We start from the raw sequence: 144,179 nt of genomic DNA, 5'->3' as shown, positions 1-144,179 counted from the left end.
AGTGGAGTGGCGGTTGGGTAGACTCTGGAAGATCTGTTTCAGCACCAAGAGACATAAGAAAGCAGCAGGTTATTCAGACTAATCTAAGAAAAATTAATAAAGCTGGTGCACACAGAATCTGGTGCAACTGAGCATAGCAACCATTCAGCCAAAGTTTAATTGAACAAGCTGAAGTTGGAAGCTGATTGGTTATTATATACAGCTTCATCAGATTTAGCATGCCCCAGATTTAGTACAAACCTGATTCCAAAAAAGTTGGGACACTGTACAAATTGTGAATAAAAACAGAATGCAATGATGTGGAAGTTTCAAAATTCAATATTTTATTCAGAATACAACATAGATGACATATTAAATGTTTAAAATTAGAAAATGTATCATTTTAAATTTAAGGGAAAAATAAGTTGATTTTAAATTTCATGGCATCAACATATCTCAAAAAAGTTGGGACAAGGCCATGTTTACCACTGCGTGGCATCCCCTCTTCTTTTTATAACAGTCTCCAAATGTCTGGGGAGTGAGGAGACAAGTTACTCAAGTTTAGGAATAGGAATGTTGTCCCATTATTGTCTAATACATGCTTCTAGTTGCTCAACTGTCTTAGGTCTTCTTTGTCGTATTTTCCTCTTTATGATGCGCCAAATGTTTTCTATGGGTGAAAGATCTGGACTGCAGGCTGGCCATTTCAGTACCCGGATCCTCTGAACTGAGCGCTGATAACAACTTGGGTTGTTCTTGTCCTCTTTTGTCCGGATGACATGGCATCCCAGTTTTAAAAAAGAACTTCAAATTTTAAATTCGTCTGACCACAGAACAGTTTTCCACTATGCCACAGTCCATTTTAACCACCTCCCATCCGCGCTGAGCCTATATACGGCTGCAGCGCGGACTTGAATTTTCGGGAGGCCGTCTTTATATGGCCTCCCAGTAACCCGCTCCCCGCGCTCCCGCGAGCGCGCATCGGGGAAAATCTGTGTCGGCCGTGTCCCAAACACAGCGGCCATTCACCACGTGATCGGACCGTCCAATGAGAGATGATCTCATATGTAAACATATGAGAAACATATGAGATCATCGCCAGCGCGCCTTCCTCACACGGAGCCTGCAGTGTGAGGAAGGAGGGGGAGCCTCACAGCGCCGGGGACACAGAAGAAATGTAATCAGGGCACCGATCACCAGTGCCCTGATTACTAGAGGTAAAACACATACACAAATTGCCACCATCAGTGCCCACAGTGCCCGCCATCAGTGCCCCCCATCAATGCCCACAATCAGTGCCCATAGTGCTGTCAGTCAGTGCCCATCAGTGCCTGCTCATCTAGGCACTGATGAGCACTGACTGGCAGCACTATGGGCACTGAGTGTGGGCACTGATGGTGCTGCCCATCAGTGCTGCCCATCAGTGCTCATCAGTGCCACCCGTCAGTGCCCATCAGTGCCATCCGCCAGTGCCCATCAGTGCTGCCTATCAGTGCCCATCAGTGCCGCCCGTCAGTGCTGCCTCTCAGTGCACAGCAGTGCCACCTCTCAGTGCCACCTCTCAGTGGCCAGCAGTGCCACCTCTCAGTGCCCAGAAGTGCCGCCTATCAGTACTAATCAGTGCCGCCTATCAGTGCTCATCAGTGCCGCCTATCAGTGCTCATCAGTGCCACCTATCAGTGCCGCCTATCAGTGCCGCCTATCAGTGCTCATCAGTGCGGCATATTAGTACCTCCTCATCAGTGCCCATAAGTGCCACCTCATCAGTGCCCATAAGTGCCACCTCATCAGTGTCCATCAGTGCAGCCTATCAGTGCCCATCAGTGCCGCCTCATCAGTGCCCTTCAGTGAAGGAGAAAAATTTATTTTCAAAATTTACTCGCAGAAAATAAGAAAAACTTTTTTTTTTTTTTAATTTTCTGTTTTTTTCTTTTTTTTTGTAAAAAATAAAAAACCCAGAGGTGATTACATACCACCAAAAGAAAGCTCTATTTGTGTGAAAAAAATGATAAAAATTTCATATGGGTACAGTGTAGCATGACCGCGCAATTGTCAGTCAAAGTGTGAGAGCGCTGAAAGCTAAAAATTGGTCTGGATGGGAAGGGGGTTTAAGTGCACAGTAGGCAAGTAGTTAAATTAGCCTTGGCCCAGAGAAAACACCTGCGCTTCTGGATCATGTTTAGATATGCCTTCTTTTTTGGCCTATAGGGTTTTAGCCGTCAACGGCAAATGGTACGATGGATTGTGTTCAACGACAATGTTTTTTGGCAGTATTCCTGAGCCCATGTTGTGATTTCTATTACAGTAGCATTCCTGTATGTGATGCAGTTCCGTCTAAGGGCCCAAAGATCACAGGCCTCCAGTATGGTTTTCCAGCCTTGACCCTTAGGCTGGCCATACACTATACAATTTTCTTGTTCAACTTTCCTTTAGATTTACCAAAACCATGTAATATAGGGTCAAACCTAAACACTTTCAATTTGTATGCAGTCAGGCAGGCCCTTGCACTACGTAGTTTAAGGTAAATCTAAAGGAAATTGAATAAGAAAATTGTATAGTGTATGGCCAGCCTTACGCACAGAGATAGTTCCATATTATGCACTGTAGATGATGATAACTTCAAAATCTTTGCAATTTTTCTCTGAGAAACTCCTTTCTGATATTGCTTCACTATTTTTTGCTGCAGCATTGGGGGACTTGGTGTTCATCTGCCCATCTTGACTTCTGAGAGACACTGCCACTCTGAGAGGCTCTTTTTATACCAAATTATGTTGCCAATTGACCTAATAAGTTGCAAATTGGTCCTCCAGCTGTTCCTTATATGTACATTTAATTTTTACAGCCTCTTATTGCTACCTGTCCCAACTTTTTTGGAATGTGTAGTTCTCATGAAATCCAAAATGAGCCAATATTTGGCATGACATTTCAAAATGTCTCACTTTCAACATTTGATATGTTATCTATATTATATTGTGAATAAAATATGTTTATGAGATTTGTAAATCAGTCCATTCCTTTTTTACTCACAATTTGTACAGTGTCCCAACTTTTTTGGAATTGGGTTTGTACATTTACCTCATCGTATTCATTCAAAGCTACAATACCTGCTTTGACTGGCCTATACGTAATACACACATACATAAACTTTATATGTAAAAAATTGTATTGGTTAATAGTTTTTCATCTTCAGGTATATTACTCTAATTGCCGAAGTACATGTGTAAGTGCCTGGACAGCTGAACAAAATGAAGTTTCATAGCAGACTGGCACTATTTTTACAAGTTTAAAAATTATGCAGGTAATTATAACAGCTGGATTTTTTTGTCAAACATTTGTATTGCCTTGCTTTCTAGTACCTCTTTTTTGTGATTAAACAGCAATTTACAAAGCTACTAATTCCTACATGAGAAACATTTGCCAAGATAACAGATGGACTCTCTAACTAAACCACCTTGACCTTATGGTCGCACATGCTGTCACTCAAATTGGATGTTTTATCTCTGAGGAGAACAAGTATATCCTAAAACCTGTTCTCAAAGCTGTATCTCTCAAAAGGGACATATTATTTACCTGTTGCAGAATGTGTAATCTCAGCTATCATGTCATTGAAAAAAATGTGCTTATCTATTCAATGTACTGTAACAGAAACCTATCACAAAGCAAAAAGCATGCTTAGTTATGGCAGTATTCTATTTGTAAAATGTAGCATGTTATCTTTCAAACTTTAAGTGTCCAAAATAACATTGTAGTATAATAAAAAAAAAATCTAATTTTGGATGCAGCCATTTTGAGTATTTATAAGCAAGCACCCAGGCTCTTGTTGAGCATGTGATTTTTTATTCTGCATGGCATATATTTATAAAGGGATGTGATGTTTATTATTTACATGAAATTCATATATTTTAGAAGACTTATTAAACCTAATAAAGGAAAAAACTAAATGAAGGTGATTCTACTACAGTGTTTAAAATAAAGACATCCAATCAGAGAACATGCTATATACTGTACTTACCTTTTTGGTGTGTAAAAACTTTGCTCCATTACTTATCCCTGGCCACTGCAGGTATATGACACTTCTGGATGTGTTGGTCTACTGATAGCATTCTCATTTCTTCTGGGTTCTTAATAGCTAGGGGAGAAAAGGGAATGGATGTTTGCTGGTCTCCCTCCCTGGTGGCACTTGCCATGCCAGTCCAGAGCCCAGAAAACATGGTGTGTGTTTGAGCGGGGGGATGGGGTGCATCTACTCGGGGGATCCTTGGAACTGCACACTTGCTGGGTCACTCTTCCATCTGAAAGCCAAAAGTAAACTTGTAAAATTTACACGCATTCCTGGCTGCTGTAACAGGGAGTGCTTGTAAAACTGCAGCTGCTGCTGATCACTGACTTTTGTTGGTGGCAGCAAAAAGGGTTACAATTGGAACAATACATGGGCAGTTATTACAAAATGCAATATTAAAATAGCATTACAATATCCAATTATTACAATATACAACAGACAATCATGACAATATGTTGGAAACAAATAAGAAACTGTGACCTTTTTGTAAGCACAAAATAGAAAATTGTGAAAATACAAATAATTTTACTTTGTGGAGCTTAGTATAAACCCAATGTTCATAAGTGGTAACTTGTGCAATCTCCTAAGTTCGGATACACTTTAAAATCAGTAAAATGATGAAAAGAAAGTAGGTGTGAGGAGATCTGTGTACTCATCTAAACTGGAATGGAAACAAAGTTGCAGAAATAAACCTGCTGTGGGTGTATGGCTTAGCACATATAGGAGATGGCAGCTCAGTAATAGAGCTTTGGAGCTATTTGCACTTCTCCTGGGAAAAAATTACCTGATCAAGGCATAATGGGCAAACTGGCCAAGCCTGGACAGCACACCGACAACATAAACCAGCAGCAACCTCTTCTGGCAAACAGATCTCAGCAATTTTTAAGCAACAGACACAGGAGAAGTGAGCCTGCAACTAAGATGGCCACAGCACTGTGGCTGAGAGAAGAGGAAAAATATAATGATGAGTCTTTTCCTGCCTCAGGAGACTTAGTAAGAGACTTTTCCCACCCTAACCAATCTCTAACATATGCAAACATGACTGAGATAGCTGCAGATATAAAGAATTCCTTTTCAACAGCGATAACAGACTTGAAAGCTGACATTCTTGTGCTCACTGAGCAGATGGTAGCAGGAGAGAGAGCAGGAAAGCATGGAGAGAAAGTCATTAAGAGACTGGAATATCTCACCTCTTGGTCACAACACCTACAGTGCCTTGCAAAAGTATTCCGTCCCCTTGAAATTTGCGACATTTTGCCACATTTCAGGCTTCAAACATAAAGATATAAAACTGTAATTTTTTGTGAAGAATCAACAACAAGTGGGACACAATCATGAAGTGGAACGAAATTTATTGGATATTTCAAACTTTGTTAACAAATAAAAAACTGAAAAATTGGGCGTGTAAAATTATTCAGCCCCTTTACTTTCAGTGCAGCAAACTCTCTCCAGAAGTTCAGTGAGGATCTCTGAATGATCCAATGTTGACCTAAATGACTAATGATGATAAATAGAATCCACCTGTGTGTAATCAAGTCTCTGTATAAATGCACCTGCACTGTGATAGTCTCAGAGGTCCGTTTAAAGCGCAGAGAGCATTCATGAAGAACAAGGAACACACCAGGCAGGTCTGAGATACTGTTGTGGAGAAGTTTAAAGCTGGATTTGGATACAAAAAGATTTCCCAAGGAGCACTGTGCAAGCGATAATATTTTTAATGGAAGGAGTATCAGACCACTGCAAATCTACGAAGACCTGGCCGTCCCTTTAAACTTTCAGCTCATGCAAGGAGAAGACTGACAGAGATGCAGCCAAGAGGCCCATGATCACTCTGGATGAACTGCAGAGATCTACAGCTGAGGTGGGAGACTCTGTCCATAGGGCAACAATCAGTCGTATACTGCACAAATCTGGCCTTTATGGAAGAGTTGCAAGAAGAAAGCCATTTCTTAAAGATATCCATAAAAAGTGTTGTTTAAAGTTTGCCACAAGCCACCTGGGAGACACACCAAACATGTGGAAGAAGGTGCTCTGGTCAGATGAAACCAAAATCAAACTTTTTGGTAGGGATGATCGAACGGTTCGGGTCGACCATCGGTTCGGCCCGAACATTGGGTGTTCGAGGTTCGGCCGAATTTAGAACTTTTTGCCCAAAAAGTTCGGAATTCAGCAATCAGAACCGCCCAAAATGCAATGCTTCAGGAAATGGGCTTTAAAAGCCCGTGATTGGACCAGAACCATTAGCAAAAGCCAATTGAGGGGGCAGGAGAATGCTAGGAATGTGATTGGAGTGACTAGGGGGTCCCTAGACCAATCATTGGTGAATACGCCCCCCAGTATATAAGATCGCCCCCGCCATATTCCTAGCATTGTTATACTGGACATGGAAGAGAGTGGAATGCTGTTCTGTTAATTTTACTTTAAAAGTGTCATTTAGCTATTTTTAGTGTGAGGAAAGGGATATCTAGTGTAGTTAGAGTGCTCCTTTACACTTAAGTTAGCTTCAAAAATTGAGTTTCTGTAGGGAAAGTGTTAAGTGTAAGGGGACCGTAGTGTAGGGTTAACTGGCAGTGACTGCTATGGCAGGGTGACAAAACCCTTCCATAGCAGGGTGACCGCTATAGAGAAATGATCTTTTCTCTGAATAGCTTCGGCACACCCATATGGCTTCTCACCAGCCAAGCATTTTTTATGCTGCAGGGGCTGCCACTGCCAGTGCTTTTTTGAGGACATGTTTGATGTCAGACATGACATCTGAACATGTGTATAGGGGGTATATATAGACATATATGTCTGAATATATACCCCTAGACATATATAGGTGTGATAGTAGCAGAAATAAATGCTTGCGCTAATGAAATCATTTACAGTAATATATTTCTGCTACTATCACACCTATATATGTCTAGGGGTATATATATTCAGACATATATGTGTATATATACCCCCTATACACAAGTTCAGATGTTTTGCCTGCCTCAAAAGAACCCAAAAAAATGCCAAAAAAACGCTAGCGTCAAAAAAAAAATGCCCAGGTGTGTTTTTGCTGGCATTTTTTGGGGGGTTTTGGAGGCAGGCAAAACATCTGAACTTGTGCACAGTACCACTATACACAAGTTCAGATGTTTTGCCTGCCTCAAAAGAACCCCAAAAAATGCCAAAAAAAAGCTAGCGTCAAAAAAAAATGCCCAGGTGTGTTTTTGCTGGCATTTTTTGGGGGGTTTTGGAGGCAGGCAAAACATCTGAACTTGTGCACAGTACCACTATACACAAGTTCAGATGTTTTTCCTGACTGCAAAGAACCCAAAAAAATGCCTGCTTTGAAACCGGCAAGGTGTGGAGAGAAGCTAACCCCCTGTCTGAAAGTTTTCTAATACATACAATCCTTTTTTTTTCTGGTTCTGGACATGCTACAGAGCTGAAACTTCACAGGTACACCTTTTAGACCCCCCCAGACACAAAATCACACAAAAAAGTTCTTAAAAATTGTCATTTTTGATAAAAAAGCCAATTATTGAAAAAAAATTTTAAAAAAAGAGATTTTTTTATTTTTACTTTGGATTTAGTATCTGGGGGGTCTAAAAAGTGTACATGTGAAGTTTCAGCTCTGTAGCATGTCCAGAACCATAAAAAAAAAAGATTGTTTGTATTAGAAAACTTTCAGCTCAGGGGGTTGGCTTCACCTGCTGTAACACCTTGCTGGTTTAATAGAAGGCATTTTTTTGGGTTCTTTGCAGTCAGGAAAAACATCTGAACTTGTGTATAGTGGTACTGTGCACAAGTTCTGATGTTTTGCCTGCCTCCAAAAACTCCCAAAAAATGCCAGCAAAAACACACCTGGGCATTTTTTTTGACGCTAGCGTTTTTTTGGGCATTTTTGGGGTTCTTTTGAGGCAGGAAAAACATCTGAACTTGTGTATAGTGGTGTATATACACACATCCATATATTTATATACACACCTAGACATATATAGGTGTGATAGTAGCAGAAATATATGCTTGCGCTAATGAAATCATTTACAGTAATATATTTCTGCTACTATCACACCTATATATGTCTAGGTGTGTATATAAATATATGTATGTGTGTATGTGTGTATATATACCACTATACACAAGTTCAGATGTTTTGCCTGCCTCAAATGGGTTTTCAATGGGGTTCTGAAATCCGAACTGAACTTTTGAAAAATTCGGGTGTTCTGGTCGAACCAAACTTTTCAAAAGTTCGATCATCCTTACTTTTTGGCAACAATGCAAAACATTATGTTTGGCGTAAAAGCAACACAGCTCATCACCCTGAACACACCATCCCCACTGTCAAACATGGTGGTGACAGCATCATGGTTTGGGCCTGCTTTTTTTCAGCAGGGACAGGGAAGATGGTTAAAATTGATGGGAAGGTGGATGGAGCCAAATACAGGACCATTCTGGAAGAAAACCTGATGGAGTCTGCAAAAGGCCTGAGACTGGGACGGAGATTTGTCTTCCAACAAGACAATGATCCAAAACATAAAGCAAAATCTACAATGGAATGGTTCACAAATAAACATATCCAGGTGTTAGAATGGCCAAGTCAAAGTCCAGACCTGAATCCAAACAAGAATCTGTGGAAAGAACTGAAAACTGCTGTTCACAAACACTCTTTATCCAACCTCACTGAGCTCGAGCGGTTTTGCAAGGAGGAATGGGCAAAAATTTTAGTCTCTCGATGTGCAAAACTGATAGAGACATACCACAAGTGACTTACAGCTGTAATCGCAGCAAAAGGTGGCGCTACAAAGTATTAACTTAAGGGGGCTGAATAATTTTGCACGCCCAATTTTTCAGTTTTTTATTTGTTAAAAAAGTTTGAAATATCCAATAAATTTTGTTCCACTTCATGATTGTGTCCCACTTGTTGTTGATTCTTCACAAAAAATTACAGTTTTATATTTTTATGTTTGAAGCCTGAAATGTGGTAAAAGGTGGAAAAGTTCAAGGAGGCCGAATACTTTTGAAAAGCACTGTAATTAAAATGAATAGACAACTCGAGGATTTCGATAACAGGGGAAGGAGAAACAACATTAGAGTCAGAGGCATTCCTGAAACAATTGAATAAATGGTGTGGTATGTTGCGCACATCTGAAAAAGTAAATGAGTAAAAAATCCAACAGTAAATGAATGAGCTGCCAACACATAGATCTAGAATTAGAACAATAGATCCCCATAAAAATTAAAAACAAACAGGTGTGGCGCTGAAGAAATATCAAATGTAAACTGCAAAGTTCTTATCAACAGACAGTCAAAATCTGTATCATATATTCCAATAGGAGAAAACGACAGGGTGCTCCAAAAGTGACGCACCGCAGGCTCCTCCAAAAGGAGCCTGCGGAGGAGCCTGCGGTGCGTCACGCTGAGTCCACGAGGGAGACGCGGCGGCCATTTTGTTGGCAGGAAACAAGCTGCAGGGAAGCTCCGGTCTGTTTGAACTTTACATGCCTGTACTTTTACTTCAAAACGTGAGTTGCCACTTGTCATTGTGATAATAATAAAGCGGTTTATGCAGTATTATGCTATGGGAGTTGTCCCTCTTCTTTGCATGTAACTCTGTACCGTTGGGAGTGAAGCGGTCGATGAAGGCTCTGATACCGGTCTATTATTGGATTTCATACAGGCTACTATTGATCTCTGTAATGGGGGTCAATTCATTATGGTAAGAGGCCAGCTTTACTTGTGGTGGCGGTTCTCCTTACACATGGTGATTGAAGTTTGAAGTACTTTTGGAGCACCCTGTCGTTTTCTCCTATTGGAATATATGATACAGATTTGGACTGTCTGTTGATAAGAACTTTGCAGTTTACATTTGATATTTCTTCAGCGCCACACCTGTTTGTTTTTAATTCCTGAAACAATTACCCCGAAACAAATCAGACCTGCATTGTGCTCTATCCTAAATAGCCTCCTGGAGAGACCCTCAGATTCTCCAGTTACATTTAATAGGGCACACAGAAACCTAGAGCTCCTGACACAACTCCCCCTCGGGACATTATATGTTGTCTATCGAATTTCAGCCCAAAGAAGAATTCTGAGAAAGACCAGGAAAAATGAGCAAGTCACCTTTAATGGAGAAAATATAAAATTGTTCCAGGATTTATCTTCCATCACACTGAAAAATAGAACAGCTGTTAAACCTATCCTTGTTGTGTTGAGGGAGAAGGGAATTAACTATTGCTGGAAATTCCCATTTGCAGTACAAGCCAACTTTAATGGTAAACAATTTCTACTATGCACACCAGAGGATCTACCCTCTTTTTGTGAAAATCTGCAAATCGATTTGATAGCCCTCCCAGAATGGTATGAGGAATTCAGACTTCCTCCTCCCATTTCCACCATGCTTACAACTCCAGGCCCTTCACTTGCAAAATCACCATATAGGAAGGGAAAATCTCACAAACAGCAGGACATTCAACACCTGAATACACCACCTGCCAAATCTCCCAGGGTAAGAGAAAACTGCTGACAAAGGAAATAATACTATTTTTATCTCTCTAAAAAGTTGTTGGTTGCACTGAAACCCATGTTAAGGTTTTTAAGGTTCTTTTGAACCTAAAAGCATATTTAACCTTAAATTTCTGTTTAACTTACAATTAACAATGAAAAACCTTTTTCTCCATTTTTTTAGTTTCTTATGACACCCGCAATATGGGCCTTTCTTGACTAACGATTACACCTACCATTTAGAGATGAATAGTAGATTTAATACAAAATAGTAAACTAACAAAACTTCCACCCTAGATGGTGTTGTTGCATAACATATACTATGCAGGCATTCAACTACCCAACAATACTGAAACAACTACTACATTCACTTTGTGATTACAGATTCTATCAAAACACCACCACAATTCTACTCCCTCTAAAACAAAAAACAAAAATAAAGACACCTACGTATTAGAAGCATGGGACCCATGTACTAATAAAGGCGCTGTATACACCTCAGGAACTTCGAAAATGGAGAAGATACAACTCTGAAGTGAATCCTAAGGAAACAACAAAGATGGACATTCTTGAAGGGACACTACCTCAAGTTTTAGTACATTCAGTATTGAACATTGACCTCCTGATGAGAGATATATGCAAATTTAATTGCCAATCCATGTCTTCAGTCTGGCCAAATAGACTAGTCAGTAAAAAAAATACAATTTCTTTAAGATTATTTTGTTCATAGCTGAGAGGAAAACCCCTCATTGAGGAACTTTTACGCTTTTTTCTCCCAAGATGAACGTTATTACCCCTTTAAAAGGGTCCTCAAGAAAAGTAAGGAGGTCATAATAGGACAACTAATAACAATTATATTGATGAGTTTATTTCCAATGTTAACTGTTTCAGAAATGTCTTTTTTTTGGTTTCTTCTTCACTTGAGGTATCTCCTTCATAAGACAACCAAACTGAATGATTATATGCATGTGAATATAGCAGACTTACCTATTAAACAGTTGTATTCTTTGTGGATACGAGAAAGGATACCAAGCAATAATCTTTAAATAGAAATTTGTTATTTGGAAGTTTGTTAGCCTGGAAAGGCTCACTAGGAAATAAGAAGTCTAGAGCAGTGGTCCTCAACCCTGGTCCTCAGGGCCCACTAACAGGCCAGGTTTGCAAGATAACTGAAATACACCCCAGGTGATATAATTTACAGCTCAGTGATTGCAGTACTCTAGTCTGCATTTCCCCAAGGTAATACTTAAAATCTGGCCTGTTAGTGGGCCCTGAGGACCGCAGTTGAGGACCACTGGTCTAGAGCATGGGTGTCAACCTTTTGGCTTCTCTGGGCCACATTGAGTGTAGAGAAATTTTCTCGGGCCACATATAAAATATATACTATAGTTAAGGTATTTAAGTAATTGAACGTCGTCGTGCCCTTCCTGTGACGCCGCGCCCCATCCCCCAGCACTAATTTAACACAACTAGAGTATGATCAAATGAAATGGAATCAGTATACAGAGGTTTACTACTATACAGAGGTATTAAAGGAACACTCTAACCACCATGACCACTTCAGTGATTTGAAGTGGTGATGGTGGTATGAATCAAAAACACTGCACATGCTGGGATATTTACAATTATGTGCTAGGGGATAGTTGCACCCCTAGCACATGTGACTTAGCCAGCCAGAAAATGTCAAGTCCTTATTCATACATGTATGAACAAGGACATGACATATGACAAAACACAACTAGTTATTTATTTAAAAAAAATGGCAACAATTTACACACGCTAATGCACATACCTTTTCTACTTATTTTGCAGACTGCTGGCGGTTACTGCTGGCGGGGACTGCTGGCTATGCGGGTACTGCTGGAGGAAGCAGCAGCTGCAGTAGAGAGCAGAGCCAATGCTTCCTGTCACAGACAGAGTGCATTTCCTATCACTGTGACAGAGCCAGAACTATACAGAAAGCATCGGCTCTGTCACTGACTGCAGACATCCTAAATCTCCCGCAGCAGCCGAAAATCGCACAGCACTTGCATCCTAGTGCATGCCCATCCAATGCAGCCTGATCAGGGCTCATCCAATGCAGCCTCACCAGTGCATGCCCATCCAATTTAGCCTGATCAGTGTCCATCCAATGTAGCCTCATCAGTGCGTGTCCATCCAATACAGTCTGCAATGAAGAGAGGGGAGAGCCGCTGAATTACACAGAGCGGGAAACTCCCGCTTACCCGGCGACCACTGTCATACGAAGTCCTGCCTCCTGGACTGGCTCCTATGATAGACGTCACCAATGTGCTGTCGATTATAGGAGCTTGTCCAGGAGGCGGGGTTTTGTATGACAGCGGCCGCCAGGTAAGCAGGAGAACTCGCTCTGTTTGTAATTCGGTGGCGCTTGCCCCCCCTCCTCCCCTCCAAGGCAGCCTCTGCCTACAGTTAGTTGGAAGCTGCTGTGGCCGTGCCCCCGAATCGACTTCCTTCCTCCCCAGCAAAAAATAAATATAAATTGGCAGGGGGCAGTGGGCCACATTGCCTGCGGCTCCGGGCTGCATGCGGCCCCCAGGCGACACTGTACCCAAATAAAATTGATGTCCTTTTTTCCCACAAATAGAGCTTTCTTTTGGTTGTATTTGATCACCTATGCAATTTTTATTTTTGCACTATAAACGAAAAAAGAGCGACAATTCTGAAAAAAAAAAACAATATTTTTCACTTTCTGCTATATGACATTCTCAAAAAAAAATTTAAACATCAAAATTTTTTAACATTTTAGGCCAATTTGTTTTCTGCTGCATATTTTTGGTAAAAAAAATCACAATAAGCATATTTTGATTGGTTTGTGCAAAAGTTATTGCGTCTACTAACTATGGGAAAGATTTATGTCATTTTTATTTATTTATATTTTTTACTAGTAATGGCAATGATCTGCGATTTTTAGCGGGACTGCGACATTGTGACAAACAGATCGGACCCCTAACTGACATTTTTGACACTTTTGGGGGGACCAGTGACAATACTACAGTAATCAGTGCTAAAAATATGCACTGTTACTGTAGTAATGACACTGGCAGGGAAGGGGTTAGCATTGTGGGTGATCAAGGGGTTAAATGTGAGCCTAGGGGAGTGATTCTAACTGTGGGGGCGTGGCTTGTGAAATGACCATAGAGACCTGTGTTTCTATATAGAAGGATCACAGGAGCTCTATGATCATTCCAGGGAGAAGAACAGTCAGCTGTGTTTACAACAGCTGACCGTTTTTCTCTCTCAGCGGGGAGCAATTGCAGGTGTCAGGCGGCCTGCCCCGTGCATCGGAGTCCCCGCTGCCTAGTGGGGCCGGAGCACGCCACAGGCAGCACATGCACGCCTCCTAGCTGCAGGCCCGTGACCAACGTAGGTCTACGTCGGTTTGTGCAGAAGGGCCACATTGCCACAGTAAATAGGCGGTTGGGAAGAGGTTACACTAAACAGATTTAAATCTCCTTTATATGTTGTTCTACAAAAGGTTGTTTTTCATCTGCACTCATATTAACTTTTTTTTTTCAATTAAGGAGTATAGCAGACTCCAATCACTCTGAATATCTTTTACTTGTAGACCAAAAATTCCCTTGACTACTTGCCTTCCAGTAGTGAGACAGGCAGGAGTTTAAGGAAAAGCGGGAATAGACAAATTCCTTCTCCCTCGGTGCACATACCATCTGTTCCCCAAAGATAAAGGCATATATTACTCAGAAGATTCACCTAGATATATCTAAACATATATTGCTTTATTGGAAAAAGTTTGAAATTCCCATTGAGGCGATAGATTTATAAAAAAAAAAAACACTTTTTTTAAAATTTTTTTAATTAAACATGGCATACTCTTAACTGGGGAAACACCCCACTAATATCTTGCATAATGTCAATGGCCTGAATTTACCAGAAAAAAAAGAACTAAAATACTAACTGAACTCAAGAAAGCAAAACTTCTTACAAGAAACTCACTTCAAAAGTTTGCAAATACCATGACTTACAAACAATTACTTCACAAAAGCCTATCATGCAACAAACCCAATCGCCAAAAGGAAAGGACTCTCCATTCTCCTTAGTAAAAATACAGCCTTCACTATGACCCAACAGCACATTGATTCAGAGAGTAGATATATTTTTCTTAAAGGAACAATAAATTGCAAACCAACCACACTTCCCAACGTATATTTCTCAAGCAAAGCCCACACCTCATTCTGCCAACACATCACAGGTGAATTAAAATGGTTTGCAAGTAAAAATATAGACTTGGAAGGTGATTTTAACATCCCTCTTAAACTATACAGGACACCTCAGCAAAAAAAACTTGTCTTCAATATAAAGTATTCTGTTCTGTCCTCCCTATGTGTGAGGGTACATAGATTGACAGGCAGTATAACCCTGATTTCCTTCAATGCATTGACAAAGGAGCAAGGTCCAACTTCAACTTTTATTGCAAGGAAATACGTGAAATTAGAGTGGTAAAACTGTGGAACAGAAAAGAGAATACACTTACTAATGTATACTGACATGTGGCAATGCATATAAGACATTACTGTACATAGCAATGCAAATACAAGAAATGTGCACAAGATGTAAGTTACACAAGACATAGATACAGGATGATAATGTTAAGCATCCATAAGAGTATACACACCAGCGATGCCGCCATAAACTAAGATGAGGGAGGATGCAACTAGCTGTGTTTCCTCTAGCTGAATTTCCTGTAGAAAACAAGATATGGAGGGAAGATGATGTCACCAAAGTTCATAGGTGAAAGCTATGGTAGCTGGGCTGGGACAAAAATTGTTCCAATATGTAATATGTGAATGGCCACTAGATGGCGCTGGTACAACATGAACAGTAGGTTACACAGTAAATTACACATTGTGAAAACTCTCATAAGAATAACATGACAATATAATGATGGAGACATGACACTCCCCGCTTGGTATCCCAAGGATACCACATTAACTATTCTCTGGAGAGAGTAACAAAATCAGTTCAGTAACAGGTCTCTGGAAGAGTTTAAGCTCATTTTGCCTGCAGACTTTCACTTCCACCTTCCTGACTCTTCCATCTTCACTTGGAAATAATTTGGTTATCAGTCCCAAAGGCCAGTCATTTCTTTTTGACTGAGAGTCTTTTACAAGAACAACATTACCAACCTTCATGTTGGGTTTACTGGTTTGCCATTTATTCCGGGACTGTAGAGTAGGGATGTATTGTTTTCTCCATTTATCCCAGAAGGCATCCGCTAGAGTTTGCACTCGTCTCCACTGACACTTGTACAAATCTTTAGTGCTAAACTCACCAGGGGGAGCTGTAACCGTACCAACCTTTTGGGTGAGGATAATAGAAGGAGTGAGTAAAAGAGGATCTTCTGGATCACTGGATATTGAAGTCAAAGGTCTGGCATTCATGATCGTCACAACTTCGGCCATAAAGGTTGTAAGAGACTCATGTGTAAGCTTCAAAGTCCCCAGCTGTAGAAAGATAGAATCAAGGATCCTGCGGGCTATACCAATCATACGCTCCCAAGAGCCTCCCATGTGAGAGGAGTGTGGGGAATTGAATGTCCATTTACAGTCTTGGTCAGCAAGATATCTCTCTACATGGTCACTGTCGATGTTTGAGGGGATCTGCAGTTCCTTACAGGCTCCCACAAAATTAGTGCCTCTGTCAGAGCGGATTTGTTTGACCGGGCCTCGAATAGAAATGAAACGTCTGAGAGCATTTATGAAGCTGGATGTGTCCAAAGACTCAATGACTTCTATATGCACAGCCCTAATACTCATGCAGGTGAATATGACTGCCCAGCGTTTGCTGTTTGCACGACCTCCTCTGGTGTGTCGTGTAGTGACAGACCAAGGGCCAAACACATCAAGACCAACATTTGTAAAGGGAGGGTCTGTACTGAGTCGGTCGGCAGGAAGATTAGCCATTTTCTGTGACTGAAATATACCACGTAGTCTTTTGCAAGTGATACATTTGAAAATTAGACTACTCACAGGTCTTTTTGCTCCCACTATCCAGAATCCAGCTGTCCGTAAAGCTCCTTCAGTGAACAAACGTCCCTGGTGCTTGGTCTTTTCATGGTAGTGTTGCACAAGTAACGATGCAATATGACTGTTTGGAAGTATTATTGGGTTACATTCCTTACTCTCAAGTTTTGCCTTAGAAATACGTCCCCCAACTCTCAACAGTCCATTATCATCTATAAATGGGTCAAGTCTCTTAAGGGAACTGTCTTTAGGAACGCATTTTTGCTTTTGGAAGTGTTCAAGATCTTGAGCATAAACTTCTTGTTGCATACACCGGATGATAGCGTCTCTAGACTGTGTGAGTTCATCCAATGTATAGGCTTTATGACAGTAATGCCAACCTTTACAATGTTCTGATCTTGTAGATGTGGCTCTAAAAGATCTGGCTATGTGGATCAAACCAGCTAATGCTCTGTTTAACGATTTCCATGTGGAAAACTTGTTGAATCGTTCAGATCCAAGATGTCTGTTAGAAACTGTTGTGGTGAGTACAGAAACGTGAGGACGAATCTCTGCATCAGAATTCGGCTCTGACAACTCAAATGTATCTTCCTCAAGAGTGTCCACTACTGGTCTGTAGAGGAATGTTGGCCCTGTGAGCCAGGTAGAGTCTTTGAGGTGGGCTGCAGGAACAGCTCTTGTGGCATGATCTGCCGGGTTTTGGTCAGTTGGTACATAGCGCCACTGGGTAGGCTGTGTTGACCTCCTAATTCTTTGCACTCTGTTGTGTACATAGACATAGAATCTCCTAGTCTCATTGTAAATGTAGCCCAACACTACTTTGCTGTCTGTATGAAACACTGTATTGTCAAGTTGTATGTCTATTTCTGACACAATAAGCTCTGCTAGTTCTACTGCCAGAACAGCAGCACAAAGTTCCAACCTTGGTATGGTGAGCTCAGGACATGGTGCCAGCTTCGCCTTGCCCATTACAAAGCCAATTTGAACTTGACCTTTATTGACTATTGTTTTGAGGTAAGCGACAGCAGCAATTGCTTTTACTGAAGCATCACAAAAGATGAACAGTTGCCTAGACTGAACCTCTGCTGGAGAGAGGTGGGTATATGACCTAGGTATGTGTAGGTTAGATAATGACTTTAAAGAGTCTCTCCATGTTATCCATAGTGCCTCTTTCTCTGAGGAAAGTGGAGAATCCCAATCACATGTATCTGTGGTTAACTCTCTGAGCAGAGTCTTACCTTGGATGATCACGGGTGCTGCAAACCCAAGTGGGTCATACAGACTGTTGATTGTAGATAAGACACCACGTCGTGAGAAGGGCCTTTCCTCTTGGTTGACCTGAAAGGTAAAGGTGTCAGACTTGAGATCCCAGCTGAGCCCCAGGCTGCGCTGCATGGGTATTGTGTCTGTAGCCAAGTCTAGGTCTTTCAAGTCGTTGGCGTGATCTTGAGTAGGAAAAGCTATCTTATGCAATCTGAGGTTTGAACATGAAAGCATAGTCTGAGTCCTCTTGAGTAGGCTGATTGCAGCTTCTGGTGAGGGAAGTGACTTTAGACCATCATCAACATAAAAGTCCCTTTCAACAAACTTCTTAACATCCTGTCCATAGTCTTTTTCACCTTCTCGGGCAGAGAGTCTGAGTCCATATATTGCGACTGCAGGAGATGGGCTGTTGCCAAAAACGTGTACCTTCATGCGGTATTCTATGATGTCCTTGGTGGGGTCATTGTCTCTGAACCAGAAGAATCTCAGGAAGTTTCTGTGCTCCTCTGTAACTTGGAAACAATAGAACATTTGTTGTATGTCAGCAACTATAGCGATGGATTCTTTACGGAATCTGATGAGGACACCTAGAAGAGAGTTATTGAGGTCTGGTCCTGTCAAAAGAACATTGTTGAGGGAGACTCCCTGATATTGTGAGCTGGAGTCAAACACCACTCGGATTTGACCTGGCTTCTTAGGGTGATAAACACCGAAGATTGGCAGATACCAGCATTCTTCTTTTTCTTTCAGAGGTGGAGCTACCTCTGCATGGTTGTTTTCAAATATCTTGCCCATAAATAAGAAGAAATGTTCCATCATCTCTGGTCTTTTCTGGAAATTGCGTCTAAGTGAACAGAAGCGTTTTAAGGCCTGATCCCTGTTGTTAGGGAGACAGCGTCTCCGAGTTTTGAATGGAAGTGGTGCAACCCAGGTGTTTGTTTCATCTTTGAAAATTCCTTGTTCCATTATTTTTAAAAAGGTCTCATCTTCAAAGGAGGGAGCTATCTTGTGATCTTCTTTTGTCCTCTGGAACACTGTGCATCCTAAGTGGTCTAGGTCTTCACCACAAGAAGGGTTCTGGATTTCAGTAAAGTCCGAATATAGCATACCTGCAGGCTTCTCTCTTACAAGGAATTTGTTAGGGCAAGGCTGAAAGAGGGATGGACGTCCATTTTCCAATGTATGCGTGTAAAAAGAATTTACAGTGGTTGGCTTGTGGACATTTCCTAAGCAGACATCACCTATAATGACCCACCCTAGGTCCAGCTTCTGAGCATATGGAGAATTGTGAGGACCGTTTATCTGTTCTCTCACCTTGTGGACTCTTATGATGTCTCTTCCCAGCAGGAGTATTATTTGAGCCTCTGGATCAAGTGCAGGAATGAGATGAGCTATGGGTTTCAGATGCCAATGATGCGATGCAGCCTCAGGTGTAGGAATCTCTTCTCTATTGTTTGGAATCTGGTTACATTCGATCAGGGTAGGCAGAGGCAAGGATGCTTCCCCATTTACGGATTCGATTTGGTAACCAGTAGCTCTTCTGCCTTTTTCTTCACTCACACCTGTGCAAGTTTTAAGTGAGTATGAAGAGTTATGTCCTTTAATACTGAAGATATCAAAGAAAGCTGAGCTAGCAAGAGATCTATTGCTTTGATCATCAAGGATGGCATACAACCTTATGGCTTTCTCTTTGTGACCAATGGGGTACACTGTAACCAGACAAATCTTAGAGCATGATTTGTTACTAAGACCTTCTCCACAGACTTGGGTGCACTGGGGTGTCACTTCAGGAGGTTTTGTATCTCTCTCCTCCCCGCCGTGCTCTGCAGCCTGGTCTGAAGGTGTGAGAGTCCATGGAGGTGGCCCAGGGTGTAAAGCTGTAATATGCTCTCCACTGTCACATTCTGAGCATTTAATGTTCTCTGTACAGTCTTTTGCGAGATGAGAGGTAGATGCGCAACATCTGTAGCAAATATGGTTTTCCTTGAGGAAGGTTTTGCGTTCCCTGAGAGGTTTTCCTCTAAATCCTCTGCATTTCAGCAATGAGTGTGGTTTCTTATGTAGAGGGCACTCTCTGTGCAGGTCTTTTGTTGGGACCTTCTCAGTCTCTGTAGTACTGTAAGTTTTGATTGAGGAGTCTTTAAGAGATACACTGGTTTTGTGTACTGCAACAGGTGTACCTTTCAGGTTGCGAGGTGAGACAGGTTTACCTAGTTTAGGGTATGCGGTGTCAAACATTGAGAAGTCAAAGCTAGGATCATTTCTGGTCTTTGCTTGTTGGTGCACAAAGTCCACAAAGAATGAAAATGGAGGAAATTGGACATTGTACTGCTGTTTGTACTTGGAGCCTTGAGCGATCCACTTCTCTTGTAGACTAATAGGTAGTTTTTGTACAATGGTGTTGACACCACGCGCCGTATCTAAGTATGCTAGACCTTGCAAGTCTCCTTCGTCCTTGGCAACTTGGAGTTCCATCAGCAGATCGTTTAGTTCTCTAAGTTTTTGATAACCTTTGTTATGAATTTTGGGAAAATCTTGAATTCTTTGGAATAGTGCGTTCTCTATTACTTCTGGTGAGCCATAACACTCTTCAAGTCTCTCCCATATGGCGTTCAGCCCTCTAAATGGATAGTTAATGTTAATGTCTCTAATCCGCTTTGCATGTTCTGCTGACTCATTTCCTAGCCACTTGACTAGAAGATCAACTTCTTCACTTGCAGACAGATCTAGATCTCTGATCGTATTCTTGAATGATGATCGCCATGATCTATAGCCTTCAGGTCTGTCATTAAACTTGGAGAGCCCCTTGGTTATTAGCTCACGTCGGGCAAAGAATTTAAGGAAGTCTGACATACCTTCATTTCTGCTTGATGGACCCGGAGATAAGTTGTGGTGTAAAGGTCCCGGCGGGCTGGTATAGCTTTTTGGTGTCAACTTGTTGTTGTAATAGTCACCATCTACTTCAGGTTGCACTGAGGGATGATGGTATGCAAAACTGCTCTCTTGCTTAACATGAGGAGAATGGTCAGCAAAAGTTGCTTGCTGTGTGACAGGATTCTGCTGCTCTTTAGCAGGGGTTGACTCTGCTCCTGGTCCTAAATGCAGACTGTCACCTGACTTACAGTGCTGCAGTATGTAGTCTGTAGTGCGTTTCATGTTATCAGGATGACCAGGTTCAGGCCCAAGCATGTTGCTGAGTCTATCACTTGTGGAGTTTGCTGCTTCTTCTAAAGCTTCTGCTTCTGCGATAGCGGCTGCAGCTTCCTTCTCCACTTCTAGCTTTTCCAATGTTGCCTGTTGTTCAGCTAGGACTGCTTCCATGCGTGCTTTCTCTATTTTCAATTGTCTCTCTTGTTCAGCAAATGCTGCTCGCATTTTGGCGGCTTCAGCCTTTGCGCGGGCAATGGCAATAGTGGAGCTGCTCACTGACCTCTTTGAGCTTCTGGAACTGGCTGAGGTGTGGGACCTTGTCTCCAATGGATCAGACTTGCTTGTTGACATGGTAGCAGGTTTGCACACTTGCACTGTGTGGGGTTCAGTATCACGTGGTCCAACCTGTACTCGGTTGCTGTTTCACTGCAGCTTGTGAGAGGTCACAGCGTCTTGCATCAGCTTGTGCAGAATCTGCAGCTTTACTGTGTCTCTAGCTTGTTAGGAGGTCGCTGTTTTACTGTTCTGTCCTCCCTATGTGTGAGGGTACATAGATTGACAGGCAGTATAACCCTGATTTCCTTCAATGCATTGACAAAGGAGCAAGGTCCAACTTCAACTTTTATTGCAAGGAAATACGTGAAATTAGAGTGGTAAAACTGTGGAACAGAAAAGAGAATACACTTACTAATGTATACTGACATGTGGCAATGCATATAAGACATTACTGTACATAGCAATGCAAATACAAGAAATGTGCACAAGATGTAAGTTACACAAGACATAGATACAGGATGATAATGTTAAGCATCCATAAGAGTATACACACCAGCGATGCCGCCATAAACTAAGATGAGGGAGGATGCAACTAGCTGTGTTTCCTCTAGCTGAATTTCCTGTAGAAAACAAGATATGGAGGGAAGATGATGTCACCAAAGTTCATAGGTGAAAGCTATGGTAGCTGGGCTGGGACAAAAATTGTTCCAATATGTAATATGTGAATGGCCACTAGATGGCGCTGGTACAACATGAACAGTAGGTTACACAGTAAATTACACATTGTGAAAACTCTCATAAGAATAACATGACAATATAATGATGGAGACATGACATATTCAAAAAAGTAAAACCACTATACAATCACTAACCTTGTTAGATACTCGGAGAACACTTCATCTAACAGATAGAGAGTTCACTTTCTATTCTAACCCCCACAAACAATATACAAGAATTGATCAAATATTTATCACCCAAAGAGACCTCCCATACCTCAAAAGAGCAGACATAGACATTATCTCTATATCAGACCATGTTACCACCTCAATCTCTTTCGACCCTCCCAAACATAACCTCCAAAACTTTAACTGGAGATTTTTTCCGCATCAACACTCCCACTGAAGTTGCAGGTATAACAACTTGGGAAGCACACACAACAATGTGGAGCCAAAAGGAAAAAAAGATAAAGAAAGCAAAACCAATGAATTATCATTGAATTATTATATTAACTAATATACAGTAGTTTGTCTAGAACTACAACACAAACACTCCCTATCAAAAGAAACAGAAAAATAATTGATAGAAAGCAGAAAGGCCCTCCAACAAATCTTAGATTTATAATCCACAACATGTCCTTTCTTCAAAAAATGTATTTATTACAAATTTCGTGACAAAGGCAGCAGATTTCTAGCTAGGGACCTAAAAGATGCAAAGCCAGCAAGCACCATTCACAGTATACGTAACTCTGAAGGAAGACTGAAACACGATTCACAAACTGTTTTCACAAATTCTATGCAAATGTATACAATCTTCCCTCCCCCAACATAAACTAACTAATTTATCAGAAAACAAATCATAAAAATAATTCCTGAATAACAGTAATATGCCCAAGCTCTCACATAAAGACATAGACCAATTAGAAAAACGTCTGTTTCTCTCAACCAATGCAGAAAAGGCCTTTTATAGAGTGGCCTGGAACTATATGTTCATGACTTGTAGACACATAGGACTTAATAGAATGATGGTGTCCTGGATAACCTTACTCAAAACGCTCAAAAAAGGGGGACAGATAGGGGCCACCTTAGGTAGTTAAATTAATTATAATGGCCAATGTAGAGCCAAAAAAAAAAATACATAAGTCAGGAATATATTATTGGTAACTTGGCATAATTATGAAACTTTCACAAGCAGACAGACACAGGCATGCTCTCAGTGTAACTTGGCGGTCAATTGGGAGCCTGCTCAGCCCCCCATGGACCAGCTTCCTCTTCATAATTATGCCAAGTTACCAATAATATATTCCTGACTTGTGTATTTATTTTTTTTTTGCCCTACATTGGCCATTATAATTCATTTAACTACCTAAGGTGGCCCCTCTCTGTCCCCCTTTTTTGAGCATTTTGAGTATGGCTTCTTGCAAGCCAGATACACTGGACCTCGCGGTGTGGATGAATGGAATTTTCTAAAAGGCAATTTTGAGCAACAACCTGTTTGTTGAAAGCTAATGGTTTCAATGTTGGTTCCCATCTATTGGAGATAACGCAGTCCTCCCTGAAGAAGACTGCGACGTACCTGATCAAAACACATTGGGGCAATTGTTGGGAGCAGGATCATTTATTGCTAAAATGTATCTTAAGTATATCTGCTCTCCTGCTCTTGATGGATTGTGAGAAGAAACAGAGCTCATATTTTAATATCTTTTGTAATTTTTAACAACTGTAAACAAAAATCATTTTTTTTTATACTGTACATATTTAAATTTAGTTCATACTTTTTGCTGCAAAAAAACCCTTGGGGGAATTCTTGTTCTCTTATAGTACACTATTTTGGGTGGGCAGCCCTCTTTCTTATCTCCCGATGTCTTTCTCGATAAATCTTTATATAACCCCCAAGCTAAGATTAAAGCGAACAATACCTTTTTCAAACCAGTAAAAATAAACCATGGGACCAGGCAAGGCTGCCCACACCCCTTTATTCTTTCTCACTATGGAACTTCTACCTATAAGTTACAAAAAGATGTACATGGCTTCTCAATAGCAAAAAGAGAGTATAAAATTGCAGCATATGCAGATCACCTATTACTTTACATTTACCAACCACACATCTCCATCTCAAACTCAAACAAGATTTTTCAAACTTTCAAAAATATCTCTATATTTAAAATAAACTTAAGTAAATCAGAAGCAATGAATCTATCCCTCCCTAAAGAATTAGAACAACTAACAAAAGCCAATTGCTTGTTTATATGGGAATCAAAAAACTTAACACATCTAGGCATCAAGCTCACTCCTAAACTAGAAGACGTATTTTAGGAAAACCTCAAAACACTACTGAAAGGAATAGAGAAGGATTTAAAAACTTTGAACTCAAAAAAAATGTTTATGGTTTGGCAGAGCTGCCATTCTAAAATCGACTATACTACCCCAACTTCTCTACTTTTTCTATGCTCTTCCTATAGAAATCCCCTCCTCGTTTTTTTAAAAATTGCCAAGTATACAATGCAATTTTATCTGGACAAATAAAAAAACAAGCATACAATTTAATGTATTCACTTTAACTAAAACAAGTGGCAGAATGGAACTTCCAGATTTCAGGAAATATTATTCAACACACCTGGCCAGATTTATAGACTGGCACTTTCTAATAACAAAGACTGAGTAAATTTGGAAAAATCATGGTCACACCTACAGATACAACACTTTCCATGGACAAATCCTTCAAACTACCCTATGAAAATAAAAACTCATTCTTACAATTCTACACTCAATGTGTTTCATAAAGTAGTGACTAGACACAATCTCTCCACAACACCAGGCCCATTGACTGCAATTGCAGGCAATCCTGAATTTCCACCTTTCCTGAAAAGAAATCCGTACCTATTACCAAAGAAAATACCCCACTGCTGGCCTACCATTGCTATCATAAAAACAAAGTAAAATCTCACAAAACTCTACAGTGATTCTCCACTTAATTACTGGCTATACCTCCAGTTACATAATTTCATTGAGAACAACAAGCAAAAAAACTATTTTGCTAGACTACTCACTTACCTCAAGAACATATGCTTTAAAAGAAACTCTGAACACAAAGTGGTATCAATGGTGTATGAATGTCTCTCACAACCTGAAACTAACACTCTAGACAACTATAAAAAAAATTTGGGAACGGGAACTTAAGATTTAAATCAATGGCAAAAAGCAGGAGTCTTCACTTATAAATGCTCATTAAGTACCCGTAGTCCAGGAAAGTTCCTTTAAAATGGACACAATGGTATAATACACCTACAAAAGTTAAAAACTGGTCTGCATCAGTCTAAGACACTTGCTAGTGATGCCTTTAGGACAGGAGTTCTTCTTTTTTTTTACATACTGTATGTGGTGGTCATGTCCATCAATTTTGCATTGCCAACAGACTATAACCTGGATCAGAAACATTACAAACACAAAACCGACACTTGACCTTGACTGCTGCCTTCTACATGTCAATTCTTTCTCATACAAGAAATATAAAAACTCGTTAGCCAGACACCTACTGAATGCTACAAAAGCATTAATACCACTTTATTGGAAATGTACACACACATCAACAATCAAGGAATGGGTACAAAAAGTTACAACTATTTACTTTATGGAAGAAACGGTAGCAATGAAAAAAGAAACTAACTCACATTTTCACAAACTATGAAGTCCCTGGTTTCTCTTTATGTATACTGAGGATAAACAAAATCAGTAATGGAGACCTAACTTTATTCATGTACAAAGATAATCTTCTAGGTTTTGAAATGTAATCACTCAGTAAGAAGTACTATTACCAACCTCTCATCTGATTACCTAAACAAAGCTATTGCCTTTATGACTTCATTTTCTAACAGATTCAATTAGAAATTATAATAGACATACTTAACAACAATGAGATATGCCATATCTGAGAGAAACTACCTTAACAGGTTTAACACAACAATCAGAGGCGTAACTAGAACCTTCAGGGCCCCGGTGCAGGAAACCATGAAGGGCCCCCTGGACCCCTGGCCGGGGCCCTTCCCTTCAAGCCTGGGACTCTTCCCACTGATCCTGGGGCCCTTTACTCTCGTTGCGGGACCCTTTCACAAGTTCTGCAGTGGGCCACCTTCCTGCGATGCTGGGGCCTCCCCACAGTGGCGGAATGCCAGGGCCCGGTTGCAAGTGTGACCTTTACGATCCTGGAAGTTCACCCACTGGTGTCAGTTGTTTTTATTTTTTTGGTATTTTAATTGTATTATTTTTTATCATTTTATTTTATTTTTTTACAATGTCACTGACTATGACTCTGTCCATTGAGAAAAGGAAGGAGCTGGCTGGTAAATTACCTATTTACCGACCCCTTCCTGGTTCTCTATTGTGACACATCCCCTGCAGCAGCCGGCAGGAGAGGGTAGGGAGCACAGTAGGGGGGGCAGCACAGTGGGGGGGGGAGCTCAGTAGGGGGGGAAGCACAGTAGGGGGGGGGACCAGGGGAGCACACAGGGGCCCAGAGACAGCAGAACACAAGTGAACTGGATGGATAGGAGGAGTGGCCGGGGCAGCATACAGAGGAACCAATCTCCTCCATTTTCCCCCTGCAGCTACAGGAGGAAGAAGGAGGGCAGTGATTTCTCTACATGCGGCCCCTGCTGCCCCTCCTATCCAGGTGTACAGGGGAGCCGCACAGGGCCCCCTGGAGCATGGGGCCCGGTTGCGACCGCAACCCCTGCAACCCCTGTAGTTACGCCCCTGACAACAATGTAAAATTACATATTTTACTATGGTATCTGCTTCATTATGTGGTAAAGCATTGCATTTATATATGACAACTTTATAACATTGTATGTATTAATGCATACATTTTCAATTTGTATTATTTTTCATTTCTCCTTTTCTGTTGATTTATACCATACTATACCTTATATACTATAGCCTGTATGTTTTCTTTCTAATTTTCGAATACAAACGTTTTATTGAGCTTTGTAAACACAAAAAAGTCAACAAACAACAAAATCAAAATATGACATATCTGAGCTGTGCAAATACATGTTATTCCAAACAAGTGTCTTACATATCACGTAATAATAAAAGGGGAGAAGAAAATATATCATATGACATATAATGATATGTAAAGTGGCGGTGTAGTATGCTTTATAAGCGGTGATGTAGACATGCATTCGTAGAGAACATAGGAAACGGAATGACAAACTAAAGTCACCTCCATAGTCCAACTATACCGATTTCCATGTATACATACTTAGGGAAAATGAACAAAAATAACATTAACAAAATGTTCCTGACATATAGAGTCAAAAAAAAGAAAACATTGGTAGGGGGTATGACCCCCACGTAGACCACTGGGCGCTGATTTAAGGAAATCCTATAAGGTCTGAAATACATCAGACCGTGGACCAGTTCTCCCATTTTTTATGGAATATATGCATAGTGTCATATAAGGTGTGGTGAACCCTCTCCATACTTCTAATCGCCTCCATTCTTGACAATACCTGAGTCCAAGGGACCGTCTCCGACCGCCAGTTAAGGGCCACAGCCCACAGGACCGAGCAACATAGCGTATGCGCCAATCTTTGAGTTGGTGCCGGGGCACTAGGAATTTTAGCAAACAAAAGTCCCATCTGAGGGGTAATGGATATTCTAGAGTTCAACATTTGAGAGACTACTTCTGATGCTCTATTCCACACAGCCGTCAATCTACCGCACTCCCAAAAGGTGTGAAATATGGTGCCTGTGGCTCCACAGCCTCGAAAGCAACGGTCGGAGACTCCCTGGTAAAATCTATGAACCCTGTCTGGAGTAAAATACCACCTAGTGTGGAGCTTCACTACTGTGTCCTTTACTGACATGGATTTAGTACATTTATGCATATTTTGTAACATGGAGGACCATGATTCAACTGAAAATTCCACCCCAAGATCAGCCTCCCACGCCAGCATGGCCCGAGATTTGTCTGGGAGGTGAAGTCCATTAAGGTAACAGTATAATCTCGAGACCACTCCTCTATCTCTAGATGAGGTACGGCTGATAAGTTCAAATAAAGAGGATTCAAGGTTGCCCGTCAAAGGGCCCTGGGAGCCATAAAAGTCTCTAATTAGAATGAATCTATGGGATTCAGAATCTGGGATTTGATAATTGTTTCTAAGGCCTTCAAATGAATAGAAGGAGTTGTCTCGGAACAGGGCGTGGAGGGCGACCAAGGAGTGCTGCACCCACCAGCTATAGTCATCCGGAGACGCGAACGCTGGTGTAAAACTTTTATTACCCATAAAGGACATCAATGGAGGTCTAGAGGAGCGCAGCTGGTACCTGTCATGACAGGTAGACCAAAGTTTTAGGGTATGCCACACTATGCTATTAAGCTGCTTGACATCCCGAGGATGCGACATGGAGGACCAAAGCAGGCCCTGAAGGTTGAAGGGGCGAACAGATTCATTTTCGAACCTCAGCCAAGGAGGCTGTGGGGCACCAGCATGCCATTGTGCGGTTTGGGCCAATCTAGCCGCTAGGTAATAGTGCCACAGGCTAGGGACCCCCAGCCCTCCCTGAGAGAGAGGTCTAAAAACTGTGGGCTTCCCACACCTGGGCCTCTTACCTTTCCATATGAACCTGCTCACTTCCCTTTGTATGTCCTCCACGTCCCCTCTCCGGAGCGCTATTGGCAGGGCACGGAAGAGATATAGCAATTTAGGTAATATAGACATTTTAACTGCTACTATCCTGCCCATAAATGGGATCGGGAAAGAATGCCAGAGGGACAACCACTGCCTCACTTTAGTGAAAGCTTGAGGGTAGTTATTGCTATAAATGGCTGATAGGGATGGAGCCAGTCGCACTCCAAGATACTGTAAAGATTGTTTTGAGACTGGGAAACCAAATCTGGCAGTTACGGTATCTATCATTTCTTGAGGCATGTTTACTGATAGGGCTGAACACTTAGAGAGATTAACGCTTAATCCTGAAATTCCCTCAAATTCCCCCAATACCTGTACCAGTCTAGGGAGGGAGCCCAGAGGGTCCGGGAGGAAGACCAGTACATCGTCCGCGTACAAACTAATCTTATGTTCCTCTAGGCCCTTCTTATATCCCCTTATTGCTGCATCCTCACAGATAGCTCTGGCCAGGGGTTCCATGGCCAGTGCAAAGATTAGTGGTGATAGGGGGCACCCCTGCCTGGTACCCCTACCCAGCGTGAAAAGGTCCGAGGAGCAGCCTGGCAGCTTTATTTTAGTCTGGGGATCCCTGTATAATGCCTTAAAGCCATGCACAAAAGCCCCCCGAAAACCAAATTTCACCAGGATGACGTCTAAATATGGCCAAAGCACACTATCAAATGCCTTGTTGATATCAAGTCCCAATATCAAGGCCTTACGGTGGAATAGATCTGCATCCTGAATGATATTAGAGGCTAGTCGGATATTATCCGTTATTTGTCTGGATGGAATAAAACCAGTCTGTTCTGGAGCAATCAGAGATGAAATAATGGGGGCTAAGCGAGCTGCCAACAGTCTTCCAAAAATCTTGAGATCATTATTAAGGACAGAGATCGGTCTGTAATTTTGGGGGAAAGAGTGATCCTTATTGGGTTTAGGAATCAAAGTCATGTTGGCATGCAGCATATCCGGGGGAAGAGAGTTGCCTTGTAGAATAAAATTAAAAACCTGTGCCAATTTAGGGGATAAAAAATCTACAAATTTCTTATAATATGTGGACGTAAAGCCATCAGGGCCTGGGGCTTTAGAAGTTTTAAGGGACTTGATCACAGTCGCAACTTCTGCTTCTGTACATGGGGCATTCAAACTATCAAGCTGCTCCTCAGTTAGGACAGGTAACTTCAGGCTGTTTAACCATGAGTAAGATATATTTGGATTGTTGATCTCTGGGGGAGAAAGCAACTTCTTATAAAATCGTGAGAATACATCAAGTACTTCCTTAGGATGTGAGACCAAGTTGTCTCCCTCATCCCTCACCTTATATACATGTGCCGGTTGGAGAGACTGGTGGAGCTTCCTGGTGAACATGGCCGAGGCAGTATTACTGTGCAGAAGGAACCTAGCTTTTGCCCACTTAAGAGATTTTTCCGTGGCCGAAGACAATATAGAGTCTAGAGCAGCTCTCTTCTGTGAAATTTGGTGTAGTACATCTGGTGAGTGATTTTGGCCATGCGTATGATATAATTTATGCAGGTCAGATGTCAGTGAGCGGATATCTGCCAGTCGTTTACGTTTGGCCTGAGTAGCTAGCTCTATTAACTTACCCCTCATCACTGCCTTATGGGCAGCCCAGAGCATAGGGGGTGACACCTCACCATTATCATTAAGGGCAAAGTACTCACGCAGATGGTCAGTTACTGTGGTGAATGTCTCTAAATTAGAGAAGATAGAGTCGTTCATCCTCCAGTTCGACGCAGAATACGGAAGGCCAACATGATCCGTATTAAAAGATACTACATGATGGTCAGACCATGGGCATACATGAATATCCGCCGATGTGGAATTTGCCAACAAGACTGGTGTACTAAATATATAGTCCAACCTAGCATAACTATCATGCGGGTGCGAGTAATGGGTGTATTCCCTCACACCCACATTCAATGCCCTCCATGTATCTAATAATTGACAGTTGGTTAATGACTTATGTAAAGTACGTGGAAAGGCGTTGGCCGTGCTCACCGATCGGCTCTTGTCAAGCATAGAATGTGCCACCAGATTGAAATCGCCTCCAACCAGGACATGTGCAGATGAATATCGTTCCAGGATCTGGAAAAAATGTTGAAAAAAAGAACCCTGTGAGACATTCGGGGCATAAAGGTTAGCAATTGTAATTGATTTACCCTGAATAGTACCTTGTACTATAATGAACCTGCTATCCGGGTCTCTATATATCTTTTGCACATCAAAAAACAGATGACCACGTACCAGGATCATAACACCCCTCGTCTTTGATGTATATGTGGTGAAATAGACTTGTTTATATGCCTTATCGAAAAATTTGGGGTGGTTTTGGGCAGCAAAATGAGTCTCTTGTAGCATAATAATATCTGCGCTTAAATGCTTATAAAAGCGGAATGCTTTACGTCTCTTTTGAGGGGTATTAAAACCCCTCACATTATGTGAGATTACCCGTAGCCCCATATCTGGGTATATAAAGGGAGACTATAACCCACTTGTCCACAAGGCACCAACATATCCAGTGAGTCAGAGTAAGGCACTTGGTAATTCTTATAAGTAAGGCGTGTATTAATCAGGAGTCTCGGTGGCAACTCCCTGTTAGCGCCCAGCGGTCCACACATAGTCAGGAACATATCAAATAAAAATGAGAGACTTATTTTCATATACAAAATAATGAACAACAAAAAATAAAATTTAACAAAACATAGAGTTCTTGTCATTGGAGAACTTCGGGGGACAGTACCCCGGTTCTAAGAGAAGGATAACCAAGGACTAAATCGTCCTACACTCTTTGAAATAGGTAGCAAACCTACAGCATCAAGCGGTGTACCGTAGCCTTCCCTGCTGCAAATATCGTGCAGGGAATCCTAGGCAACTACAGCAAGTGCTGAAGAGTGGGGGAAGTAAGAGAGTGAGCATCTAGAGCCTTCAGTGTGGCCCCAAAAAATAACCAACATGAAAAAAGGTCCAGCAGTAACAGAAAATAAAAAAAAGAAATATCAGTGGTGGAAAAGACCAACATCCCCGTAAGGGTTCAAAAATATAACCAAAAATAAGGAAAAAAAAAAGTCACTGAGCCTCACAGAGACCCACATCCTTTCCCCATGCCCGATGACATAGGACTCAAATACTCAAATCCTAGTAGGATAGAGAATATGGCATGGGAGGTGTGGGTGTCCATCAGTCCGGGTAAGTTTCACACCTAGGAATTGCCATGTCAGGGATGGTCAAGGAACGCGATTCCTAGACCGAGATCCACCATTATTTGCTCTCTGTGGTGATGGTGTCGCCCAAATAGCAGATGGGCGTGGGGTAGATGGGAGTCTTGGATTATTTTGGGGTGCCATGAGACCCAATTTAACCAGGAGCTCCTTACCCTCCACGACATTGGATACTGTATAAGTGGAGCCATTGTGGGGTACTGTGAGTTTAAATGGGAATCCCCATCGATATCTGATCCTGGCTGACTGAAGTATTGATGTGACTTCCTTCATCTTTCTTCTTTTATCCAATGTCGTTGGGGAGATGTCTGGGTAGATTTGAATGGTAACCCCCTCTAGCTGAATATGCTGTGTGGTGCGTGCAGCTCTGAGAATGTCCTCCTTCACAACATAGTCCTTGAAGCACATTATTATATCCCGAGGAGGTTTATCTGGGGTAGGTTTAGGCCTGAGGGCTCTGTGGAGCCTGTCGCACGCAAAGGCCGAAGCAGGGTGTTCAGGGAGGAGGGAGCCAAAAAGCTTCTTCATTGCAGCCGCAAGGTCTGTGGTGGTCTCCGGCACCCCCCGCACCCGGAGGTTATTTCTACGATTGCGGTTGTCCAGATCTTCCAGGTGTGATTGAAGCTGGACAACCGTATCAGAGAGAGTCTCATGATCCTTTCTCAGGTCAGTGTGAGCCAGGGCTAGCTCATCATGCCTGGTCTCCAGCATGTCCGTCCTGCCCCCTAAAGCCGCTATCTCCGCGGTGAGAGTGTTCGTGGACTTGTGGAGTTCGGCCTGAAATTTTTGAACGATGCGATCATACATGATGGCAAGGCTATCTTCCAGATCCGCTTTTGTAAGTTGCGGAGTATACTCACTGCGGTCCGCAGGGACAGGAGCAGGGGCGGCCTGGTTTGTAGCCTCCGCCGGAGCCTGCGGGCTGCGGGCGCCATCTTGGGACATAGTCTTCTCCCGGACTCGAAGAAGGTAGGTCGTCAGGGACCGCTGGACGGGCTTCTTCTTGCGTTTCTTGGGGGTAGGCATACACTATGAAGTCCCACGGGGGTGATCAAGTAGGAGAGGAATAGAATTTTCCAGCGAAAAGGCCCCGGGGAGTGATAAGAAGGCTCAATCTAGCTCAGAGCGTCTCCTACATGCGACCGTCCGGATCCGCGGCTTGGACACGCCCCCCTTCTTTCTAATTTTCAATAAACATTTATTTAGAAAACAAAATGCTGTGTTCACCTTTCAGCATCAAAGCAGTCTGCTCTAATTCCCAGTGTAAACATTTTAAAATGTTACAAAGCTTAATTAGAGGTGTTTTTATTTTTAATGTAGGGATGATTTGTAATCATCTGTAACTTGCTCCAATCTGGTTTCCCCATCAGTTGGTTCCCTGAAGTTTGTTAGTGAAAACAAGTTGTTAGCAATGGCAGCCAGGGATTACCACAGTAATAAAATCTATAGAGGTGAATACCCAGGTGAATGGGTATCGGGTACATTGTACCTCTACCCATTCACCAAAAAAGTGTACAAAAAAATAAACCCAAGTTCGTTTTTGACAAGTCCTTTATTCAAAAGTAAAAAAATAGTGTCCCCTGATGTAAATCCATCATCAATCACACCGTCAGCCGCACCCAAGAAAAGAAAAAGAAAAGCTTCACTCTCTGTGAACGCTTTCCACAGACTGCCTATTCATGGTTTGACAGTTCTTAAATAGAGAATGGGCGGGGCCATGCCAGGGACATCACCGGATGGTCCCACCCCCTCGTGACTTCACAGGCCGATGCATGCTGGGTCTGTGATGTCAAGAGAGACGGGGCTGCTGGGTGATGTTACCAGTGTGGCTCCGCCCATCCCCTATATAGAAATGTCAAACCACGAATAGGCAGTCAGTGAGAAGCGTTCTCTTTTTTTTTCTTTTTTCCGGTCAGTGGGTGCGGCGGGCGGCGTGATTGATGATGGATTTACATCGGGGGGGGCACTATTTTTTTATTTCTAAAACAGGACTTGTCAAAAAGAATCTTGTGTGTTTATTTTTTTGTACACTTTTTTGATGAATGGGTAGGGGTACGATGTACCCAATACCCATTCACATAGGGGGGGCCGGGATCTGGGGGCCCCCTTGTTAAATGGGGCTTCCAGATTCTAATAAGCCCCCCACCCACAGACCTCCCACAACCACAGCCCAGGGTTTTTGGGAAGAGGCCCTTGTCCTCATCAACATGGGGACAAGGTGCTTTGGCGGGCACCCCAAAGCACCCTCCCCATGTTGAGGGCAAATGGCCTTATTTGGTTCCGCCTACCAGGTTGCATGCTCGGTTAAGGGTCTGGTATAGATTTTGGGGGGACCCCACATCATTTTTTTTATTTTGGTGTGGAGTTCCCCTAAAATCTATACCAGACCCAAATGGTCCAAAGTCCATTTAACACATCAAAAGGAGGTTAATGTTGTGCAAGGCCACATTGGTATTTGGGAATAGATTGTTTATCTAATAAGGCTTTCCAAAGGGAACTTGTTGTTGACTAAAGAAGAGACTGACCAAACCGGGTATACTCTACACATCAAAGGGACAGATAATGACTCTGTGCTATGTTCATTGTGATAAAAGACCACCTCGGTCCTTGAGGGCCAAGCTAATTAATTTCCAGAGGTTTTTATGACTGCAGCTGTCCATGGCTAAGAGGCATTATCTGTCACCCAAAAGGACAAAAGCAGATCAAAGGCCTAACAAACTGGCCAATTGAATTGCTTCTCTTTATCACCCATTGGGGACAAGGGGTATATTAGCGCGGGTTCCTTTTGGTTAAAATGTGCCTGGAGGAATTGGGTTCTCTGAAGGTGTCTAAATGCTGCATGAATGTTCAAGTATCCTGTCATCTACCTTGTCTGTACCTCTGTTGGCTGTTCTAAAGTCTAAATAAATGTATCTCTCTGGATAAACCGCATGCTGCAGGAATAACTTGAATTCTAATAATTAGTAATAATCACCCAGTTATATCACTACACAGAGCTGAAAGCAGCAATGAGTACTTCTGAAATTACCACTTGCAGACCACCCTATAGCAGTTTTACTGCTACAGGGTGGGATCACATATGTATATTGTACGTGATCTATTAATTCTGGGTAGGGGCGCAAATGCACTGCAGTGGCAGCTCTCTCCAGCTGTGATAAGAGATAGCAGGAGCTGATCGGTGAGTACGTTGGACACAATGTCTGCCGGCACCCGCTGATCATCCAGCAGAGAGACAGAATGGTGATCTGCCTATGTAAACAAGGCAGATTGCCGTTCTGACAGAAGGGAAGGCATGGATCCAGTGTCTCTGCAAAGCAGGGGCATGGATCTATGTATTCCCTTAGTAAAGCAACTCCCACACTGTAATAAAACATAGGCTAGGCCCATAGTTACCCCTTGGATCGCACCTGATGTTAACCCCTATCCCAGCCAGTGTCATTAGTACAGTGACATTCCCAAAAAAGTGTCAAAAGTGTCAGTTAGTGTCTTATTTTCTACCGCAATATCGCAGTCCCGCTATAAGTCACTGATCATCACAATTACTAGTAAAAAACAATAAATAAATAAAAACTCCATAAATATATCCCAGAGTTTGTAGATGATGTAACTTTTGCGCAAACCAAGCATAATACGCTTATTGATTATGTAACAAACAACAAAAAAATCTATGCGCTTATTGGGATATTTTTTACTAAAAATATGTAGCAGAATACATATTGGCCTACATTTATGAGAAATAAAATTAATAAATAAATAATAAGAAATGTGAAATTTAAAAAAAAGAAAACAATTATTGGATGCGTGTTATAGTAGAATTGTCTCCTTTTTTTGTTTATAGAGCAAAAAAATAAAAAAACAGAGAGGTGATCAAATACCACCAGAATAAAGCTCTATTCGTGGGGAAAAAAGGACATCGTTTTTTTTTTTTTGGAGGTACAGTGTTGCACAACCGCTTAATTGTCAGTTAAAGTAACGCAGTGCTGAATTGAAAAAATGGCCTGCTTATGAAACGGGGGTAAATCTTCCAGAGCTAAGGTTGATTACAAAAATACTACAAATAATATAGATAAAATACATTTAATTTGTGCTCACCAAGTTGACCATGAATTAGTAGTAAATGGTCCACAAACCTCAAGTTCTCTAGTAAGGGCCCCTGTGGTTTAAAATTGGCCTAAATACCATCAAAACACACATATATTAGATCAATTAAATGTATGCTGAAAAGCAAAAAGGATACATTTATGAGCAAAAAAAAATTTCTTTTCTTACTGAAAGCTTTATTCTGAGAATTATTTTGCTTTATAGTTTTTGGATAAGGCAATTCAGATTTACATCATATTATAGATTTACATTATATTGCTTACTGTAGATGTTAAGTAGGTTCTGTATACAGTAATTTAAATTATTCACAAAACGGAAATGTAAAACAGCTGTCCCAAAATATGTATATGACCATCAATTCTGGGAAATGTAGGCCTCATCTCATTTGTTCCCCTCATTACCTGATGAAATTCTCTACATTACCATAAACCTTTATTCTAGGAATCAATGCTAGAGAAAATTGCTTTTACCACTAAGGATAATTCATATTTAAAATGAGTTATGTTCTTTTCCCCTCACTGAAATGAATTATAAATCATGTTTCTTTTGGTGAAATTGTAGAAATAATTGATGGAGTGAGAAACCTCACTTTAAAAGTTGTTAACCAATATTGCAATGTTGGAAATAAAGGAAGAATAGAAATTGCATTTAGGGACAAGCTTACAGTTTGTGTTACATTGCCATTGTTTTGCAATCTTTACCAATTGACTGGCGATGAATAAGGGACCAGAGATCTGCACATACTTTCTTGGCTTATAGCATTAGTGGGAACTGTTTTAACATTCTTTCTTGCTCAGGTGATTTACATGAGAAGATAAAAGACAGCATGGAGAATTTTGAATAGTGTATTATAACTGGAAAGAGTAGTCATCCCTAGGTAACTATAGATATAATTCAAAACACCAGCTAAAAAAGTAAGTTGCCCATTAAAAGAGGAAATAAAAAAGTAGCTTTTGCTGCAAAACTAAACCTCAGTTTGGAGCTATTGCCCATAATACTTCTTTTCACTAGATTACACTTCCTTCTTGTCTACTTCTGAGCCCAGCCTGCTCACAGAGTAGTACTGAGGAAAATAGAGGTAATCCAAGGATGTGTAGGCAAGGTTAAGTGCAATAGAAAGGACTGCCCACTGTTGGAACAAGTGCCTTAAATACCAGAAAACCCTTGGAAAAAAAACACACTGCTCAAATAAATTAAAGGAACACTTTTTAATCAGAGTATAGCATCAAGTCAGTTAAACTCCTGGGATATTGATCTGGTCAGTTAAGTAGCATAGGGGGTTGTTAAACAGTTTGAGCTGCTTTGGTGTTAATGAAATAAACAACAGGTGCATTAGATGGGCAACAAAGAGACAACACCCAAAACAGCAATGGTTTTACAGGTTGAGGCCACTGAAATTATTTTACCCTACTCATTCTTTCCTACTGTTTTTTCTCTAGTTTTGTATTTGGCTAGGGTCAGTGTCACTAGCATGAGGCGATACCTGGACCCTATAGAGGCTGCACAGGCAGTCCAACTCCTCCAGGATGGCACATCAATATGTGCCATTGCCAGAAGGCTTGCCTTATCTCACAGCCTAGTCTCAAGAGCATGGAGGAGATTCCAGGAGACAGGCAATTACTATAGGAGAGTTGAACAGGGCCGTAGAAGATCCTTAATCTAACAGCAGGATCAGTATCTTTTCCTTTGTGCATGGAGGAACAGGATTGAGCACTGCAAGAGGCCTACAAAATGAACTCAAGCATGCCACTAGTGTGATGTCCTTTAATGGGCCCTGTGCTCACTGCCCCGGCACTGTGGAGCTTGATTGGCATTTGCAATTGAACACCAGAACTGGCAGGTCCACCACTGGTGCCCTGTGCTTTTCACAGATGAGAGCACCCTGAGTTCACCCTGAGCACATGTGACAGATAACACATATTAGTAAGACCATATTGCCAAAGCAGGTCTATATCTGCATTGCAGAAATTGAACTAATGGTTTTATTTACTTAATTATTTGTGCAGATATCTTGATCACATTCAAAAGTTGGATTTTATACATACTGTAGTTGTTTGCATGAAATAAACATATTAAAAACAAAGAATGATTTTCTGCTCACTGCATATGCAACATTAATATATATTTAAATTATACAGTGAGGGTATGTTAATTATTTATGCAGGAGTCCTACTCAAGCGGTGTACCTACTTTCATTCTGTGTTTGCTTATACAGTACATCTAGTCTGAAGTAAGCCTAAATTTTGTTTGCTAATAGTTTATTACTTTACTTCACTAATATTTTGCAAAAGGCCATAAACTGAAGTTAATGATTGCTTACAAATGATTCTCCTTGCACTGAAAGCACAAAATGCTATATCAGTGCTTTACAAATATGTTTAATATATATATGTTTTATGTCAATACTTTTTTGGAATTTTACAAGACAGTACACTTGAACGTTAATAAATGAGGGCCACAACATAGCATCAAGAACAGATGGTTGTTACACAGGAATAGTGATGGGCCAAACACACCCCAATTCGGATCACACCAGAACTCCTGAACAGAGAAAAATTTCAGGCCCGAGCGCAAAACTCTGTCAGGCCCCTTTCCCACGGGTGATCCGATCAGATCCGATCCGCCTGTCAGTTTTTCAGGCGGACCTGATCGGATGCTCCATGCATCCCTATGGGGCAGCGGGTGTCAGCGGAGACACCAGCTGCTATCTGATTCCGATCCTGTCCATGAAATCCAGACGAATGGAAACCCCTATTTTCCATCTGTCTGGAGGATCGGATTGGATGGGATCAGATGACAGGCGGACCGTTCTCATCCAATCTCCCCATAGAGGACAGTGGGGATCTGACAGCTCTGTCTCTGCACACGGAGCTGGCAGATCGATCCCCCGCTGAGCAGAACGGACTCCGTCGGGCGGTGCGCCTTAAAGTCTATGGGACCTGAATATGAAAAATCTAATGTCTCCATTTTGAAGGTTTATATATGCAAGTTATTGCCATGAAAAGGGTATGTTGCCCAGGTACTACCCCGGGGAACATGTAGCAATGCAAAAAAAAAAAATTAAAAACGTTTTTAACCACTTCTAGACCAGAAGGTTTTACCCCCTTAATGACCAGGCCAATTTTTGCAATTTGGCCCTGTGTGAATTTAGTTGGTAATTGAGCAGTCATGCAATGATGTACCCAAACAAAATTTATGTCCACTTTTTCCCCACAAATATAGCTTTCTTTTGGTGGTATTTGATCACCTCTGCGATTTTTTATTTTTTGCGATATAATCGAAAAAAGATTGAAAATTTTGAGAAAAAATTACATTTTCTACTTTTTCTTATAAAAAATATCCAATAAACTCAATTTTTGTCATACATTTAGGCCAACATGTATTTTGCTACATGTCTGATAAAACAAAAATCTCAATTATTGGTTTCTGCAAAAGTTATAGCGTCAACAAACTATGGTGTATGTTCTGGATTTTACGCAGTTTTTACTTTCTGACTGCCTATCTCAATTCTTGAAGTGCTAAAATGGCAGAGCAGTACAACCCCCCCCCCCCCTAAATTACCCGTTTTTGGAGAGGCTTTTTGAGCCCATTGAATATTTTTTTTTTTTTTGTTACAGGTGTTTTAAAAATGACAAAAGTTATTCAAATGATATATTGCTCACACATGCCATGGGTATATGTGGAATTACACCCCAAAATACATTCTGCTGCTTCTCCTGAGTATGGGGATACCCCAATGTGTGAGACTTTTTGGCAGTCTAGCCGTGTACAGGACCCTGAAAACCAATCACTGCCTTCCGGCTTTCTAAGGGCATAAATTATTGATTTCACTCCTCATTACCTATCACAGTTTCGGAGACTATGAAATGCCAAGATAACACAAAACTTCCCCAAATGACCCCTTTTCGGAAAGTAGACACCCTAAGCTATTTGCTAAAAGGCATGTTGAGTCCATGGAATATTTGATATTTTTCCACAAGTTTTAGGAAAATTACAATTTTTTTTTTTTACACAAAATTGTCACCTAAATTATATATTGCTCAAACATGCCTTAGGTATATGTGAAATGACACCCCAAATTACATTCTGCTGCTTCTCTTGAGTACAGGGATATCACATGTGTGATACTGTTTGCCAGTCTAGCTGCATATAGGACCCCAGAAATCAATTCAGGCTTTCTAAGTGCATAAATTGTTGATTTCACTCCTCATTACCTATCACAGTTTTAGAGGCCATGAACTTGGCCTTTCACATAGCACAAAACCCTCCCCAAATTCACCCTTTTTGGAACGTAGACACCCTAAGCTAAGTATTCATAAACAGCATTGAGGACGGGATCAGTAGTTCGATATCAGTTTTTGCAGATGACACAAAATTGGGCAGGGCAATAACTGCACAGCATGAAGCAGATATCGTACAGGATGACCTGGACAAAATAACGAAATGGGCAACGACTTGGCAAATGAGGTTTAACGTGGAGAAGTGTAAGGTTTTGCACTTGGGGACTGGAAATATAAAAGCACAATACACATTAGGAGGGGAACCCTTGGGGGAATCAAAAATGGAGAAAGATCTGGGAGTCTTGGTTGATGATAGACTAGGCAATAGCATGCAATGTCAAGCGGCAGCTGCCAAAGCCGGCAGAATATTAGCATTCATAAAGAAAGGTATGTATTTCAGAGATAAGTCTATAATCCTTCCACTTTATAAAACTCTGGTCCGACCGCATCTGGAGTATTCTGTCCAGTTCTGGTCGCCAGTCCTCAGGAGGGATGTGTTGGGAGAGAGTCCAGAGAAGGGCAACTAAACTAATTAGGGGATTGGAGGACCTTAATTATGAAGAGCGTCTGCAATCGCTTGATTTATTCTCCCTGGAGAAGAGATGCCTGAGGGGGGACATGATAGCAATTTTTAAATATCTCAATGGGGATCTCAGCTTAGAAAAAAAGCTGTTCAGTCGAAGGGATTGCATGAGGACTCGAGGGCATACAATGCGATTAGAGGAGAAGCGTTTTAACCTCAGGCAACGTGGGGGGTTCTTTACTGTTAGGGCTACAAGATTGTGGAATTCTCTACCACATGAGGTGGTTTCTGCGGGTAGTATGGTGGCTTTCAAAAGACTCTTAGAGATACATCTCAAGGATCAGAACATTCAGGGCTATGTGAGATGATTACAGCCACACACACCTACACAGGTTGAACTGGATGGACTATCGTCTTTATTCAACCTCACCTACTATGTAACTATGTAACTATGTAAAAAAAAAAAGAAAAGAAAATTGCTGAGAGGCATGTTGAGTATTTTGCAGATCTCACTTTTTGTCACAAGGTTTTAAAAATTTTAAAAAAGAAAAAAATTTCCTTTACTTTCTTAATTTTCCAAAACAAATGAGAGCTTAAACATTTCATTGCCTCTGAAACTGTGATAGGTAGTGAGGAGTAAAATCAACAATTTACACCCTTAGAGAGTCTGAAGTCAGTGATTGGTTTTCGGGGTCCTGTACACAGCTAGACTGCCAAAAATTCCACACATGCGGTATCCCCATACTCAGGAGAAGCAGAAGAATGTATTCTGGGGTGTCATTTCACATACAGTATAGCTATTGAATGTGTGAGCAGTATATCATTTAATTGAGAACTTTGTGTAAAAAAAAAAAACATTTTTGTCATTTTCCCAAAACGTATGACAAAATATACAATGATCCAAGAACTCAACATGCCTTTAAGCAAATAGCTTGGAGTGTCTACTTCCAAAATGGGGTCATTTAGGGGGGTTTTGTGCTATCTTGACATTTTAGGGCTTCTTAAACTATGATAGGTATTGATAAAGTAACAAAAGGAATTTATGCCCTTAGAAAACCTATAGGCAGTGATTGGTTTTCGGGGTCCCTTACACAGCTAGGCTCCCAAAAAGTCTCACAAATGTGGTATCCCTGTACTCAGGAGAAGCAGCAGAATGTATTTTGGGGTGTCATTCCACATATACCCATGGCATGTGTGAGCAATATATCATTAGTAGTGTTGAGCGAACACGGACTGTATTATTCGTGTTCGTACCGAATAATTGGATTTTTTTTACCCGAACACGGACACGGACACTTTACTGTATGTTCGGGTAAAAATCCGTGTTCGGTCGTTTTATTTCCGGGTTTTGCATGCTTTGGCGCTCTTTTCATGGCGGGCTTTCAACAGCCAATCAACAATCGTTTAACTGGTGTGCCTTAAGCCATCCCAGCCATGCCTGCAAATGTCTTAGTAGCTGTGATTGGCCGTCTGAAGCATGTGACCAAGTCTTTATAAGTTCGAGGCAGCCGCCGCAGCAGCGTCATTCTGCTGCTTAGCTAAGGGACAGAGCACACATCAATGTGCTGGCTGCTGATTAGGGAAAGATAGGCAGAAAAAAACCATTAGTGTCCGGATAGAATTGAGGGACAGGTCGGAGTGTTTAGGCAGGGCGAGTTGTAGGCATTTTAGGGATAGAGTCTGCTGAATTATAGGGTCAGTGTCTTCTACAAACTACAATCGATATTGCTGTGTGGGGGGTGGGGTGAATCTGCACTCAATCCTGATCTACGATCTCTTCTCAATCCTGTTAGGGACAGAGTCTGCTGAATTTTAGGGAAACTGTGTTCTACAAACTACAATCGATATTGCTGTGTGGTGTGGGATTGGAGATAGGCAGGTGTCAGTGATCCACATCCATTTTTCTGTGTGTGAGCTGCAGTGAACACAATCTTTTTGGGCTGCAGTGAACACAATCTTTTTGGGCTGCAGTGAACACAATCTTTTTGGGCTGCAGTGAACACAATCTTTTTGGGGTGCAGTGAACAAAATCTTTTTGGGGTGCAGTGAACACAATCCTTTTTGGTGTGCAGTGAACACAATCTTTGTGGGGTGCAGTGAACAAAATCCTTTGTGGGGTGCAGTGAACACAATCTTTTAGGGGTGCAGTGAACAAAATCCTTTTTGGGGTGCAGTGAACAACATCCTTTTTGGGGTGCAGTGAACACAATCTTTTTGGGGTGCAGTGAACAAAATCCTTTGTGGGGTGCAGTGAACACAATCTTTTTGGGGTGCAGTGAACACAATCTTTTTGGGGTGGAGTGAACAACATCCTTTTTGGGGTGCAGTGAACAAAATCCTTTTTGGGGTGCAGTGAACAAAATCATTTTTGGGGTGCAGTGAACACAATCTTTTTGGGGTGCAGTGAACACAATCTTTGTGGGGTGCAGTGAACACAATCTTTTTGGGGTGGAGTGAACAACATCCTTTTTGGGGTGCAGTGAACAACATCCTTTTTGGGGTGCAGTGAACACAATCTTTTTGGGGTGCAGTGAACACAATCTTTGTGGGGTACAGTGAACAGAATCTTTGTGGGGTGCAGTGAACACAATCTTTGGGGGGTACAGTGAACACAATCTTTTTGGGGTGCAGTGAACACAATCTTTGTGGGGTGCAGTGAACACAATCTTTTTGGGGTGGAGTGAACAAAATCATTTTTGGGGTGCAGTGAACAACATCCTTTTTGGGGTGCAGTGATCAAAATCCTTTTTGGGGTGCAGTGAACACAATCTTTTTGGGGTGCAGTGAACAAAATCCTTTGTGGGGTGCAGTGAACAGAATCTTTGTGGGGTGCAGTGAACACAATCTTTGGGGGGTACAGTGAACACAATCTTTTTGGGGTGCAGTGAACACAATCTTTGTGGGGTGCAGTGAACACAATCTTTTTGGGGTGGAGTGAACAAAATCATTTTTGGGGTGCAGTGAACAACATCCTTTTTGGGGTGCAGTGATCAAAATCCTTTTTGGGGTGCAGTGAACACAATCTTTTTGGGGTGCAGTGAACAAAATCCTTTGTGGGGTGCAGTGAACAGAATCTTTGTGGGGTGCAGTGAACACAATCTTTGGGGGGGTACAGTGAACACAATCTTTTTGGGGTGCAGTGAACACAATCTTTGTGGGGTACAGTGAACAGAATCTTTGTGGGGTGCAGTGAACACAATCTTTGGGGGGTACAGTGAACACAATCTTTTTGGGGTGCAGTGAACACAATCTTTGGGGGGTACAGTGAACACAATCTTTTTGGGGTGCAGTGAACACAATCTTTGTGGGGTGCAGTGAACACAATCTTTGGGGGGGTACAGTGAACACAATCTTTTTGGGGTGCAGTGAACAACATCCTTTTAGGGTGCAGTGAACACAATCTTTGTGGGGTGCAGTGAACAACATCCTTTTAGGGTGCAGTGAACACAATCTTTGTGGGGTACAGTGAACAGAATCTTTGTGGGGTGCAGTGAACACAATCTTTGGGGGGTACAGTGAACACAATCTTTGTGAGGTGCAGTGAACACAATCTTTGTGGGGTGCAGTGAACACAATCATTGTGGGGTGCAGTGAACTCAATCTTTGTGGGGTACAGTGAACACAATCTCATACTTCTGAAGATTTGAGGGTGCTGCCTGTTCCATACTCCCCCTACTCCTCATCTAGCCTTTTAGGGGTACAAACAATAGTAATTGGGGCCTAGTGTGGTTGTGTACGTGTGATATACATACACTTTTTTTGGATCATATTTTCTATTCCGCTATTTAATCAAAAACCTTTGGGGATCAGTTAAATTGGGGGATAGTCTGTGTTGGTACGTGTGAGAGAGATCCACCTTTCCAAGTTGTTGGGGTTCATCTCATACTTCTGAAGGTTTGAGGGTGCTGCCTGTTCCATACTCCCCCTACTCCTAGCCTTTTAGGGGTACAAACAATAGTAATTGGGGCCTAGTGTGGTTGTGTACGTGTGATATACATACACTTTTTTTGGATCATATTTTCTATTCCGCTATTTAATCAAAAACCTTTGGGGATCAGTTAAATTGGGGGATAGTCTGTGTTGGTACGTGTGAGAGAGATCCACCTTTCCAAGTTGTTGGGGTTCATCTCATACTTCTGAAGGTTTGAGGGTGCTGCCTGTTCCATACCCCCCCTACTCCTCATCTAGCCTTTTAGGGGTACAAACAATAGTAATTGGGGCCTAGTGTGGTTGTGTACGTGTGATATACATACACTTTTTTTGGATCATATTTTCTATTCCGCTATTTAATCAAAAACCTTTGGGGATCAGTTAAATTGGGGGATAGTCTGTGTTGATACGTGTGAGAGAGATCCACCTTTCCAAGTTGTTGGGGTTCATCTCATACTTCTGAAGGTTTGAGGGTGCTGCCTGTTCCATACCCCCCCTACTCCTCATCTAGCCTTTTAGGGGTACAAACAATAGTAATTGGGGCCCAGTGTGGTTGTGTACGTGTGATATACATACACTTTTTTTGGATCATATTTTCTATTCCGCTATTTAATCAAAAACCTTTGGGGATCAGTTGAATTGGGGGATAGTCTGTGTTGGTACGTGTGAGAGAGATCCACCTTTCCAAGTTGTTGGGGTTCATCTCATACTTCTGAAGGTTTGAGGGTGCTGCCTGTTCCATACCCCCCCTACTCCTCATCTAGCCTTTTAGGGGTACAAACAATAGTAATTGGGGCCTAGTGTGGTTGTGTACGTGTGATATACATACACTTTTTTTGGATCATATTTTCTATTCCGCTATTTAATCAAAAACCTTTGGGGATCAGTTAAATTGGGGGATAGTCTGTGTTGGTACGTGTGAGAGAGATCCACCTTTCCAAGTTGTTGGGGTTCATCTCATACTTCTGAAGGTTTGAGGGTGCTGCCTGTTCCATACCCCCCCTACTCCTCATCTAGCCTTTTAGGGGTACAAACAATAGTAATTGGGGCCTAGTGTGGTTGTGTACGTGTGATATACATACACTTTTTTTGGATCATATTTTCTATTCCGCTATTTAATCAAAAACCTTTGGGGATCAGTTAAATTGGGGGATAGTCTGTGTTGGTACGTGTGAGAGAGATCCACCTTTCCAAGTTTTTGGGGTTCATCTCATACTTCTGAAGATTTGAGGGTGCTGCCTGTTCCATACCCCCCCTACTCCTCATCTAGCCTTTTAGGGGTACAAACAATAGTAATTGGGGCCTAGTGTGGTTGTGTACGTGTGATATACATACACTTTTTTTGGATCATATTTTCTATTCCGCTATTTAATCAAAAACCTTTGGGGATCAGTTAAATTGGGGGATAGTCTGTGTTGGTACGTGTGAGAGAGATCCACCTTTCCAAGTTGTTGGGGTTCATCTCATACTTCTGAAGGTTTGAGGGTGCTGTCTGTTCCATACTCCCCCTACTCCTAGCCTTTTAGGGGTACAAACAATAGTAATTGGGGCCTAGTGTGGTTGTGTACGTGTGATATACATACACTTTTTTTGGATCATATTTTCTATTCCACTATTTAATCAAAAACCTTTGGGGATCAGTTAAATTGGGGGATAGTCTGTGTTGGTACGTGTGAGAGAGATCCACCTTTCCAAGTTGTTGGGGTTCATCTCATACTTCTGAAGGTTTGAGGGTGCTGCCTGTTCCATACTCCCCCTACTCCTCATCTAGCCTTTTAGGGGTACAAACAATAGTAATTGGGGCCCAGTGTGGTTGTGTACGTGTGATATACATACACTTTTTTTGGATCATATTTTCTATTCCGCTATTTAATCAAAAACCTTTGGGGATCAGTTAAATTGGGGGATAGTCTGTGTTGGTACGTGTGAGAGAGATCCACCTTTCCAAGTTGTTGGGGTTCATCTCATACTTCTGAAGGTTTGAGGGTGCTGCCTGTTCCATACCCCCCCTACTCCTCATCTAGCCTTTTAGGGGTACAAACAATAGTAATTGGGGCCTAGTGTGGTTGTGTACGTGTGATATACATACACTTTTTTTGGATCATATTTTCTATTCCGCTATTTAATCAAAAACCTTTGGGGATCAGTTAAATTGGGGGATAGTCTGTGTTGGTACGTGTGAGAGAGATCCACCTTTCCAAGTTGTTGGGGTTCATCTCATACTTCTGAAGGTTTGAGGGTGCTGCCTGTTCCATACCCCCCCTACTCCTCATCTAGCCTTTTAGGGGTACAAACAATAGTAATTGGGGCCTAGTGTGGTTGTGTACGTGTGATATACATACACTTTTTTTGGATCATATTTTCTATTCCGCTATTTAATCAAAAACCTTTGGGGATCAGTTAAATTGGGGGATAGTCTGTGTTGGTACGTGTGAGAGAGATCCACCTTTCCAAGTTGTTGGGGTTCATCTCATACTTCTGAAGGTTTGAGGGTGCTGCCTGTTCCATACCCCCCCTACTCCTCATCTAGCCTTTTAGGGGTACAAACAATAGTAATTGGGGCCTAGTGTGGTTGTGTACGTGTGATATACATACACTTTTTTTGGATCATATTTTCTATTCCGCTATTTAATCAAAAACCTTTGGGGATCAGTTAAATTGGGGGATAGTCTGTGTTGGTACGTGTGAGAGAGATCCACCTTTCCAAGTTGTTGGGGTTCATCTCATACTTCTGAAGGTTTGAGGGTGCTGCCTGTTCCATACTCCCCCTACTCCTAGCCTTTTAGGGGTACAAACAATAGTAATTGGGGCCTAGTGTGGTTGTGTACGTGTGATATACATACACTTTTTTTGGATCATATTTTCTATTCCGCTATTTAATCAAAAACCTTTGGGGATCAGTTAAATTGGGGGATAGTCTGTGTTGGTACGTGTGAGAGAGATCCACCTTTCCAAGTTGTTGGGGTTCATCTCATACTTCTGAAGGTTTGAGGGTGCTGCCTGTTCCATACCCCCCCTACTCCTCATCTAGCCTTTTAGGGGTACAAACAATAGTAATTGGGGCCTAGTGTGGTTGTGTACGTGTGATATACATACACTTTTTTTGGATCATATTTTCTATTCCGCTATTTAATCAAAAACCTTTGGGGATCAGTTAAATTGGGGGATAGTCTGTGTTGGTACGTGTGAGAGAGATCCACCTTTCCAAGTTGTTGGGGTTCATCTCATACTTCTGAAGGTTTGAGGGTGCTGCCTGTTCCATACCCCCCCTACTCCTCATCTAGCCTTTTAGGGGTACAAACAATAGTAATTGGGGCCTAGTGTGGTTGTGTACGTGTGATATACATACACTTTTTTTGGATCATATTTTCTATTCCGCTATTTAATCAAAAACCTTTGGGGATCAGTTAAATTGGGGGATAGTCTGTGTTGGTACGTGTGAGAGAGATCCACCTTTCCAAGTTGTTGGGGTTCATCTCATACTTCTGAAGGTTTGAGGGTGCTGCCTGTTCCATACTCCCCCTACTCCTCATCTAGCCTTTTAGGGGTACAAACAATAGTAATTGGGGCCCAGTGTGGTTGTGTACGTGTGATATACATACACTTTTTTTGGATCATATTTTCTATTCCGCTATTTAATTTAACTGGGCCTCCATGCGAGACCTGTGTGCCTTGTTGCGCTGTTTTGAGTACTCCACCAACATGGCCAGTGGCAATGACGCCGTTCTCAGCTTAACTATCCCACTTCTATGCCTCCTTGAAAAAACAATTCGGGCGATGATGGAAGAGGATGTGGCACAGGATGAGGAGGAGGAGGAGGATGAAGAGGTAACATTTCCAAGGCTTTCAGGGCAGTCATTCGCAAGGGGCTCCGAGGGTGGGTTCCTGCACACGCAAACGCCAGGGACGCAATTGTCCAGCAGGGGCACAGTTCTGGAGGATGAGGAGGATGAGGAGGAGGAGGAGCTGGAGGAGGAGATGGAACCATGTTCACAGCAGGGTGGCACCCAGGCCAGCTCATGGCCATCACTGGTGCGTGGCTGGGGGGATACAGAGGACACGGACGATACACCTCCCACAGAGGACAGCCTTTCGTTGCCTCTGGGCAGCCTGGCACACATGAGCGATTACATGCTGCAGTGTCTCCACAACGACCGCCGAGTTGCCCACATTCTAACTTGTGCTGATTACTGGGTGGCCACGCTGCTGGATCCCCGTTACAAGGACAACGTACCGTCCTTAATTCACTCACTGGAGCGCGATCGCAAGATGCGCGAGTACAAGCGCACGCTGGTAGACGCCATGCTGCTGGCATTCCCATCTGACAGCGGGGCCACAGTGGAAGCACAAGGCAGAGGAGGAGGAGGTCGCCAACGCAACCAGGGCACCGCCAGCACCTCAGAAGGCAGGGTTAGCATGGCCGAAATGTGGAAAAGCTTTGTCAGCACGCCACAGCAAACAGCAGCACCAGCAGCTCAGATGGAACGTCTTAGCAGGAGGCAGCATTTTACCAACATGGTGGAGCAGTATGTGTGCACACGCCTACATGTAGTGAATGACGGGTCTGCCCCCTTCAACTTCTGGGTCTCCAAATTGGGCACATGGCCTGAGCTTGCCCTTTACGCCTTGGAGGTGCTGGCGTGCCCTGCAGCCAGTGTATTATCTGAACGGGTATTTAGCACGGCTGGGGGCGTTATAACAGACAAGCGCAGCCGCCTGTCCAGAGACAATGTGGACAAGCTCACGTTCATTAAAATGAACCAGGCATGGATCCCACGGGACTTTTCCGTACCTTATGCAGAATAGCAATGGATACCGACCTTACCCACCCATTGTTCCATTTTTGCTCTTTCTCACTCTTTTGGGGTGTACCCTCATTTAAAATTTTTGAAAAGAAGCAGTGTTGGCTACCTCGTCCTCCTCCTCAGGGCCAGATTAATGTAGGGGCTATTGGAGCTGCAGCTCCAGGCCCCTACCTTTTATATAGGCCCCGGGTTGGCCATATTCACTGTTACCGCTCTTCTGTCACTTGTAAACACAGAAGTCTGGCTTCTATGCTCGCTTCCCCAGGCAGCACCCTCAGAACCTCCCCACACAGCGTGAAGGCCGGACAAGGAGGGACAGTTGGCGATGCATGGATGTGTTTATGGGCTTCAGAGACAGCATCCCATGTTGAATTAGGCATGCATGGCTGCACCCTTCCTCCTCTGGGTGCATGGCAAGGCACGGCCCTTAAGGCCCTTCAAAATCCTCAGCACCAAGCCCATGATGCTGTTAATCCGGCCCTGGTCCTCCTCCACCGCCGCTTCCACCTACACCGCCCATAGGTGTGCGCAGCCTATTGCATTAAGGTGTGCACCCCAAAGTTGAAATACACATGCATGTGTTTGCCAGCAGGGAGAGTAATGTATCGGGGCCATGTACCTGTAGGCAAGGAGAAATAGAGCAGAGCAGGTCCCAGGGAGATCTTTCCCATCTCCTCACTGGCAATGCTATGTGCCCTAGGTGATTAGGGTGTGCCCAGGCACACCCAGCACACCCTGTGCGCACGCCTATGTCACCGCCACATCCACCACCACCTCAACCTCCCTCCTACTCCATATGGGCCTCGTCCTTCAAAGATGAAGAAGAACATTGTTTTATTTTTCTGTTTTTTTTTGTTGTTTTAAGTTATTTCCCTATCCACATTTGTTTGCAGAGCACTTGCCATGCTCTTAATTACGTTTTGCTGCCATTTGCAGCACTCTAGCCCTTTCCTTTGGTGTTTTAGAGCCATTTTAGTGCCTTAAAGTTCGGGTCCCCATTGACTTCAATGGGGTTCGGTGTCCGGGAAAAGTTCGGTAAAAGTCCGGGACACGGACCCGGACTTTTTTTTAAAGTTCGGCCGAACCCGTCGAACACGGACATCTAGGTGTCCGCTCAACCCTAATCATTAGGTGACAACTTTGTGTAAAAAAAACAAATGTAATTTTCCCAAAACTTGTGGCAAAATATAAAATATTCCATGGACTCAACATGCCTCTCAGCAAATAGCTTGGGGTGTCTAATTTCCAAAAAAAGAGGCATTTAGGAGGTGTTTGAACTGTCCTGGCATGTTATGCCCAATATTAGCTTATGCCACACATCACCCACTCTTCTAACCACTTGAATACCAAGCCTTTTCTGACACTTTTTGTTTACATGAAAAATTATTATTATTTTTTACTAGAAAATTACTTTGAATCCCCAAATATTATATATATTTTTAAAGCAGAGATCCTACAGAACGAAATGGTGGGTGACTTAATTTTTTTTTGTCACACAGTATTTGCGCAGAGATTTTCCAAACGCAATTGTTTTGGAAAAAAACACTTTTTTAAAAAATTTAATGCACAAATACACTATATATTGCCCATTTCTTTCGAGTAATATAAAAGATGATATTATGCCAAGTACATAGATACCAAAAATGACATGCTTTAAAATTGCGCACACCTGTGCAGATGCAACAAACTACATACATATTTAAAAGCCTTTACAGGTTATCACTTTAGATTTACAGAGGAGATCTACTGCAAGAATTACTGCCCTCAATCTGATGTTCGTGGTGATACCTGACATGCATGCTGCAATTGCTGTTTATATATGACAACAGATTGATGCTTGCATTCGCCTTTGCGCACAAACAAGGGGGGGGGGGGACAGGGGTGCTTGAATTTTTTTATTATTATTATTATTTATTTTGCTTTTTTTTTTTTTTTTTTTACACCTTCCTTTTAATTTTTTTATCATGTTTATTGTTATCACAAGAAATTTAAATATCCCCTATGATAGCAATAAGTAGTGACAGGTATTCTTTTGTAAAAAAAAAATGGGGTCTATTAGACTCTAGATCTCTCCTATGCCCTTAAAGCATCTGGCCACACCAAAATTGGTGTAATAAGATGCTTTCCCAATTTCCTAATGGCGCTATTTATAGCTGGCGAAACCGAAATCATTAAATGCTCCCAGCTTCCGGTATCTTAGGTTATAGAGATTATTGCAGCCATTCTGGTCTCCAATCAGCTCTATGGTCAGCTGATGGAACCACCAGCTGTAGTCTCGGGTTACCCAGTGGGACAGGAGAGCCCGAGAAAACCGTGGAATGTGACGGGAGGGGGGGCTGAGTGGGGGGGCTGAGTCCCCTCCCACTTCTTGCAAAAGCAGTCTAATGGCTAAGTATCTGCTAGGATAGCTTTTACATGAAATCCGATCGCTGGCTGTAAAAAACGATACCAAGATGATGCCTAAATCTGGAGGCATCATCCTAGTATGACCAAACCAGATATCGCTGCTCCAGGTGGATCTACTGGGATCTACTGGATCTACTGGAAGTGAACAGGCTCCTAGATCAGGGTGCACGCCCTGCCACTGCTGCAGAAAGTATTGAACCAATGAATGAGGAATGGCCGCACTTCCCATAGGATGCAATCAAAATGTATTCAGAGAAAATAAAAACAAAGCACAGATGTAACAGGCATAAGCAGGTGACAGAAGGATTGACAAGTTTCACAAGACTATTCGTGCTTTGTCAAAACCATATATGGTTTTACAAGTCATCAGGAACATCATCTACAAGTCGTTGGGGGAAGCCCCGGCGATTAGGTCGCACGGTGCCACATGTGCCAATTCCAGAATCAAAAAGGTGACTAAAAAGTGGCACGCTTGTATAATAATTGTCCATGTATAAGTGGTACCCCTTTCCGAATAAGGGTGACACCAAGTCCCCCTGCTGCTGCTTCCCATGTAGTCTGGGCAGTTAGGGGGCTCCACATTGCTATATTTTCCCTCATAAATACGGAAACTACATGTATAGCCTTTTGCCCTATCACAGAGCTTATACCTCTTAACCCCAAATCAGGCACCCTTGCTGGGGAGAAACTGTTTGAAAGCAAGGTGTCTAGAAAATTTAATCAGGGTCTCATCAATGCAAACAGCTTGTTGGGGTGTATACAAGGCTTCAAACTTTTGGTTGAAGTGATTTATGAGGGGCCAAATTTTGTGGATTTATGAGGGGCCAGTCATATCCAGGGTCACCCTGAGGATGACAGAGTTCATTATCACTGAAGTGCATGAACCGCAAGATTTGCTCATATCTAATTCTGGCCATTGCAGCAGAGAACACGGGCAAATGATGAATTGGGTCAGTGGACAAAAATGATTGCAAATTACTGTTTTTAGTAATGCCCATGGGGAAGGATCGGCCCAGAAAGGTTTTAAATTCAGAAAATAGTGATACGTTTCCATACAAATTCTCAGGCAATGATCAAATTTGGATTTGCCACGATTAATTGATCGGCATATACATTGCTTTTGTCCACAATAGATCTGTAAAGATCTTCTGTGAAAAACAGCTCATAAAAACCAAGGTAAGTAAAATCGGCTGTTTCCACATGAATTCCGAATTGGTCAGTGAATGGGGAAGTACAGGCACTGCAGAAGTGGTGGGCTTCCAATCAGGATTTACAAGCGCATCAGAAAAGACACTATGGGCTCTATGGGCCTGTCTTCAAATTATTGGTGACTGCGGGATTCTACTTGTGCTAGCCACCGAACCAGCTTAAACTGCACTTATGGGACTTGCCACGTCACCAAGTGTTCCTGCAGTGCTGGTTTGACTATGACCAGGATGTACTAGGCTGCTGGTGCTTGCCAGTTCACTAGAAGGTTGAGCGGCACTAGTACTGACACTCTGCTGCATATGAGAACCCTGTAATTGTTTCACCTCAGCAAAAGAGGAATGGGGTCAGGTACACCTGACCTTAGCAAGGACCACTACTCCATCATCAGAGCTATCTGTCTGGGTGCCGCTGCTCTCTATAGGTTTGAATACTGAGCCTGATTCTGATAGTGAGGCTTCCCCATTGGTCTCATCTGTCATGCTCAGCATTGTGTTGGACTCTTCACTGGTGTACCTCTGTTTGGACATTTTGCCCAATAAATTTATAGGTACCTAGTGTGACTCACAGGTAAAAAAGAACCTGGTCGTCAAGGACTGTTTGAACCGCTACCAAAAAATGTAACTGCTATTGCTAGCAGAGATCAGGCCTGCTAATGCTGCAGTTTAGTGTGCTGTGTATTGGATGTAACAGTAATCTGCTAATACTGCACTTCTTGGAGAATGGGCAGAGGGGCTAAATGTAGGTGCTGGCAGGTGTCGGGGCTGATCCTACTAACGCTGCATTTTTGGAATAATATAATAAACTATTGGGGACGCTAGTATAGTTCTGAGCTGGTCAAAGATATTGATCTGTTCACACACTATACTAGTAATGGAGGTCTTTAGTGTGTGTGTGTGTGTGTATCAATGGTTGTCGGAAACTGGTTAAAGGAGCAGTGGTTTTAATGCTTAAAGTGAAAAAATAAAGATGAAAAATTCCTTTAAATATAGTGCCTGGGGAGGGGGGGTCCCCTTAGTCTGCATGTAAAGTGGTGCATCTGTACTGTGCAAAGAACTTGCTGCAGCAAAACTGACATTTGTAAATAAAAAATGACATTTAAATGACCTCACGGCTGCAAGCCTTTGCCAGCAATACAAAAAAAAAAACGACGAACCCCCTCCATGCATACAGTGCCTTGCGAAAATATTTGGCCCCCTTGAACTTTGCGACCTTTTGCCACACTTCAGGCTTCAAACATAAAGATATAAAACTGTAATTTTTTGTGAAGAATCAACAACAAGTGGGACACAATCATGAAGTGGAACGAAATTTATTGGATATTTCAAACTTTTTTAACAAATAAAAAAACTGAAAAATTGGGCGTGCAAAATTATTCAGCCCCTTTACTTTCATTGCAGCAAACTCTCTCCAGAAGTTCAGTGAGGATCTCTGAATGATCCAATGTTGACCTAAATGACTAATGATGATAAATAGAATCCAACTGTGTGTAATCAAGTCTCCATATAAATGCACCTGCACTGTGATAGACTCAGAGGTCCGGTTAAAGCGCAGAGCGCATCATGAAGAACAAGGAACACACCAGGCAGGTCCGAGATACTGTTGTGGAGAAGTTTAAAGCTGGATTTGGATACAAAAATATTTCCCAAGCTTTAAACATCCCAAGGAGCACTGTGCAAGCGATAAGATTGAAATAGGAGTATCAGACCACTGAAAATCTACGAAGACCTGGCCGTCCCTCTAAACTTTCGGCTCATACAAGGAGAAGACTGATCAGAGATGCAGCCAAGAGGCCCATGATCACTCTGGATGAACTGCAGAGATCTACAGCTGAGGTGGGAGACTCTGTCCATAGGACAACAATCAGTCGTATACTGCACAAATCTGGCCTTTATGGAAAAGTGGCAAGAAGAAAGCCATTTCTTAAAGATATCCATCAAAAGTGTCATTTAAAGTTTGCCACAAGCCACCTGGGAGACACCAAACATGTGGAAGAAGGTGCTCTGGTCAGATGAAACCAAAATTGAACTTTTTGGCAACAATGCAAAACGTTATGTTTGGCGTAAAAGCAACACAGCTCATCACCCTGAACACACCATCCCCACTGTCAAACATTGTGGTGACAGCATCATGGTTTGGGCCTGCTTTTCTTCAGCAGGTACAGGGAAGATGGTTAAAATTTATGGGAATATGGATGGAGCCAAATACAGGACCATTCTGGAAGAAAACCTGATGGAGTCTGCAAAAGACCTGAGACTGGGACGGAGATTTGTCTTCCAACAAGACAATGATCCAAAACATAAAGCAAAATCTACAATGGAATGGTTCACAAATAAACATATCCAGGTGTTAGAATGGCCAAGTCAAAGTCCAGACCTGAATCCAATTGAGAATCTGTGGAAAAAACTGAAAACTGCTGTTCACAAACGCTCTCCATCCAACCTCACTGAGCTCGAGCTGTTTTGCAAGGAGGAATGGGCAACAATTTAAGTCTCTCGATGTGCAAAACTGATAGAGACATACCCCAAGCGACTTACAGCTGTAATTGCAGCAAAAGGTGGCACTACAAAGTATTAACTTAAGGGGGCTGAATAATTTTGCACGCCCAATTTTTCAGTTTTTTATTTGTTAAAAAAGTTTGAGACAATTGAGTACTGTCCGTGATACTTTTTTTATTTGCACTAACATACAATTTTTCAGGACAAGCTTTCGGGGTATGTCCCCTTCATCAAGATCCAAGCAGTACTGATCCACAAAATGTTAGCAGCATGGTAAAGAAACACAAAATCTCTGAGCCAAAGGAAAAAAAAAAAAAAAAAAAGGAAAAAAACCAAACAAACATAAGTTTAACTGGCATGGTAATAAAACTAGCATGATTAGTGAGATAAGATAGAGGGAGAGTTGAAGACAGGGGAAGGTGGGGGGGGATAGTCAAGGAGGGGGTCGTAAAACTGTAGGATAATGAGAAAGGAAACCCATATCTAAGTTTAAGCCGTTATTTTTTGTGTCAAAAAGAAGTATCATTCTTAGTTCAAAAGTTTTCCTTTCCTGCATGGTTCTGAAATTCCCTTTAAGAACTAAAACATTGAGGTCTTCTATAGTGTGGTTCGGTTGTGAAAAATGATGTCCCACAGGTGTACAGAAACTATCTTCTTTATGTTCCTTGATGGTATGTCTGTGCAAATTCATCCTCGCTTGCAACTTCTGTCCTGTTTCACCTACATAAGATCCTTTGCTACATTTTTTGCATTGGATGAGGTACACAACATTACTGGAGGTGCAGTTGTATGATCCCATAATATTAAAGGTCCCATTTGTGTGTGTGACACTTTTAGACAGATTGATCTGGTTGCACAGTTTGCAGCGTTTTTTATGGCAGGGTTTGCTCCCATTATTTGTGACTTCATAATCAGAATGAAGTTTTCTGCTGATTAGTTTATGTCTGAGGTTGGGTGGTTGTCTGAAAGCCAGTATTGGAGGTTGTTGGAATATTCCTTTCAGAGTTTCATCTTCTGCTATGATGGGTTGTAAATCTTTGATTATCTTTCTTATCCCTTCTAGTCCTGGATTGTATGTGGTGACTAGAGGCACACGGTTATTTGTTTTTTTCTCTTTGTATTGGAGAAGATTTTCCCTTTGGGTTTTCAAGGCTGTGTTTATGCCGGTGTTGATGGTTTTTCCTTTTTTTTTTTTTTTCCTTTGGCTCAGAGATTTTGTGTTTCTTTACCATGCTGCTAACATTTTGTGGATCAGTACTGCTTGGATCTTGATGAAGGGGACATACCCCGAAAGCTTGGCCTGAAAAATTGTATGTTAGTGCAAATAAAAAAAGTATCACGGACAGTACTCAATTGTCTCTGTCGCAAGTGCACTAATACGGCTACAATTACCTCAAGCGTTAAAAAAGTTTGAAATATCCAATAAATTTCGTTCCACTTCATGATTGTGTCCCACTTGTTGATTCTTCACAAAAAATTAAAGTTTTATATCTTTATGTTTGAAGCCTGAAATGTGGCAAAAGGTCGCAAAGTTCAAGGGGGCCGAATACTTTTGCAAGGCACTGTACCAGGACCTTTGAGTCTGGTATGGATTTTAAGGTAAGCCCCAAGCCAAAATAAAAAACAAAGCTTCATGAGGCCCCCCAAAATCCATACCAGACCCTGTAGCCTAATGCAGTCATATTTCCAAAACAAAACAAATGACACAGTGCATTCATGCAATGCCAGCTAACGTACCACACAAGTCTGCGGGATATGACCATTGACTGATAATGAATGTGCCTAACGGACCATTGGAGTTTGATAAGCTTGTTCGCATAGATTTATGTTTCACAATCACTGGACAAGCAGTGGTTAGGCTCTTTGTTGGGTCTCCAAGGCAGTGGGCTCTTTCAAGCTCATGTAGTACTGCACTTCTTAGAACATATATAACACGGATATAATAGGGAGAAACACACCCTTCTCTTTTTATCATTATTTATTGCTGTCTTAGCACTTAAACACAATGGTGTGTAAAAGAGTAAACCCAGACAAAACTTTTTTTTAAAAAGTGTCAAACACACCTAAGGGACCGGCTGTACCTCCAGTAATGTTGTGTAACCTATGTCTAATTGCTCAGCGGCGTAGCGTGGGGGTGCTGGGGGGGCCACTGGCACCGGGCGCAACATTTAGGGGGGGGGCGCATCCCACTCCCACCATCCATGGGATTATAGTGTCCAGCGGCCTGCCCGCACACACTCACGCACTCCTCCTCTTGGCTCCGTGACTGACTGTGCAGGATGAGCGGCGGACAGGGGTCACGTGAGGCCAGGGGGCGGGGCTAGTCCTAGGTGAAGATGCTCTGTGGCTCAGTGCATGTGCAGCACCGCTTCCGGAGGCTCCCCCTGTTGTCCGGGCCAGCCGCCGACACGCTGTCTCTCCCCGCCAGTGTTTGGACACAGAACGAGGTAAGTGATGTGCTGCCTACTCCCGGGGGCCCAGGGAAGTTGACATAGGAGGGGGGTCAGTGTAGGGACCAGTGTATGGGGGGGTCAGTGTAGGTGTCAGTGTATGTGGGGGTCAGTGTACGGGGTGTCATTGTAGGCGGGTCAGTGTATGTGGAAATGTAGGGGGGTCAGTGTATGTGTCAGTGTAGGGGGGTTAGTGTATGTGGGACTGTGGGGGAGGGGGCTCAGTATAGGCGGCATTAGTAAAGGTGTCAGTGTATGGGGAGGTCAGTGTAGGGGTGTCAGTGTAGGGGGGGTCAGTTTATGTGGAAATATGGGGGGGTCAGTGTAGGGGGTCAGATTAGGGGTCAGTGTATGGGGAGGTCAGTGTAGGGGTCAGTGTAGGTGTCAGTGTACGGGGGGGGGGGTCAGTGTATGTGGAAATGTAAGGGGGGGTTAGTGTAGGTGTCAGTGTAGGGGAGTCAGTGTCGGTGTCAGTATAGGGGGGTCAGTGTATGGGGGGGTCAGTGTAGGTGTCAGTGTAGGGGGGGTCAGTATAGGGGAGTAAGTGTATGTGGGAATGTAGAGGTGGGACAGTGTAGGGGGAGGGAGTCAGCTTAGGGGGGTGTCAGTGTAGGGGGGGTCAGTGTAGGTGTCAGTGTATGGGGGGGGGTAATGTAGGTGTCAGTGTATGGGGGGGTCAATGTAGGTGTCAGTATAGGGGGTGTCAGTGTAGGGGGGGTCAGTGTAGTTGTCAGTGAAGGTTTCAGTGAAGGGGTCACTGTAGGGGGGTCAGTGTAGGTTTCAGTGTATGAGGGGGGTCAGTATAGGTGTCAGTGTATGGGGGGGGTCAGTGTAGGTGTCAGTGTAGGGGGGGACAGTTTAGGGGGGGGCAGTGTAGGTGTCAGTGTATGGGGGGTCAGTGAAGGTGTCAGTGTAGGGGGGTCAGTGAAGGTGTCAGTGTAGGGGGGTGTCAGTGTAGGTGTCAGGTAGGTCAGTGTAGGAATCAGGAATGTCAGTGTAGGGTTCAGTGTAGGGGTCAGTATAGTAATTAGGTAGGTCAGTGTAGTGATCAGGTCTGTTAGTGCAGGAATCAGGTAGGTCTCTGTAGGTGTCAGTATAGTTATCAGGTAGGTTAGTGTAGAAATCAGGTAGGTCTCTGTAGTGGTCAAATAGGTCTCTGTAGGTGTCAGTATAGTGATCAGGTAGGTCAGTGTAGTGGGCAGTGTATTGGTCAGGTAGGTCTGTGTAGTGGTCAGGTAGGTCAGTGTAGGTGTCAGTATAGTAATCAGGTAGGTCAGTGTAGGAATAAGGTAGGTCTCTGTAGTGCTCAGGTAGGTCTGTGTAGGTGTCAGTATAGTAATCAGGTAGGTCATTGTAGGAAAAAGGTAGGTCTCTGTAGTGGTCAGCTAAGTCAGTGTAGTGGTCTGTGTAATGGTCTAGCAGGTTTGTGTAGGGGGCGCAAGTTACTTACCTTGCCCCGGGCGCTGACAACCCACGCTACGCCACTGCTCAGTTGCACTCATATATGGGTTATTGTGTTTCTGCATCCATCCCAATCAAAATAGAAAAAACCTGGAAAAACCACCTAGAGGGAGGATCTTCCAGAAAAATGAGAGAGAGGGGATGTTTTTGATGCTTAGTAGTTAAAGAAAAAATGTGAAGCAAAAGGTATATATAAAAAATACCAAACTTTATTTACACAATTAATACAAAAACATAATGATAATAATAATACAAAAAGACAGACAACCAGTTATACAAACTGGTATGAACCATTGAATGTAGGTACATATATTAAAAGACCTTCAATGCATCAATATTCATAGATATACAAATAATGGATACCACACACTGTTGGAGGCAGATTGAAATAACGAAATGTTGGATCCCCAATCAACCCGAACATGTTTCAACTTTAGATAAGCCTTCTTCAGGGGGTATATATTGGTCCACAATTCTTTTGACAAGCATCTGTATATACAATACATGAAACATATCATTATATCAGAAAAACACAGTGTATCTGAAAAAACTTTAAACAGGTAAGTAGATAACTTACATGTGTGTGTAGTCCACCCACACAAATAGCAAAAAGTTATCAGTGGTATACTGTAAATTTGTTTATATATTTATAATCCAACGAGGCCAGGAGCATATCAGGGTGGAGGCCCTCTTCTGGGAACCACAAGGACAGGGGCTGGGAAAGAGACCGAGGCAGACCTGGCGAGAGGAGAAAGAAGAGAGAGATAGAAGAGGACATGGCAAAAAGAGCCATATGAAAAAGTCTCACTGGCAGTAACAAAAAAGAAAGGATGTAATCAAAAAAATTAAATAAAAATAAAAAAGATATAAAAATGATATAAAAATATAAAAAAGAAAAATGTGTACAAAAAAGTAAATTTAAATTGTATGTATAAAAATAAATAAATAAATACTTGGTTTTACCTAAATTTTATTATTATACGTTGTAATTCTTGGTCAGGACCTGGTAAGAAAAATCAGGTCACAAGTAGAGTTGAAAGGACACCTGGATGTCCTTGTTCGTTGGGTCCGGTCGAACTTAAAAAAAAAGTCCGGGTCCGTGACCGGCCTTTTTCCGAACTTGACCCGGACACCGAACCCCATTGAAGTCAATGGGGACCCGAACTTTCAGGCACTAAAATGGCTCTAAAAAACCAATGGAAATGGCTAGAGTGCTGCAAATGGCAGCAAAATGTAGTTAAGAGCAGTGCAAGTGCTCTGCAAACAAATGTGGATAGGGAAATAACTTAAAACAACTAAATAAAAAAACAGGAAAATAAAACATTTTTCTTCATCTGTGAAGGACGAGGCCCATATGGAGTAGGAGGAAGGTTGAGGTGGCGGTGGATGTGGCGGTGTAGGTGGAAGTAGCGGTGGAGGGGGACGAGGTAGCCAACACTGCTTTTTTTTGTCATTTTAAATTAGGGTACACCCCAAAAGAGTGAGAAAGATCAAAAATATAACAATGGCTGGGTAAGGCCGGTATCCATCTCTATTCTGCACAAGGTACGGAAAAGTCCTGTGGGATCCATGCCTGGTTCATTTTAATGAATGTGAGCTTGTCCACATTGTCTCTGGACAGGCAGCTGCGCTTGTCTGTGATAACGCCCCCAGCCGTGCTAAATACACGTTCAGATAATACACTGGCTGCAGGGCCCGCCAGCACCTCCAAGGCGTAAAGGGCAAGCTCAGGCCATGTGCCCAATTTGGAGACCCAGAAGTTGAAGGGGGCAGACCCGTCATTCACTACATGTAGGCGTGTGCACACATACTGCTCCACCATGTTGGTGAAATGCTGCCTCCTGCTAAGACGTTCCATATGAGCTGCTGGTGCTGCTGTTTGTTGTGGCGTGCTGACAAAGCTTTTCCCCATTTCGGCCATGCTAACCCTGCCTTCTGAGGTGCTGGCGGTGCCCTGGTTGCGTTGGCGACCTCTTCCTCCTCCTCCTCCTCTGCCTTGGCCTCGTGCTTCCAGTGTGGCCCTGCTGTCAGGTGGGAATGCCAGCAGCATCGCATCTACCAGCGTGCGCTTGTACTCGCGCATCTTGCGATCACGCTCCAGTGAGTGAATTAAGGACGGTACGTTGTCCTTGTAACAGGGATCCAGCATCGTGGCCACCCTGTAATCAGCACAAGTTAGAATGTGGGCAACTCGGCGGTCGTTGTGGAGACACTGCAGCATGTAATCGCTCATGTGTACCAGGCTGCCCAGAGGCAACGAAAGGCTGTCCTCTGTGGGAGGTGTATTGTCTGTGTCTTCTGTATCCCCCCCAGCCATGCACCAGTGATGGCCATGAGCTGGCCTGGGTGCCACACTGCTGTGAACATGGTTCCATCTCCTCCTCCATCTCCTCCTCATCCTCCAGAACTGTGCCCCTGCTGGACAATTGTGTACCTGGCGTTTGTGAGTGCAGGAACCCACCCTCGGAGCCACTTGTGAATGACTGCCCTAAAAGCCATGGAAATGATCCCTCTTCCTACTCCACCTCCTCCTCCTCCTGTCCCACATCCTCTTTCATCATCGCCCGATGCGTTTTTTCAAGGAGGCATAGAAGTGGGATAGTTAAGCTGACAATGGTGTCATCGGCACTGGCCATGTTGGTGGAGTACTCAAAACAGCGCAACAAAGCACACAGGTCTCGCATGGAGGCCCAGTTATTGGTGGTGAAGTGGTGCTGTTCCGCAGAGTGACTCACGCGTGCGTGCTGCAGCTGAAACTCCACTATGGCCTGCTGCTGCTCGCACAGTCTTTCCAGCATGTGCAAGGTGGAGTTCCACCTTGTGGGCACATCACATATGAGGCGGTGAGCGGGAAGGCCGAAGTTACGCTGCAGCGCTAACAGGCGAGCAGGGTGAGAACGCCGAAAGCGCGCACAGACAGCCTGCACTTTCTGCAGCAGCTCTGACATATCGGGTAATTTTGAAGGAACCTCTGCACCACCAAATTCAGCACATGCGCCAGGCAAGGGATGTGCGTCAAACCGGCTAGGCCCAGAGCTGCTATGAGATTTCACCCGTTATCGCATACCACCATGCCTGGCTTGAGGCTCGCTGGCACCAACAACTCATCGGTCTGCTGTTCCATGCTCCTCCACAACTCATGCGCTGTGTGGAATTTTCCCCCCAAACATGCAAGTTTTAAAACTGCCTGCTGTCGTTTACCCCTGGCTTTGCTGAATTTGGTGGTGAAGGTGTTACGCTGACCGGATGAGGAGGTGGTAGAGGATGAGGAAGCGGAGTAGGAGGAGTTAGGAACAGGAGGCAAACTGAAGCGCCCTGCGATCCTCGGTGGTGGAAGGAGATGCGCCAAACAAATTGAAAGGGTGTATCTCACACGTACACATACAGACTATGCCGCAATTTAATTTTTTCACCTGCATTGGTGTATATTGAATAGCGGAATAGAACAAAAGTATATAAAAGGGTGTATCTCACACATACAGACTAGGCCGCAATTGAATTATTTTCACCCGCATGGGTGTATATTGAATAGCGGAATAGAACAATAGTATCCAAAAGGGTGCATCTCACACATACAGACTATGCCGCAATTTAATTTTTGTCATCCGCATGGGTGTATATTGAATAGCGGAATAGAAAAATAGTATCCAAAAGGGTGCATCTCACACGTATAGACTATGCCACAATTTAATTTTTGTCACCTGCATGGGTGTATATTGAATAGCGGAATAGAACAAAAGTATATAAAAGGGTATATCTCACATGTACAGACTAGGCCGCAATTTAATTATTTTCACCCGCATGGGTGTATATTGAATAGAGGAATAGTTCAGCCAGGAGGAAACTGCTTTGCAGGTTTTCTGGGAGTGCCCCTTTGCACAGAGCCTGTTTAGGGCCTTGGAACCTGAACTTAAGGACTTTGTACCACAGACTGCCATCACACACTTTGGTGTGCTAAATGGATTATTTGGTGGAACTTTTTCCCAAGAGGACATTGACAACGCCTGGCAGGTTCTGTGTTCCTTTAAGGACGCTTTATGGTGCGCCAAAAAGTGCCTTATCTACCAGCGAGAGAGGATGTCCATTGAGGACGGTCCATAGTCTGCTCAGAGACTATAACCTAATGGATCTCATGGAGGAAGAGGAGGTCTAGCGATTTCCCCTTCCCCAACTCTCCCTTGTGTGTTTTTGTCCTTTCAATAAAGCTTCCGGCTTGCACTTCTCCACCTCCCTTTCCCCCACTCTTTATTGTTTGTGTGTTTCACGTTTGTCTTTTTGTAATGTGGCGGTACACTTTATTTGCACACATAATCTGATTAGTAGGGTGTAGGTCCTTGGGACTGTCCCTGAACGTCTTGGGGGGGGGGGGTATGGATATGGCCTTTTGGCTTGGTTCACCCACCTAGTACTTTGCCAATGTAAGTACACCAGTCCCTGTCAGCAGCCTTGCGCCCCGGGGGATCAGGGTCAGGGTCCTTCCTCTTTCGGGAGGAGGACCATGTGTACACCCTGTGTACTTTTTTTATGCACCCCACCGGGTGATAGTCTGAGTGTGTTCACACACCACGGGCTTATAAAAAAAACTGGCTCGAGGTCCTGGCTTTTGTGGCGTGCCGACAAACTTTTTCCACATTTCATACATGCTAACCCTTCTCTCTGAGGTGCCGGCGGTGCCCTGGGTGCATTGGCGACCTACTCCTCCTCCTCTTCTGCCTTTGCCTTGTGCTTTCAATGTGACCCTACTGTCATGTGGGAATGCCACCAGCATCGCTTCTCGACCTTTTGGCTAAGATCAAGTGTAGTATCAGTTGTTATAAGTTATACAGTGGGGGCGCTGTGATGTCATTCTGCCTGACCAAGATTGGATGGCGGCTATGGAAACCTGCTGGAGTGATGGGGGCTTGGAAGGTTTGATGTGTGGCCCTCAGGTTCCTTCCTCCTGGGGGGGGGGGTGGGGGTTCTCTCTTCGGGAGAGCACCCCTGACCTAGTATTCAAGGTGGCTTCGGCTACCATGAAGAAAGGGGTTCTGCCGGGCCTTCTGGCTAGGCAGATCATGGAAACCCTATGTCCCCGTCAGGAGACTTGCCAACCAGTAATCAGCACAAGTTAGAATGTGGGCAACTTGGCGGTCGTTGCGCAGACATTGCAGCATGTAATCGCTCATGTGTGCCAGGCTGCCCAGAGGCAACGAAAGGCTGCCCTCTGTGGAAGGTGTATCGTTTGTGTCCTCTGTATACCCCCAGCCATGCACCAGTGATGGCCACGAGCTGGCCTGGGTGCCACCCTGCTGTGAACATGGTTCCTCCTCCTCCTCCTCATCCTCATCCATCATCCAGCAATTTTTCAAAAAGGTATACAAGTGGGATAGTAACGCTGAGAACGGCGCCATAGGCACTGTCCATGTTGGTGAAGTACTCGAAACAGCGCAAAAAGGCACACAGGTCTCGCATGGAAGCCCAGTTATTCATGAAGTGGTGCTGTTCTGCAGAGCGACTCATGCATGTGTGCTGCAGCTGAACCTCCGCTATGGCCTGCTGCTGCTTGCACAGTCTTGCCAGCAGGTGCAGGGTGGAGTTCCACCTTATGGGCACGTCACATATGAGGCGATGAGCGGGAAAGCCGAAGTTACGCTGCAGCGCTGACAGGCGAGCAGAAGCAGGGTGAGAACGCCGAAAGTGCGCACAGATGGGCCGCACTTTCTGCAGCAGCTCTGACATATCGGGGTCATTTTTAAGGAGCCTCTGCACCACCAAATTCAGCACATGCGCCAGGCAAGGGATGTGCATCAAGCCAGCTAGGGCCAGAGCTGCTATGAGATTTCGCCCATTACCGCACACCACCAGGCTGGGCTTGAGGCTCGCTGGCACCAACAACTCATTGGTCTGCTGTTCCATGCTCCTCCACAACTCCTGCGCGGTGTGGGATTTTTCACCCAAACAGGCAAGTTTTAAAACTGCCTGCTGTCGTTTACCCCTGGCTGTGCTGAAGTTTGTGGTGAAGGTGTTATGCTGACCGGATGAGGAGGCGATAGAGGATGAGGAAGAGGAGTAGGAGGAGTTAGGAACAGGAGGCAAACTGAAGCACCCTGCAATCCTCGGCGGTGAAAGAAGATGCGCCAAACAAATTTAAAAAGTGTATCTCCCACGTACCGATACAGACTATGCCGCAGTTTAATTTTTTCACCCCAAAAGGGTGTATATTGAATAGCAGAATAGAAAAAAGTATATAAAACGGTGTATCTCACATGTACAAACACAGACTAGGCCCCAATTACAATTTTTTTGTACCCTAAAGGGAGGATGAGGATGAGGAAGAGGAGTAGGAGGAGTTTGGAACAAGAGGCAAACTGAAGTGCCCTGCAATCCTCGGCGGTGGAAGGAGATGCGCCAAACTAATTTAAAAGGTGTATCTCACACATACCGATACAGACTATGCCGCAATTTAATTTTTTTCACCCCAAAAGGGTGTATATTGAATAGCGGAATAGAAAAAAGTATATAAAACGGTGTATCTCACACGTACAAACACAGACTAGGCCCCAATTACAATTTTTTGTATCCTAAAGGGAGGATGAGGATGAGGAAGAGGAGTAGGAGGAGTTCAGAACAGGGGGCAAACTGAAGCGCCCTGCAATCCTCGGCGGTGGAAGGAGATGCGCCAAACAAATTTAAAAGGTGTATCTCACACGTACCGATACAGACTATGCCGCAATTTAATTTTTTTCACCCCAAAAGGGTGTATATTGAATAGCGGAATAGAAAAAAGTATATAAAATGGTGTATCTCATACGTACAAACACAGACTAGGCCCCGATTACAATTTTTTGTACCCTAAAGGGAGGATGAGGAAGAGGAGTAGGAGGAGTTCGGAACAGGAGGCAAACTGAAGTGCCCTGCAATCCTCGGCGGTGGAAGGAGATGCGCCAAACAAATTTAAAAGGTGTATCTCACACGTACCGATACAGACTATGCCGCAATTTAATTTTTTTTTACCCCAAAAGGGTGTATATTGAATAGCGGAATAGAAAAAAGTATATAAAACGGTGTATCTCACACGTACAAACACAGACTAGGCCCCGATTACAATTTTTTGTACCCTAAAGGGAGGATGAGGAAGAGGAGTAGGAGGAGTTCGGAACAGGAGGCAAACTGAAGCACCCTGCAATCCTCGGCGGTGGAAGGAGATGCGCCAAACAAATTTAAAAGGTGTATCTCACACGTACCGATACAGACTATGCTGCAATTTAATTTTTTTTTTACCCCCAAAAGGGTGTATATTGAATAGCGGAATAGAAAAAAGTATATAAAATTGGTGATTTTTCAATAGCAAATGTGAACACAGCAGTGTCTTATGTTTTATGTCACGGTCAGCAGCAGGCTATGAAGGAAAAAAAAAAAAATTCCCCTTTAAATTAGTAATTTTTAAATAGCAGATTAGAACAGCACTGTGTAGTAAAATATAGCTGAACGCTGCACACAACAGACTGATAAAAAAAAAAAAATTTTCTCCCTCCTCCTCCTCAGTGGGTTCAAGTGAGGGCAAAAAGATTGTTCACTGCACCACCCCCCACACAGCAAAATCGATGTAGATCTCTATCGGACGATTGTTCTGTCCTGTGTCTCCTAATCTCTCCCTGCCTACTCTCTCCAGCCTGTCCCTAAAATGCTTTTCTATCTTTCCCTGCCTACAGTCTGACCTGTCCCTACATTCTTTTCAGCCACAATGTTTTTTTTTCCTGTCTCTGTCCCTAATCAGCAGCAGCCAGCACCGCTGTGTGTGCTCTCTCCCTACACTAGAACAGACTGACGCACACCGCACTGTGTCTCTAGCTTATAAAAACCTGGGTCACATGCTTCAGGTGACCAATCACAGCCATGCCATTAGTAGGCATGGCTGTGATGGCTTCTATGGCACACCAGTTAAACGCTTGTTGATTGGCTGTTGAAACCGCGCCATTAAAAGCGTGCCATTACATACAAAACAGGAAATAAAATTACCGAACACGGACTTTAAACCCGAATATACAGTAAAGTTTTCGGGTCCGTGTCCGGGTAACAAAAAATCCAATTATCCGGTACGGACCCGAATAATACAGTCCGTGTTCGCTCAACCCTAGTCACAAGGTCCCTCAATATAGAGACGGACTATGCAAAGAGACCAGAAAAAAAAAGAGGGAAAGATGAGGGGAACAGAAAGAGAGATATAATTTACAAGGAGTCAACTTGCCATGGGCTCAAAACAGGCAAAAGGGAAAATGGTTCCTTGATGGAAAAAAGCTTACCTCTTTTTCACCTGTCCACTGCACACCTCCCCACACGAAGTGGGGAATAAAAGTGCATGTCAGGTATACAGGTACATATAGGGGTAGACCCACCCTCTTATTCTCAATCATCAATCCCCACTCACCCTGAATGTAAGGCCGCCCCTGTCCAGAAGCCCGCTGATGGAGGGAGGGGGAAGCCAACCTCCATCTGTCCCCCGCAGCTCGATTCACCCAGTGGGGGACCTAGTCCACAGAAGGATCGCCATGTCTGCCAGGGGGGGGCGGAAGTAGGAATGACATCCACCGGACGGGGAGAAGATAGACATCCCGCTGACATCGGCATCGGGCTCCCGCGGACCGGAAGTCCAGCTGCGCCGACACATGTATCCGGATTCATGGAGCCGGACAACGCAGGACAATCATCCTAAAGAGGAGAATGCAAGCGCCAAGCTCCCAGCCTCCCACAAAGGGGAGAGAAGGGGGCTACATGTGCAGGGTGGGGCCCAGATTGAGCCACACACAAGAAAAATTCCGGGACACATTACTTTACAATGAACACATGCAGAGTTCACATAATGGTCCTCAATAGATATACAATTGTACAAACAAGTTTTTTAACAACTTAAGCCACGGAAGATTTTACCCCCATTCCGACCAGGGGGTATTTTGCGATTCGGCACTGCGTGACTTTAACGGACAATTGCGCGGTCGTGCGACGCTGTACCTAAATGAATTTGGCGTCCTTTTTTTCCCACAAACAGAGCTTTCTTTTGGTGGTATTTGATCACCTGTGCGATTTTTTGATCACGCGCTATAAACAAAAAAAGAGCGTCAATTTTGCAAAAATAACAATATTTTTCAAATTTTTTTATATGAAATTCCCCCCAAAAAAAATGTAAAAATCAAAATTTTTTAACATTTTCGGCCAATTTGTTTTATGCTACCTATGTTTGGTAAAAAAAATCGCAAAAAGCGTATTTTGATTGGTTTGCGCAAAAGTTATCGCGTTTACTAACAAAGGGAAAGATTTTTGTCATTTTTGTTGTTTTTTTTTTTAACGTGTAATGGCGGCGATCTGCGATTTTTTTTGCGGTACTGCGACATTGCGGCGGACAGATCGGACCCTTGACTGACATTTTTGACACTTTTGGGGTTACCAGTGACATTTCTACAGTAATCAGTGCTATATATATGCACTGTTACTGTAAAAATACACTGGTAGTGAAGGGGTTAACTTTATTTGGGAGGGAGGGGCTGTGTGTGTCCCTAGGGGCGTGCTTTCTACTGTGATTGGCTGTGGCTTCAGCTGTAAGGACACTGATCAACGGATCTACATAGTAGATCCATGTCATCAGTGTCTTTGCAGCGAGGAGAATGACAGGCAGCTTGTTTACACAAGCTGCCTGACATTCTCCTTCTCCCCCGCCGATCGCCGAGTGGCCGGCGGACATCGGGTCCGCTGGTCACACGCGCGGGGGGGTCCGTGACCACGCGGGAGCGGGAGCGCGCCTCCGGGGGCGCGCGCTCGCTCCCTAGACCCTCACAAGCAAGCAACGTAGCCCTACGTTAGTTTGCCTGTGAGGGGCTGACCGCTGACGTAGATAGTCGTGCGGCGGTCGGCAAGTGGTTAATTGATTAAAAGTGAAGCAAACATAGAGTAAAGAACAAAGAGAAAGGGAGGTAAAAAAAGGGGAAAAGCAGGAGAAAAACCCAGAAAAAGAGGGAAAAGGGGGAGAAAAAGAGAAAGTAAAGAATATGAAATAACTAAAAAAGAAAAATATATATTGATGAAAAATGAAAAAATACCATGAAAAAATAACATAAAAAATATTTTAAAAAAAAAGATATATAAAGAAATAATATATATGAAGAATGTAGATCTGATTCTACATAAGGTGTTCTGAGCGGCCCGACACAAAACCTTCCAGAAAGGGCCTATAACTTATTATTTCATTTAGGCCTGGGGTTGTGGTTGCTTTAAGATATGTATCCATCGTGCCTCTTTTTGTAGAAGAACCTTGTTTCAATTGCCACTCCTCTCTATTTGTATGGATGGTATGGTCTCTAGGGCCCAAAAGCTCAAAATTGGGATATGGTATTTGTGTGTCTGGGCCACATGCCTACCCAATGTCGTTTAGATATCCCCAACTTCTACCGATGTAATATGTTCCTTTACTCTCCTCCAAAACTCCCGTTTTGTTTTGCCTACATAAAAGGCTTTGCAGGAGCAGGTTAGTAAATAAATCACGCCGACTGTTAAACAGTCAGCGTGGTGTTTGGGTCTATGTTTATCTCCGTTGTGTAGAATACAGTGTTTGGAATTTTTCAAATATGGGCACCACTGGCATTCACCACAGGGATATGTACCTCTCTGGAAATGTATCTCCGTAGGAGAATTGTAAGATGTAGATGTAGTGCATCTCTTTTTCACCTGTCCACTGCACACCTCCCCACACGAAGTGGGGAATAAAAGTGCATGTCAGGTATACAGGTATATATAGGGGTAGACCCACCCTCTTATTCTCAATCATCAATCCCCACTCACCCTGAATGTAAGGCCGCCCCTGTCCAGAAGCCCGCTGATGGAGGGAGGGGGAAGCCAACCTCCATCTGTCCCCCGCAGCTCGATTCACCCAGTGGGGGACCTAGTCCACAGAAGGATCGCCATGTCTGCCAGGGGGGGGCGGAAGTAGGAATGACATCCACCGGACGGGGAGAAGATAGACATCCCGCTGACATTGGCATCGGGCTCCCGCGGACCGGAAGTCCAGCTGCGCCGACACATGTATCCGGATTCATGGAGCCGTACAACGCAGGACAATCATCCTAAAGAGGAGAATGCAAGCGCCAAGCCCCCAGCCTCCCAAAAAGGGGAGAGAAGGGGGCTACATGTGCAGGGTGGGGCCCAGATTGAGCCACACACAAGAAAAATTCCGGGACACATTACTTTACAATGAACACATGCAGAGTTCACATAATGGTCCTCAATAGATATACAATTGTACAAACAAGTTTTTTAATTGATTAAAAGTGAAGCAAACATAGAGTAAAGAACAAAGAGAAAGGGGGGTAAAAAAAGGGGAAAAGCAAGAGAAAAACCCAGAAAAAGAGGGAAAAGGGGGAGAAAAAGAGAAAGTAAAGAATATGAAATAACTAAAAAAGAAAAATATATATTGATGAAAAATGAAAAAATACCATGAAAAAATAACATAAAAAATATTTTAAAAAAAAAGATATATAAAGAAATAATATATATGAAGAATGTAGATCTGATTCTACATAAGGTGTTCTGAGCGGCCCGACACAAAACCTTCCAGAAAGGGCCTATAACTTATTATTTCATTTAGGCCTGGGGGTGTGGTTGCTTTAAGATATGTATCCATCGTGCCTCTTTTTGTAGAAGAACCTTGTTTCAATTGCCACTCCTCTCTATTTGTATGGATGGTATGGTCTCTGGGGCCCAAAAGCTCAAAATTGGGATATGATATTTGTGTGTCTGGGCCACATGCCTACCCAATGTCGTTTAGATATCCCCAACTTCTACCGATGTAATATGTTCCTTTACTCTCCTCCAAAACTCCCGTTTTGTTTTGCCTACATAAAAGGCTTTGCAGGAGCAGGTTAGTAAATAAATCACGCCGACTGTTAAACAGTTAGCGTGGTGTTTGGGTCTATGTTTATCTCCGTTGTGTAGAATACAGTGTTTGGAATTTTTCAAATATGGGCACCACTGGCATTCACCACAGGGATATGTACCTCTCTGGAAATGTATCTCCGTAGGAGAATTGTAAGATGTAAAAACGTTTGATACATGTTTATCCCTTAAAGATGGCGGTCTCCTAAAGGTTATCAGTGGTTCAGGGGGTATAAGTTGTGCAATATTCTTGTCCGCCTGGAGTATATGCCAAAAAGTTGAGAGATGCTATCTTAGTGTCTTATGTTGAGAATTGTAGGCTGTAATAAACCTCAAAGGTTGTTTGGTATTCGGAAATTCTTTATTCGTGTTTTTAAGTAGGGACGATCTCTCTTTTGCAAATGCCTTGTTAAAGGCCTTTCATAGGCAATTTTTAGAGAGTATCCTCGCTGGAAGAGGTGGTCCCTCAACTGGGAGGCTGCCCGTTTGAATTTCATGTCATCACTGCAGTTCCTGCGTAATCTGAGAAATTGGGAATAAGGGATAGAGTTTATAAGAGGTTTCGGGTGGAAGCTGTACGCCCTCAAGATAGTGTTGCCAGCCGAGGGTTTGCGGAACAAATCACTTGTCAGCATGACCTCGGGTGTCAACTCAACGAGCACATCTAGAAAGGTAATACTGTCATGACTGTGTGTCATCCTAAAAGATAGATTGTACGGGTTGACGTTCATGGCCGAAAGGCAGTTCTGTAACAGGTCCCATAAAGCGAAAACGTCATCAATGTAACATAACCATAAAAGAAAATATTTGGAAAAATGGGAAAACTCATCCGAAAGGAGGAGCCACCACTCCCACTCCCCCAGGTACAAATTGGCGTAGGATGGGGGCGCAACATGTCCCCATTGCTACGCCTTGTATCTGGAGGAAGTGTGAACGGTCAAATGAAAAGACATTATGAAATAAGATGTATTCCAGTAGGTCAAGGATGAACTGGAATTCTCTCTCAGTATGTGCTGTGCTTTGGGCAAACAAACCTCGAATCACCTCCAAACCCTTGGAGTGTGGGATGGAGGAATAGAGTGTCTCCACGTCGAAGGACATCAAAATGGTGCCCTTAGGAACGTGGAGGCCATCTATAATGGACAGAAAATGGCCTGCATCTTTGACATAAGAGGACAGGCACATAAAAAAAGGACGTAGAAAGGTAGTTACCTAGATACTGGCGTTTTCAGAAATACTTGAATTGCCAGATATTATTGGTCTTCCAGTATTATTTGAGAGGGATTTATGAACTTTGGGGAGTGCATAAAATACTGGTAATTTGGGGTATCGATTATTGATGAAATCATAGGTATCTTTGGAGATTACTTTATTGAAAAGGCCTGTATCTATGATTTTATAAAAATTTTTGTAAAAATGGGCAATAAGGTCAGTGCTGATTGAGCACTACCAATCTTGGTTACTGAGTATTTTTGTGTACATGGTTTTATATTGGTCAGCATTCATCACCACTGTATTGCCCTCCTTATCGGCAGGTTTGATTACTATGGATTGGTCTTTGGCCAGGGAGTCTAAGGCTTTATGATATTCCTGAGATAAATTGGTGTTAAATGAATGAGAAGTTTGGATGGATTCAGTAGCTTTGGTAGTGCACCGAAGAAATGCAGCCAAATTGGGGTTGGAATAGACTGAAGGGAACTTTTGGGATTTCTTCTTCAATGTGACATCTGTGGTTTTGGAAGAAGGAGGTGAAGGGGGGAGACCCTCAAGATCAATGCGATCAATAAGGTCACGTGTGTCTCCCTTCTCATGTAATAAAGTCAAGTCTCTTAGGGCTCTTTTCTCCTGGGTGGTCAACCGTTCAGGAGGATCATCCTGAGTATTATCAGGTTTGACATATGGGAGTTGCAACAAAACTTTTAGAGCAAAAAGTTGCAAGTCTTTGATTGCGGAAAATTTGATAAACCAAGTGATAGACAAAAATTTAAACCTAGTGATAGAACCTGTGTTTCATCTGGTGTTAGTTCATGTGAGGAAAGATTGATAAGTTTTAATCTATCTTGTTCAACTGTGTCTGTGTCATATATGTGTCTATTTGTTTGTGCCCTTTGTGTGGTTTGTGTTGACTGGGAAAGCGGGAAAAAGCCGGTGTCGACATTTGAAGGGGGCTGGGGTTGGGGCTCGTGTCTTTGGTCTGGCCCCCAAATTTCGGGATCCCGGGACAGGGGGTTCCAAAGAGACAGCCTGTGTTTGAGAAAAAGTGGTGCTTTCACTAATACCTGGAGCCTCCTGTGTAGTAAACGAGCAAAGCAAAAGAGAAAAAAATTCCCTTGTTTTCCTATAGGGATTTTTTTTCCCCTCCATTTTTCGCCTTCAGCCACCTCCACTGTTGAAGTCAGCGCCCAATAGGCTTAGATGTAATGCGTATAGGGGGCGGAGCCTTCCCTGCTGCTCGGTGTATCCTCTCAGCTGTGTGATCTCATTGCTACAACCATGACTCCAAGTGGCTGTTTGTGAGTATATTAATTTTAATAAACGGCTGTTACCAGCTTATCGGGAAGGAAAGCATTAGATTTCTTTTTGCTTCTTTGCTTATGTGGTGATCTCTATGTGCCCTGTGTAAAAGCGGCACCATCGCTGTTACCTTGTCCCTGTGCATCCGTCTGAGACCTCCTTACCATTTGGCGACATCTGCCTGTGACCCCAGAGGGGTAAAAAAGCTGTTTTTGACTCAGTGTTCTGGGTCAAATCTTAAGGTGAGAGGCTTTGATCTCTGGTGGCAGTGGAGTGAAGCACAATATCATATATTAATCACGTCTGTGGTGGCCATCACTTTGAGGATTGGAATGCACCTATTTATGGACATTAAATTTCATGATTTTAAGTGTATGCACATATTGATTTTTTGACACTTAATTATTTTTTAATTTTTTTTTGTGTGATATTGGGAAGCACTTATGATTTAAGGTCATTGAGTTTGCTTATTATTTACACATATTGTCATTATACATATAATTTTTTGTTTTTGACATATTCACTATTCATTTTTCTGGCGCAGCACCTGTTTGTTTTGAATTACTTATATTGTGGAAGTGGATAACACTATCTGGTGGTGGCTGCTGGATATTTTTTTCAAAAAATCTTTTTCTATTTATTTCACATATCTGCGCTGATAGCTTTTTTGCACAATTCTCAACATAAGACACTAAGAAAGCATCTCTCAACTTTTTGGCATATACTCCAGGCGGACAAGAACATTGCACAACTTATACCCCCTGAACCACTGATAACCTTTAGGAGACCGCCATCTTTAAGGGATGAACTTGTATCGAGCATTTTTTGACATCTTATGATTCTCCTACGGAGATACATTTCCAGAGAGGTACATATCCCTGTGGTGAATGCCAGTGGTGCCCATATTTGAAAAATTCCAAACACTGTATTCTACCCAACGGAGATAAACATAGTCCCAAACACCACGCTGACTGTTTAACAGTCTGCGTGATTTATTTACTAACCTGCTCCTGCAAAGCCTTTTATGTAGGCAAAACAAAACGGGAGTTTTAGAGGAGAGTAAAGGAACATATTACATCAGTAGTGTAACGGAGCTCCAATACCCAGCCTAGGTATCTCCGCTGTATAATCCTTGAAGCTGAGGAAGTACTAAAATATCCAAGGCAAAATCCCTCCCAGTAACTGGACGACACACAGTTCTGGGAGTCAAACTAGAATGCCCAAACACAAGGGATCTACACTTTAGGAAAACCCCTCCCTCTTTGAGCCATCCCCCACACAAACACACATCCCATAATAACCTTACAAGGAAGACAGAAACAAAAGGACAATGAAATGCAGGTATTCACAATAACAAACCCCACCCCACTGGCATGGGTCTATGAAACACTTCTACCATTTCCTAGCCATCTGCAATACACCCCCACCCATCTCCTGAGGGACACTGCTCAGAAATATGATAGTCCCAAGTGAACAAGTTCTCACTCTCTCAACCCAAACCACACTCTGTGTCTATTCCGCTACACTGCTCCCCCTTAACCACAAGCCGGCATACACAGTATGATCCATAACGTATCGGCTTGGGGATGTCCGGTGAGTACTCACAGATCATTTTTCCAGTTTAGTTTTTTGCGATAACCCATCAGCATTGCCATTCTTTTTAGTCTCTCATTGTGTGAAGTCCTATGTTGTAGGCAGCTTAGGCCTAGAGTCTGTGTCGCTTGGGGTGACAGGGACTTGAATTCAAAGTAACAGTACTCCAAGGGTCCCCCAGCATACCGCCCCACACAGAGCCATGCTTACCTACAAGCCAGGGCCCGTAGTCCATGTGCAGGAGGCTGGCCTCCACACTCCTCCGGTAGCCCGTGGTGAATGTCCCAGCTGCTGGGCTCCTCACTGCATTCCTCTTGCTGCAAGGCTTGTATCCCACCGCTTGCCACCAATGTAACGGATCTCCAATACCCAGCCTAGGTATCTCCACTGTATAATCCTTGAAGCTGAGGAATTACTAAAATATCCAAGGCAAAATCCCCCCAGTAACTGGACGACACACAGTTCTGGGAGTCAAACTAGAATGCCTTCGTTTATTAAAAACCCAAACACAAGGGATCTACACTCTAGGAAAACCCTTCCATCTTTGAGAATTCCCCCACACAAACATACATCCCATAATAACCTTACAAGGAAGACAGGAACAATAGGACAATGGAATGCAGGTATTCACAATAACAAACCCCACCCCACTGGCATGGGTCTATGAAACACTTCTACCATTTTCTAGCCATCTGCAATACATGCCCACACATCTCCTGAGGGACACTGCTCAGAAATATGATAGTCCCAAGTGAAAGAGTTCTCACTCTCTCAACCCAAACCACACTCTGTGTCCATTCCGCTATAGGTAGAAGTTGGAGATATCTATACGACATTGGGTAGGCATGTGGCCCAGACACACAAATACCATATCCCAATTTTGAGCTTTTGGGCCCTAGAGACCATACCATCCATACAAATAGAGAGGAGTGGAGATTGGAACAAGGTGCTTCTACAAAAAGAGGCACGATGGATACATGTCTTAAAGTAAACACACCCCCAGGCCTAAATGAAATAATAAGTTATAGGCCCTTTCTGAAAGGTTTTGTGTCGGCCCGCTCAGAACACCTTATGTAAAATCAGATCTACATTCTTCATATATATTATTTCTTTATATATAATTTTCTTTTTTATATATTTTTTATGTTATTTTTTCATGGTATTTTTTCATTTTTCATCAATATATATTTTTCTTTTTTATTTATTTCATATTCTTTACTTTCTCTTTTTCTTCCCCTTTTCCCTCTTTTTCTGGGTTTTTCTCTTGTTTTTCCCCTTTTTTTACCTCCCTTTCTCTTTGTTCTTTACCCTATGTTTGCTTCAATTTTAATCAAGTAAAAAACTTGTTTGTACAGTTGTATATCTATTGAAGACCATTATGTGAACTCTGCATGTGTTCATTGTAAAGTAATGTGGCTCGGGATTTTTCTTGTGTGTGGCTCTATCTGGGCCCCACCCGGAACATGTAGCCCCCTTCTCTCCCCTTTGTGGGAGGCAGGGGGCTTGGCGCTTGCATTCTCCTCCTAAGGATGATTGTCCTGCATTGTCCGGCTCCATGAAGCCGGATACATGTGTCGGCGCAGCCCTTTGTTTTTCCCTCAGTGTTTGCCCCTACCCAAGATGGCCGCCACTGGACTTCCGGTCCGCGGAAGCCCGATGCCGATATCAGCGGGATGTCTATCTTCTCCCCGCCCGGTGGATGTCATTCCTACTTCCGCCCCCCCCCCCCCCCGGCAGACATGATGATCCTTCTGTGGACTAGGTCCCCCACTGGGTGAATCGAGCTGCGGGGGACAGACGGAGGTTGGCTTCCCATCAGCCCTGCCTCCATCAGCGGGCTTCTGGACAGGGGCGGCCTTACATTCAGGGTGAGTTGGGATTGGTGATTGAGAATAAGAGGGCAGGTCTTCCCCCTATATATACCTGTATACCTGACATGCACTTTTATTCCCCACTTGGTTTGGGGGGGGGGGGGTGTGCAGTGGACAGGTGAAAAAGAGGTAAGCTTTTTTCCATCAAGGGACCATTTTTCCCTTTTGCCTGTTTTGAGCCCATGGCAAGCTGACTCCTTGTAATTTATATCTCTCTCTTTCTTTTCCCCTCATCTTTCCCTCTTTTTTTTTTCTGGTCTCTTTGCATAGTCCTTATCTATATTGAGGGACCTGCTGACCTGATTTTTCTTACCAGGTCCTGACTAGGGATGATCAAACTTTTGAAAAGTTCGGTTTGACCAGAACACCCGAATTTCCTGAAAGTTCGGTTCAGATTTCAGAACCCCATTGAAATCAATGGGACCCGAACTTCTGGAATCAAAAAACACCATTTTGAAGCCCTAAAATCCAATAAATGCCCCTAAAAAGTGCCTAGGGTTCTGGTTCATGCCCCAGGGACTATTAATCACACAAAAAAAGTTCTTAAAAATTGTAATTTTTGATAGAGAGCCAATTATTGAAAAAAATATTGAAAAAAAAGAGATTTCTTTGGATTTAGTGTCTGGGGGGGGGGGGGGTCTAAAAAGTGTACCTGTGAAGTTTCAGCTCTGTAGCATGTCCAGAACCAGAAAAAAAAGTTTGTTTGTATTAGAATTAATATAGAACAGGGATATGGCTCCGCTATTTTCACACCTTGCCGGTTTTGTAGCAAGCGTTTTTTTGGGGATTTTTTGGGGGTTATTGGAGGCAGGCATAACATCAGAACTTCTGTGTAGGGGTATATATACACACACACTTATATGTATATATACACATACACATATATAGGTGTGAAAGTAGCAGAACACTATACTTGCGCTAATGAAATAATTAACACCCATATGGCTTCTCTGCTATCACACCTATATGTGTGTATGTGTATAAATACATATAAGTGTGTGTGTATATATACCCCTATACAGAAGTTCAGATGTTTTGCCTGCCTCCAAAGACCCACAAAAAATGCCCAAAAAAAAGGCAGGCAAAACATCTGAACTTCTGTATAGGGGTATATATACACACACACTTATATGTATTTATACACATACACATACACATATGTAGGTGTTATAGGAGCAGAGACATATGCCTGTTAAATATTTTATTAGCACAAGCATAGTGTTCTGCTACTTTCACACCTATATGTGTGTATGTGTATATATACATACATGTGTGTGTATATATACCCCTATACAGAAGTTCAGATGTCATGCCTGACTCCAAACATGTCCTCAAAAAAGCCCTATAAATGCCTGCAGCAAAAAGCAGGGTGACAGGCGAGAAGCCATATCGCTGTTCTATAAGTGACCTAAGAGAAACAATCTTTTCTCTATAGCGGTCACCCTGACATGGAAGGGTTTGGTCACTCTGCCATAGCAGTCAGAGTCAGTTCACCCTACACTACACTACGGTCACCCTGGCACTTAACTCTTTCCCTACAGAAACTAGATTTTTGAATCTAACTAAAGTGGAAAATAGCACCCTAACTACACTAGATATCCCTTTCCTCACACTAATAATTGCTAAATGACACTTTGAAGCTGAAGTAACAGAACTGCTTCCACTCTCTTCCACAGCCCTGTATTACAATGCTAGGAATTTGGCGGGGCTATCTTATATACTGGGGGGCGTATTCACTAATGATTGGCCTCTGGACCAGCCAGTCACTCCAATCACATTCCTAGCATTCTCCTGCCCACTCAATTGGCTTTTACTGATGGTTCTGGTCCAATCACGGGCTTTTAAAGCCCATTTCATGTCCCATTGCATTTTGGTCGGTTCTGGTTGCTGAATTCCGAACTTTTTCCTGAATTTCGAACACCCAATGTTTGGGTCGAACCGATGGTCGACCCGAACCGTTCGATCATCCTTAGTCCTGACCAAGAATTACAACGTATAATAATAAAATTTAGGTAAAAACAAGTATTTATTTATTTTTATACATACAATTTAAATTTACTTTTTTGTACACTTTTCTTTTTTGATATTTTTATATATTTTTTTTATATCTTTTTTATTTTTATTTCATTTTTTGATTACATCCTTTCTTTTTTGTTAATTACATCCTTTCTTTTTTGTTACTGTCAGTGAGAATTTTTCATATGGCTCTTTTTGCCATGTCCTCTTCTCTCTCTCTCTCTCCCCTTTCTCCTCTCGCCAGGTCTGCCTCGGTCTCTTTCCCAGCCCCTGTCCTTGTGGTTCCCAGAAGAGGGCCTCCACCCTGATATGCTCCCAGGCCTCTTTGGATTATAAATATATTAACAAATTTATAGTATACCACTGATAACTTTTTGCTATACGTGTGGGTGAACCACACACACATGTAAGTTATCTACTTACCTGTTTAAGGTTTTTTCAGATATGCTGTGTTTTTCTGATATAATGATATGTTTCATGTATTGTATATACAGATGCTTGTCAATTGTGGACCAATAAATTCCCCCTGAAGAAAGCTTATCTAAAGTTGAAACGCGTTGGAGTTTATTGTGGATCCAACATTTCGTTATTTCAATCTGCCTCCAACAGTGTGTGGTATCCATTATTTGTATATCCATGAGTATTGATGCATTGAAGGTCTTTTAATATACAGTGCCTTGCGAAAGTATTCGGCCCCCTTGAACTTTTCGACCTTTTGCCACATTTCAGGCTTCAAACATAAAGATATAAAACTGTAATTTTTTGTGAAGAATCAACAATAAGTGGGACACAATCATGAAGTGGAACGAAATTTATTGGATATTTCAAACTTTTTTAACAAATAAAAAACTGAAAAATTGGGCGTGCAAAATTATTCAGCCCCCTTAAGTTACTACTTTGTAGTGCCACCTTTTGCTGCGATTACAGCTGTAAGTCACTTGGGGTATGTCTCTATCAGTTTTGCACATCGAGAGACTGAAATTTTTACCCATTCCTCCTTGCAAAACAGCTCGAGCTCAGTGAGGTTGGATGGAGAGCGTTTGTGAACAGCAGTTTTCAGTTCTTTCCACAGATTCTCGATTGGATTTAGGTCTGGACTTTGACTTGGCCATTCTAACACTTGGATATGTTTATTTGTGTACCATTCCATTGTAGATTTTGCTTTATGTTTTGGATCATTGTCTTGTTGGAAGACAAATCTCCGTCCCAGTCTCAGGTCTTTTGCATTTGGCTCCATCCATCTTCCCATCAATTTTAACCATCTTCCCTGTCCCTGCTGAAGAAAAGCAGGCCCAAACCATGATGCTGCCACCACCATGTTTGACAGTGGGGATGGTGTGTTCAGGGTGATGAGCTGTGTTGCTTTTACGCCAAACATAACGTTTTGCATTGTTGCCAAAAAGTTTGATTTTGGTTTCATCTGACCAGAGCACCTTCTTCCACATGTTTGGTGTGTCTCCCAGGTGGCTTGTGGCAAACTTTAAATGACATTTTTTTATGGATATCTTTAAGAAATGGCTTTCTTCTTGCCACTCTTCCATAAAGGCCAGATTTGTGCAGTATACGATTGTTGTCCTATGGACAGAGTCTCCCACCTCAGCTGTAGATCTCTGCAGTTCATCCAGAGTGATCATAGGCCTCTTGGCTGCATCGCTGATCAGTCTTCTCCTTGTATGAGCTGAAATTTTAGGGGGACGGCCAGGTCTTCGTAGATTTGCAGTGGTCTGATACTCGTTCCATTTCAATATTATCGCTTGCACAGTGCTCCTTGGGGTGTTTAAAGCTTGGGAAATATTTTTGTATCCAAATACAGCTTTAAACTTCTCCACAACAGTATCTCGGACCTGCCTGGTGTGTTCCTTGTTCTTCATGATGCTCTCTGCGCTTTAAACAGACCTCTGAGACTATCACAGTGCAGGTGCATTTATATGGAGACTTGATTACACACAGGTGGATTCTATTTATCATCATTAGTCATTTAGGTCAACATTGGATCATTCAGAGATCCTCACTGAACTTCTGGAGAGAGTTTGCTGCACTGAAAGTAAAGGAGCTGAATAATTTTGCACGCCCAATTTTTCAGTTTTTTATTTGTTAACAAAGTTTGAAATATCCAATAAATTTCGTTCCACTTCATGATTGTGTCCCACTTATTGTTGATTCTCCACAAAAAATTACAGTTTTATATCTTTATGTTTGAAGACTGAAATGTGGCAAAAGGTCTCAAAGTTCAAGAGGGCCGAATACTTTGGCAAGGCACTGTATTTACCTACATTCAATGGTTCATACCAGTTTGAATAACTGGCTGTCTGTCTTTTTGTATTATTATTATCATTATGTTTTTGTATTAATTGTGTAAATAAAGTTTGGTATTTTTTATATATACCTTTTGCTTCACATTTTTTCTGTAAATACTAAGCATCAAAAACATCCCCTCTTCCCCGTTTTTCTGGAAGATCCTCCCTCTAGGTGGTTTTTCCAGGTTTTTTCTGTTGTGTAACCTATTCAATGCAAAATAAATACACTCAAGGATCTTATGTTGGTGAAGCAGGACAGAGATTACAAACAAGAATGAATTTGTCACAGACAAAACGTTTAAACATTAAACAGCATAAAGAAGATGATATCTTTACACCTGTGGCATAACATTTTTCACAACCATACCACACTATGGAAGACATGAATGTCACACATACTGTAGCTGCTGACTTTTAATATTAGGACACTTACCTGCCCTTGAATCCAGAGATGTTTGCACCCCCGCCAATGTTTTCTTCAGCTGTCAGGTGCTGCCACCACCATTGCCAGGAAGGGAACACGGCAGTGAAGCCTTGCGGCTTCACGACTGGTTCCCTACTGCGCATGAGCGAAGTAGTGATGTGCATTCTGAAAAGTGGTGGTGGGCGAAGGAGGAGGGGGCCGGGCTTATGATGTACTTAGCCACCAGAAGTAGGGACAGGTACTTGTCAAAAATAGGTACCTGCTCCCCCTAATCCCCGAAAGGTGTCAAATGTGGCACCGGAGGGAGGGAGCAAACAGATAAGTGGAAGTTCCACTTTTGGGGGGAACTCCGCTTTCATTAACATTTCTTTGTATGCTTGTTTGTTTTTTATTTTTGCTCCCTCAGAGATTGTCTTACTTAACATTCTGCTTGGACTGCTTCGACCTGTAAAAAATGGGTACACCCCAAAACTTGTTTAGAAAATGTGGATGTTAGTGCAAATAAAAAAGTATCATAAAGAGTACTCAATTGTTTTTGTTTACCAGACAGAAAATCTGCAGCAAGGGTACAGGCAAAAAAAAGCAGGCAGAGTTCTAGACTTCTACACATACACAAACAGTGTTATTTCTGTGTTTTCTTAATTTCCTGTTTGGTAAAACCATTGGCAGTGTTACAATGAGGGTAAATCTCACTTATTGGAACCCCGCATCTTTTTCATCCTTCCCTACCTACTCTGTTCAAAAAAAAAAAGATTTTTTAAATAGTTGCTTAACCCATTTTATTATTTTTTTTTTCCCAAAAACAGTTTACCTTTGCTAATAAACTTTCCTATTATTGCATATTTTACTGTCATTTCCTAATTCTATTTTCTCCTTACATCTATTTATTGAGTGCTTTATGTAATTTCTCACATTAAGACTTTTTGGCATAGGATATTAATTTCATATACAGTACATATTAAATAATCTACCTTATACATAAATTAGAATATAATTATACCATCATCATTTTTAATGGGGTAGATGATTTTTTTTACTTCTCATTAGGATATTGCATCTAGATTAAACAATGAATTGTTATTTAATTATTTTTATCTAGTTAATCTCAGTGGAAGTATAGGGATTATACTTTGTTTAATATTTCATTTTAAAATACTTGTTATGCTGGGAATAACGTGTATCTTTTTATATATTCACTGTACAAGATTAACTTTACTATTGGAATAAATTATTGTTTTAAATCCTTTACTCTGGATTTGATCTGAATCCACAAGTACCACATCAATTCCAGATGCTCCGAAATATATATATAAATAATGATATGTGATACAATGCTGTAGCTTAGGTAGTTCAAAGCAACTTTTGTTTTTAATAATAGCACGCACATCTTTGCTGCACTATGCACTATGACTGGAGTAGCGCATACTGTACACCCTGCTTGGTATAAAATGGATGGATAGTGGTGTGGTGCTGCAGTGTTGCCAAACTGATGGTGCATCACTCAAATATTGTCAAGCTAACATAGTAGATTAAATTGAATGAAGTGGACTACAATGCACCTCCCTCTACAATGACAGTATGGTGATGTGACACTGTAATGTTACCCAGCTGGTAGTGTAGCAACATACCATAACCAAACTAGTGGTGTGAACTTGAAATTTTAAATTCAATTGTGTGGACTACAAAACAGCTTCCTCCTTGAGGTTAATTAATAGTTAATTGCTATATACCAGAACAAAAATGTTTATAGTCTTTAATCTTAAAAACTTATGTTATGCGGATACTACAGTGCACCTCCTCCACTGGTAAAGGTGCTGACAATATTATATTATTATTTATTTGTATTCATAAAAAAATGTATATATGCACATAAAGTGAACTACAAATTCTTCCCCCCAATGGCATAAATGAATAAATAAAATCCAAATTTCATTCAATTAGTGATGCACTCCAAAATGACAATTGCTAGTAAACAGCATGTAACAGTCCCTTTAAACAAATTGTGATCTTCATTAGGTGCAGTAAAAACATACTTATTTTATGCAGATGTGAAGGTGCTTCCACTCGCGCTCCCCTCCAGAACCGCACTAACCAGAATGTATAACACCTTGTTGGGTCAAATGGCGCTGTGAAAAAAAACTCCTCTTCTTGTTCCTGGCAGCATATGGGGACTCTTTCTCGAGCCCCTTTATGGCCTTCTTTTGTTCAGGGAGTCTGCTAATTCCTATCAGACCAGAGAAAGAGAGAACAGGAAGTGATCAACTCACAAGAGTGAGTTGAGGGATTGGGGGGGGGGGGAGGAGGAGCGCGGCTGATGACGTGGAGATCAACATGTAATGCAGTGCACACATTATATCAATTTAAACAGGGAAATGGGGTGTCGATTATTCAAGTGTGGGGGGGGGGGGCATCAGAGATGCGTAGTCCTGGGTTTGGGTGAAAGCTAGCCAGCAGGACCAGATATTATAGGATTTGGCAGAGAGATTGCGCAGGGAATATGTCAGATGTCAGATCTTCCATATGGTAGGTATGATCAACGTTGAGTAACCACTGTCAGAGAGTCGGAGGAGCAGGTTGGGCCAAATATCTGGGAATAAGGGATTTGGCAGCATTTAAGAGATGGGGAGTTTAGCAAGGTTTCCAGGCCTATGGCCTGATGTGGGTCTGCCATTAGTACCGGTAATCTCTCCAGCCCATGTGAGCTGTGACCCTGGGTGTGACAACTGAAGCAGCGACAACTCCAGCATCTTTGTTTGTGGTTTTTATTGGAATAAAGGAGATGGGAGAAGGGAATAAGTGGGATACTCCTTGAGGCTTGAACTAATTACAATTGGGACTTTACTTCTGAAATGCCCGTTGGCGCTTCCTTGATGCCAGCCGGCGCCAGCCAACGCTCACTGACTCTGAGAACACTCTGTAGAACAGAGAAAGTGCTGAATACTTGACTTATAGTCCAGAAGATCCAAGACTGAGAACTGTAAAACTCCTGACACTGTTGTGCTGTGAAAGTCACTGAATACTTTCCCCAGCCTGGCACAGCTTGAGCTGGTATGTAGTAGAACTCTGTATAGCTGTCACTGTAACTGGCACGCTCTGTACAATTCAGGGCCCAAACTGCAGGTACCCCCTTTGTTCTCAAACTCTTCAGGGTCCACTGACTATGTACCCCCTCTGTAGCTCAACCTAGGTACCCCCTTTACAGCTAGCTGACACTAGATCCCAGAACCTCTTCTGGAGTGGTCCCCTCTAACTTCAGGCAGACCCCCAGGGGCAATCCTCAGTACTCACGACCTGTGTAGGCTTTCCTGGGACTGGACCCCTCTCTCTCTCTCCGCAGGCTCTCGGCACACCGGATCCCCTCAGCTCAACTCAGCACTCTCTGGACACTCAGGCGACACCCTGAGACATCCATCTTCCTCAGACAGGATGAGAGACAGCCGCTTTCTCCCTCCTGGGACTCTGCTCCCACCACCTGACACCGTGCCACGCACTTCCCCCCAAACTTATACCCACTCCCAGAAACCTTTGCAGCATAATCTGCCTTCTGGGGTAGTTACAAGCTGACATGTGTCCCCTGATTGGGCTTCCCACACTGCCCTATGAGAAGCCTCTCACAGGAGCCAATGGGAATACTTCTCCCCTCAGCAGGCACATCTGGAAGCCCTGACACCCTAGCTAAATAAATCAAAGCCCTGCTGTTAGGCAGACAAGGCCCACTATACATTTACCTAGCACCTACCTGTAGGGTGCTACAGGAGTAATAGAGTGCATATACCTGTGAGGTGATTCGTCAGTGCAGTGGAAGAGTATTGTTCAAGGGTCCTTGCGAATCGGGGAACTCTATATTTTGCCAATCCAGTGAATCACCTCTGACCAAAATCCCTGTATTTTAAGACAGGACCACCATATGTGGGCATGAGAGCTCCTGCCGCCACATCCTCTCTAACAACTGTTAGGAGTGGAGGGAAAAATGCAGTTGAGAGTCGCAGGGGCAAGGTGCCAGCGGGTGAGCAGTTTGTAGTTCATTTCGGCAGTCTTTGAAGATGTGGAAGATGCATGAATCATGTAGAGAATTCTGGAGTGTAAGTCATCGGACAGTGCACTGTGTAGGTCTTTTTCCCATGCAGACAGGAAGTGCGGAGCCGTGTTGCTTTGAATCTCCTGGAGAGCCTTATAGAGAGCTGAAAGAGGCCTGTGAGGGGGAGAAGAGTGAGCAAATTTTTTTCCACAGGCGTGAGTTCAGAGCTAGAGTGGAGTGGTTTAGGTAATCTCCTCACAAAGTGGGATAGTTGAGAGTATCTCTAAGAGTTCAGAAATGTTGGAGGGGAGGTGGCCGACAGGGTTTGCAGAGGGGCAATATCCTGTTGTAGGGTAATTTGATGTAGTAGAGGAGTTGGGCAAGGTAACCAGTTGCAGAATAGTGGGTCCAAGTTTCCTGGGGGAAAGTAGGGATGACCCAACAGCAGCATTAGTGGCCAGTTGAAAGGCTAAGCTTGTGTTTTACATAGATATTCCCAGGTTCGAAAAGTGGAGCTCATGAGAGGATACTTTTGCAGGTTCAGGGATCTATGTGTTGGCAGTATCCAAAGTTGAGTGTATGGGTCAGAGCCACACAGGGCCTTTTCCAATTGGACCAATAGTTTGGTGAGTATATGGTGCTTCCTGTCAGATGCCCTACTGCTTGGTGGTAGAGCTGAAAATTTGGCAAGGCTAGACCACCCATACGTTTGGTTCGATATAGGATAGAGCGAGCTATTCTCAGGTGATCACCATGCCAAACATATCTGCTGGTCAAAGAAGCTAGAGGGAAGCTTACACGGGAGCATCTGAAACAGAAAGAGCACCCTGGGCAAGAAATTCATTTTGATAACGTTAATTCTCCCCAACCAGGACATGGCCAAGTTTTTCCAAGATTGCAGGTCTCTCCTAATTTCATTAAGCAAGGGGACGTGGTTATGGTGGAACAGGGAGGTTAGGGTAGGGGACAGGAAGACACCTAGATATTTAAGAGTGTGCCATTGCCAGATGAATGGAAATGCCGATTTGAGAGCAAGTGCAGTGGGTTGTGGGACGGAGTTATTGAGGATTTCAGATTTGGACATGTTGATCTTAAAATTGGATAGAGATTGGAACGTGGAAAATTCAGCCATTAAGTTGGGAAGTGAGATAGTGGGTTGTTGTACATAAAAAAGGATATCAGACTGATGTGAATGTGCAATGTATATGTAAAGTGCTGCGTAAATTGACAGCGCTATATAAGTACCTGAAATAAATAAATAAATAGGCAGCGTTTTTGTGTTCTCGGTCAGCCACTTTTATGACATGTATGTTAGGATTGAGGCAGATTGTGGCTAAGTAGGGCCCTAGAGATATGGGGAAGGGTAGGGGCGATAGCGGGCAGCCCTGACGTGTGCCGTTATGTAGTTAAAAGGGGTCACTCAAAATACCATTAACCCATATTTGTGCCATGGGGGAGCTATATAGTGCAGAGATCATATTTTGAATATGTGGGCCCAGCCCCAAGGATCTCAGTATAGTCTGCAGGAACCCCCAGTCCACCCTATCAAAAGCTTTTTCAGCATCAGTGGAGAGCAGCAGGGTGGGCTGGGAGCTCTCGCATTCGTGTGATATCAGTGATAGGGTGCACAACAAATTGTCACAAGCCTCTCATCCCAGAATAAAACCAGTTTGGTCGCTTGAGATCCATTTGGGGATCAGAGGTAGTAGTCTGTTTGCTAACGGTTTCGCATACATTTTTGCATCAATATTTAATAGGGATATGGGCCTGTAGCTGCTGCATTCGGTGGGGTCTTTACCTGGCTTTGGGAGGAAGGTGATGTGTGCATGGAGAGTTTCTGGGCAAACAGGGACTCCCCTGTAAAGGGAGTTGGCATAAGATGTTAAGCGAGGAATGGGGATGTGTTGGAACGTTCGGTAATATGTGCACATGAAGCCATCGGGGCCTTGTGCCTTTCCGGAAGCCATGGACTTTAGCGCTAGGGCCAGTTCTTCGGGCGTGAGTTTAGCTCCAAGAGAGGCAATCATGGACCTTGGGAGGCGTGGGAGGTCAGCTTTAGAAAGGTAATCTCGGATCGCAGCCTGCTTATCTATCTCAGACCCAGTGTGTTGTGAGACGTGATAAAATTGCTGATGAATTGAACGGAATTCCCCAGCAATGGGCTTAGTTTTGTGAACTAACGTGGCATTTGCCGTTTTAATTTTAGCAATAAAAGCAGCAGATTTCTGGCGTTTAAGAGATTGGGCTAGTAGCCTGCTGGGTTAATTCCCCCCCTCATACTGTTTCTGAGATAGCAGGCGATGTGTTTTTATATGCCATATGATATAATTGTTTCAATGTTTCTCTTTTTTGGGAGAGCTGCAGTAACATATCAGCAGAGGAGGTGAGCTTATGTGAGCCCTCCAAGGCCTGTATGTCAGCCAGCAAGGTAGTTTGCTGCAAACTTTGTTCCTTCTTGCGTTGTGAGCCTAGTTCAATGAGTTTTCCCCGGATATGAGCCTTGTGAGACTCCCAGAGTGTACCCGGGCTCATCTCAGGGGTGTCATTGCCAGAGAAGAAAAGTTGGAGATATTAGGGAGTCATTAAATTTCCAATTCATGGGTTTGGAAGGGAGCGTGGGTGTCGCTAAGGTGACACATATTGGAGCATGGTCTGAGATAATGGAAGTGGCGATGGTGGCGTCCTTGAGAAGGTGAAGGTGATGATGATCGATCAGTATATAGTCTATTCTGGCATGTGAGCGATGAAGGTGTGAGTAGTGGGTATAATCTCTATCTGAAGGGTGCCTCTTATGCCAAGCATCAATGAGTTGGGTGTCATGGAGTTTTTTCTTGAGGTGGGTTAGAGTCTTGTAGGACAAAGAGGATTTGCTTAGGGAGGTGTCCAGGGAGGGTTCCAGGGGGGCATTAAAGTCGCCCTCCAGCACTATGGTGCCACGTGAAAATCTCATAAGCTTTGTAATAGTGGCACTAAGGTAATTGACTTGTGCATAATTGGGGGCATAGATGGTGGTCAACGTGCATATTTCATTGCCCAAGGTGCCCCTCAAGAACAGATACCTACCATACAAGTCCGCTTCCATTGAGTCAAGCTGAAATGGAGTATTCCTACGAAAACCAATGGCGACTCCTTTGGCCTTACGAATGTCAGATAGGCCATAGTACCAAGTTGGGAAATCAGGGGAGGAAATGCGGGCAGAAGTGTATAGGGAGATGTGAGTCTCCTGTAATAAAACAATGTCACCCTTAAGGTGTTTCAGCTCACGGTATAAGGAGTGCCTCTTGCCTGCCGTTTGTAAGCCCCGCACATTCAGGGAGATTAAGTTAACGGTCACCATGGATTCTCATAGGGCAATGCATAATATCATCATAAATTGCAAAATCAGCCGGGTTGGGAAGCAGAGAATGAGGGAAGAAGAGAGAGGGAGGGGAGAAAGAGGGGAAGAAAGGGAAAACAAGAGATAGAGTGGAAAAAACAATAAATACACACACAATAACGGCACGGTGACGTGGGGCTGAGTGATACCCACAGTTCCGCAGCATGAACAAGTAGGGTCTACCCGAGCCCTGAGTCTTGACCGCCGCCGATCCGCTTGTGGTGCCAGCAAGCCGGGGGTAGAGCCCAGGTGTATCCCCATATAATGGTAATCCTCCTACGACCCAAGGGGTCAATTCTCTGGGCATAGGAGAATACTCGGGGGATGAGGGTCCGCCAGAGGTGCAATTGAAGAGTTCAGGCAGTGTGAGCGCAGGATAGCGGTGGGGTGTGATGTAAGGCCAGACACGGTGTATTGAAAGAAAACTGAAAAATCAGAAACAGTTAAGGCAGAAAAGGTATATCGCTCCACAGAGCTCAGAAGAAGTGATGATCAGATCAGTCCAGTTTAGGAGTGGAGCTAGGGGTGGAGGCACAATATTTCTTGGAAGGTTTGCACCACTGAGTTTCCACTCATGGTTCCATGATGGGAACTTCATCTTGCCAGCCAGGCAGCTCAGGTGCTGTGATGTTAAGATCCATACAGAATTTATCAAGGTCTTCTGGGTAGCGGAGCATGGCAGAACAGCTGTAACTGATCAACCGGCACCCGACTGGATACCTCCATTGACGTATGCTCCTAGTGCTTCCCAAGGGCTCCAAGCACTCCACCAGGCACCGTAACCACTTCAGACCCCACGAACCACCGCAGCATGGTTAGGGTCTTGCCGTCTCCTACCCACCCTGGACCTACGACAAGGATCCAGGTTCCCGTGGGTGAACCTCTCTTACCCCAGAGAGTGCAGCAGGAATGGGAACAAGCTCTTACAATAACTTAGTGATTATCCAAGGGATTATGAAGGACATAGCAATCCCTTGTAGCATATTACCCTAATGAGAGAGAGGACTCTCGATTGAGGGTGAAGTATAACTCAACTTTATTGAACAAGAAACATACTTTTATACAGTTTTCCCCCACAAGGTTACCGCCCAGGTGGACCTTGTTAAAAACAGGCCCTGACATTCACAATCCAATGAAAACTGAGTTTTACACTCCCATACAGTGTACACAAAGATATACACTGTGGGACAATCCCCCCTCCCCCTCCCCCTTAGCAGCTAATCCACATACACATATACATCCCATAATAAGCTTATCTTAAGGCAGACAGAACAATGTGAGGTCATTAACATTTAACAATGAAACAGGGACAATCCATATTCCCTCCAAATACACAAACAATAGGGAAGTCTGCCAATGACAGTCTGTGTGTCTCTCTCAAGCACATGGAATACACTGTGTAATGTGGTATTAAATCTTCATATTTCTATATGAAGATATGGTTGACAAATATTACTCATCTATATATTACCCATCTGAAGCAATTCAAACTATTATCTGCTCCTAACCTCCAGTGATGGTGAATACCGTCACAATGACCATCCCGTGAAGCTATGAGGCGGGAGGGGAAGCCCCAGCGGTATGGGATATTATTCTGCAGCTTGTCCATGAGCGGTTTTAGAGCGCGGCGGCGGTCCAGGGTCTTTTCCGCTAGGTCCGGATACAGAGCAAGTGTGACCCCGCCAAATCTAGGGAGAATGATTCCAATGTTCTCTGCATAATCAATTTCTTTTCCTCATAATAATGGACCCGACAGATCACATCACAGGGGTTGTCAGTTGTGAGGTTACGCGGGCGGAGGGCGCGATGTACCCTGTCAAGTCTCAGAGGATGGTCCACGGGATTGCCCAGAAGTTTATTACATATACCCTGGATAGTAGCTGGGAATTCTTCATCTCTGGTGGCCTCCAGGTGACCCTGCACCCGTATATTGTTGCGTCAGTTTCTATTTTCCTGGTCCTCGATTTTGTAAAGGGACATCCTGTGAGCAATAGCGGCTCGTTTCTGCTTTATCTGCAAGTCTCTGATCACTGCTGCGTGCGAGTCCAGACAGTTCTCAGTCTCCTCGACCCTGGAGAGCACCTGGGAGAGGTCAGTCCGAACAGCGGAGACCTCCTTTCTAATAGCACGCTCCAGACTGTGAAGCATGGATGCCAGGTTGTGTTTTGTCGGGAGCCCGCTTACCAAAGCCGCCACTTCAGCTCGTCTGGGGGAGAGACTATGACCATCTGTGTCACAGGCGCAGGACAATGCAGGCGAGCTGTGGCAGGAAGGCGGAGGAGGGAGGCAGAGGCATCGCCATGTTGCGAGTGGGCCTAAGTCCCGGGGATCCAAGGAGTCTTCGGGTTCAGGGGCTAAGAACCATTTAATAGACCAGGTGGACGATCCTTTAGTAGGTAGGGAACGTCCCATGCGTTTGCCCATGGCTAGTGTGATGAAAGGCGGGCTGGATGATGGAGCAAATAGCACAAAATGAAAAGCCCGTAGTGGAGCTCTCTTTCCTCACGTCCTTACAGTGCCATGCGGAATTCACAACCCCCGAATCAAATGTTATTAACCAACATAGCAGAAATAAAGTGGTAGAAAGTACACAGAAAATGCTAATGATTAGAAACAATATGCAACAGTATCAAACTGCCATGGCAGCTGACCTATGGGAGACAAACTGCAGTATGTAAATACATCCTGGATATTGGTATCACTCCTGTTGCCCCAAGTTGATGTCAATAAGGCCCTTGACATTTGGTGGCCTAGTGTGTTTACAAACTGGAAGTCATCTTGCTGATCAGCAAAGGTGTGCAGGGCACATGCTGTTTTAACTGCAATGATAGCATTATTTATGCTCAAGTGGGAGGGAGTGTGCAACAATCCACATTTATTGAGAAGTATTCCAAAAGCACACCCTACAAAACTTCATGCCCTGGTGAGGTGATAATTGAACATCCTCCTACATTCAGTGAGCAACTCAAGTCTTAGCAGGTGCTCATCCATGGCAAAGGTTTCATCTTCTACAAGGAGAACTGAGGATCTATTGTTGCTGGTAGTACAGTTCTCTGGTGGGCCCAGTGCAGTTTTATGCAGCAGCTGCCAGATGAGGATTGTGTAAATAATACTGGAGTCAGAGCTGCTCCAATATGGTAGGCCCCTACGTCAATGTAAGTAAAACAATCATTTGCATCAACCAATTCAAATAAAACAAATGAGAATTTTGTATAATTAAAATAAAATGTCTGCCAGCATCACTAGTTTGAGGATATCTATGTGTTTCCAATCAATAGCTCCCACACATTTGGAGAAATTGCAGTACAGCCAGAAAACATGAGTTTTCAAGGACCATTTTTCTGTTGTTGATTTAATTGAAGATCACATCCATTAGCGTAGCCCTCAAATTTTCCACTCGCCTGCTCGCATTTTGCGAGTGGAAAATTATTCAGGGCAAGTGTGGGACTGCTCCGGGAGCCGCTCAGGGGAAGAGAAGAGAGGAAGAGGAAAGCCCGCCAGCCGACTGACTGGATAATCACAGAACGCAGATCATCCCGCTGTAACAGCTTTAATTTTAATTGCCGGGCATTCCTCGACACACACACAGTCCCGCCTCCTAGCCCAGCTTCATTGATAGACAGAACACCTAGCCAACCAGGACGTGTGATGTCTATCAAATGAGCCGGGCTAGGAGGCGGGACTGTGTGTGTCTGCGAGCGCCCAGCAATTACAATTAAAGCTGTTACAGAGGGATGACCCACACTCTGTCATTATCCGGCCAGATTTCATCTTCCTCTCTCTCTCTCTTCCCCTGCACTGGTCAGTGCATTGTCAAGCACAGATAAAGCTGCATTAATGGTCACAGGGGAAGCTGCATTGTGGGGCAAAGATAAAGCTGCCTTGATGGGCACAGGTGAAGCTGCATTGTCGGGCAAAGATAAAGCTGCATTGATAGGCACAGGTGAAGATAGGTTAACAAGCTCAGGTAAAGCTGCATTGATGGGCACAGGTGAAGCTGCATTGATAGGCACAGGTGAAGCTGCATTAACAGGCTCAGGTAAATCTGCATTGATGGGCACAGGTAAAACTGCATTGATGGGCACAGGTGAAGCAGCATTGACGGGCACGTGTGAAAATGCACTGAGGGGTACGGGTGAGGTTGAATTGATGTGCATGGGTGAGGTTGCATTGATATGCGCGGGTGAAGTTGCATTCACATGCACGGGTGAGGCTGCATTGATGGGCATTGGTGACGCTGCATTGATGGGCATGGGCAAGGCTGCATTGATGGGCATAGGTGAAACTGCATTGCTGGGCATGGATGAGACTGCATTGATGGGCACAGGGGAGGCAACATTGATGGACACTGATCAGGCTGCACTGATGGGTAGGGATGGCCTTGTGGTTCGCCCGGCGGTCGGTTTGCTGCAAATTTTGCTTGTTCGCAACCCGCCAATTTTGCAAACACATGGCTTTGTTCGTGGTGGCCATATTAGTTTACATTGGGGAGAACTTTGACCCATGCAACAGCCGTCAGGTGGAATGGGACAGCAAATTGAAACATTTCAGCACATGGACATGCCCCCTACCTTATAAATAGACCAGAGCTGGCGGCCATTTCACATTCTGCTTTTTGTCAGCGTAGGGAGAGGTTGGCGAGTGCATCAGGGACAGATTGCCAGTGACACAAATAGCTCTGTTAAGATCCACAAAAGTCCTTTTCAGGGCTGGTATTTGGTATAGGTCTACTAGAGTCTATTTTCAGTTTAGGGACAGGTATTCTGTGTGCATCAGGGTAGGGGTATAGGGTTGAGCGAACACCTAGATGTCCGTGTTCGACGGGTTCGGCCGAACTTTAAAAAAAAGTCCGGGTCCGTGTCCCGGACTTTTACCGAACTTTTCCCGGACACCGAACCCCATTGAAGTCAATGGGGACCCGAACTTTAAGGCACTAAAATGGCTCTAAAACACCAAAGGAAAGGGCTAGAGTGCTGCAAATGGCAGCAAAACGTAATTAAGAGCATGGCAAGTGCTCTGCAAACAAATGTGGATAGGGAAATAACTTAAAACAACAAAAAAAAACAGAAAAATAAAACAATGTTCTTCTTCATCTCTGAAGGACGAGGCCCATATGGAGTAGGAGGGAGGTTGAGGTGGTGGTGGATGTGGCGGTGACATAGGCGTGCGCACAGGGTGTGCTGGGTGTGCCTGGCCACACCCTAATCACCTAGGGCACATAGCATTGCCAGTGAGGAGATGGGAAAGATCTCCCTGGGACCTGCTCTGCTCTATTTCTCCTTGCCTACAGGTACATGGCCCCGATACATTACTCTCCCTGCTGGCAAACACATGCATGTGTATTTCAACTTTGGGGTGCACACCTTAATGCAATAGGCTGCGCACACCTATGGGCGGTGTAGGTGGAAGCGGCGGTGGAGGAGGACCAGGGCCGGATTAACAGCATCATGGGCTTGGTGCTGAGGATTTTGAAGGGCCTTAAGGGCCGTGCCTTGCCATGCACCCAGAGGAGGAAGGGTGCAGCCATGCATGCCTAATTCAACATGGGATGCTGTCTCTGAAGCCCATAAACACATCCATGCATCGCCAACTGTCCCTCCTTGTCCGGCCTTCACGCTGTGTGGGGAGGTTCTGAGGGTGCTGCCTGGGGAAGCGAGCATAGAAGCCAGACTTCTGTGTTTACAAGTGACAGAAGAGCGGTAACAGTGAATATGGCCAACCCGGGGCCTATATAAAAGGTAGGGGCCTGGAGCTGCAGCTCCAATAGCCCCTACATTAATCTGGCCCTGAGGAGGAGGACGAGGTAGCCAACACTGCTTCTTTTCAAAAATTTTAAATGAGGGTACACCCCAAAAGAGTGAGAAAGAGCAAAAATGGAACAATGGGTGGGTAAGGTCGGTATCCATTGCTATTCTGCATAAGGTACGGAAAAGTCCCGTGGGATCCATGCCTGGTTCATTTTAATGAACGTGAGCTTGTCCACATTGTCTCTGGACAGGCGGCTGCGCTTGTCTGTTATAACGCCCCCAGCCGTGCTAAATACCCGTTCAGATAATACACTGGCTGCAGGGCACGCCAGCACCTCCAAGGCGTAAAGGGCAAGCTCAAGCCATGTGCCCAATTTGGAGACCCAGAAGTTGAAGGGGGCAGACCCGTCATTCACTACATGTAGGCGTGTGCACACATACTGCTCCACCATGTTGGTAAAATGCTGCCTCCTGCTAAGACGTTCCATCTGAGCTGCTGGTGCTGCTGTTTGTTGTGGCGTGCTGACAAAGCTTTTCCACATTTCGGCCATGCTAACCCTGCCTTCTGAGGTGCTGGCGGTGCCCTGGTTGCGTTGGCGACCTCCTCCTCCTCCTCCTCTGCCTTGTGCTTCCACTGTGGCCCCGCTGTCAGATGGGAATGCCAGCAGCATGGCGTCTACCAGCGTGCGCTTGTACTCGCGCATCTTGCGATCGCGCTCCAGTGAGTGAATTAAGGACGGTACGTTGTCCTTGTAACGGGGATCCAGCAGCGTGGCCACCCAGTAATCAGCACAAGTTAGAATGTGGGCAACTCGGCGGTCGTTGTGGAGACACTGCAGCATGTAATCGCTCATGTGTGCCAGGCTGCCCAGAGGCAACGAAAGGCTGTCCTCTGTGGGAGGTGTATCGTCCGTGTCCTCTGTATCCCCCCAGCCACGCACCAGTGATGGCCATGAGCTGGCCTGGGTGCCACCCTGCTGTGAACATGGTTCCATCTCCTCCTCCAGCTCCTCCTCCTCCTCATCCTCCTCATCCTCCAGAACTGTGCCCCTGCTGGACAATTGCGTCCCTGGCGTTTGCGTGTGCAGGAACCCACCCTCGGAGCCCCTTGCGAATGACTGCCCTGAAAGCCTTGGAAATGTTACCTCTTCATCCTCCTCCTCCTCCTCATCCTGTGCCACATCCTCTTCCATCATCGCCCGAATTGTTTTTTCAAGGAGGCATAGAAGTGGGATAGTTAAGCTGAGAACGGCGTCATTGCCACTGGCCATGTTGGTGGAGTACTCAAAACAGCGCAACAAGGCACACAGGTCTCGCATGGAGGCCCAGTTAAATTAAATAGCGGAATAGAAAATATGATCCAAAAAAAGTGTATGTATATCACACGTACACAACCACACTGGGCCCCAATTACTATTGTTTGTACCCCTAAAAGGCTAGATGAGGAGTAGGGGGAGTATGGAACAGGCAGCACCCTCAAACCTTCAGAAGTATGAGATGAACCCCAACAACTTGGAAAGGTGGATCTCTCTCACACGTACCAACACAGACTATCCCCCAATTTAACTGATCCCCAAAGGTTTTTGATTAAATAGCGGAATAGAAAATATGATCCAAAAAAAGTGTATGTATATCACACGTACACAACCACACTAGGCCCCAATTACTATTGTTTGTACCCCTAAAAGGCTAGATGAGGAGTAGGGGGAGTATGGAACAGGCAGCACCCTCAAACCTTCAGAAGTATGAGATGAACCCCAACAACTTGGAAAGGTGGATCTCTCTCACACGTACCGACACAGACTATCCCGCAATTCAATTGATCCTCAAAGGTTTTTATTGAATAGCGGAATAGGAAATATGATCAAAAAAAGTGTATGTATCTCGCACGTACACAACCACACTAGGCCCCAATTACTATTGTTTGTACCCCTAAAAGGCTAGATGAGGAGTAGGGGGGGTATGGAACAGGCAGCACCCTCAAACCTTCAGAAGTATGAGATGAACCCCAACAACTTGGAAAGGTGGATCTCTCTCACACGTACCGACACAGACTATCCCCCAATTTAACTGATCCCCAAAGGTTTTTGATTAAATAGCGGAATAGAAAATATGATCCCAAAAAAGTGTATGTATATCACACGTACACAACCACACTGGGCCCCAATTACTATTGTTTGTACCCCTAAAAGGCTAGATGAGGAGTAGGGGGAGTATGGAACAGGCAGCACCCTCAAACCTTCAGAAGTATGAGATGAACCCCAACAACTTGGAAAGGTGGATCTCTCTCACACGTACCGACACAGACTATCCCGCAATTCAATTGATCCTCAAAGGTTTTTATTGAATAGCGGAATAGGAAATATGATCAAAAAAAGTGTATGTATCTCGCACGTACACAACCACACTAGGCCCCAATTACTATTGTTTGTACCCCTAAAAGGCTAGATGAGGAGTAGGGGGGGTATGGAACAGGCAGCACCCTCAAACCTTCAGAAGTATGAGATGAACCCCAACAACTTGGAAAGGTGGATCTCTCTCACACGTACCGACACAGACTATCCCCCAATTTAACTGATCCCCAAAGGTTTTTGATTAAATAGCGGAATAGAAAATATGATCCCAAAAAAGTGTATGTATATCACACGTACACAACCACACTGGGCCCCAATTACTATTGTTTGTACCCCTAAAAGGCTAGATGAGGAGTAGGGGGAGTATGGAACAGGCAGCACCCTCAAACCTTCAGAAGTATGAGATGAACCCCAACAACTTGGAAAGGTGGATCTCTCTCACACGTACCAACACAGACTATCCCCCAATTTAACTGATCCCCAAAGGTTTTTGATTAAATAGCGGAATAGAAAATATGATCCCAAAAAAGTGTATGTATATCACACGTACACAACCACACTAGGCCCCAATTACTATTGTTTGTACCCCTAAAAGGCTAGGAGTAGGGGGGAGTATGGAACAGGCAGCACCCTCAAACCTTCAGAAGTATGAGATGAACCCCAACAACTTGGAAAGGTGGATCTCTCTCACACGTACCAACACAGACTATCCCCCAATTTAACTGATCCCCAAAGGTTTTTGATTAAATAGCGGAATAGAAAATATGATCCCAAAAAAGTGTATGTATATCACACGTACACAACCACACTAGGCCCCAATTACTATTGTTTGTACCCCTAAAAGGCTAGGAGTAGGGGGAGTATGGAACAGGCAGCACCCTCAAACCTTCAGAAGTATGAGATGAACCCCAACAACTTGGAAAGGTGGATCTCTCTCACACGTACCAACACAGACTATCCCCCAATTTAACTGATCCCCAAAGGTTTTTGATTAAATAGCGGAATAGAAAATATGATCCCAAAAAAGTGTATGTATATCACACGTACACAACCACACTAGGCCCCAATTACTATTGTTTGTACCCCTAAAAGGCTAGATGAGGAGTAGGGGGAGTATGGAACAGGCAGCACCCTCAAACCTTCAGAAGTATGAGATTGTGTTCACTGTACCCCACAAAGATTGAGTTCACTGCACCCCACAATGATTGTGTTCACTGCACCCCACAAAGATTGTGTTCACTGCACCTCACAAAGATTGTGTTCACTGTACCCCCCAAAGATTGTGTTCACTGCACCCCACAAAGATTCTGTTCACTGTACCCCACAAAGATTGTGTTCACTGCACCCCAAAAAGATTGTGTTCACTGCACCCCAAAAAGGATGTTGTTCACTGCACCCCAAAAAGGATGTTGTTCACTCCACCCCAAAAAGATTGTGTTCACTGCACCCCACAAAGATTGTGTTCACTGCACCCCAAAAAGATTGTGTTCACTGCACCCCAAAAATGATTTTGTTCACTGCACCCCAAAAAGGATTTTGTTCACTGCACCCCAAAAAGGATGTTGTTCACTCCACCCCAAAAAGATTGTGTTCACTGCACCCCAAAAAGATTGTGTTCACTGCACCCCACAAAGGATTTTGTTCACTGCACCCCAAAAAGATTGTGTTCACTGCACCCCAAAAAGGATGTTGTTCACTGCACCCCAAAAAGGATTTTGTTCACTGCACCCCAAAAAGATTGTGTTCACTGCACCCCACAAAGGATTTTGTTCACTGCACCCCACAAAGATTGTGTTCACTGCACACCAAAAAGGATTGTGTTCACTGCACCCCAAAAAGATTTTGTTCACTGCACCCCAAAAAGATTGTGTTCACTGCAGCCCAAAAAGATTGTGTTCACTGCAGCCCAAAAAGATTGTGTTCACTGCAGCCCAAAAAGATTGTGTTCACTGCAGCCCAAAAAGATTGTGTTCACTGCAGCCCAAAAAGATTGTGTTCACTGCAGCTCACACACAGAAAAATGGATGTGGATCACTGACACCTGCCTATCTCCAATCCCACACCACACAGCAATATCGATTGTAGTTTGTAGAACACAGTTTCCCTAAAATTCAGCAGACTCTGTCCCTAACAGGATTGAGAAGAGATCGTAGATCAGGATTGAGTGCAGATTCACCCCACCCCCCACACAGCAATATCGATTGTAGTTTGTAGAAGACACTGACCCTATAATTCAGCAGACTCTATCCCTAAAATGCCTACAACTCGCCCTGCCTAAACACTCCGACCTGTCCCTCAATTCTATCCGGACACAAATGGTTTTTTCCTGCCTATCTTTCCCTAATCAGCAGCCAGCACGTTGATGTGTGCTCTGTCCCTGAATCTAAGCAGCATAATGACGCCGCTGCGGCTGCCTCGAACTTATAAAGACTTGGTCACATGCTTCAGACGGCCAATCACAGCTACTGAGACATTTGCAGGCATGGCTGGGATGGCTTAAGGCACACCAGTTAAACGATTGTTGATTGGCTGTTGAAAGCCCGCCATGAAAAGAGCGCCAAAGCATGCAAAACCCGGAAATAAAACGACCGAACACGGATTTTTACCCGAACATACAGTAAAGTGTCCGTGTCCGTGTTCGGGTACAAAAAATCCAATTATTCGGTACGAACACGAATAATACAGTCCGTGTTCGCTCAACACTAATCAGGGACACATCAGCAGTGACACAAATTGCTCTGTTAAGATCCACAAAAGTAATTTTAAGGGCTCGTATTTGGTATAGGTCTACTACAGTCTCTTATCAGTTTAGGGACAGGTATGCTGTGTGCACCAGGGACAGATCGGCAGTGACACAAATCGCTCTGTTAAGGTCCACAAAAGTCATTTTAAGGGCTGCTATTTGGTATAGGTGTGCAGTGCACTATATAGGGGTGTAATCCACGTATAATATACTTTGTAATATAGAAAGCATATTATAGTGGATTTGTATTGTGCACTGTGCAGCACTGTGACTGATGTGTTTAGCGTTGCTGCAGCAATACTACAAACAGTGACAAAAGCACTTTTAATGTATTATAACTGGTGTGATAGACCAGTGGCCCCCCAATACCACATATTGAAGTGGGGTGTTATTTAACAGTATACTTTTCTAAGAGTGTATTGTAGTCCTGCAAAAATGTGGCCTCTTTTGCTGCGTTAAATGTGCTACACACAGTGACAACAGTTACTGGCCAATTATTTGTAGAACTGGTGTGATAAAACTGTGGCCCTCCAATACCACAGATTGAAGCGGGGTGATATCTGAGTATACTTTTATAAGTGTATTTGTGTCCTGCAACAATATTGCCTCTTTTGCTGCATTTACTCTGCTACACACAGTGCCAAACTCACTGGCCGATTTTTTGTACAACTGGTGTGATAGGTCATTGGCCCCCCAATACCACGTATTGAAGTGGGGTGATATCTGAGTATACTTTCATAAGTGTATTTGTGTCCTGCAACAATATTGCCTCTTTTGCTGCATTTACTCTGATACACACAGTGCCAAACTCACTGGCCAATTTTTTGTACAACTGGTGTGATAGATCAGTGGCCCGCCAATACCACATATTGAAATGGGGTGTAATCTGAGTATACTTTCATAAGTGTATTTGTGTCCTGCAACAATATTGCCTCTTTTGCTGTGTTAACTCGGATACACACAGTGCCAAAATCACTGGCCAATTTTTTGAACAACTGGTGTGATAAACCAGTGCCCCCCCCAATACCACATATTGAAGTGGGGTGTTATCTGAGTATACTTTTATAAGTGTATTTGTGTCCTGCAACAATATTGCCTCTTTTGCTGCGTTTACTCTGCTACACACAGTGCCAAACTCACTGGCCAATTTTGTGTACAACTGGTGTGATAGATCAGTGCCCCCCCCCCAATACCACATATTGAAGCGGGGTGTTATCTGAGTATACTTTTATAAGTGTATCTGTGTCCTGAAACAATATTGCCTCTTTTGCTGTGTTAACTCTGATGCACACAGTGCCAAAATCCCTGGCCAATTTTTTGTACAACTGGTGTGATAGACCAGTGGCCCCCCAATACCATATATTGAAGTGGGGTTTTATCTGAGTATACTTTTCTAAGTGGATTTGTGTCCTGCAACAATATTGCCTCTTTTGATGTGTTAACTGTGCTACACACAGTAACAACAGTTATTGGCCAATTATTTGTAGAACTGGTGTGATAAACCTGTGGCCCCCCAATACCACAGATTGAAGCAGGGTGTTATATGAGTATACTTTTATAAGTGTATTTGTGTCCTGCAATAATATTGCCTCTTTTGCTGTGTTAACTCTGATACACACAGTGCCAAACTCACTGGCCAATTTTTTGAACAACTGGTGTGATAAACATGTGGCCCCCCAATACCACATATTGAAGTGGGGTGGTATTTAACAGTTTACTTTTCTAAGAGTGCATTTTAGTCCTGCAAAAAATTGGCCTCTTTTGCTGTGTTAACTGTGCTACACACAGTAACAACAGTTACTGGCCATTTTTTTGTAGAACTGGTGATAAACCTGTGGCCCCCCAATACCACAGATATACTGCGATTCTCTAGAGACTTTTGTCACGGGGTAATTTAAAAAATGACAGGCAGAGGAAGAGGCAGGCCCTTCCGCAGGGGTGGTAGGGGTAGGGCAGGAGCAGTAGGCCGGAGCCAAAGTGTGAAGTTTCAGAAGGTGCGTTCGATTATGTCAAAGGACGCACCAGGCTTGGTTGAGTGGCTCACTCAGCTTTCCTCTTCTGCACCCTCTTCGTCCTCTCTATCTGCACCCTCTTCAATCTCTGCTGTGTGCACCCCCAAAGACACCACCACAAACACCACCACCACCATATACCCTCCGCTTGAGTCACTGGAATTATTTTCCGATCCATCACAAGACATTTGTGATGCACAGCCATTGTTGGCATCAGATCAGGAAGAGGAGGTAGCAACAGCCGCCACTTAGCAGTCTGACAACAGTGCCCAGATCAGGACCAAGGAGGTTGGTCCCTGCTGTTGCTGCCTACCCTGAGATCTCGAATGTTAGTGGTGGGGAAGTTGACCTGGATGATGACGTGTCTATGGACGTCACGTGGGTGGCCACGAGAGAGGAAGAAGAGGGGAGACGGACCAGCAGATAGGAAGGAGAGGCAGGCAGAACTTGCATTGCACAAGAGGTACAAAGCAGACTGCAAATGTATAAGCAGCGAGCCATCAACCATGTACAGTCACATCTGGCGCTCCCAGGACGCCGAAACATGGCTCCGCAGGGTGGGCTTTTTTTAATGTGTCAGTTGCTGACAACAGTGTTGCCATCTGCAGCCTTTGCAGTCAACGCATTAGTCGTGGTAAGCCCAACACTAACCTAGGGATGACCGCCTTAACCACTTAAGCCCTGGAGGATTTGGCTGCTCAAAGACAAGGGCCTATTTTGCGATTCGGCATTGCGTGACTTTACCAGACAATTGCACGGTCATGCGGCACTGTACCCAAATGTACTTTTTTCCCCAAAAACAGAGCTTTCTTTTGGTAGTATTTGATCACCTGTGCGATTTTTACTTTTTGCGCTATAAGCAAAAAAAGAGCGACAATTTTGAAAAAAATAACAATATTTTTCAAATTTTTTTATATGAAATTCCCCCCCCCCAAAAAAAATCAACATTTTTTAACATTTTAGGCCAATTTGTTTTTTGCTACATATGTTTGGTAAAAAAAATCACAATACGCAATAATTTTGATTCGTTTGCGCAAAAGTTATTGCGTCTACTAACTACGGGAAAGATTTATGTCATTTTTATTGTTTTCTTTTTTTACTAGTTATGGCGGCGATCTGCGATTTTTTTTGCGGGACTGAGACATTGCGGTGGACAGATCGGACCCTTGACTGACATTTTTTACACTTTTGGGGGTACCAGTGACATTACTACAGTAATCAGTGCTATAAACATGCACTGTTACTGTAAAAATGACACTGGCAGGGAAGGGGTTAACTTTATTGGTGATCAGTGGGTTAAATGTATCCCTAGGGGCGTGTTTCTAACTGTGGGGGGGCATGGCTTGTGATGTAACCACAGAGACATACAATCCTACATACGATCCTACATTAGCTGCCTGCCTTTCTCCCTCTCCAGCGGGAGATCGCGAGTGACCGGCGGACGTCGGAGCCGCCGGTCACTCGCGTGGGGATTTTAGTGAATGAGCGGGGGCAGAAGCGCGCCCCCGGCGGTGCACACTCACCCCCTAGAGGCTCGTAGGCGAGCGACGTAGCCCTATGTCGTTTTGCCTGTAGGGGGCTGACTGCCGCAGTAAATAGTCGTGCGGCGGTCGGCAAGTGGTTAAGAAGGCACCTGAACTCCCATCACCGAGCACAGTGGGAGAAACACCGTCAGAACCCACAAAGCCACACTCCAGGCTCTCACCATCCAGCCTCTTCTCCTTCTCCTCTCTCCTCACAACTGTCCTCCACTCCACCTTCCATGATGCCGTCGACACATTGTTCTGGAAAAAGGCAGGCTTCTGTGGCCCAAATGTTGGAGCGGAAAAAAATGATGACGCCGGATAACCCTCTTGCCCAACGTTTGACTGCTGGCTTGTTGGAACTGATAGCCCGCCAACTACTGCCATATCAACTGGTGGACTCTGAGGCCTTTCGTAAATTTGTGGCCATTGGAACACCACAATGGAAGGTCTTAGGCAGGAAATATTTCTCGCAGAAGGGTATTCCAGAGCTGTATGGGCATGTTTAGCGGCAAGTGAATATATCTCTGGCACACAGTGTTGATGCCAAGATACATCTGACCACAGACACATGGTCTAGCAGGGAAGGTATATCACTTTTACTGCCCACTGGGTGAACCTTCTGATGGCCGTCAAGCATGTAACCCGTGGCACTCGTTTAGATTTGATGGTACCACCACGGATTGCATGCAGGCCTGCCTCTTCTTCTCCTTCTCCTCCTCCTCCATCCTCCCCCTCCTCCTCAGCTGACTCCTCCTTTTCTGCTGCTACCGTCTCTTCGCCGAGCTGCCCAAGATCCCCAGAATCTATTCCACATGCCAGGTGAGACGTTGCCATGCTGTGCTGCATCTGTTGTGCCTGGAAGCCAAGAGCCACACTGGTCCTGCACTCCTTTCAGCTTTGCATTCACAGGCAGATCAGTGGCTGACACCACTGAATTTGACAGTTGGTAAAGTGGTGTGTGACAACGGTGCCAATCTTCTGAGCGTGCTGAAACAGGGCAAAATAACACACGTGCCATGCATGGCACATGCCCTGAACTTGATCATGCAGCGATTCATTGCCAAATACCCTGGGATCCAGGATGTATTGCAGCAGGCCAGGAAAATCTTGGGCCATTTCCGAAGATCTTACACAGCCATGGCTCACCTTGTTGACATTCAGTGACGACACAACCTGCCCGTCAGATGTCTTATTTGTGACTGCCCGATGCGATGGAACTCAATGTTGCATATGCTTGATAGGCTGCTCCAGCAGAAACGTGCAGTTAACGACTACCTGTATGAACTCTGCCGCAGGACAGGTTCTGGGGAGCTTGGATTTTTTTCACCTCGCCAGTGGCTGCTCATGCGGGATGCATGCAGACGTCTGCGGCCATTCGATGAGATCACCAAACTGGTCAGTCACGGCCAGGGCGCCATCATTGACATTGTACCTTACGCCTTCTTTCTGGAGCATGCATTGCGTCGTGTCATTGATTAAGCCGTTGAGGAGCAGGAGCAGGAAGATGAGGAAGTTGCAATGTTGGATGAATTCCCAGTGGGTGCTACTCCATCTGAGACAACAACAGGAGTCTGAAGAGGAGTCAGAGGAGGATGGTGTCGGGGTGGATGAGGAGGAGCAAGAAGAGCATGTTTTAAACCTTTCTGGCATCCCTGGTGTTATCCGTGGATGGGGGAGGAGAACGAGGACGACATTATCCTGGATGATGAGCTTGAGCCAGGCCACTCCACCGCTTCCAGTTTAGTGCGAATGGGGGCCTTCATGCTTCAGTGTTTTAAGGGGGACCCCCATATAAAAAGCATAAAGGGCAAGGACCAGTACTGGGTGGCAACGTACTTAGACCCCCGGTACAAACGAAAAATGTCGGAAATGTTACCAGCATCACAGAGGGATGCAGCACTTCCAGGCCTAGCTGTGAGAAATGCTGCATTCTGCTTTTGCGTGCGCTGGCAGAGGAATTTCCAGTCACAGAGAAACAGTTGCAGGTAGCAATCCAACAGCGCCTGCAAGAAGAGGGTGGTTTGAAGATGTCTTGGTCACTTCAGATATGAGATCCTTCTTTCAGCCGAACCATCGACAGCTGTACTCCGGATCCAGAATCAGGGAACGCGTAGACTGACAGATTTCCGACTACATCGGGTTAACGATGTGGATGCTCTGAGGAGTGATGAACCCCTGGACTACTGGGTGGGCAGGCTTGACCTCTGGCCAGAGCTTGCACAATTTACAATGGTACAGTTGGCTTGCTCCGTCCAGTGTCCTGTCCGAAAGGAAGTTCAGCGCAGCAGGGGGGATCGTGACCGATAAGCGCACTTGCCTAGCTCATGACAGTGTAGACTGCCTCACATTTATAAAAATGAATGAGGCATGGATCTCTAAAGGAATTCAACACATGTAACCAGTAGACCATGTTTAATTGAAATTCCTCATGACAGGCCACAAATATCTGCCAGACCGCCATCCACCCACAACAATTCCTGGTCCTTGTCTTCGCTAAATACAGCAGCATATAAGGCATTTCATGTCCATTGAATGCCTAATTTTTGGGGCCATACAGGGCCGAAAATTATTTTTTTCTGTCAATGCCTAATGAACCTTCAGCCACAGGCTACTACTATCTTAGCTTTCAGGTAAACCCATGTGGGCTAATTTGTGGGGCCTTTTATGGCCGACACTTACTTCTCTGTATCCTGTGAATGCCCAATGAACCTTCAGCCACAGAATACTACGTTCTTAGCTGTCAGGTAAACCCATGTGGGCTAATTTTTGGGGCCTTTTTTGGCCGACACTTACTTATTTATCCTGTGAATGCCTAATGTACCTTCAGCCACAGAATACTACGTTCTTAGCTGTCAGGTAAACCCATGTGGGCTAATTTTTGGGGCCTGGAATGGCCGACACTTACTTCTGTATCCTGTGAATGCCTAATGTACCTTCAGCCACATAATACAAGGTTCTTAGCTGTCAGGTAAATGCATGTGGGCTAATTTTTGGGGCCTGTACTGGCCGACACTTACTTCTTTATCCTGTGAATGCCTAATTTTTCAGACTGGAATTGAAAATAAAAGGGTCTGTAAAAGTTCCGCCAAATTGTGGAATGGATGCAGACCCATTTACAGATGAGTGAATGGACCCAGTATGTATTTGACATGTATTTACCAGCTGCTGTCAGTTCTGGCTGATTTATTAAAATAAAAAAAATTAAATTTTGCTGTAAAAAAAAAAACATTTTTAGGGCAACTTTTCCAGTTGCAATACGTCAGTTATGACATTGTCCATGTGGTGGGACTATTTGTGCACAGCTAATTTGTCTTTTGTGGCTGCAAATATGACCTAAAGGTTTTTAAAGTTCGCCTCCCATTAAAGTCAATGGGGCCCGCCGCGAACTTGCGGTTCTCGGACATTTGAGAAAATTTGCGGCTGATGTTCCCGAACCGTCCCGGCCGATGTTCGTTCATCACTACTGATGGGCACTGTTGAGGTTTCACTGATGGGCACTGTTGAGGCTGCACTGATAAGCTTTATTGATGATGCTGCACTGATGGTCACTGAGAGGCTGCATTGATGGGCACTGATGAGGCTGCACTGATGGGCACTGAAAACGTTATTAATATTTATTTTTGTAACTTCTGCACTAATGCAAAAACATTTAACCGTGTAATTTTATGAGATAATTTATGAGGGCATGTTTAGGGGCGGAATTAGGGGCGGGGCAGGGTAGGAGTTGGGTGGGGCAACTGGTGGTGAGTAACCCTTAAGGCCTGGCTAGTAGCTCAGATTTTGAGCCCTGCATTAGCACATCCCATATAACTGTGCAAGTGTCCCAAACAATATAGCTTGCTGAGGATTTCCCCTCTATAATCTCAAAATGCAGACTAGAAAGAGAATGACAGGTTGCAAGGTAAATACAAATAAATGAAAATTGTAATCATTTGCTTCTTGGTTTGCACTATGTGCCTCAGACAAATGGACAGAAATTGAAAAGCTGTGGTTGGCACCTATCCATCATAATAATTGTTTATGGAATGAAAATGCAGAGATAGATTCTAGTAGTCTGCTTGGTGCAATGGCTAAACTCCGGAATTTATGGTGTGCAACAACACTCAACAACATGTTCATAAATCTGAAGCTTCGCTAATGACTGCTTTCTTGTATAATCCTAGAGTGCCAGATAGCCTGACATTCCTGATGTCCTCACCTTGGTCAACAAAGAACCAATTTTACTTTGGCTACCTGGTTGATTCCAGGTCTCGTAAACTTTTACAATTTGATATGCTTTGACCTGCCCCGCCAGGTGTTTTATCTGCAGATCCGTCATTATGCCCAGGCTATTACCCCTACATTACAATTCTCCCCCTTGACCCCCTTTGAGAGCACAATCTTGGAGGGTTCCTCTTAGAAGGGCTCAATTTCAGATATATAAGATATTTAATGTTTACCCTATGCAGGCTCGTGGTAAACAATTCTACGTGCTCAAATGGGAAAAGATGCTTGGTGAGGAAAGTTCCCTAGAAGCATGGCATGTGGTCTCAGGCAGCCAAGAGCTCCCTCTGTACTCTCTAAAAAGAAAATGCATATAAAATACTATTTTGGTACTTGGCACCGGACGTCCTCCATGCTATCTATTTACTAATACAGAGATTGGAGGTGCCATCGTGATAAAGGCACACTTTATCATATCTACTGCAGCTGCCCTGGAATCACGCCTTTTTAAAAATCGCTCCAAAGCCTGCTGCAACGTCTCCTTGAGGTACCCATCCCCTTTACTTCTAAATTCTTTCTGTTGGGTCTGTCCCCTCTAAATATTGCTAAACCCCACAGAAAGCTATTGCATCATGTGCTTACAGCAGAAATATGTGGAATTATGGAAAAGCTGAGAGCTAGACTTTATGATAAATAAATAACCAGGTATGGGAGTTGTGGCCTCATATGGAGAACTCACCCCACACAGACCTTCCCTGATTTTCCTTACATCCCGCTGAAGATTTTGAGTGTTGCAGCAATCCTTTCCTTGACCTGGTTTCTCCTTTTTATTAAGCAGACCACTTTGAGCTGTGCTCACTTGCTTTGCATTGAATAAACCTATGACCTAAGCTGTTGTACCTTTAGCAGTGTTCATGCCATTAAGGCCCCTTTCACACAGGCGGACCGTTCAGATCCGCCTGTCCGTTTTTTTGGCGGATCTGTCCCCCCATGCATTCCTATGGGGCATCGGATGGCAGAGGAGACATGTCCGCTGACATCCAACCCGATCCGGTCCATCAAATCTGGATGGATGGAAACCCTATTTTCCATCCGTCCAGCGGATCGGATCGGATGGTATCAGATGAGAACGGACAGACGGTCCGTTCCCATCCGATTTCCCCCATAGAGATGCATGGGGAACTGACAGCTGTGTCTCCGCACACAGCGCGGAGACACAGCTGTCCTTCTGCTGCTCAGCGGGGGATCGGCGGTTCGATCCGACGCTGAGAAAAACGGAATCCGTCCGACGGACGGATAGTGTGAAAGGGGCCTTATGCATAAAAACTGCACATTTTTAGAGTGGCCTTAATTGTGGCAAGCCTAAGGCACCCCTGTGCAATAATCATGCTGTCTAATCAGCATCTTGATATGCCACACCTGTAAGGTGGATGGATTATCTGGGAAAAGGAGAAGTGCTCACTAACACTTTAGACAGATTTGTGAACAATATTTGAGAGAAATAGGCCTTTCATGTACATAAAAAGTTTTAGATTTACTTTTTAAATTGAATTACTGAAGTACATTATTATTTTGATGATATTCTAATTCTATGAGATGCACCTGTATATCATAAATCACATTATTCACATTGATGTTGTTCAATCAAAAGTCCAGTAAATAAGTAATTTAATTACATAGCTTTTGTGTTATTTCTTCTGTTGTTCCTTCCTTCCAATGAGAACCATAATAATCTAGGTATTCTTCCACTGGCTCCTCTGCTCAAAGGGAAAAGTGTTTTATTACTTAAACGTTTGCCGACCGCCCACCGCAGATTTACTGCAGCAGGCTAGCTCGGCTGTGAGAACCGACATAGGGGTATATCGGCTCGCGGGGATCCTGATGCACGCTGGGCACCCACGATTACTCCCCGCTAAGAGAGAACACCCGTCAGCTATTGTAAACACAGCTGACCGTTCCCTCTGAAATGATCACAGAGCACCTGTGATCCTTCTATATAGGAACAAAGGTCTCTGTGATCATTTCACAAGTCCCTCCCCCCACAGTTAGAAAACACTCCCCTAGGCTCACATTTAACCCTTCCCTAGGTTAACCCCTTCCCTGCCAGTGTCATTAGTACAGTAACAGTGCATATTTTTAGCACTGATTACTGTAGTAATGTCACTGATCCCCCCAAAAGTGTCAAAAATGTCAGTTAGGGGTCCGATCTGTCCGCCGCAGTGTCGCAGCCCCGCTAAAAATCACAGATCGCCGCCATTACTAGTAAAAAATAAATAAATAAAAATGACATAAATCTTTCCCCTAGTTTGTAGGTGGGATAACTTTTGCGCAAACCAATCAAAATATGCTTATTGCGTTTTTTTTTTATACCAAAAATATGTAGCACAATACAAATTGGCCTAAAAGGATAAATACATTTTTTAGATTTTTAAAATTTTTTTTGGGAAGGTTATACAGTATAGCAGAATGTGAAAAATATTGTTTTTTTTATCTTTCTTCAGATTTGTTGCTCTTTTTTGTTTATAGCACAAAAAAAATAAAAATCGCACAACTGATCAAATACCATCAAAAGAAAGCTCTGTTTGTGGGATAAAAAGGACGTCAATTTTATTTGGGTACAGCATTGCACGACAGCACAGTTGTCCGTTAAAGTAACACAGCTGTTACGCTCAGCGCTCCGGGCCCCCTGCTGGCCTCGAAGCGCTCACAGCGCACCGGGACTCTTAGATCTAAAGGACCAGTGCACAGGTGATTGGTACCTGGCCCAGACTGGTTATTAAGGGTTAAGGTTTGTGAAAGGCAGTGCTGACTTAATTAGGCTTCACCTGTGCACTGCTCATTAATACCTTCTCCTCACACAGCTTCCTGCCGGATCTTTGTGCCTTGTGCCTCTGTGAAAGCGTTCCCTTCTGTGTTTGTTTGCTTTGCCTGTTGCCGAATCCTTGCTACCGACATCTCGCCTTTGAACCTCTGCCGCCTGCCCTGACCTCTGCTACGTCCGACTACGCTCTTGCCTACTCCCTGTGTACCACGCCATATCAGCTGCCAGAGAGATCGAGTTGTTACTAGGGGACACGACCTGGTAGTTACCGCCGCAGCAAATCCATCCCGCCTTGCGGCGGGCTCTGGTGAAGACCAGTAACTGCTTAGAACCGGTCCTCTAGTACAACCCGCGCCATCGTCTCTCTGGTCCAGAGGATCCACTACCAGTCCTGCCGGTTCGTGACCGTAAGATCCGGCCATGGATCCCGCTGATGTTCCGTTGCCAAGCCTAGCGGACCTCACCACCGTTGTGGCCCAGCAAGGTCAACAGTTGGCTCAGCTGACCGCTATGTTTCAGCAGTTCCTGCCAACTCAGCAACAGCCAGCTCCTCCGTCAGCATCTGCTGCACCTCCCACACAAGCAGTTGCCACCAGGTCCAGAATCCGCTTGTCTCTGCCGGACAAGTACGACGGAGATCCTAAATTATGCCGAGGGTTCCTGTCTCAGTGCTCTCTTCATCTCGAGCTACTGTCTGACCAGTTTCCGTCTGAGCGAGCCAAGGTAGCCTTCATCCTCAGTCTGCTTTCCGGGAGGGCCCTGGCCTGGGCTACACCATTTTGGGACCGCGCTGATCCAGTCACCGCATCTGTCCAGAATTTTTGTCAGGAGTTTCGTAACGTATTCGAGGAACCTGCCCGAGTTACCTCCGCAGAGACTGCCTTGCTAAACTTGTCCCAAGGAACTTCTACTGTGGGTGATTATGCCATCCAGTTCCGTACCCTTGCCTCCGAGCTGAACTGGAACAATGAAGCTCTTTGTGCCACTTTTAAGAAGGGACTCAATAGTGACATTAAGGACGTCCTTGCTGCACGTGACCTGCCTACTACACTGAGTAACCTCATCTTGCTGGCCACCAGGATCGATAAACGTTTCTCCGAGAGACAAGAGGAACTCCATCTTGAAAAGGAAAGAGCTCGTCCTAAACGCTACCCTCGTCTGGCCCCTGTGTTCCAGCGTCCACCTCAACCTGTCTCTGGGTCTTCCATTGTGGAGGCCATGCAGGTGGACCGGTCTCGCCTGACCCCGCAAGAACGAAGCCGTCGTAGAGACGAGAACCTGTGTTTATACTGCGCTAGTACCGAGCACTTCCTTAAGGACTGTCCTCTTCGTCCCCAACGTTCCGGAAACGCTCGCACCTAGTGAATGTGGGAGAGGCATTACTAGGTGTGGATTCTTCCTCTCCACGTCTCATAATACCCGTGCAGTTGTTCCTGTCGTCCAAGTCTTTTTTTTCTGCTGCAGCCTTCTTGGACTCCGGCTCAGCCGGCAACTTCATTCACGCCTCCTTGGTCGACAAGTACCGAATTCCTATAATTCGTCTTCCCAAGCCGATCCTCATTTCTACGGTCAACGGGGAGAGACTCTCTGCTACGGTACAATACCGCACCCAGCCTCTGCGGATGGACATTGGGGTGTTTCACACAGAGACTCTGGAATTTTTTGTTCTTCCCTTTTGCTCTTCCGAACTCCTGCTGGGTCTACCGTGGTTGCAACGCCATTGTCCTGTCCTGAATTGGTCCACCGGTGAGATTTTGCATTGGGGTTCCTCCTGCTCTGACCGGTGTCTCAAGCCTGCTCCTATCAAATGGGACCCACTAATTCCTCCGCCACCAGGTCTCCCCAAGACTTACCACCGTTTTGCGGATGTCTTCTGTAAAAAGCAAGCTGAGACTCTTCCTCCTCACAGGCCTTATGATTGTCCTATTGACCTATTACCTGGCTCTACTCCACCTCTAGGCAGAATATATCCTGTCTCACCTCCAGAGACTCAGGCCATGTCAGACTATGTACTTGAGAACTTACAGAGAGGGTTTATTAGGAAGTCTTCTTCCCCTGCTGGAGCCGATTTTTTCTTTGTGTCTAAAAAGGATGGTTCGCTCCGCCCCTGCATTGACTATAGAGGACTCAATAAAATTACCATTAAAAACCGTTACCCACTGCCTCTAATCTCTGAGTTGTTTGACCGTCTCCGAGGAGCCAAGATTTTCACCAAGCTGGATCTCTGCGGGGCCTACAACCTGATCCGCATTCGAAAGGGAGACGAGTGGAAGACTGCTTTTAACACCAGGGACGGTCATTTTGAATACTTAGTGATGCCCTTTGGGCTCTGTAACGCCCCTGCAGTCTTCCAGGAGTTCGTGAACGACATCTTCCGGGACCTTCTTTACACTTGTGTAGTAGTATACCTGGATGACATCCTTATTTTTTCCTCTAATTTGGAGCAACACCGAGTCCATGTCCAACAAGTTCTCACCCGTCTCAGGAGTAATCGCCTCTATGCCAAGATTGAGAAGTGTCTGTTTGAGCGTTCCTCCTTGCCCTTCCTGGGATATATCATCTCTGCCCAAGGACTTCAAATGGATCCTGCCAAGCTCTCAGCGGTTCTGGACTGGCCACGCCCCTCTGGCCTCCGAGCCATACAGAGGTTCCTGGGTTTCACCAACTACTACAGACAATTTATTCCTCATTATTCCACCCTGGTGGCCCCCATCGTGGCCTTGACTAGAAAAGGTGCAAATCCCAAAACCTGGCCTCCTCATGCTGAAGAGGCCTTCCAGTCCCTGAAAGCCGCCTTTGCTTCTGCACCTGTTCTGTCCCGGCCAGATTCTTCCAAGCCATTCTATCTGGAAGTGGATGCATCCTCAGTGGGAGCCGGAGCTGTGCTAACTCAGAAGTCATCCAGAGGCAAGACCATAACTTGTGGCTTCTTCTCTAAAACCTTTTCCTCCGCCGAGAAGAATTACTCTATTGGGGACAGAGAACTGCTGGCAATTAAATTAGCCTTGGCGGAATGGAGACATCTTCTCGAGGGTGCTCCTCACCCTGTGATCATCTTTATGGACCACAAGAACCTAGCCTACCTCCAGTCAGCTCAAAGACTAAATCCCCGCCAAGCCCGTTGGTCCATCTTCTTCGCCCGCTTCAATTTCCAGATTCATTTCTGCCCAGCTGCTAAGAACATCAGGGCGGATGCCCTTTCTCGCTCTTCAGATGTGGTGGGTGACATACCCACTCCTCAACACATTATCCCTCCAGAATGTCTCATCTCGGTTGCTCCTGTGGACCTGCGTCTTCTTCCTCCCGGCAAGGCTACGTTCCTCCTCGTCAGCGGTTACAGATTCTCAAGTGGGGCCACGCTTCCCTTTTTGCCGGTCATCCTGGAATTAAAAATTCTCTTCAATTAATTTCCCAAAGATATTGGTGGCCCACTCTGGAGAGAGACGTCACAGAATTCGTCCAATCCTGTGTTATCTGCGCTCGTGACAAAACTCCTCGTCAGAAACCTGCGGGTCTTCTTCTGCCTCTTCCTATTCCTGAGACCCCTTGGTCGCACATCGCCATGGACTTTATCACTGATCTTCCCTCCTCCCATGGTAAGACGGTCATCTGGGTCGTGGTGGACCGATTTTCAAAGATGGCTCACTTTGTGTCCCTGCCTGGTCTCCCGTCCGCGCCTCAGTTGGCCAAACAGTTTTTTCTACACATCTTCCGCCTCCACGGCCTTCCCAGACACATCGTCTCGGACCGTGGGGTGCAGTTTGTTTCCAGATTTTGGAGGGCTCTCTGTGGTCAGCTCGGAGTCAAGTTGGACTTTTCTTCCTCGTATCACCCTCAGTCCAATGGCCAAGTGGAACGGGTGAACCAGATTCTGGGAGATTATCTACGCCATTTTGTGTCCTCCCGTCAAGATGATTGGTCGCATTTACTCCCTTGGGCAGAGTTTTCTTACAATTTCAAGCAATCTTCTGCCTCCAATAAATCCCCATTTTTTGTGGTCTATGGTCGTCATCCTCTGCCACCTCTGCCTCGGACCTCTGCTCCCTCTTCTGTACCAGCTGTAGAGGACCTCCTTCAGGACTTCTCTTCTATTTGGCGAGAGACCCACTCAGCCCTCCTCAAGGCCTCGGCCCGTATGAAGTTCCAGGCCGATAAAAGTCGCAGAGCTCCTCCGGAATTCAGTCCCGGTGACAAAGTGTGGCTCTCCTCGAAATTCATCAGATTTAAGGTCCCAAGTTACAAGTTGGGCCCTCGTTACTTGGGTCCCTTTAAAATCAAGAGCCGCATTAACCAGGTGTCCTACCAGCTCCATCTTCCACCCTCTCTCCGAATCCATAACTCTTTCCATGTCTCCCTTCTCAAACCGCTTCTCTCCTAAACTTCTTTCTCCCACCCCTGTCGCTGGTACCTCTGATATTTTTTCGGTCAAAGAAGTCCTAGCGACCAAAGTCATCCGGGGGAAAAGATTTTTTTTGGTCGATTGGGAGGGCTGCGGCCCTGAGGAGAGATCTTGGGAGCCGGAGGAGAACATCCTGGACCGCAGCCTCATCCGCAAGTTCTTGGGTTCCAAAAAGAGGGGGAGACCAAAAGGGGGAGGGGTACTATTACGCTCAGCGCTCCGGGCCCCCTGCTGGCCTCGAAGCGCTCACAGCGCACCGGGACTCTTAGATCTAAAGGACCAGTGCACAGGTGATTGGTACCTGGCCCAGACTGGTTATTAAGGGTTAAGGTTTGTGAAAGGCAGTGCTGACTTAATTAGGCTTCACCTGTGCACTGCTCATTAATACCTTCTCCTCAAACAGCTTCCTGCCGGATCTTTGTGCCTTGTGCCTCTGTGAAAGCGTTCCCTTCTGTGTTTGTTTGCTTTGCCTGTTGCCGAATCCTTGCTACCGACATCTCGCCTTTGAACCTCTGCCGCCTGCCCTGACCTCTGCTACGTCCGACTACGCTCTTGCCTACTCCCTGTGTACCACGCCATATCAGCTGCCAGAGAGATCGAGTTGTTACTAGGGGACACGACCTGGTAGTTACCGCCGCAGCAAATCCATCCCGCCTTGCGGCGGGCTCTGGTGAAGACCAGTAACTGCTTAGAACCGGTCCTCTAGTACAACCCGCGCCATCGTCTCTCTGGTCCAGAGGATCCACTACCAGTCCTGCCGGTTCGTGACAACAGCGCCGAATCGCAAAAAATGGCCTAGTCATTAAGGGGGCAAATCCTTCCGTTCCAGAACTGGTTAAAGCCAAACCAATTAGTTAGAACAATATAACTTTCACTTACAATAAAAGGAAACTAAATCCAGCAGTGCACCAGCTTAAAAATGCTATAAATCTTATAATGTAGATGCATGACACTTTGAGATAGAGACACCATCAACTTTGTGAGCAATCCATTAGGTAATTACAGGTAGTGTCTTAATGTTGCTAGGCTCCACCCTAATGCATTTTGTCACCCCCCCTCCCACATCTTTTAAAAGGATAATTTCTTAGATCAGTATCTTCACTTTCACTTCTCTCCCCCTCTTCTTTTTCCAGCACTGCTGCTTTAGCTGTGGCTGCTGGGGCAAAATATGCAATTTTAGACATGGCAGGTACATCTACACATTTCTACACAACAGAGAACAGACAGGAAGTAAACACACAGAAGTCAATGCCTATATTCAAGCACATATATAATTAAGCAAAATAAAAATGCATAAAGCATGAAAACACATGAATAATACAATGCACTGCATCAAAATGCACTTAAATACATGTGAAAATTTGCAAAAACATGCTACAAAAGTGTACTAAAAAACCCATGAAGAAGCAGAAGAACATGTGCCTTACTGCTAGCCTTACTGCTTTAATCCATGTACAGGTATAGAAGGCCAAAGCTCATCCTAATAATGAGCAGTTTCCAAACTCAGATGTGTCGCATCCATCAAGTAGCTATTTTTCAAGAGATACCCAGCTTCACTGAATTGCCATACCTACTACATTACAGACCTATGATAGCTTAAAACAACCTGGCACACTACTATACTTATTATGGTCTGTGTCCTTGCCTTTCCTAGTCAGACATTTACACTCCCTGCACCCTCTTCCATAATACATGTCTGTGTATCTTGAAGGTACCATATCAACTCATGATGTAAAAGGGCACCACAGCTTCCGTCTTAGCCGAAGACCCTATCACTATCCGCGTACCAATTTTTCTCCAAACATCATGCCCAAATATTTTAGTGCTTGTTACTGCAAATATCCCGTCCCAAAAGCTAGGAGCCTTAATAGGTTTCACAGATATGGGAGATGTGACATTTTGATACCATGTGCTCTGCTGAACCAGGACATGGGAATGCAATATCATGTGCTTATGAATATCAAAAGCTCCCTAAGTAAGGGTGGGCAGATTGCTTTATATAAAGACAGCGGCAAGGTGAAGTGATAGTTTTCCCTGATTTTATAGCATAATTGGGGATTTAGGGTATTTTAAGGTATTTAATTTAGGGTATTTAATGCTCAGGACTTGGCATAATTAAAGCGGAGTTCTGGCCTCGGAAACGTTTTTTCAATAAAAATACCCCCGGGACAGTCAGGGCTAGTACATTTCATAATGGATAGCCTCTGAACTGTCCCAGGAAGAAATATTTACCTTGAAAATTTATTTTCCAGTGTTGCCATCTCAGGTGTGTGCAGCTGAAGCCAGGGTGTCCTCTTCGGCGTCCTCTTCGGTCTCAGAATGCCCTGCACCGGCCCCGCTCGTCAGTTCCGGTGAAGGCGCGTCATCCCTGCACAGCTTCTGGACATGCCCAGAAGCTGTTTAGCAGGGAATGACATGCCTCCACCGGACCTGACAAGCCGGGCTATTGCAGGCGCATTGATTCCTGGGAGCGATGACGCTCAGCTCCCAGGAGTCAACGCAAGAAGGAAATGACGGCCGCAGAGGGAGGAAGTAGAAGAAAGGTAAGAATATTTTCTTCAATATCAAGGTAAGTAATTGAAAAAAAAAATCGGGACTATCCATTTCTTTTTTAGGTGACACTGAGCAAGCGGATGGCCCAAAGTGGATTTTGAGGCCGGAACTCCGCTTTAACTCCTGACATTATCAAAAGGTCCAATAGAGTGTTAAATAGGTTTGAGGGAGTAACATGTGAAGTGGAAATATTTAGTAACATGTCATCAGTAATTGGCTTGACTTTATTTTGGGTGTTGGTGAACTCAAGGTCATGAATCAAATCTCTCACTCCCCTACAGTGGCAATAGGATCTAGGATAATAACAGTGGTCCTCAAGGATGCTGGGGAAAAAAAAAAGCATCCCCTTTCTGAAGGTAATTGAACATTACTTCTATGTGTTGAATGAGAGTATCTAAAAGATATGTAGAAAAGTGAATAATAGTTGCCTGGTTCTGTTCTTTCATTTGCATTGATTTGATGGCTACAAGTACTTCTATCTTTGTGATGTCAGGGTTTTATGTATTTCTGTATTGTTCTGAGATGGTGGGAAGTTGAAAGCGTTGGAAGAATTCTTTCACTTTGCCAACAGGAAAAGAGGCAGGAGAGGTCAACTGGTGCTGGACTTTGAAAAGTATTTCCACTGGTTTTCTAGTGAGTTTGCCCTAGTTTGAAGGGTAATAGGCCATATTTTCTTTTTTTATCCATTTTTTTTATCCATAGGCCATATTTTCTGTTCAAAGCCATGCAGACATTTTACTGGTGTAGCACCCTACAGGTAGGTGCTAGGTAAAACTATAGTGGGCCTTGTCTGCCTAACAGCAGGGCTGTGATTTATCTAGTTAGGGTGTCAGGGCTTCCAGATGTGCCTGCTGAAGGGAGAAGTATCCCCACTGGCTCCTGTGAGAGGCTTCTCATAGGGCAGTGTGGGAAGCCCAATCAGGGGACACATCCCAGCTTGTAACTACCCCAGAAGGCAGATTATACTGCAAGGGATTCTGGGAATGGGTATACGTTTGAGGGGAAGGGTGTGGCACAGCGTCTTTGGTGGAAGCAGAGTCCCAGGAAGGAGAGGGCGGCTGTCTCTCCTCCTGTCTGAGGAAGGTGGATGTCTCAGGGTGTCGTCTGAGAATTCAGAGAGTGCTGAGTTGAGCTGAGGGGATCCGGTGTGCCGAGAGCCTGCGGAGAGAGAGAGGGGTCCAGTCCCAGGAAGGCCGACACAGGTCGTGAGTACTGCTGAATGCCCCTGGGGGTCTAGAGTCAGAGGGGACCACTTCAGAAGAGGTTCTGGGATCCAGTGCCAGCTAGGTTTAAAGGGGCTACCTAGGTTGAGGACCCTGAAGTTGTAAAGGGGGTACATAGTCAGTGGACCTTGAAGAGTACAAGGAGTAACGGGGGCACCTGCAGTCTGGGCCCTGAATTGTATTGCGTGTGCCAGTTACAGTGATAGTTATTCTGAAGTTCTACAAAATACTACTTCCGGCTGTGGCAGGCAGGGGAAAGTATTCAGAGACTTACAAAGTGAAACAGTGTCGGGAGTTCTACAGTTCTCAGTCTTGGATCTACTGGACTATAGGTCTGGGATTCAACACTTCTTCTGTTATATAGAGTGTTCTCAGAGTCAGTGAGCGTTGGCTGGCATCAAGGAAGCGCCAACGGGCATTTTCAAGATTGAAGTCCCAATTGTAATTAGTTCAAGCCAAAAGGTGCATCCCACTTATTCCCTTCTCCCATTCCCTTAACTTATAATAAAAACCACAAACAAAGATGTCGGAGTTGTCGCTGCTTCAGTTGTCACACCTGGGGACTCAGCTCACATGGGCTGGAGAGGATTCCCGTACTAATGGCAGACCCACATCAGGCCATAGGCCTAGAAACCTTGCTACATTTGGGGGCTCGTCCGGGATTTTGCCATTAGCTACTGGGCCAGTTGCCCTTGTCAACGGCACAAGAAAAAGTCCAAAAAGTACATTTTTGTGTCCAGAACTGCTACATCAGCATCAGGCTGGGTGTGAGACTGCAACTGCGGGAGACAGGGAGAGTGGACTGAGACTAGAGGCCCACAGAGAGGATGCTCATGGCAACGCAAATGCTCCAAGAAAGACTGTAAAGTGACCAAGACTCTTCATATGGATTACGAGATGTATTCTGCTGTCAGGAAGTGCAAAGCAGGAGACAAGAATGTCAGGATGCGTGAATGCAGTAACTGCCTGATAGCAAGGAGTCCTATTGTGGACAGTGCAAAGGGCGTCAAGCGTCCAGGGAAGGACAGAGGAGTGGACACCGGAGGTCCTAGTGTGGACAGTGAAAATGGAGGCCAGGGGCACGGGAAAAGAGGTGCCGGGGGCCGGGTGGTGTTGCAAGCTATGTGGAAGAATGTTGACCGTGCATCTGACAGCGGGACATTTATTCTTTACGGCGGTTGCACACATACTGTGGGGATTGTAGTCGGCCACCCTGAGGAGGGCTATGGAGCTAGTCCCGGAGCCAGTATGGAAGATGTTAATTGCACGTGTGTGGCAAGGAAGGGGTGTATCGACCGTGCAGTCGGTGGCGGGATGCTGCTCTTTCTGAGCAAGAGAGGGCAAGTGACATACTCCGCTTTGCAGCTACTTCCCAAGTGTTTGCAGCGCAGCAGCATGGCAGGGGAAGAGTTACAGTACCGCGCAGAAAAACGTGCCACGAGCAGTTCTGCCGAAAGGGAGGAGTCACCGGCCAAAATGGGGAATGGGTGGAGATAGCGGGAACTTCTGGACAATTCAGAGCGACCCAGGGGACTCTATTAATATCCCCTCCTCTGGGAGCGGCCATGCGGGAGACACGTGTAGGAGAAGGAGACATGTCATTCACCAGAGGAGTGAAGAGTGTTCCCACTATGGTTACCATTGTGGCTGAAAACCCTGCGGAGAGCCGATAGCAGATCTACCCGCCCGATCCCCCGCTAGTTTGGGATACCGGTATCCAGATGGTGCCGGAAGGCGGACTCACGTTGTGCACCGGAGGAGGTCGGGTGTTCCTGGGAGTGGTATGTTCTCAATGTGCCACTATTACTCTGAGGGTGCAGGCATGGGTTCAATGTGGACAATGCAGGGATTTGCTGCTCAGGGCAGAGAAGAGCGAGGGATGTCCCAAGAAGCTTGCAGTTATGTGGGAGACAGGCCTCACTCAGGAGAAGATGGGGAGCGAATCAAAGTTCCTCCGCAGAGCAGGGAGAGACATCTTCAGGCTGATGATGCAGATGGAGGTCCTGCCTGCAGTTCGTGGGCTTCCAGCCTGTGGGAAGGGGGTTCAGTCGCAGAGCTCCCTAGGGAGGGGACCTGTGGCCACTCAAACAGTAGGGACCTGGCCAGAAGCACCATCGGTCAGGGCCATCACAGAATCCGCCCTAAAATTATTCCCCAGCCTGTCCAGAGAAAATTTGCCCAGGTGTCTTCCTCCCCCATCAGCAGTGAGGTTTAAAATTGCCCCATTCGAGTGGACTCCCCATCCTTCTATTTGAAGCATGGTTCTGTGGAAGAAGGTATGGATGACTGGGGATCCATTGAGGATACTGAATGGGAATGGGTATCAGAGACTGGAAGTAGCTCCCCAGGTCCCGAAGTTGTTACACCCCTAGACCAGGAAGCCAAGGAGGCTATTGAAAGAGGAGAACTGGCTCAGCAATTGGGGTACTGTGAGGCCTATGTCACAAGGGTCCCAGACCTCACCCCACCGGGACATATTGCTAGGGCCAGGGATCAGAACACTGCCTATGAGGAGATGATCCAAAGAGTACATACCCTGTTTTCTCTACCAGGGAGAGGTAACCAGAAAACCCTCCCAAGACTGTCGAGAATGCAGAGGTGGATGCAAAAGAAAGTTGCCTTGGAGTATGGCTATGACCACCCGTATGCTCCAAGGGAGGTCATGCTGTTAGTGGAAAAGTTCAGGGACTGGTGGTGAGATGAACTTTTCTGGGACTATCTTTTTGTCCCCAAGCGGTACCAAGATTCTCCGGAGGAAGGATTGAAAGAAAAATTTAAAAAGGTCAAGGTTCAGTGGTATTATGGGTGCTCCATCTACATAGATAGGTGGAGGTCCGTCGCCAGATGGCTCCAGACAAGCCTGGTCCATCTGGGTCAAAAAAGAGAAGCCTGGTCCATCTGGGTCAAAAATGAAAATGGGAATATGTTCAAATACCTCATCCGGAGTACTATATCTGAAATAAAACAAATTTATCAGTATCCACCAGTGGCTAGAGGAGGAAGGAGAGGCTTAATCGGGAGACACACCCCAGCTTGTAACTACCCGAGAAGGCAGATTATGCTGCAAGGGATTCCTTGAGTGGCTCCAGACAAGCCTGGTCCATCTGGGTCAAAAATGAAAATGGGAATTTGTTCAAATACCTCATCCGGAGTACTATATCTGAAATAAAACAAATTTATCAGTATCCACCAATGGCTAGAGGAGGAAGGAGAGACTTAACCCTCCTCTTATGTTAGAATTCCGTTACTATCCATGATGTTAGGGTCAGTTTTGACCCGTGTTTTAAATCAGCCATAAAATACCCTCTGAATAATTATTTAGCATCAAATTTGTTTCTTACCTCTTGGTTACCTTGTTAGGCTTCTTTATCCTTGAAAAGATTGGTTTTAATATTTTTGGTGTGACCCCTAGACTTTTCTTTTGATAGCATACCTCTCATTGTCAAATTTAAAAAATGGTAAAATAAAGTCAGCAACTCTGAAATGAATTTGTCCTATGTTTCTTCACTTTATTTAGAGAAGCAGACAAGCAGGAAAAGAGATAGGCCCCTCCCTAACTACAGCTCACAGGGTTGAGAGGGGATTGGCTGTCACTGTTACTAAGCAGAGAGAGTGTTTATGATTTCAGTTTTGGCACTTATTAGTGTCCTAAAATCCTATATTATAACTGGGTCAGAATTGACCCTAACACCATGAACGTCTTAATTTTCACCACGGTATTTTATAATTTAGTGAAAAGGATTATTTTTCTATTACATTGTTTAAATAGAGGTTCCTGACAAAGTAAAAAAATCTTGATGCAATAAACAAATTTATGTGATACTTATAGACATTCAAAACCTGAAAACGGGTCAGTTTTGACCCTAACACAAGAGGAGGGTTAACAAGAAGATTTGTGTGGCCGGCTGGCTACCACAACTGTACAAGGAAATCTTTTGTTCATACAATAGAGTTCTGAATTCAAGTTGCATCTGCTAAAGGGAAATAGATCCCTTGGGCCATCGGGCCAGGGTCTTTGGAAAAGTCAAGTGTTTTGTTGCTAGACCTTTTGGGACCATCAGGGTCAGGGTCTTTTGAAAGCTAGATTTTGTGTGCTGGATCCTTTGGGCCATCGGCCCGGGATCTGTTGTGGATTCCAAATGGCTGTGTGAGATTTTACCCACAGTCTACACAGAAGAAGGAATTGTTGCAAAGTTCGTGAGGGCCAAGAGCTTTGGTGTGGGGTGCCCTGTTGGACCCCTGTGATGTTCCCCTGACTCAGCAGGACTGTGGGTCATGAGAGACTGTGACCTGCCCTGTTTTCTCACTGAATGCTCAAAGAGACAGCAGGAGGTGCTGTGTTTCACTTCAATAAAGAGGACTCTGTTTAGACAGCTAGTGTGAGGGGATTAGCTCTTCCAAGTTAAAGGAAGACCCCGGCGTGTCAAGACACTGGTTGGCAGAGGCAGTCAGGGAGGGAATGGAAAGGTCGCCCTTGAAATTTTGAAGGAGGGTCTTTCCATTCAACTGTTCAGTTATATAGAGATGTGATGTGATTTCCTTGTGATGTATGAGATTGACTAACTTTTGCTTCCTTACTTCGTACAGGTGGGACCACCTTAGAGTTAGGCAGTCAGGATGTTTGCATTGTATTTTTCCTTGTTGTTCTCCACCAGGTGAGTTTATATGGTGGGGGGTAGGGATGATCGAACGGTTCGGGTCGACCATCAGTTCGACCCGAACATTGGCTGTTTGAGGTTTGGCTGAATTCCAAACTTTTTGCTGAAAAAGTTCGGAATTCGGCAACCAGAACCGACCAAAATGCAATGGGACAGGAAATGGGCTTTAAAAGCCCGTGATTGGACCAGAACCATCAGTAAAAAACAATTGAGGGGGCAGGAGAATGCTAGGAATGTGATGTGACTAGGGGGTCCAGAGGCCAATCATTAGTGAATACGCCCCCCATAATATAAGATAGCCCCCGCCAAATTCTTAGCATTGTAATACAGGGACATGGAAGAGAGTGGAAGCAGTTCTGTGACTTCTGATACAAAGTGTCATTTAGTAATTTTTAGTGTGAGGAAAGGGATATCTAGTGTAGTTAGGGTGCTATTTTCCACTTTAGTTAGCTTTAATAATCTAGTTTCTGTAGGGAAAGTGTTAAGTTTCTGTAGGGAAAGTGTTAAGTGTAAGGGGACCGTAGTGTAGTGTAGGGTTAACTGACTCTGACTGCTATGGCAGGGTGACAAAACCCTTCCATTTCAGGGTGACCGCTATAGAGAAAAGATTGTTTCTCTTTTGTCACTTACAGAGCAGCGATATGGCTTCTCACCGGTCAGCCTGCTTTTTGCTGCAGGCGTTCATAGGGCTTTTTTGAGGACAAGTTTGGAGTCAGGCATGACATCTGAACTTCTGAATAGGGGTATATATACACACACATGTATGTATATATACACCTACACATACATAGGTGTGAAAATAGCAGAACACTATGCTTGCGCTAATGAAATAATTAACAGGCATATGTCTCCTCTCCTATCCCACCTATATATGTGTATGTGTATATATAAATATAAGTGTGTGTGTGTATATACCCCTACACAGAAGTTCTGATCTTATGCCCGCCTCCAATAACCCCCAAAAAATGCCCCAAAAAAACGCTTGCTACAAAACCGGCAAGGTGTGAAAATAGCAGAGCCATATCCCTGTTCTATAAGTGTTCTAATACAAACAATCTTTTTTTTCTAGTTCTGGACATGCTACAGAGCTGAAACTTCACAGGTACACTTTTTAGACCCCCCAGATACTAAATCCAAAGAAATCTCTTTTTTTTTTTTCAATAATTTTTTCAATAATTGGCTCTCTATCAAAAATGACAATTTTTAAGAACTTTTTTGTGTAATTAATAGTCCCTGGGGCATGACCCAGAACCCTAGGCACTTTTTAGGGGCATTTATTGGGTTTTAGGGCTTCAAAATGGTGTTTTTTGATTACCGAAGTTCGGGTCCCATTGATTTCAATGGGGTTCTGAAATCCGGGCCGCACTTTTGGGAAGTTCGGGTGTTCTGGTCGAACCGAACTTTTGAAAAGTTCGATCATCCCTAGTGGGGGGTGCATCAGTTTTCATGCACCTTAAAATGTGTATATAGGTGTACAGCAGATTGTAAAGATATATTTTTTCACGCTAATTTATTCTGTAAACTCGTTTTTCCCTTTTCCCCATTTCCAGGTTTGTGGGATACTCCTGATGTTTTGCCAGAGTTTTTGATAGGAGGTGGCTGCCTCAGAGTCAGAGGGACCTGACTCATTTTGGTGTGGGGTGGGTGTAGCACCCTACAGGTAGGTGCTAGGTAAAACTATAGTGGGCTTTGTCTGCCTAACAGCAGGATTGTGATTTATCTAGTTAGGGTGTCAGGGCTTCCAGATGTGCCTGCTGAAGGGAGAAGTATCCCCACTGGCTCCTGTGAGAGGCTTCTCAAAGGGCAGTGTGGGAAGCCCAATCAAGGGACACATCCCAGCTTGTAACTACCCGAGAAGGCAGATTATGCTGCAAGGGATTCTGGGAGTGGGTAAAGGTTGGGGGGGAGTGCGTGACACGGTGTCTTTGGTGGGAGCAGAGTCCCAGGAAGGAGAGTGCAGCTGTCTCTCCTCCTGTCTGAGGAAAGTGGATGTCTCGGGGTGTCGCCTGAGAATCCAGAGAGTGCTGAGTTGAGCTGAGGGGATCCAGTGTGCCGAGAGCCTGCGGAGAGAGAGAGGGGTCCAGTCCCAGGAAAGCCTACACAGGTTGTGAGTACTGCGGATTTCCCCTGGGGGTCTGTCTAGAGTCAGAGGGGACCACTTTGGAAGGGGTTCTGGGATACAGTGCCAGCTAGCTGTAAAGGCAACCTGTACCTAGGTGGAGGACCCTGAAGTTGTAAAGGGGGTACATAGTCAGTGGACCTTGAAGAGTTCAAGGAGTAAAGGGGGCTCCTGCAGTCTGGGCCCTGAATTGTATTGCGTGTGCCAGTTACAGTGATAGTTATTCGGAGTTCTACAAAATACTACCTCAAGCTGTGCCAGGCGGGGGAAAGTATTCAGAGACTTACACAGTGAAACAGTGTCAGGAGTTCTACAGTTCTCAGTCTTGGATCTACTGGACTATAGGGGATTATACAGGGATTCAACACTTCTTCTGTTATACAGAGTGTTCTCAGAGTCAGTGAGCAGTGACTGGCGCCGGCTGGCGTCAAGGAAGCGCCAACGGGCATTTTCAAGATCGAAGTCCCAATTGTAATTAGTTCAAGCCGAATGGAGTATCCCACTCATTGCCTTCTCCCATCCCCTTAATTTATAATAAAAACCACAAACAAAGATGCCGGAGTTGTCGCTACTTCAGTTGTCACATCTGGGGACTCAGCTCACATGGGCTGGAGAGGATTCCGAGACTAATGGCAGACCCACATCAGGCCATAGGCCTAGAAACCTTGCTACACTAGCATTAAACTGAGTTTATTACTTTGTAACAAAGAGGCCTTAAATAGTTTAGGAGGGGGTGCACACTTAAGACTCCCCTTTCCCACTTTTTCAGGCTGCATGCAAGGCTCTTATTAGACCCTTATCAAGAAAACATGTGCATTTAGACCCTTATCAAGAAAATTCCCAGCTGTTTGTTTGCAAGCAGAAGTAGAGACCAAAGCTGGTGTTTGTCAACAATTTAGTCTGCACTTTTTTCTTTGTAAATGTCTGTTTTGCTGTATACATCATACAGATGTACAATATATGTTGCACAAATGCACCACATTACAGACAGGGCATCCCCAGGCATGTTATTAAAAGGAATTTTGCATTTTGAATGTTGCTCTTTACAATATTTATATCTCCGCAAAACACAATTTTTGGAAAAATGTTTTGCATTGGCCATTACTGTTTTTCAAGCATGTATCTGCCATTTATCTGCCATTGGCTTCAATGGGGTTTGAACATGGCACCCATACTTTGCTAATATTCTGAAAACCTATTGCAAACCAGATCCAGGCTTGGTACATTGGTAGGTTTGTACATTGGTCTCATTACTATTCACTAGCCTGCATCCAGGGCCTATGACTCGCATGTGATCGCTACATGATCGATTATATGCAAGTGGACATGATTAGCTGCTGGGACTGGCAGCCTATCATTGCTTTCAGTGGGGCTGCAGCTTATCGCTGGGAACCCCTTCTAAATAGGTTACATTCACAGGTTAATCTGTGTAGCACTGCCCCCAGGGGACTGCTGAGAATTATACTTTCTGGGTTCCCCTGTGTTACCCTTAGAAACTGATAGCAGACAAACAGCATTGAAAGTCCTTGGCCCCAGTCAATAATCAATCCAGGGGATGTTGGATTTGTGCTTTTATTTAGAACTGAGATAGGAGAAGGGATGAGTGGGATAGTCCAACTATGAACTATGCACAAACTTGAGGAGAACTAGCTGCAGTGTGCGGCAAGGCCGCTGCTTCACCTTGCTACTGAAGTGAAGATAATTGAAATGGTTCCTGTTTTAGTCATTCTCTTCAGGGTTCTAACTTGGCACTCCCTTTACTTTCACTGCCTATATGTGCTGACACCCGTCCACTGACTTTATTAACTGGAGTGGTCCCCTTCCTGGGCAGACCCCTTGGCAAGCTTCCCTGTACTCATGGAAACTGTTTTCCCAGAGTTGCTCACTGGAAGTCAGCTTTCCTGGACCTCTGGATTCAGCACCACACTCCTGGTCCACAAGGCCGACCGCCTGTGACCACAATCCACAGCAAACAGAAGGAGAGACAGCCGTCACCCTCCTTCCAGGACCTGGCTTCCCGCCCAAAGACACCCTGCCACATGTGCCCTTGGCTTTTATAGCCCATCCCAGGATGCACCACAGTCTGTGCCAACCCACTGGGACAGCCACAAAAGCGTGTGTGTCACTGGCTGGGTTTCCTCCACTGTCCAACAGCCTCCCCTATTGGACACAGTGGGGGCACTCACTCAGACCAGATGAATCACACATGGACACATGCAACAGGCCTGACTAGAAATCCTGCTCCCTGATAAGCAGAAGAGCAGCTAGGTTTGACTTGCCACTCCCCTGATATGCAGGCAGAGCAAATATACACTACCTACCTAGCACCTATCTAGGAGGGTGCTACATCTGCAAACTCTGTAAAACAAAAGTACAGAACAATCATGTCAAAATGTAAAAATGTCTTCAGACTAAATAGGCTAATTGGCTGCGTCCCCTTCTTTTCGCCATGGATGTGGCGGGCTCTCAATGTTCTTCCCCCCCCCCTTTTTCTCCTTTTTTTTTCTCTCTCTCTCTTTCTTTCTTCTTCTTCCTTTCCCTTTTCCTCTTCCCCCATTTTTTTTTTCTTTCTCTCTTTTCTTTCTCCTCCTTTCCCGTTGTATTGTCCTTGTCTCGTCATCCTTATCCCAACGTCCTCCCCTTCTACCTCCCCCTTACCTCCTGTAACATCGTAGTACCTTGGTAAGAGGATATACCAGTTTACCATTCGCCCTTACCTGTGTACCAGCCCTCCCTGGCATAACCCCCCCCCCCTCCCCGCTCGTTGTGCCCCTAGGCTGGTCCTCATTCAACCTCCTCTGGTGCATGCTCGGGGATCTTGGGCACAGTGTGCTCCCCTTGGGGGTGCCCGACCCCCCGATCGTGTGCCCGGGGGCCCCTCTGGTTCCATTTGCAGGATCCGCTTCTCGACTGTGACCCGGCCGAGGGGTTCCAGGGGTTCACTTTTCTAATGGGAGAAATATAGCATTCAGTTCAGACACTTACTGGTACTCGAGCGCTGCTTTCCACGCACATCTTGCCCTATTCCTGGGTTTTTTTCTCGCTGTTCGCATTTGTGTTTTCCCCAACTGACCTTCACCTGTTTACTAGCCATATATTACATGCCATTCGGTACCTGTTATTGTCCCAACTAAGGTTGTTTGTTACCACTTGGTCTTGGATTTTTGTACACTTTTTGTAACCTTACTTGTATGCTAATAAAACTTTCAATAAAGTGTTTAATAATAAAATGTAAAAAATGTCATAAAAATGTTCTTTGAAATACACTATACTTTGCCTTTAATGATATTGCTAAAGAAAGAAGCTTAACTAGAAAAGCATGCCTACAAAATAAGAACATACAGTATGTATAAGTTGATTTAAAAGACAAAAAGTTTTGAACTGTTTAAGACAGAGGCGTAACTAGAGCCTTCAGGGCCCCGATGCAAGAAAACATGAAGGGCCCCCCCAGATCCCTGGCCGGGGCCCTTCCCTTCAAGCCCAGGGCTCTTCCCACTAATCCTGGGGCTCTTTACTCTCGTTGCATGGCCTTTTATTACGGTCCCGCAGCAGGATCCTTTCACAAGTTCTGCAGTGGGCTCCCTTCCTGCAATCTTGGGGCCTCCCCACAGTGGTGCAATGCCAGGGCCCGGTCGCAAGTGTGACTTTTGCAATCCTGGAAGTTCACCCACTGGTTTGCTACTGGGCCCCCTGGAGCATGGGGCCCGGTAGCAATCGCAACCCCTGCAACCCCTGTAGTTACGCCCCTGGTTTAAGATTTTTTTACACAATACACAGGTCAAAAATAACTTTAAACTATTCATATCACTTACTGTGTCTCTCACAAAAGTGAAAATGCCTTATTTGAGCATAGTAATTACTTTCACTAACTATAATAATAAAGAATTGCAATTTTTTTTTCATCACATTGTGGTAAAATTGGGCATGCAAACTGATGGTGACCTTAATTATCTTTGATTTATTGAAGAATAGAGAGGAGATGCAAAGAACGGTACATCCATTAATACAAGTTAAAAGCATTTAAAATACAATAAGAAAATAAAGAGAAAATAAAATGTTGTACTGTAAAACATGCTCAGCAAAGAAAGACATCTGGAGCTAATCTAAATGTGGGGATTTTGAATCTTAACCGTTAATCATAGTTTAATTACCAATTATCTGGAGTTTAGCATTGCCATAATCTGCATATCTACTATACACAATCTGACTATAATGTGCTTTCTCTAAACACCCTTATCCCAGGAAACTTTGATTCTTTCCATAAATGTGGCCACTCATAAAAGGAATTCAAAAGAATAATCTAGATTGGCTTCCCTGTGAAATGAATGCAGCCTGATAGTGATCTATTGCCAGTGAATGCAATCAGTCTGTTTGTCCTTTGTTTTTAAGGTTAAATCATTTTACTTCTAAACCTATTTCAATCTAGAGTACATAAAACTGATAAATGTATGCAAATAGGTAGGAAAAAAGCTTTAACCTGTACATTATGTGACTCTGCAATTTAACAACTCTAGAAAATTCGGGGGTTTAGCACTTTGTGATCCACATTGTTTGTTCTTCTATAGTTTTGTGTTCCTCTTTAATGGCCTCTCCTGTAAGCATAAATAATCCAGTGACAAGAATAATGATATTTAATTACCTCAATGCCTATCCTCACGATAATATTATTGTCGTCTAATTGTGAAGTGCTCTCTCTTGCAAAGGTAACTTTGAATGTTCTTAACCTTTCTTTTGTATCTTGTACACTGGAATGTTAAAAAACTCAATTTACTGCATATAAATGAATGTTTAAGCAGATATAATTTGGGAGATTAATGAGTGTAATGAATGTAAATGATTTGTCCTTATATATCCCTGTTATGATAAAAGCTATTTTTGTGAAGGCGCTTTGTCATTCGGAAATCACAATAGTGTGTCATTCATGTACAGTTTTGTTCATATGGGCACTTGCCTGAAACAATGACAACTCCTACACAAACAACCAACATCAGCAGACTCATGTCATATTAGGTTATGTTAACTGTACAATTTATTTTAGGAATTTGTATTAATTGCAAAAATGTACTTCCTTCCTAGTAGCTTTTCAGAGCTTTGTAATCAGTAACATGGGTTTGTGGCAAGGTCTGTTTTTAGATATAACAACAGGTATACTCCATTTACAAATTGCAAACAAAACCTTGTAAAAAGAAGTACAACCTACATTTATTTTGGATCAGGCATCCAGGCATTGCTGTACTTAAGTAACCTATCAATGTCCTTTTTATTTACTTATTACATGTATTTATAGTTAGGGTTGAGCGGTCACCTAGATGTCCGTGTTCGACGGGTTCGGCCGAACTTTAAGAAAAAGTCCGGGTCCGGGTCCGTGTCCCGGACTTTTACCGAACTTTTCCCGGACACCGAACCCCATTGAAGTCAATGGGGACCCGAACTTTAAGGCACTAAAATGGCTCTAAAACACCAAAGGAAAGGGCTAGAGTGCTGCAAATGGCAGCAAAACGTAATTAAGAGCACGGCAAGTGCTCTGCAAACAAATGTGGATAGGGAAATAACTTAAAACAACAAAAAAAAAACAGAAAAATAAAACAATGTTCTTCTTCATCTCTGAAGGACGAGGCCCATATGGAGTAGGAGGGAGGTTGAGGTGGTGGTGGATGTGACATAGGCATGCGCACAGGGTGTGCCGGGTGTGCCTGGGCACACCCTAATCACCTAGGGCACATAGCATTGCCAGTGAGGAGATGGGAAAGATCTCCCTCGGACCTACTCTGCTCTATTTCTCTTTGCCTACAGGTACATGGCCCCGATACATTACTCTCCCTGCTGGCAAACACATGCATGTGTATTTCAACTTTGGGGTGCACACCTTAATGCAATAGGCTGCGCACACCTATGGGCGGTGTAGGTGGAAGCGGCGGTGGAGGAGGACCAGGGCCGGATTAAGAGCATCATGGGCTTGGTGCTGAGGATTTTGAAGGGCCTTAAGGGCCGTGCCTTGCCATGCACCCAGAGGAGGAAGGGTGCAGCCATGCATGCCTAATTCAACATGGGATGCTGTCTCTGAAGCCCATAAACACATCCATGCATCGGCAACTGTCCCTCCTTGTCCGGCCTTCGCGCTGTGTGGGGAGGTTCTGAGGGTGCTGCCTGGGGAAGCGAGCATAGAAGCCAGACTTCTGTGTTTACAAGTGACAGAAGAGCGGTAACAGTGAATATGGCCAACCCGGGGCCTATATAAAAAGGTAGGGGCCTGGAGCTGCAGCTCCAATAGCCCCTACGTTAATCTGGCCCTGAGGAGGAGGACGAGGTAGCCAACACTGCTTCTTTTCACAAATTTTAAATGAGGGTACACCCCAAAAGAGTGAGAAAGAGCAAAAATGGAACAATGGGTGGGTAAGGTCGGTATCCATTGCTATTCTGCATAAGGTACGGAAAAGTCCCGTGGGATCCATGCCTGGTTCATTTTAATGAACGTGAGCTTGTCCACATTGTCTCTGGACAGGCGGCTGCGCTTGTCTGTTATAACGCCCCCAGCCGTGCTAAATTCCCGTTCAGATAATACACTGGCTGCAGGGCACGCCAGCACCTCCAAGGCGTAAAGGGCAAGCTCAGGCCATGTGCCCAATTTGGAGACCCAGAAGTTGAAGGGGGCAGACCCCTCATTCACTACATGTAGGCGTGTGCACACATACTGCTCCACCATGTTGGTAAAATGCTGCCTCCTGCTAAGACGTTCCATCTGAGCTGCTGGTGCTGCTGTTTGTTGTGGCGTGCTGACAAAGCTTTTCCACATTTCGGCCATGCTAACCCTGCCTTCTGAGGTGCTGGCGGTGCCCTGGTTGAGTTGGCGACCTCCTCCTCCTCCTCCTCTGCCTTGTGCTTCCACTGCGGCCCCGCTGTCAGATGGGAATGCCAGCAGCTTGGCGTCTACCAGCGTGCGCTTGTACTCGCGCATCTTGCGATCGCGCTCCAGTGAGTGAATTAAGGACGGTACGTTGTCCTTGTAACGGGGATCCAGCAGCGTGGCCACCCAGTAATCAGCACAAGTTAGAATGTGGGCAACTCGGCGGTCGTTGTGGAGACACTGCAGCATGTAATCGCTCATGTGTGCCAGGCTGCCCAGAGGCAACGAAAGGCTGTCCTCTGTGGGAGGTGTATCGTCCGTGTCCTCTGTATCCCCCCAGCCACGCACCAGTAATGGCCATGAGCTGGCCTGGGTGCCACCCTGCTGTGAACATGGTTCCATCTCCTCCTCCAGCTCCTCCTCCTCCTCATCCTCCTCATCCTCCAGAACTGTGCCCCTACTGGACAATTGTGTCCCTGGCGTTTGTGTGTGCAGGAACCCACCCTCGGAGCCCCTTGCGAATGACTGCCCTGAAAGCCTTGGAAATGTTACCTCTTCATCCTCCTCCTCCTCCTCATCCTGTGCCACATCCTCTTCCATCATCGCCCAAATTGTTTTTTCAAGGAGGCATAGAAGTGGGATAGTTAAGCTGAGAACGGCGTCATTGCCACTGGCCATGTTGGTGGAGTACTCAAAACAGCGCAACAAGGCACACAGGTCTCGCATGGAGGCCCAGTTATTGGTGGTGAAGTGGTGCTGTTCCGCAGAGCGACTCACGCGTGCGTGCTGCAGCTGAAACTCCACTATGGCTTGCTGCTGCTCGCACAGTCTTTCCAGCATGTGCAAGGTGGAGTTCCACCTTGTGGGCACGTCACATATGAGGCGGTGAGCGGGAAGGCCGAAGTTACGCTGCAGCGCTGCCAGGCGAGCAGCAGCAGGGTGAGAACGCCGAAAGTGCGCACAAACGGCCCGCACTTTCTGCAGCAGCTCTGACATATCGGGGTAGTTTTTAAGGAACCTCTGCACCACCAAATTCAGCACATGCGCCAGGCAAGGGATGTGCGTCAAACCGGCTAGGCCCAGAGCTGCTATGAGATTTCGCCCATTATCGCACACCACCAGGCCGGGCTTGAGGCTCGCTGGCAGCAACCACTCATTTGTCTGCTGTTCCATGCTCCTCCACAACTCCTGCGCGGTGTGTGGTTTGTCCCCCAAACAGGCAAGTTGTAAAACTGCCTGCTGTCGTTTACCCCTGGCCGTGCTGAAGTTGGTGGTGAAGGTGTTACGCTGTCCGGATTAAGAGTCGGTAGAGGATGAGGAAGCGGAGTAGGAGGAGTTAGGAAGAGGAGGCAAACTGAAGCGCCCTGCAATCCTCGGTGGTGGAAGGACATGCGCCAAATTGCTATCCGCCTCAGGCCCATCCGCCACTGCATTTACCCAGTGTGCCGTTAGGGAGATATAACGCCCCTGACCGTGCTTACTGGTCCACGTATCGGTAGTTAGGTGGACCTTGGCACAGATGGCGTTGCGCAGTGCACACCTGATTTTTTCCCCCACTTGGTTGTGCAGGGAAGGGATGGCTTGCCTGGAAAAGTAGTGGCGGCTGGGCACGACGTACTGTGGGACAGCCACCGACATAAGGTTTTTAAAACTGTGCGTCTCCACCAGACGGAATGACAGCATTTCAAAGGCCAATAATTTTGAAATGCTGGCATTCAGGGCCAGGGATCGCGGGTGGGTAGGGGGGTACTTCCTCTTCCTCTCAAGTGTTTGGGAGATGGAAAGCTGAACGCTTCCACGGGACATTGTGGTGATGGTTGTTGGTGACCCAGGTGGTGGTGTTGCTGACAGATCGTCTGTTTGCGGGGTGGCAGGTGCCGGTATCACTACAGATGTGGCTGGAGCGGCCGAGACTGCAGCAGAAGAGGAAGCAGGATGAGCCAGAGACGTTTCTTGGTTTTGAAGGTGTCTACTCCACTGCAGCTCGTGCTTTGCACTTAGATGCCTGATCATGCAGGTTGTGCTCAGGTTGAGAAGGTTTATGCCTCGCTTCAAGCTCTGATTGCACAGGGTGCAAACCACTCGTGTCCTGTCATCAGCACATTTTCTAAAGAACTTCCACGCTAGAGAACTCCTTTGAGCTGACTTTGGTGCGCTCGTTCCCTTGCTGCGTTGGGCAGTAGCGGGCGTAGTGTCTAGGGCACGGCCGCTCCGCTTCTGCACCCTGCTCCCTCTTCTGCTGTGCTGGTGGCTCTGTGCGACCACCGCCTCTTCCTCCAAACTACTCAGGTCACCTGCATGACATTCATTCCATGTGGGGTCGAGGACCTCATCGTCCTCCACATCATCTTCCACCCAGTCTTCACCCCTCCCCTCCTTGTCGGTCTCCACAATGCTGAACGCCGCAGCAGTTTGCACCTGCGTTTCGTCATCATCGGAGACGTGCTGCGATGATCCTTGCATGTACTCATCTTGAGAAATAAGTGGTTGGGCATCGCTGCACTCAATCTCTTCCACTTCTGGGGCAGGGCTAGGTGGATGGCCCTGGGAAACCCTGCTGACAGAGTCATCAAAAAGAAGAAGAGACTGCTGTATGGCTTGGGGCTCAGACTGCTTGCCTGATTTGCAAGGGGGTGAGGTGAAAGACGGTTGGACATCGGCTGCAGGTGCCAACTGTGACCTTTCTGCAGTAGACTGGGTGGGAGACAATGTGAAGGAACTGGAGGCACTGTCAGCAGCAAACCAATTTACTATCGCCTTCACTTGTTCTGGCCTCATCACTTCTAGGGGCGTATGATGCCCTACCAAATACTGATGCAGGTTCTGTCGCATACTCACACTTGAGGAAGGTGTTTCACTTGTGCGTGTAGCTGGCACAGATCGACCACGTCCTCTCCTTGCAACAGGAGCTCTACCAGCAGCACCACGACCCAGGCCACGACCCTTATTTGACGGTCTCCTCATATTACTGTAATTTAAGATCTTGCCCTAGAAAGGTTTTTATTGAATAGCGGAATAGGAAATATGATCCAAAAAAGTGTATGTATCTCGCACGTACAAAACAACACTAGGCCCCAATTACTATTGTTTCTACCCCTAAAAGGATGGATGAGGAGTAGGAGGAGTATGGAACAGACAGCACCCTCAAATCTTCAGAAGTATGAGATGAACCTCAAAAACTTGGAAAGGTGGATCTCACACGTACCGACACAGACTATCCCGCAATTCAATTGATCCTCAAAGGTTTTTATTGAATAGCGGAATAGGAAATATGATCAAAAAAAGTGTATGTATCTCGCACGTACACCACCACACTAGGCCCCAATTACTATTGTTTGTACCCCTAAAAGGATGGTTGAGCAGTAGGAGGAGGAGTATGGAACAGGCAGCACCCTCAAATCTTCAGAAGTATGAGATGAACCCCAAAAACTTGGAAAGGTGGATCTCACACGTACCGACACAGACTATCACGCAATTTAATTGATCCCCAAAGGTTTTAATTGAATAGCGGAATAGAAAATATGATCAAAAAGAAAGTGTATGTATCTCACACGTACACCACCACACTAGGCCCCAATTACTATTGTTTGTACCCCTAAAAGGATGGTTGAGCAGTAGGAGGAGGAGTATGGAACAGGCAGCACCCTCAAATCTTCAGAAGTATGAGATGAACCCCAAAAACTTGGAAAGGTGGATCTCACACGTACCGACACAGACTATCAAGCAATTTAATTGATCCCCAAAGGATTTAATTGAATAGCGGAATAGAAAATATGATCAAAAAGAAAGTGTATGTATCTCACACGTACACCACCACACTAGGCCCCAATTACTATTGTTTGTACCCCTAAAAGGATGGTTGAGCAGTAGGAGGAGGAGTATGGAACAGGCAGCACCCTCAAATCTTCAGAAGTATGAGATGAACCCCAAAAACTTGGAAAGGTGGATCTCACACGTACCGACACAGACTATCACGCAATTTAATTGATCCCCAAAGGTTTTAATTGAATAGCGGAATAGAAAATATGATCAAAAAGAAAGTGTATGTATCTCACACGTACACCACCACACTAGGCCCCAATTACTATTGTTTGTACCCCTAAAAGGATGGTTGAGCAGTAGGAGGAGGAGTATGGAACAGGCAGCACCCTCAAATGTTCAGAAGTATGAGATTGTGTTCACTGTACCCCACAAAGATTGTGTTCACTGCACCCCACAAAGATTGTGTTCACTGCACCTCAAAAAGGATTTTGTTCACTGCACCCCACAAAGATTGTGTTCACTGCACCCTAAAAGGATTTTGTTCAGTGCACCCCAAAAAGATTGTGTTCACTGTACCCCCCAAAGATTGTGTTCACTGCACCCCACAAAGATTCTGTTCCCTGTACCCCACAAAGATTGTGTTCACTGCACCCCACAAAGGATTTTGTTCACTGCACCCCAAAAAGATTGTGTTCACTGCACCCCAAAAAGGATTTTGTTCACTGCACCCCAAAAAGATTGTGTTCACTGCACCCCACAAAGATTGTGTTCACTGCACCCCACAAAGGATTTTGTTCACTGCACCCCAAAAAGATTGTGTTCACTGTACCCCCAAAGATTGTGTTCACTGCACCCCACAAAGGATTTTGTTCACTGCACCCCAAAAAGATTGTGTTCACTGTACCCCCCAAAGATTGTGTTCACTGCACCCCACAAAGATTCTGTTCACTGTACCCCACAAAGATTGTGTTCACTGCACCCCACAAAGGATTTTGTTCACTGCACCCCAAAAAGATTGTGTTCACTGCACCCCAAAAAGGATGTTGTTCACTGCACCCCAAAAAGGATTTTGTTCACTGCACCCCAAAAAGATTGTGTTCACTGCACCCCACAAAGATTGTGTTCACTGCACCCCACAAAGGATTTTGTTCACTGTACCCCACAAAGATTGTGTTCACTGCACCCCACAAAGGATTTTGTTCACTGCACCCCAAAACGATTGTGTTCACTGCACCCCAAAAAGGATGTTGTTCACTGCACCCCAAAAAGATTGTGTTCACTGCACCCCACAAAGATTGTGTTCACTGCACCCCACAAAGGATTTTGTTCACTGCACCCCAAAAAGATTGTGTTCACTGCACCCCAAAAATGATTTTGTTCACTGCACCCCAAAAAGGATGTTGTTCACTGCACCCCAAAAAGGATTTTGTTCACTCCACCCCAAAAAGATTGTGTTCACTGCACCCCACAAAGATTGTGTTCACTGCACCCCAAAAAGGATTTTGTTCACTGCACCCCAAAAAGATTGTGTTCACTGCACCCCACAAAGATTGTGTTCACTGCACCCCACAAAGGATTTTGTTCACTGCACCCCACAAAGATTGTGTTCACTGCACCCCACAAAGGATTTTGTTCACTGCACCCCAAAAAGATTGTGTTCACTGTACCCCCCAAAGATTGTGTTCACTGCACCCCACAAAGATTCTGTTCACTGTACCCCACAAAGATTGTGTTCACTGCACCCTAAAAGGATTTTGTTCACTGCACCCCAAAAAGGATGTTGTTCACTGCACCCCAAAAATGATTTTGTTCACTGCACCCCAAAAAGGATGTTGTTCACTGCACCCCAAAAAGATTGTGTTCACTGCACCCCACAAAGATTGTGTTCACTGCACCCCACAAAGGATTTTGTTCACTGCACCCCAAAAAGATTGTGTTCACTGCACCCCAAAAGGATTTTGTTCACTGCACCCCAAAAAGATTGTGTTCACTGCACCCCAAAAATGATTTTGTTCACTGCACCCCAAAAAGGATGTTGTTCACTGCACCCCAAAACGATTGTGTTCACTGCACCCCACAAAGATTGTGTTCACTGCACCCCACAAAGGATTTTGTTCACTGCACCCCAAACAGATTGTGTTCACTGCACCCCAAAAAGGATTTTGTTCACTGCACCCCAAAAAGATTGTGTTCACTGCAGCCCAAAAAGATTGTGTTCACTGCAGCTCACACACAGAAAAATGGATGTGGATCACTGACACCTGACTATCTCCTATCCCACACCACACAGCAATATCGATTGTAGTTTGTAGAACACAGTTCCCCTAAAATTCAGCAGCAGCAGCCTCTCCCTAACAGGATTGAGAAGAGATCGTAGATCAGGATTGAGTGCAGAGTCACCCCACCCCCCACACAGCAATATCGATTGTACTTTGTAGAAGACACTGACCCTATAATTCAGCAGACTCTATCCCTAAAATGCCTACAACTCGCCCTGCCTAAACACTCCGACCTGTCCCTCAATTCTATCCGGACACAAATGGTTTTTTCCTGCCTGTCTTTCCCTAATCAGCAGCCAGCACGTTGATGTGTGCTCTGTCCCTGATCTAAGCAGCAGAATGAAGACGCTGCGGCTGCCTGGAACTTATAAAGACTTGGTCACATGCTTCAGACGGCCAATCACAGCTACTGAGACATTTGCAGGCATGGCTGGGATGGCTTAAGGCACACCAGTTAAACGATTGTTGATTGGCTGTTGAAAGCCCGCCATGAAAAGAGCGCCAAAGCATGCAAAACCCGGAAATAAAACGACCGAACACGGATTTTTACCCGAACATACAGTAAAGTGTCCGTGTCTGTGTTCGGGTACAAAAAATCCAATTATTCAGTACGAACACGAATAATACAGTCCGTGTTCGCTCAACACTATTTATAGTATATGGAGCCATCAATTTACACAGTGCTTTACATACTCTGTACATGCTCCCAATCTCACATGCATACATACACACATGCACACATGCTAGTGATGATAATTTGGAAATAACTAATTAACCTACCACTACGTCAACAGTGGGAGGAAACCAGAGCAATCAGAGAAAGCACAAGAGGGAATATGTCAATTCCTGACTGGGATACAAACAGGGAATCCCAGTGCTACAAGAAAAAAGTGCTAACCACTAAGCCATTGTGCTACCCTCACACTCCCTTTTTTTTGTAACCCTAAATTTCTGGAACTTCCCCTCTGGTCATGCTGGAACACCTGCTGTAGGTCTTTTTGTCTGTCACATGCAGAACGTGTGATGTCAAATACAATTCTAGTACAAAAATCTTTCTCACAGCTTGCAAGGAAATTCAGTCCTGACTTAGACATTTGAATGTGATTGGTGATGCAGAAAGCAGAGAGACAGAAAGCTGAACAGCCCAGGGCTTTTGGAGTACACTCCCTATTATCTACTGCTCTATATGAAAGTACACAGAGATTGTGTAGCATGCCCTGTCCTTCTGGACCACAACATCTCCCTCCTCCCTTCCAAGATTATCTGCTAATATCCAACTGTCATTTTTACACATGCCAGTTTATTTTGGGGGTCATTTTTCTGTTGACTAAACCTTTTTTTTACGGTTAAGCTGCTTTTTGTTGCACCAAGGCTTCTCTTAAAAAGGGGGGTTTTGTTTCATGTTTTATTATTTTGGAGCTTTTATTTATTATGGTGATATATATATATATATTTTAATGTATGGCCTTTTTGGTTAAACAGTTTTTATTTTCTTTGCTGCAGGACTTGTTTTGGGAATAGTATTTTGGGGTTCTCTTTTTATTTGGAGGTTTCTTTATTTTTATTTTTTGTTGAAAGGGTCTTTTCCTAGTTCTGGGGTGCTCAAAGTACAACATTAATTTGTTCTTTCAACTACATTTTTGTTAGCAGCACACCACTGAATTTTTTGAAAGGCAAAGTAAACTAAGTGCAAGAACATCATCATCACTAATATATATTACTAATATTTAACGTACCTTTTGCCTCATAGGTGAAACAAAAGTTAAACATACACTAGCTGATTAAAATTCTCCTTTTACTGGATTATTTTACATTGTAGTATTATAATTATTGTAGCAAAATATGTACTCATTCACAACGGACTGCTGGTCAGGACAAACAGAATCACTAATGAGCCTTACATGCCACTACATTGACAGCGGATGGACAAGAACGCATTTGGTGTTGAATACAAAAGTGATGCAAGGAACCTACACTGGGGAGTACATTAAAGAAAAGTTTCTAGGCATGCTAGAAGAATGGGGAATTAGCAAAGACCGAGTGATGCTTGTGCTGCGAGACAGTGGAGCGAACATAGTTAAAGGTATGAGACTTGCTGAAGTGTCAGACCCCAGTTGCATGGCACACACCCTCCAACTGATGGTAAATGATGGTCTGTCGCACCAAAAAGCTTTGCTGGACATTATTACCATGCTGAAGAAGTGCGCAGGCCATTTCCACCATTCTGTTCTTGCCAAGCAGCGACTGAGGTGCATTCAGGAAGACCTTGGCCTACCCAAAAACAACCTGATACAGGCTGTTCCAACACAATGGAACTCAATGCTACACATGTTACAGAGGATGCTGGAGCAGAAGCGAGCTCTCACCATATATTCTGGTGAATATGGACTTGGAGGACATTCTTGCCCTACTGCAGATCAGTGGGACATAGTAGCCAACATTGTAGAGATGCTCGTACCCATTGAGGAAGTGACACTGGAGGTGAGTCATTACGTCTCATCTGTTTCCTCTGTGATCCCATGTGTGAGAGTCCTGAAGATGCTTTTTCAACAGAATGAACACACATGCCATCAAAACATGTAGGCAGGCCATGAGGGACAGCCTTGCTAAAAGGTTTGAGAAGTATGAGGAGAATAAAACTGTTGTTCTTGCATGTCGTTTGGATCCTCGATGCAAGAACTATCCTTTCTCTTCTGATGATGTATTGGTCAAGGCAAAGTAATGGCTGACAGAAGGTATTCAACAGCAGGTGCAGGAGGTTCCTCCTGATGAAAAGAAAAGTCAAGGACAAGAAGAGAAGGTTTCTGATGTGGAAGAGCAGGACGCAGGAGAAAAATGTCCCAAAAGACAACAGACAGAAGAGAAAATTCATCATGGTCAAATAGATGCAATGTTCAGGATTTTTTTTTTTTTTTTTCCATAATAAATTTTTATTGAAATTTAAATAGAAAACATACAAAATATACACAGTGCATGAGAACAGTCACATGGAGTGCGTACAAAACGATGAAACAATAAACACATATTAGCATAACGTAGCAATAACGACTAGTATGCGCAGCAATATGTTCACAGTGGGTATATGTAAAGCATAAATATATAAATAAAACATGGCCGTGTGATTATCATAACCTGTGTGACGGAGGTCCCATATCTTGTGCATCCTGTCTAACTGAGGGCAGGCAAGGAAAAGGGGTCATGTGCCACAGCGGCCTTTCATATTGGGTATCGTTAGCCAGGTCACATGCAAGGAGGGGGTAGTATTCGGCCAAAAAACAGGCAGGGACCCACTGGGGATGGAGTGGGGAGTCGTTATAACTGGATAAAGGGAACAAACAACAGATGGGGCAGGAAAGGTGGGAAGGGAAGGAAGGGGAGGGGACTAGAAAGGGGAAGGAAGGGGACTTGGAGGAGATAGAGAAGTGGGAATATTTGGAGAGGAAGCAAGAAAAATAGGGAATAAGGGAGACTGGGGTTGGAAATGATAGGAAGGTGGGAGAGCCAGGCGGTACATGATCAATAAGGATTCAGCGATCAGCATTACAATGGGCGCAGAGATCAGAATAGAACGCGGAAGTGGCCTCCAACTTCGGTATATTACTCGAGTTCAAGTTGGTGATCCTCCGGTCCCCATAATCGTTTTGTATGTAGAGGTGTGTTTGAATCGGATCCAGTCTATCCATTGGGCTGAGAAATTGTGGACCTGGTCATTAGAAATACTGATCAATTCCTCCATTTCCTCTATTCCATTGAGTCTAAGAAACCACTCTCTAGACGATGGAATGGAGGTCGATTTCCAGTGACAAGGTAGGCACAGCTTGGCGGCATTTAGCATATGACGGGCAAGAATCGGCTTGCGAGCATTTTGCATATCTGGAGCGTGGTTGAGGAGAAAGTGATCAGGAGTCAGGAGAAGATCGCAGGACGTGACCTCACGCATCAGTCTGTGAACCATCTCCCAGAAGGGCCGAATGTTGGCACAATTCCACCAGATATGAAGCATGGTGTCGGGTTCTCTCTGGCATCTCCAGCAAGTGTCAGGGACTCCTGGGTGGAATTTATGAATTCTGTCTGGTGTCCTGTACCAGCGGGTCAGAATTTTATACCCATTCTCTTGGGTTGTAACGTTGACAGAGGCCCGATGGACAGAGCGACAGATGGATTCCCAATCCTTCTCAGAAAGTGAGATTTGGAGGTCGCGGGACCAAGCTTGTGCGAAGGGGGCCAGGGACACCTGAGGGGCGTCTAGTAGATGTTCGTAAAGTTCAGAGATCAAGTGGCGTTGGGGTTTGGCTCGGTTACTGATAGTTTCCAGGGGAGTCGGGGGTCTTGACCACTCCCTAGGGGTGGCTGATGCGGAGAGAAAATGACGTATTTGGAAGTAAGACCAGAGCGGGAGAGTGTAGGGGGCCACGGAACGGTTGATCTCCTCCCAGGACAGGAGATTCCCATCCTTAAAGAAATGGTGGGCAAAAATCTCTTGATGGGGCCAGCCATGTCGCAGGAAGTTCATTGAGTTGCCAGGAGGAAAGGTAGGATTCATCCTCAAGGAAGTCAAGGGGCCTATTTGCGGGTCAATCTGAAGCTTCTTCCTCCACTTGTCATGGGCCAGAAGTGGTGGGCCAATTAAAGGATGGCGTTTAAGGGTCGGAGAGACTGATGAGAGGGGCATCCAGGCCAAAAGATGAAGTGGGATCTCCGAGAAGGCGTTTTCAAGAGTAACAACCAATTTACAAGAGGAGTGGAGATTCCAGTCAAGAAGTCTGGTCAGGATGCAAGCCTTGTGATAGCTTTGTAGCTCGGGGATGCCCAAACCCCCTTTGTGTTTCGGGGCCGTCAGCCGAGAAAATTTGATCCTGGGAGGTTTCCCATCCCACAGAAATTGAGTACTGCTAGACCGGAGCGTCGAGAAAAACGATGTCGGAAGATGAATGGGAGCTGCCTGGAAAAGGTATAGGAGTCTAGGGAGGATGGACATCTTGAGCAGAGCGGCTCTGCCAAACCACGAGATGCGTAAATTCTTCCACGTCCGCAAATCGCGGCAGATAGACGAGAGTAAAGGTTTGTAGTTTGTATCAAAGAGAGATTCAAGGCGATGAGGTATATGAATGCCCCAGTAGGGAATGGAGACGGGCGCCCAGAGAAAAGGAAAGTTGGCCTTGCATCTCTCTACATCTGCAGCAGGGAGAGTTACGTTCAAGGCCATGGACTTAGAGTAGTTTATCTTTAGGTTTGAAAGGGAGCGGAAGAGTGTTAAGTCTTTCAGTAGATTGGGTATGGAAATATGCGGCTGGGTGAGGAAAAGCAACATATCATCCGCGAAGGCGGCCACTTTGTGGGTGGTGTCACCCACTGGGATTCCGCGGACATTTGGGTTTGAGCGGAGCATATTTAAAAAGGGTTCCAGGGATAGCACAAAGAGGATGGGGGACAGGG

The sequence above is a fragment of the Pelophylax lessonae genome, assembly GCF_965119305.1.
Source record: "Pelophylax lessonae genome assembly, chromosome: 4".
Lineage (NCBI taxonomy): Eukaryota > Metazoa > Chordata > Amphibia > Anura > Ranidae > Pelophylax > Pelophylax lessonae.
The sequence above is the reverse complement of the archived record's forward strand: the minus strand, read 5'-3'. Positions refer to the sequence as shown.